Source organism: Gavia stellata, unplaced genomic scaffold, assembly GCF_030936135.1.
Source record: "Gavia stellata isolate bGavSte3 unplaced genomic scaffold, bGavSte3.hap2 HAP2_SCAFFOLD_44, whole genome shotgun sequence".
Lineage (NCBI taxonomy): Eukaryota > Metazoa > Chordata > Aves > Gaviiformes > Gaviidae > Gavia > Gavia stellata.
Genome location: NW_026777121.1, coordinates 1 through 142,987, shown reverse-complemented (window position 1 = coordinate 142,987; position 142,987 = coordinate 1). Strand labels below are relative to the sequence as shown.

General features: G+C 47.5%; 2 protein-coding genes across 2 annotated transcripts; both read left to right on the top strand.

Annotated features, from left to right (window-relative positions):
- The first annotated feature begins 11,862 nt into the window (after window positions 1-11,862).
- Window positions 11,863-42,580, top strand: LOC132321749 (acrosin-like). The gene is given in 7 exon segments (XM_059835188.1): window positions 11,863-11,924; window positions 12,241-12,331; window positions 12,333-12,440; window positions 26,434-26,438; window positions 31,260-31,525; window positions 31,807-31,952; window positions 42,221-42,580. Coding segments are annotated over 7 exon segments (1,038 nt in total).
- A 4,397-nt stretch (window positions 42,581-46,977) lies between these two features.
- LOC132321748 (acrosin-like) lies at window positions 46,978-137,659 on the top strand. The gene is given in 7 exon segments (XM_059835187.1): window positions 46,978-47,039; window positions 47,356-47,446; window positions 47,448-47,555; window positions 86,364-86,368; window positions 128,816-129,081; window positions 129,361-129,506; window positions 137,300-137,659. Coding segments are annotated over 7 exon segments (1,038 nt in total).
- Window positions 137,660-142,987: the final 5,328 nt, after the last annotated feature.

Sequence of the window (142,987 nt, the reverse complement as noted above, 5' to 3'; positions counted from 1 at the left end):
CCTTGCCCATAAGCATTCAACCCCATCGTGACAATCATCCAGCTCTATACAATCAAAGCACTCCTCGACGTACAGAGCCACCCCACCGCCTCTCCTTCCTTGCCTATCCCTCCTGAAGAGCTTATAGCCCTCCATCGCAGCACTCCAGCCATGCGAGTCGTCCCACCATGTTTCTGTGATGGCGACCACGTCATAGCTGCCCCGCCGCACGATGGCTTCCAGCTCCTCCTGTTTGCCGCCCATGCTGCGTGCATTGGAGTAGATGCACTTGAGCTGGGCTATCGGTCTTGCCCCCGACAATGGCATGTCACCCCTAGGCTCACCTCTGGGTAGCCTGGCTTCATCCCCTTCCCCCTTCGAGTCTAGTTTAAAGCCCTCCTGATGAGGTTTGCCAACTTACGGGCAAGGATTCTTTTCCCCCTTGGGGACAGCTGAACACCGTCTGCACTCAGCAGGCCCGGTGCCACGGAGACCACCCCATGGTCAAAGAATCCAAAATTCCTCTGGTGGCACCAGTCTCTGAGCCACGCGTTGACCATGTTTGCTTTCTTATTCCTTTCAGTGTTCCTCCCCGCCACTGAAGGGATTGCAGAAAACACCACCTGCGCACCCGATCCGTCAATCAGTCTCCCCAGCGCCTTAAAGTCCTTCTTCATCCCTTTCACGCTTCTTTGCTCAATCTCCTCGCTGCCAACCTGCAAAACTACCAGCGGGTAGTAATCGGTGGGCCGTACCAGACTGGGGAGTTTCCTTGTGACCTCAAGGTAGCTGCCCGTAGCTACGGCGCGCTGGTGAGACCGGCGAGAGCAGGTTGTTTGTAACAGCCCGACACACTCGGACAGGCTTGGGCTGCTGCGCACAGCTGAAAGGTGCTGTTTGTCTTCTCTCACTACCAAACGTGATTCTTTGAAGTTCACAGGAGAAAGTTGTAAGTGTTTAACGACAAAAGCAGGGGCGAAGTACCATTGGGTCTTGTCTTGCAAACAAGTTGAGACAAAAAGTGTTGATGTGTAGTCCAAACCGGAGTTCCTCTTCTGATGCAAATCTCTGGATTTTAAGTCTTTAGGATTTCCCCTCCTTCTCACACCTGCTTTTGAGATTCTCTTTTATCTTTACTTGTATCCCTTTGGCCTAGTCTTCCCACGCCCTGGATTGTTCCCTTTTCACCCCTCCTGCCTTTGCTCTTACAGTGTTCAGGGTGGAAAAACACTTCCTTTAAAAAAAGTGTGAAATGTATTTCTCCGTCTGGAATAGCTGTAATCGTAATTTAATCCAATTACGTTGGCTAAACATGTTAGCTGGACGCTTTTGTTAACAGCCGACCTTTTTAAAATCTGTGTCCTTTGATGGCGGAGCCAATGCCTCGGGGAGCGGAGCAGAGGTGTTGTGCGCCGTGAGAAGCTGCCACCCATGGGCTGCCCGGCGCCCAGTGCCTGTGCTGGTTAGAAGGATGCAGTTAGTTCAGTTTTGCTCTGTCACCGAGGAATTAGTGCCTTGCCCCTTCGCACAAAATATACAGAAGAGTGGCTTGAGCACTCTGTACATGCTTTTACACCGAGGGCTTGTACACATTTCATGTGCTTTAACTCACCTTTTAATAAGTTTGAGGTTTGCGAACGGAGTCCAGTACAAAGATGTTAGTGAGCTATCCATAAATAACGCATATAAATTAATTTATTTAGAGTCTTCTCTTGGTCACAGACCCTAAGTAAAACACATAAGCTAAATCCACAATATGGAAATATCTGTCTCCAACTCCATGGCGGAATGTATTATTTTATCTTGGCTCACTGAGGAGCAGAATATGATCCAGCCCTTTGGGGCAAGTCTAAAGAGCAAGCAAATAAGATACTCTGAATTACTCTACCTAATTGAATAAACAACGTTCTTTGGAAACAGTTATTTGGCTAAACTTCATTAGACATAAAACTTCTTTGTCTTTTTTTTCCTGTGTCTTCCCAGGTAATGTCCTTCCTATTGTTAGGATAACAAGTATCCCCAGGTTTAGTTTCAGTAACCCGAGTAGCACGGCAGGGTATAGAATTGTTACCAAAGATAGTAGATTGTGTTTCTGTCTAGGAACAAAATTCATATTGGTGGTGGTTTTGGTTGCAGTTTGTGTGTTGCACAGTTTAACAGTGTCATTCATGATTTTTATTATTCAAGGTGTACAGAGCTTTCCATTGAGCTGAATGCAACATTTAGCTGATTTTCAGGCATCGTCTTTCTGATACTACTTTTGCTCCACCTTGCTTTTATGTAGGCAGCTTTAATGCAAACGTGCTAGTTAATATGAAATAAATGTAGTGGTTGTGCTTTCAATGAGGACAAAAATTCTTGACGAGCAGAGGAGAACAGTTGTCCAATGCTGCTCTTGATGTAACGTCTCGTATGTCGTTGATGGAAAGCTTACAGTAGTGGAAGTTACTCGTCCTCTCAAAGCCATCCTTTCAAGTTACATTTTTCCTTCCCCTTGCACTTACACTACCTGTGCCCAAACTTCAATGGACGTAAGGAGTTTTTCAGAAGAAATGTAGGTTTCTGGGTGCATACCTGTGTGCTTGAGCGTTTGTCTTTGGTTTTCTTAACTGAAACGTTCTCAACTCAAGTGGAGGTAGACATTTTTCATATGTATTTGAAAAGGTCCAGACTGGACTGAAGCGGGTCATACAACTGTCACTCAGCTTTTCAAATTAAAAAAAATTGCTAAATTTTCCAAACAAAACCATCAACCTAGCCTCTGAGAGTGAAACATTGAAGCCTGCCTTTGGGTTCCCATAAATATTCAGATTCCCTTGTGATGAATATGAGGTATGAACCTGTACTGATACAGAACTTTGCTGCGAAAAGTTCACTGCTGTCCACCTTTCCTGTAAGCCCAATATTGTGTTTGATAAAGCAAAATACACTTCTTAACAACCCATCAATTAAAAAAAATTACTCGTTTTTTCTTTTTAAACAGGCAAAACGAAGGCTGGAGCTAGGAGGAAGTGGCCACCAGTATCTGGCTGAAGGACTAAAGACTCCAAAGGGGAAAGGAAGAGCTGCGACAAGAAGTCCAGATAGTCCAACAAGTAAGGGAACTGGTAACACGCTGTATGGCACAGAGTTTTTGATTTTACTAGCTTGAGATCAGTGTGAACCAGCACGACAGGCTGCGTTACCTAGCTAAAGACGCGTGTTTATTACTGTCCTCGCCCGGATGTGTGTGCAACATCCTCGCCCCCGCAGCCAGCAGCACGCAACGGGTTTGCGGCGTGCGTCGATCGGTTGGTGCAGAGCCGCTGAGAGGCCGCAGAGGCTCCTGGCTGCCAGCTCTGTCCCTCCGCCCGCCGGGCAGCCTGCAGCCTCGCCATCCAGGGCCTCCTCTTCACCCAAGGACACGAAGCGGGGGATGCTTAGGAGAGGTAGATGCTGAGGAATCAAGATACTGCGACGGGCTCAAACGCACAGTTATTAGGCAGGGCTAATCGGGCCAGCCGCCTCCTTCCTCACTGGAGTTACAGCAGCTGATGGGCAGGGCTTATTCCCCCAGGCAGGGATTTGCAAAGAGCGGTAGCTGTGCCCCAGCAGCGTTGCACGCTGCCTGCTTTTTGTGAGCTGCCTTCTCTCCCTGCGGTACGACTAGATTACTACTGCCGCTGCTTAGTTGCTGCAAGTCTTCATTTTTGCACGCCTGCGTTGCCTCGGGCAGTAGGTTTCTTGCAACAGGCGCTGGGGGTGTAGCCTTGCCATCTTGTTTGGGGGATTTCAGCAGGAGAGTTAGGCTTGCAGAGGGAGGGGAATGGGGAAAGAGGAGGACTGGGGCAGCAGTGGTAGTGATGGGAGAGCAAGAGGTGTGGAGGGTGCTTGTCCCTCCTCACCAGTCTAAGTCTTGTTTCTGCTGAGGCAGATGGGAAAAGTGAAATTAGCTGACGAGACGAACTTAATGCGGACAAGTTACACAAGCACAGTTGTCTTCATTAAACTGAACTTCGTTAAGCTAAATGAAGTCCGTTTTAAACCGAAGTGCGTTCTCGCAGAAGTTCAGTACCATTCGGTGCAGAGGATGCTGCTGCAGTGTTGCTAAGGCCGTACAGAGAACCCCCTTGCTGCATGACCAGGAGCACATCCCCGTTTAGCTGGGGGTCAAGTAGCCTCTTGCCCTTCTCACTCTGACCCTGTCATTCTTTTCCAAACCCCAAATTAAAACAAACAAACAACAATCATGCTGGTCTAAATTCAGAATGTCGCCTAATTGATAGGAATTTTCCTCCAGTTCCCCATGCAGACAAGCCCTGAAGCTACCAAAGAATGAGATACAGCAGGTTCTCTTTGCAAAGAGGCAATGAATTGGTTTTCACTGAAAAGCCATCATTTCCTTCAAAATGTTTCAGGGTAGCCTAAAGGTTTGCTTTCGGGTAGGATTTCAGTTTTGACTGACTTCTGCAATCAAGTGGGGGACCTGAACCTTGAAAACATGAAAATGACCACCAGATCAGCCTAAGATCCATCCTGCGTAATACTTGAAGCAAATGAAAGGTTTGAGATGTACCAGCCCAGCAGACTTCTAATAATGGCTGGCTCATTTCCCTTGACACAAAGTCCTCAAACATTTAGAGTTAAAAACTATTCTGATCTCCATATTTAAACTCTTTAACAGCTCATCTGTTGCTACATTTGTGCGTGAAAAGAGCGCGTTGTCTAGTAAGATCCAAGCCGTGTGCTGACTTCTAATTTAAAAGAAGTGGAGGGAGACTCTTGCCCAGTTTGAGCATTGTTTGGTTATGGGGAAACGATGATTATACATTGTGTCTTGCGTCAATCTCCTCTAATTCACTTGAGTTTTCTGTACGCCGTGCCGTGGAGTCTGGCGCTGATGGAATCTGTCGTTGTGTTCACCCACTGAAGTACACCCAAGTCCTGCTTAATTGCATGTGAAACACTCGTCTTACAAGAGGGGAAAATCAAACCCTGATGAAAGCTGGCTATCAGCCTGATGGAGGAGAGTCATAGGGGAATTTTTGGTATTGCTGCCAGAATAAATAGATACTAAAAATACTCTTAAGACTTCACATAGTGAAAACCTAAGTAGAATATTGCATATATGTATCCATCATGGAAATACTTGCATTTAAAAAAATGTATGGCTTTGCTCATGTACCTGTGACTTTTGGAAAAGTGCAGCTTGAAATACAAATAAATACCCAGTGGTAAGCTGTGTCTTAATGCAGAGGTTTGAGAGATTTCTGTAGCAAAAATGAAAGAAATATCTGTAATATGTATCCTTTCATTTCTGGATGCTGCTTTCGGAACCAAAATGAGAAAACTGATTTCCCTGTTTTGGTTTTTTTTCTCTTTTCTTGCCAAGCTCCAAAATCTCCTTCAGAAAAGACTCGGTATGATACATCACTTGCCCTTCTAACAAAGAAGTTCATTCAGTTGCTGAGCCAATCTCCTGATGGGGTCTTAGATTTGAACAGAGCGGCAGAGGTCCTCAAGGTGCAAAAAAGGAGGATTTACGGTATCACCAATGGACTGGAAGGCATCCATCTCATTAAGAAAAAATCCAAAACCAACATACAATGCATGTGAGTATTCATTATCCTTTTCCTTTCCTGCTGGCTGATTTCACTGTCACAGAGCAGCAGTATTTTTCTTCTCCCACCTTCCATTCTAACACTTTGCTCCAAGCAATCGTCCAAAACACCTTCTATCAGGATAAAGCTTTCTTTTCTCCCCCCTCTCCCTCCCCCCTCTCCCTCCCCTCTCTCCCTCCCCCCTCGAGCCTTGTCTCGAGGAGCCAAAGTGTTGGCTGGATGTTATCTCTGTTTGGAGAAAGCTTCATGGGCGTGAGGGGAAAAAAGGCAATGTCTCTCAAGAAAACCCATCGCTTCTCAAGAGCAAATCAGAAGAAGAGACAAATATTGCAAGCGACAGGCAGAAACCCAAACAAGTGAGAGAGACCGTGTCTGAGCAACGTCAGGCGGAACCTGGAGAGAGGTGTGTGGTACTGGAGAGGCAGAGATCATGTTCCTGCCACCCTCTTCCTCGCGTGCAGACTCTCACCGGACTTTCCCTTTATTTTCTTCAGACTAGGCAGCCCCCAGCGCTTCAGGCCCGGGGGTGGCTGTGGGGCCACCGGCCCTGCAGCAGAGATGCTCGCCTGTGGGGGGGAGCTGCTGGCTCCCAGTGTTGTCCCAGCAGTTGGGTTCTTTACCCGGTGTGCAAGAGGCCGATACACACACAGAGGCGAGTTTATTTCATGTTTGCGCAGAGATGGGTGCTAGGTGGTAACTCCACAAGGCTAGCACCCCTCGGTAAACACACGGTTCAGCATTTCTACGTTCCCAGCAACAGTTACCAGTACTTTTTACAGTTGAGCTTAGTTGCCTTCGTTCCCATTGCCTCTTAGGTGCCTCGTCTTCACTTGAAGTCACAGCATCCTCTCTTTTTCCTGCGCATATCCTGTGAGGAAGGGGCTTTTTTCTTTCCCGAGTTGTGGTTATCATTAGGGGTGAGGATCGTGACATTCCAGCCCGAACGATTATACTCTCGATACATCCAAAAACGATACAAACTACTACAATCAGTATTAGAAACACAATCAGAGTTTGAACTAAGCTCTGTAACCAACCCATTAAGGAGAACCCCATCCCGTGAAGTATTTTATTTAACCATCTCACTTTCCCTACTGTTCCTCATTAAAGCAGTTGGTAAAACATCCACCCATGGAAGTCGAGTTTCTCGGCATAATTTTGAGATGTGCCTTTTAAGAGTCTGGTTCATTTTATTCCTTCCTTTCCCACTAGGCTGTGGCCTCCATGGGGTATGTAAATCCCATTCAAATTGGAGAAATTTTGATGCTCCCTGGACCACCTCTGAAACAAAATGAGGCCCATTGTCAGAAGATAGCACTGCAGGAATCCCAAATCTAGGGATTATTTCCTTTAATAGAATGCTTTAACAACCTCTCTAGCCCGATTGGTGTGGCAAGAGAAAGCATTCTGAAAATGTATCTACTAACACTAGTAGCTATTTCTATTGTCTATATTTTGGTAACTCAGAGAAATCTAGTGCTGACAGAGGCCACCCAAGAAGAACTTAATCCTCTCTCCTCCGCTGCAGGGTGACGGCGGTGGTCCTCTCACCTGCAAAGATAACAACGCTGACTACTTCTGGCTCGTTGGAGTGACCAGCTGGAGGAAAGGCTGTGCGAGAGCAAAATAGCCCGGAGTCTACACCTCCGCTCAGCACTTTTACGACTGGATCCTGCTACAGATGGGACTGCGCCCAGCAGGAAGGGGCAGTCCAACATCACGGGCATGGAGTCATTTTCTCACCGCCTCAACTCCCTTTCAGAGGCCAAGCCCAATACCAACACAGTCGGGCAGGTTTAGCTCCTGCCCATTTCCACTCCAGAGGCTGGTGGAGTTCTTCACTTGGGTGCAGGAGCTCCTGCAGGTCCTGAGAGGAAGAAAGGCTTGAGCAGCAGGCTGAGCAGGATCCAGTGGAGGCTGCAGCATAGCAGCACTGGATCCTTCTCCGGCAATGGCTGCTCATCCAAAGGCAGCCTCAGTGTCAAAGGCCTGCTCTGTCCTGTCCATGCTCGTCCGAGGACACACAAATGCTGAAGGTGACTTAGCGCTTGAAATAAAGTTGCCAATTTTCACAGCAAACCATGCTTCAGTCCCTTTCAGTCTCCCGTGCGAGGCAAGGACTTCCACGCCCGGCGCCTGCAAAACGAGGCTGCAGGCGGTCAAGTAGGGCACAAAGGGAAAGAGCCACTCAAAAGGGCTGAAACCGGGCCTGGTCAGAGAGGAGGGTGCTCAGAGCCACCATGGGGTGGAGAAGACTGGCACGTTGAAGTTAGAACAGGGAGAGGAAAAAATGATGGGACATGCAGCCAACTTTGGGGGTAGGCATTAAGGCACACAGGCTGATGCCTAGGGCCTGGCGTAAGCCTTAGCTCCCTGAACAGCCTGTGGGAAACGCCTGAGCATGGCAAGAGAAATTGCTGAGCAGAGCAAACAGACTGAGAAGCTGACAGCAGTTACAGGGCCATGAGGAAGAGCCACATTTCACGGGTAGTTGAGGGGGCTTGATGGGAGAGATGCTACACTTCACAGGTAGTTGAACAAAGAGTTGGCGTCATCCTGGGGAGAGGGATCTGCCAGGGCCAGCAGTGCCCAGGAAACCGCATCAGTAATGCCATGGAAGTCCAGGGTGACCTAGCTAAGAGCACCTGCAACACCAAATCTGTTTACGGATGTAGCAAACCTGGGAGCAAGGGGGGAAAAATAACGGGGGGTAGGTCCCTTGCTTGGGAGCAGCCAAGGGCAGAGAAAGAGAGGAGTTGAGGAAGATGAGGGGGATGTATAAGCATGGAAAATGGAGAGAAGACGGGGATGAAGGAGCTAGTCACACATAAGCCAACCGCTGGTTGATTTGCTTGTTTGCCTGAGCCCTGCGCCTAATCCCCGCCGTCTGTCCTACCTTCTTTCTGAGAGCGCTCCCAAATCCTTTTCTGTGTGGCCCCACTCTGTACCGGGTGGGGAGGTGGGTCCCGAGGCCTGCCTGCTAGCAATGGCAGAAGGGAACACAGGTCCTAGGGACCCAGCAGCTGGAGACACCGAGTGTCGAGGGCCAGCTACTGGTGGGAGCGCTGTGTGCGTGTGCAATTCACTTGGGAACTTGAAGCTGCACCACTTCACGAGCAAGAGGAGATACAGCTCTGGAAAGACCCAAGGTCTGTGCCAATTACGGGGTAAGTAGTGTGACAGCCAGCCACGGATTTTAATTGAACTTAATTCCCATGGTAGTATTTAAGGGATCCATGAACATGCTGTGCTTGCGAATCTGGGCAGTGATGTGTGTGTATGTTTGTCACGTTAAAGCTTCCAGCTTGTCCTCAGATATCAGAGGGGCTGGGGGCAGCTAGGCTTAGATTCTGAGTGATGCCCAATTTCCTCTATTACAAGACCGATCGTGTTCAAAATATATATATACACACATACATACACAGACACACACACATATATATATAATGCCAACAATTACAGATGCACTTGTAACTCCATACACTTTCAGTCTAACCACGTTGCATGAACTATCACGGCCACCCTTAAGGAATTTGGTTGTGTGTAATGAGAACTCTTCTGGCTAGATTAATGAATAGTGTAGTTTATTAAAGGAACAGATGCAGAAGCTCTTTTGGATTGCCGGTGATAGAACTACTGCCCACAAAGGTGGTACAAATAGCAAGAATATGAGTAATGTAGCCTGGATACAAATGCGTTAGATCACAAAGGTTCCTAAATCTCCCGGGGAAACACTGGATCAAGGGGATCGAGGAGCTAGTCACACATAAGCCAACTGTTACCCAAAACTGTAACGAAGAAAACTCTCCAGACCAAATGATAGTTTAGAAAGCTGACATTGGTTCATTGCAGCGCTGGGTGCATGAGGGATTTCTCCTCCTAACATGCACACTGGCTTAAAATCGTAACAGGTATTTAAAACAGTTAACAACGTTAGTCACGCTTCCTGGTGCTACCCCTTAATTAACTATTGGTTACTACTTTTCTTCCTTCATCTTAAAGCTACAGTTCTCTTTGAATTCTCTACGCATGCTCAGAGAGTAGCGGCCTTCTTTGGGTTGGGGGCTTTTTCTAGCTAGGAGGTGTGGTTTTCACATGAGCGTGAGATTATAATGAGGCAAGTTAACTTCAGGGCACTATTTTGGCACTCTGTTCTATTTTTCTCAAATTGGTCCTTGTGTTAATCGTTACTGCTAGTTAGTGGAAAGTTAGTGGAGACAGTTTTTATCTTTAACATGTCTAAATACCAGGTGCATTCGTTAGGAAGTATCTTCCTTCCACTCTTTCCATTCTTTTTCACTTGTTTTTGACCTTGTGTTTCAAGCTGTTCTCTAACATTTCCCCCCTGGAGACTTCTGGATATATTTTATAATTCCCATATGTGGAATTTGGATAATGAGGTGGGATTCCTGGGCACAAAGAGCTGTTAAGACTGCCCTTGCTCTCTCTTGTGCGACCCGGGGGAATGGAGACTTGCCTGGCTAACACAGGATGCAGATAAGGAGGGGGTCCTGTGGAGGCAGGACAGCCCTGCTTATGGTCAGCAAAGACAGTAAGATAACAGGAATGTGAGAGGTCCTTTGTTCTTTGAAAAGGCTTCGTGTCCGATAACTGACCTTTGCCTCATTACCTGTGAAATGCACATTACAACTCACACCCCTGCATATGCTAATGAAGATTATAGAGGTCATGCTAAACATATATGACTATAGCACTCGTCTCTCCACCCAAATCATGCTACACGTCACACATGGGGGGGACACCTCGTCGTTTTGGGGATAACAGTCAAGAGAAAATGATTGTTAAGGTGGGAGAGAAGAACCTCAATACCTGACGGACCAGTCGACGGGCTGTGTTCTCTCCCTCCACCCCAGGCAGGGACGCCTCTCTGGGTAAGCGCTGCGCCTCTCACCCTCTGGGTGACAGTTATCCCCGGGTTCTTGTATTACTATCAAGTCTGCTAGCAATATTACCCTTAATTAGTAGCTCTGTTGTAGTTAGTGAATTTATCAACGGCAATCTCGAATCTGTTTCTGTCGCTTTCAATAAAATAACTCATTTCAATTTTTGTGCATCTGCTCAGTGCAAGTCCTCTTGCTGGGGCTCTGATAAATGGGTCAGTGAAAGCCCTGGGACTCTGACAGACAAATTTCGAAACTGCATTCCTTTAACGCGACACCATAAGTCTCAATCTCCCTTTACTTAGGTTCCACCACTTAGACAGAAGGTGGTGGCATTTGTCACTTTTCTAATTAGGCCTCAAATCTATCCCATCTTCTTACAACCTGGAAAAGAAACAGAAATAGATAATATTTCAAATTTAACTTGATTATGCAATAATACAGCCTTTAAGAGTCCTGTTGAAATGGTTCTCTTCTTGTTGTTGTCAAACTCTGACGGAGGAGTTGGTTAACTCATGCATAGTAGATCCAGGACCTTTCCAGTAGTTGAGACATGAGTTCAGTCTGTGTTCATTATAACAATTCAGCAATGTAGTTAGGGCATAGATGATCACCGTTTAAGGTTTGGTAACTTCCCTCTCTGATAAGGTTTATCCAAAAGGGTTTGTCTTACAGCTAAATTGTTTAAATCTTTGGTATCAATCCCCTCTTTTGAAGTAGTTAGATTTTCTTACCACTTCCATATATTATTCCTGTAAAACATCACTACCACTTGTGGAATAATTGCTGGAGGTAACTTAGAAATTAAATTTATATTGAAGGTACAGCACTGAAGAAATCTTCAGGGTGGCCTGTGCTGCGTCTGCGTTTCACTGGGCTTTGTGCCGGAAGGCTGACACTGCTTGGGTACGCCTGCCTTAGTTGGCTTGCACATCTCTGCTTGCGTGCCGGGGCTGTAACCAGACCGGCTCTTCAATGTCCAGACATGTGCCTACTGCCTGGAGGAGTTCTGTTCTCTGGCGTATGCTTTTTGGGAAGGAGCTGGTGGCAAACGGCTGCAGGGAGCAGGGTGGCAGTGAACTTCCCAAAGAGGCTATGATGCCCCACTTATTTCCTGCCAGCTACTAGCAGGCAGTGCTTGGACCCAGGCGCTGCTGCCTGCCACGGGGCCTGCACGCCCTCATCCCACAAGCACAGCATTTGGCAGGGGGAGGGTCTGTCGGGGGTGTCCGATGCCAGCTTCTGCCTCCCCTCATGCTTGGAGGCCACCACGCCCAGCACCCGGAACCAGCGACTCTGTGACATCAGCCCCGGAACCAAGGTTGCCGCACTGGTGGCGACGAGCTCTCCGTTCTTGCAGCTGCCACGTGTTGCTGGCAGCGATGAATTTGCTCCCCCTCCTCGTCCTGCTGGCCCTGTGCTGGCCTGCACACAGCACATGTGGGTAAGTGGCCCGAGGCTCTGACTGGGAACTTGGGCAACCCTTATGGGGGTCACTGGAGGGTGCCTGCTCGTTCCCTTGAGCCTCGCCACAGCTTCCTGAACCCCACCTGGGAACCTCAGTTCCTTGCCAGCACCCATGCTGCTGGCACAACTGGCCTGCGGGGACAAAGCAGAAACAGGGGTGGATGCACGCACGCCCCACGGGGTTCCCTGGCCTTGCTGTCCACGCAACGGCATGTGGAGCGGGAAGACGGCTGACTCGTAGCCTGAAGAGCAGCAAGCCCTCGAGCAGGACAGTAAGGAGTTTCTGTTTCCAGAGGGACCTGTGCGCTCCGGCCCATGGCTTCTCACTACGGCATGTCACGCGTCGTGGGTGGCACAGATGCCCAGCCAGCGACCTGGCCCCTCCTGGATCATCGGCATCCAGCATCCCTGGAAAACGGGCACAGGGCATCTGTGCGGAGGGTCCCTCATCAGCCCACAGTGGGTCCTCGCGGCAGCCCACCTCTTCACTGAGGCCAGATAAGGAGGAGCAGGGAATGGGGGTATCCCCACAGCACTAGCAGGTGCCCTGTGCACGGCACCATGTGCTACTCCCGTCCCGTCCCGTTCCCTTGCAGCACGCCCCGTGCCTGGGCACTCCAGGGCCCAGCTGACAGACTGCTCAGGAGAAGGCTGGGCTTGTGCCACTGCTTCCTAGCAGCCTCCGAGTGCACGCAAGTGCTAAAACTGACAGTTCTTCCAATAAAATGGCCAATTTTCACAGCTAACCATGCGGACAAACCCCTCGGCGGTCGCGCAGCGGGACGGGCAGGCCCGCGCTGCCGCGCCGCTGCCGCTGCCCACCCCGCCGGGCGGCGCAGCCGCGCTCTCTCTCGCGAGGCTGCGTCCCAGAGCGCGTGCACCGGTTTGGCCGCTGCCGACCGCCGTCGCGGCGCTGCTGCGCGCGCGCGGGGGCTTGAGGCGGGGCGCGGCGGCCGCGATGGCGGAGCCCTGCTGAGGGCGTGCGGGGCCCGGCGGGGTGAGAGCCGGGGCTCGCCGTGGAGGCCCCTTCCCCTTCCCCACTCTCTCCCCTCCCCCCTCTCCCTCCCCCTACTCTCTCCCCTTTCCCTCCCCCCACTCTCTCCCCCCACTCCCTCCCCCCACTCTCTCCCCTCTCCCTCCCCCCACTCTCTCCCCTCTCCCTCTCCCCTCTCCCTCCCCCCTCTCCCTCCCCCCACTCTCTCCCCCCTCTCTCTCCCCCCACTCTCTCCCCCCACTCTCTCCCCCCTCTCCCTCCCCTCTCCCTCCCCCCTCTCCCTCCCCCCTCTCCCTCCCCCCACTCCCTCCCCCCACTCTCTCCCCCCACTCCCTCCCCCCACTCCCTCCCCCCACTCTCTCCCCCCTCTCTCTCCCCCCACTCTCTCCCCCCTCTCCCTCCCCCACTCCCTCCCCCGCTCCTTCTCCCCACCCCCCCCCGCGCGATGCTCCCGTCCTCTGCGGGGCCTCCTCTGGGCTGCGCGTTAAAGCCGGGGGGGGGTGGCCCCTTTGGCGGGAGCCTCCAGAGGTTCTGGCGGCCGGGTTGCTGCCCGGGGGTCGGGTGCCGTCAGCGAGTCAGCGTGTGTACCCGGTCTGAAGGAGGTCAGAGTGAGCAAGAAACGCGTTTCTGCAAAGGGGGCATGAATGCTTGTTGGACAAGAACACGAACTCATGGTTCTCTGTCCGCTAGTTCTGCTCGTTCCTGCCATGGCTTTGTGTTCTTTTTTTTCCCCAGGATTATTCTCCAAGAGGATTTAGACCTTGCTTCAGAAGGTATGACTTTTCTTTTGGCTGTATTCGTTCTTTTGGGGGCCACGGAAATAAACTAAGCTGCTTTGTTTTGCAGCTGCTCCATTATAGCAGGTATTTTTCTGGAAGAGAGAAAAAACAACAAATCAAAACCTTTTTTCCTTCCCTGTATTGAGTAGATAACTTTACCTATTTGTACATACTGTTAGTGGTATAAAGTATATAATCATATTTTGATGTAAAAAATCAGAATATTTACAACAGTATAAAGTGGTGTAAGAGATGTCGCCTCACACACACACCCCCCCCCCCCCCAGTATTCTTTATTGCTAGACTTTCCACAGCTTTTTATTTTTGTTCATCCTTTGTGGCATTTTTAGCGATCCTGGGATTTTTGATCTAGAAGAATGCTAAACGCTTCTATGTCTTTGTCAGATGCATCCTCTTTGTGACATCATCATATTCCTTTTTAAGTTAAATGTTATAAAAGTTATATGAAGTTTGATTTTGAAGTGTACTTTGCAAGATGGACTGAAGGACTCACACCGGGGGAAAATGCACAGGTGTTTAACTTCTTATGTCCTTGAGTAATTCAGTTGTGTACAAAATACTTTGAGGTGTTGCCAGTAGCCTGAGATTTCTGTTCCTGAAATCTGGTTTTAAAGAAATGAAAGCCTTGTTTCTTTTGTTCTTCACTGCCAGTTAGGAAAGTGTTGTGTTTTCCCTGTAAACTGTGTGAAATGCCCCTGTGTGATTTCCTTAGTAAACTGTTGAGACATGTACAAAACCAAGTTTCCAATGCTAAATCAGACATTATTCTGATGAAGAATTACACACAGCACAGTGTGAGGCGTGTAATTAATGCATAGCTTTGTTTTGTTTTTCACAGGCTCCTTTAGTAAATAACTTTTTTTTCCTTTCCTGAAAACCGATCTGGATCTTGAGATCTGCTGGGAGCTATAGATGCGTGTATATTTACTTTCTTGTGGAAAATATAAATAGATTGTAATGATTTTCTCGTGTATTATATGAGCCAGATGGTAATTGGCTATTTGATGTTAGCTAGGTGTAGTTGTTTAACACCTTGTACCTGAGGACAGGAATTTTTCTTTTGCTGTCCTAATGGATGAAGTAATTCAGATGAAAGTCCTGTGGGATCGGGAATTCTAGGAATAGTTTGGTTTCTTTTCAAAAGGACTATGAAGACATTGAAATACTGTGCACCTGTTTTCAGCACACAAATAAAAGAGCCAGAACAACCTCTGAAGGAGGCGCTTGAATGCTGTGTCTTTCATTCTTCTGTGATGTGAGTGGAAGCATATCTATCGCATAACATGAACTCAGTATTCCACTGTGCTGCCTGACATGGTTAAGAATACTTGTATCTTGGATATGTCACGTCAGAGGAGCTGCAGGGTTTTTGAGTTAGAAGATGGCAAGGTACAGATTATTAAAAAAAAAATTAAAAAACTCTCTCTGGTTTGTGGCTTTCTCCCTGGCTGTGTTTGAGATCTCGGGGGAAGAGGGCCTCAGGAAATATCTCTGGGTAGTTGATTGTTTTTATGTGCTCACCTTCCCTCATCTATATGATCTGTCGCAGGTATATGTAGAAATACATCTGACTTTTCTTTATGAGAACATATGCAGTAGATACTAGGCCTTGGCTTTGTATTCAAATGCTTGCTAATACCAGTCTTCTCTAATGCTTCTTGAAGATGCCTGCTGCCTGTGAACCAGTGCTTGAAGCTATTGAAGACACTGTGTCAGCAGAAGACTTGAAGCCACGTGATCGGCAGTTTGTAAGAAAGAATGTTTTTCCAAAAGTGCGAAAACGCAATTCACAAAAAAATACTCAGGCAGACGATGATCCCCCAAGTGACAGGTAAATTCTTCCATCAACCCTATCTTGTTGCTTTGCTCGTATCTTGTGTGCACTGTCAGCTTCTAAAAATAAGGTGGAAGTTCTCATTGTCTCATAGTGTAAAATTTGAATACAAGATAAAAATGAGTAAAATAGTGTTGATAAAATGTAGTGATAATGAACAATAAATCCTGGGCAGATTTCTTGCCCTAGACAAACTTTCTCTAGAAATCAGTTATGACTGAGATATTGATTAATGGAGTAATCAGACTGGAAAAATGGTTCCTGTTACTTCAGCTTGTATGTGTAAAACATTTCTGAAAAATTGTCTGCTTCGCCTTAATTACCTAAATAGAAGCTGAGCTCTTCAAAATGCAGTCCTGGAGTAGCCTTGTGCCATCTGGAATGAGAAATAAGAATAAAATTCTGAGAATCACGAAAGGATTGAGGCTGGAGGGGACCTCTGGAGGTCATCTTCTCCAAACCCCCTGCTTCAGCAGGGCCACCTACAGCCAGGTGGCCAGGACCGTGCCTAGCTAGTTTTTGAATAGCTCTAAAGAGGGAGATTCCACCACCTCCTTGGGCAACCTGTGCCAGCGCTCAGTCAGCCTCACAGTCAAAAAGTGTTTCGTGATGTTCAGAGGGACCCTGTGTTTCAGTTTGTGCCCGTTGCCTCCTGGCCTGTCACTGGGCACCGCTGAAAAGAGCCTGTGTCTGTCCTCTTTGGACCCTCCCTTCAGGTATTTAATATCCATTGATGAGCTTCCCCCGAGCCTTTCTCTTGCAGGCTGAACAGTGCCAGCTCTCTCAGCCTCTCCTCTTAGGAGAGATGCTCCAGTCCCTTAACCATCTTCATGGCCCTTTGTTGGACTGTCTCCAGTATGTCCATCTCTCTCTTGTGGGTGCATCCCATCAGGGCCCAGGGACTTAGGTATGTCCAGTTTGCTGAAGTATTCCCTGACCTGCCCCTCTTCCACCAAGGGTACATCTTCCTTGCTTCAGTCTTTCCAGCTGGTTTCTGGAACCTGGGATTTCCAAAGGCTGTACTTGTTGTTTGTACATCCTCCTGCAAGTGATACAGTGAGACTTCTTTTGAACTTACTGTTTTATTTCAGTGGAAATCGTATGCAATAACTATGGAACGTATCTTTTGTGTTTTTCCTTCTTGTGATTCCCCTGGGAGCCGAATCAACTTTCTGCTGCAGTGGAATTGATCAAAGTATAAATGAACTCAGTTATCGATTCTAGTTTCTACTGCATTTCAGAGATCTGGATTTTGGTTGGTGCCACCCCCTGCTCCTCCTCCCCCTGCCCCCCCTTAATTTCGAGCTGGTGGATGAAATTTCCCTGCATTATAAAGATGGAAATAAAGTATGTCTAGAATGTGCAGGAAATTCGATTTTGGTTTCTCATTAGTGTTCAAAAGAGATTTTTATAAGCATAACAGTCCACCTTTATGTGAAGGCCCATTCTGCCAGGAGTGTGTGTACAGCTGAACCGGTGGCCTATACGTACTTGACGCTAGCACTCCATTCTCCGAAGTATTCAGGAGAATACTGTATGTTATTTAACAGGCTGTATTTTAGTGTTTTTGACCCAAGAATGCACATTGAATGTACGTTGTTTAGACAGTAGGAATGCTAAATACATTGTATATGTGCAACACGTGTTGCACACGTCTAATGATCATTAATGTGCCATCAACAATTTGTGGTTTCTAGCTAGGGGAAGTAGCTTTAAAAAAAGAAGCGTGGGGGAGGAAAAAAAAAAATGTGGGCAGGGCAAAGGATGGTGTTGCAGGATGTCTGTTGTTCTTGTACTGGCATCTTTAGCTCATTGGCACATTTATCCCAGGAGTTTCAGTGAGAGCTTCTTGCAGAATTTTTTGTTGGTTCTTAAACCATTGTGTGTGCCAGCTCCATGGTGCACATCTGCCATGCTGCTTCTGTAGCCCAGAAAGGTTGGGATATGAGCTTTCAGACGTTAGTGTGGCTGGTGGCAGGCTTAAGTTAAGAATTTATAAAGATGCCTTGTATGGAGGGAACTACAGTCAATGGGTGCCGTAATATCAAAAGGCCGCAGTTTAGCTCTAACAGTTTGTTTGCTGGTGGCCTCATTTCAGTGCAGTCACTTGAAGGTCCCTTGTTAAATGATAATTTTCAGAAAGTGAGTTGTTTGGTTTGTTTTTTTAAAATACAACTGCAGCGTACTGAATCTCTTCTTATCCTACAGCTCTTGTACATTCTCCGTTCTAAAACTCTTTTCTTGCCACTTGTGGTGGCTTGACCCTGGCCAACAACTGAGCAGCCACCCAGCCACTTGCTCAGCCCTCCTCTCAGTAGGCTGAGGGAGCTAACTGGAAGAGCAAAAGCGAGAAAACTTGTGGGTTGAGGTAAAGGCAGTTTAAGTGAAGGCAAGAGTAAGGATAAACTTCAAGGGATGCAAAAGCAATTGCTCACCACCTCCCACAAGCAGACTGATGCCCAATCAGTCTCAGAACAATGGTTAGTTTGGGAAGACCAAACTACCAGTTTTTATTGCTGAGCATGATGTCATCTGGTGTGGATTATCCTTTTGGTCAGTTTGGGTCAGCTATTCTGTCCATGTTCCCTCCCAGCCTCTTGTCCATCTCCAGCCTGCTTGTGGCGGGGTGGAGCACGGTGGGCAACAGGAGGTTTTGATGCTGTGCAAGCACTGTTCCACAATAGCTAAACCACAGGTGTGTTATCACCACTGTTTGAGTCATAAATACACAACACAGCATCATACGGGTTGCTGTGGAGAAAGTTAACTCTATCCCAGCCAGATCTATTACCCGCTCCACTAAACTCGCATAATTATAATGTTTTTCCCTGCCTGTTTTGGAGTTGTTACTGTTTGTGTTGCTTATTTTATAGTTGAAGAACTACAATTAATTGAGTCTGTTCAGTGGGCCTGATGGGGAAGCTTGTTCATCTTTTAACTTCTTCGTTAATTTTTCCTTAACAGCGTTATTCCTGGTGCTCAGAAAATGTGGATTCGTACATGGGGATGTTCTCACAATAATTCAGATGGTGCATATATGGCTGGACAGCTGGCTGCATATGGATACGAAATTACAGGTAACAATATGGGACAAGTCGCATAATTCAGTTTTTTGGGGTGAATGTTCAGAGCTGTCAAGCTGTTGTTGAATGTTTTTAGTCTTAATTACACTTTTTTAAAATGCCCCTTTGATCCCTTTCTGATTTGAAGGTGAGGAGGTAAAGTGTTTTCCTGGCATTAAGGAGAATGATTACAAGATGAGGGCTTTCAGAATGGTTAGGTTTTCCTGACAGGGCAGCCATCTGATAGATGTCATGCAGTGCCTTTTGTGGGCATTTTGCTTGCTAAACTGAATTGAAAAGTTTCCGTAGGAGTGGAAGGGAAAGATCTTAATTCTTGGGCAGAATCTAGCTGGTTGTCTGATTGTAACTGGTGGAACCCAAGTGCGAGAGAGAGAGAGAGAGAGGAAGGAGAAGTGTTGTCACTTAGTGATGAGTGTGTTTGCTGCTGGAGCAGAGGTGAACTACTCCATGTGAACGATCCTTTGTTTTGGGAGGGATGATCAGTATGATGGAGGTGGGATGATCTAGGATTGTATCTTGTACATTTGAAAGGGCTGAAGATGCTATTTTTCCTTTCCTTCCAAATACTTTAAAACACTCCCTGTCGTCTTGTTCCACCTCCCCAACCCTAAAAAAACCCCCCAAACTTGTGGTTGTGCTGGCCACGTTTCATCTCCTTAATGAAAAATGTGTTGAAAGAAAAGCTTGCCGAAAGCTGAAAACACAGATTGATGTTGTGTTTCAGTGGAGAATTATTGTCTGAATGCTTTTGTGTAACTTACAGAAAAAGATTTTGGGATTCAGGTAGCCAAGAATTGAACATGAGTCAGCAATGTATTCTTGAGGCAAAAAAAGGCAAACTGCATCCTGGGCTGTGCTAGCAAGAGTGTAGCCAGCAGGTCTGGGAAAGTGATCCTTCAGCTCTAGTGGTACTTGTGAGACAGCGTTTGGAGTGCTGTGTCCAGTGAGCCAGCTTGCGCCCAGTTTTGGGCTCCCCAAAACGAGAGAGGTTGATGTAGTGGAGCGAGTCCGACGGAGGGCCACCAAGATGGTTTGGGAGCACACGATGTATGAGGAGAGACCGGGTTTCTTCAGCCTTAAGAAGAGAGAGCTCATGGAAGATCCTAGTTGCAGATAGGAATAGCCAGTAGGAAGGTACAGAGAAAATGGAGTCAATCACTTGTCAAAGGTGTGCAGTGAAACAAAGGACAGCAGAGTCTTGCCCTTGACAAAGTGGCAGTTAAGATTTTTAGCATCCAGTGCGTAACTTATTGCTCATGCTGTCCAGCCTTTGATAGAGGAAATGCCAATATAGAAAGTTTTCCAACATTTCTCGAGTATCTCTCATCAGTCCCTTTTTAAGGAAGCATGTTATTTTTTTTACAGTGAGTCATCTGGGAAGTTCAGCTAGAATGTCAAGAAGGGATTTAATCTTTTTTGTACTATACAGTGAAGTAGTTACTCAGTAGGTATTGCTTACGTAATCCAAATTTCAACCATTTCTTGAAATTAACGTTGTTTGCACTATGCACAAAATAACCAAAAAAAAAGTTTTGCAAGAGCTATTTCCTAAATCGATGCCTCTCTCTGTTGCTAGAATTTGTTAGTTTAATGTAAAACTGTTATAAACTTGAGGAAAAGATAGAAATACTCACTAAGGTGAAAGACTGTCTGTTGTCACAGCATCTTGGACAGCTATTACCTAAGTAAGTGTTTTGATTAGCCTGTTTCCTGTATGTTCCTAAGCTTTAGAGTCAACAACACTTGTTGAAGAGATGCTGGAGTGAAGTTCTGGTTCTAGTAAATAAAATGTGACCTTTACTTGCAGTTACTGCTTCACTATAAGGGAAATGGTCAAGCACTGTTTCTAGTGTCTTCTATCTAACTGCAAGATTGAAGAAAAAAAGAGGGTAGAAAAGACACATCGGATAGTCTTTTATTGCGAACTAGAAGTTGTAACAATGCAACCTGCCTTGTAAGTTGGCTTAGCTGAAACTGGGCATAGGTATAATGATGTCTTCTAATGATAGAAATAAGTTTTTGTGACTTGTTGCAAAAATCTTATTCTAATATTATTCCTTATCGCTGTTTATTGGGCGGATTTTCTACCCTGTTCTTGATTTGAACTGTGTTCAAGAGACGCGGAAGTCTTTTTTCTTTTCTTTTTTTCCTTGCCTTTCTTTCACCTGTTTCAAAAATGTTCTTTCTGTACAAGAACCCTTTGTTGCTTTCAAGAGTGGCTCTATCCAAAGGTGAAAACTGAGGGCTGTGCTACAGTTTTTCACAGCAAAGACTACCTCTGTCTGGGGGGAGAGCGCAGCGTGAATCTGCAATATACAGAGCGTGCGGTAACAGCGGTGCTGATTAAAAATCAGGAACTGCATCAGCTTAAAAAGAGGCAAAGGGAAACCAGCAGAAGAGCTGAACCTATTTTTGTATCTGCTTTTACAGTGTGAAGGTAGGCAGTGTTCTCAACAAATCTTGCATACCATCCTGTGGGAACACAAAGCTCCTTTGTTAGTGTGAGCCATGCAGAAATGTGTGGACCAGATGCAATCAGCCTAGGGCTGTACCATGGCACTTGTTCATGTTCTGAAAACTAGATAGCTGATGGTGGCTTTATTGGTTCTAAAACTGGTTTTGGTTTCTTGGCAGCGTGACTCCCTGTATAGTTTAGATATGCCTGCAGACCTGCTAGAGTGCTCCCTTTCAGATACACCCTGGAGGAAGCAACTCCCATGGTACAGACAAGTAATGCCTCCTGTGAAAAAGAGGAATCAGGCGAGCTGGGAGCTCTCAAATACCGCGAGCCAAATGTTTGTTTGGGAAGGGAATTCAGTATGTGTGCCACCTAACAGTACTTTCTCTCCAAAAAATGGAACCGAACGTGTATAGTCAGACATAGAAGGAATTGACTTGTGAAGCGGGTAGTCATATCAGCATTTGTTGGCATCTATAGGTTTCTGGTTCTGTGGAGTGGATGGGATTTGGCCCAAGCTTCTTGAATGTATTTTGATGGATGAAGCAGTTAAGTATGCTTGGTTTTTTGTGATAACTGTTACAAATCTGTAATATAAAAACTCATCTACACAATGTATGTAGGTGAGCAGGCACTTCTTTAGTGCAGCGCTGGACGCACAGGGGATTGCACCACCTAGTGTGCGTGTTTAGTTTCTCTGCTACAGAAGTTGTGTACAATCAAAGGATACATATTCATCATATTTCCAAGAAACAGTTAACATATTCATAGAGTTTCTGAGAACTCGTCAGTCTATGTAAATGCTTGTGACGCATGCGCCTTCAGGTACGCAGGTGGTCATCTAAGGTCCTCTGGTGGTCGTCCATAGTCTTCCTCATGGTGTCCTCTAGTTGAACCCCATCTTTGCGCATGCTCAGCTTGGTTGCAAAATTCCATTCTTGGAATCTTCTTAAGTTTTCCTTGGTTTACTGACCAGGCCTACAGCTTATCATTCTCTTGACAGGCAAATTCTACCTATTCGCAATGCTACATTGTTCAACGGTTAGTTTATGATCAAATCACAGCTAAATCATACCTAGTTACCTTCATACAGACTATATAATTTAATTTTTTAGTAATCGCTCTCTGGATTATACTATTCTCTCAATATCCATACTTAAATTAATCAGTGGTTATTTCTATTAATATTTATTGATTGGCATTCTTGATCTTTGAATCAAGATGGGAAAGGTAGGGAATTTTCCAAGCCGCATCACTGGTGCATATCAGGTCACATTGTCACAGGACTCAGACAAGACTTTTCTATTCGATTCTTCATCGTTCCATCTCGTCACTGTTGGTTCCTTAGTACAGAAGAGCGACTCCCTGGTGAGGTTCCTATGGTTATTGTTTCTAACTTAAGAATCCTAACTTACGCATTTGTATTTTATTATTTTATTTATTTTATTTATTAATCAAATTTAAACTTTCTACATGATCATATTGTGATTATTTTTTTAAAAATCAGAGTATTTACAACAATTCCCCCCTTTGAAAGTTTTGAAAATGATTTCAATAGTTTGATTTTAATCAGTTAAGTAGATTATGTGCATCAAGTATAGATGCCAAACGAGTTAATCGATTCATCATCCTCCAGTTTATAATATATTCTTGATAAAACAAGACTGATTAAAAATCAATATCAGGAGAACAACGATAGGGTGGCATAACTTATTTAGGATGCCTGTAGCAGTAGGTGACCACCCGAAAAGTGTCCCGCCATTTATGTTCCGCATCCTTTTCCACCCTCCCTAAAACACGGTGTATTTCTTCTACGTTGTGATGAACGGTTATTCAAGTTCTTTGTCCATTTTCCTTGACCTTTTTCAAAATTTTGATTAAATCCTGGTGTTGTAGCAATTGTTTCACTAAAGTGAGATTCAATCCAATGGGTGTAGGCAACAGTTCCTGAATTGATGTATAATTAGATTGCAAGAGCTGGTGAGGTGTGACTGGAGTCAAATAAGAAAAAAAAATCACGTCCCATGATTTCAGTGAAATTACAAACGCAAAAATCTGAGTGATTCCTAGTATCTATAACTACATCATCTACGGATATAAAATCACAAGCTGTTCTCAAACATACACAGCCCTTACCAATATATATATATAAGCAGTGTTTCAGGGTTTTCGTCAGGGCGAGTCTCAAAATGGCAAACATTTTGTTCAGTATCTAAACAGATATCCCGACCTGTGATTGCATTACCTTCACAGATGAACCCTTGTTGTTCTCGTACAACAACCCTTGTTGTTCAAAATCTAGAGTTTGTCATTTCTGTCCCACTTTTTGGGCTCATATTCTGTGCTCAAATGGATAGAGTATGGTTCCATTGTGATTCAATCCTAATGCAATAACAGGGTAAGTCGAATATATTGAAGCATTGTGCATAGTTCATACAAAAGTTGTGGCTGTACTTGTGACGGGATCGTAGGTAAAGTTTACCAAATTCCACCAGGACTGGAGTTTTTTCTCTAAATTAGTGGCACTCTCGCAGATTATTTTTCGAATCTTGGTGGGGAGAGTGCCTTCTTCACCCTCTCTTATGATTGAAGCAGCTACTGATTGCGCCCACAGTTGAGCCTGGATACAACTGGGAGCCAAAGATAGGTTATCTTGGACCACACCGAGTCCATCTACAATCATTTCATGGTCGTCTCCATTCACCTTTTCCCATTTTGGTACTATGTTTGACAACAGCCACTGATTAGTTTCTAAAGCCAATAGGGAAGATTGCAAAGGCTGTTGCAATTTAGCCAGTTCACTAGTTGTAGTAGCCAATTTGTCTCCCGATGTATTTTGCTAATTTGCCTTTTTAATGTCTGATTCATTCTTTCTGCTTTTCCACTCGATTGAGGCCTCCAGGGGGTACGTAAATTTCAGGTAATTCCCAGAACTTTGCTAAGATTTTGTACTACATCTGCAACAAAATGTGGGCCTCTATCAGAAGATATTCCAATAGGTGCTCCAAATCTTGGAATTATTTTTTGTAACAACCATTTAATGATTTTCTTTGCTTGATTGGTCTGACAAGGAAAAGCTTGAGGCCATTCTGTAAAAGTATCAACCCCCACCAGAATGTATCGATACCCTTTTTGTCTGGGTAATTTTGAAAAATCAATTTGCCAATAATCTCCAGGTTGTACTCCCGATTTCAAGGTTCCCATTGGAAGTCTTCTCTTTACCACCGGATTGTTTCGCAAACAAATCTCACACTTGGCAGAAATCATTTGAGCCACTTCTAACATTCTTAGAGACACCACATATCTCTTTAAAAAGGTGACTAATGCTTCTGGACCCCAATGGCACTCTTTATGTTTTGTTTGTAATATTTCTCTCATCGGAAGTGGGGGAATTACTACCTGTCCCTGAACTGTGACCCACCATCCTGCTAAATTCCTTTTTGCGTCTAATAACTTCCCTAGTTTCTCATCTTCCTCCGAATATTGAGGTTTCTCTTTTGGTAATGTAATGTTCTTTGTAGGAATTAATGCCATTTGTAAGGCATTCCTTTGTGCTATTCCTTTAGCTGTTCTATCAGCTAATTGTTCCCTGTAGCTTCTTTCCTGTTTCCTGATTGATGTGCTTTACAGTGCACGATTGCCACTTTGATCGGTCTCTGGACTGCTTGGAACAATTCCAGTATTTCCTCTTTGTATTTGATGTTTGCCCCTTTGAGAGGATAATAGTCCTCTTTCTTTCCATAATATCCCATGGACACGTACTACACCAAAAGCATCCTTTGAGTCAGTCCAAATGTTTACTCTCTTTCCTTCGCTCAGTTCTAACGCCTTCGTCAAGGCTGTCAGCTCTGCCTTTTGCGCTGAGGTATTGCTGGGCAAAGCATATGCTAGCAGAGACTCTCTTGCCTGCTCAGTCAAGGAAGCCCTGTCCCTGGGCCAGCAGTCCTTATTCCTTGTGCTCCTCAAAGAAGGGTCCTGTGGTCATAGGAGCCGAAGTCCTGACTGTGCCACCAGCCCGATGGTGCTAAGCAGCAGGATGTGTTTGCTCCTCCTTGAGCCTTCCTGAGGACAGCCCTGCCAGGGTGAGGGGCTCTTCCCCCTGGATGTTGTGGGGATGAGGGCCTGATGAGCTTCATCAGCCTCCCTGGAGCAGCATGGCCCTGAGCACCCGTACTTACTACCGGTGTGCACCGAGTGTTTGCTCTGCAAAGAGAAAAGCCTCACCTCCCCTGTTTGTGTGCTTCTGTAGGCAGAGCGTGCCTGATGTACAGAGACGCTCCCCCTCCACCCCCAGCCTCCCCAGATTTCATGTGCGGGTGGGTGGGCAAGCCCTGCCTCACCTGGCCCGTCTCTGCTCCGTAACCGGCATACGGTCTGTGTCCTGACAGGGCAGTGGAGTGCGGTGCTCTCCATGTGTATTCTCCGTACAGCCATTTTTACAGTCTGTACGGTGAGAGAAAGCTATCGCCCCACCTCACCCTTCTGTTGGTTTCTGTCCTCTATACAGCCAGCGTACACTGTATAAGCAGACCAAAAAGCCCTGCCTTGGCAGTATCTAGTCTATGACTAGACATGCTTTGCCTGCATACAGTCTATCTACAGACAAAATACAGTCTGTATCTGGAGAGAAAAGCCTCCCTGTCTCTTTTCTGATAGGCAGAGTATAGCCTGATACATGCTGAGAAAGCAAGCCTGGCTTTGCCTGTCCATGCGCAGTGGTGAGGAAGACAGTATGTAGTCTGTATAGCAACAGAAAAGCTTCCCCTTGTTGCAGGTATGTTGCGTGTACGCAGATGGTTGGTATTCGATGTCGAGGTAGGCGAGGCACTGCTTTTCTATGTACGTGTATTACATTTAGCCCATATAGTCTCTGTGCAGACAGAAAAGCCTCTCATCACCTTGTGTGCGTATATTCCATGTATGCGTAAAGTATGTGTATCCATGTGCATGTGTTCCAAGTCAGGACAGCATACGCTCCACACACAGAGAGAAATGCCCTTCCTCCGTTGGCCTTGAAAATGGCTGCGTTCCATGTAGAGACAGTATTGACTCCACATAAAGACATCAACATTCATGCTGGACATAAAGCGTAACTTCCCCTCACCTGTCTGTCTGCTTTGTGCAGTCCGTATGCAGCTGACACACTGTACGTCTATTCTGCACGTTCTATGTGTGTGTTCTGTGCAGAGAGTGCATCTACATGGTTGTGCTTCCTGTGTCTGTATACTATTTTTATGTGTAGATACTCTGTCTTCTGAATAGAGAGAGGAAAAAAGCCTCAGTGAGATGAGGTCAGCTGAGGCTTCTCTTCCTGCAGATAGTGTATCATGTCTGTGGATGTTCTGTATAGACCGTGCGGGGGGGGTGGGGGTGTTTCTCTATGTTGACGAAAGACATGTATTTGGATGCATCTCTCTGTGTCTCTCCGTCTATATTCTGTTTATACTTGCTGCATGTTTTCTGTGTATATTCTATGCGTATGAAGGTACCTAGATGGTGTCCTAGCTGTGTGTATTTTACATGCAGGCAGAAGTTGCCTCGCTTGGGCAATGCAGGACTTGTTCCGTATGTAGAATATATGCAATGTACAGACAATGTAAAGGAAATGAAGCAAGCTTCAGCTAAGCAAGGTGAGGCTCTTTTGTTTCCGTGTAAAATACATACTGTCTTGTTTATGCCCCGTTCACAGATGCAAACCCCTCTGCCAAACTCTTCTGAGTGTAGGCAGGTAACATACTGTCAAGTTCTAGTCAAGCTATAGATGGCAAGCAGGGACATAGTCGAAACCCTTTTGTCCATCCGCCGAGGCTCTGCTGTCTGAATGTCTTCTAGCTTCAGCCTGGGGAGCTCGGCTGAGCCTTCTGCATTGCCACGGACGTGGACTTTGTGCTGCTTGGGTAGCAGGTGAACAGCGAGGGCGAGGTGAGAGTGACCAGAGGAGCAGAGAGGTGGCTCCCAGGTGAACTGGGAGCTCTGCAGGTGGTCATTTGAAGGGGCTGAGGGGAATGTTTTGGGGGCCACCTTGTATCTCAGCGAGAAAGGGCCGCCTGTGGGTTGCGGGTTTCCTCAAAGGCAGAGAAGTGGGTTGTGCCCCTGTGGAGGTGCCACCTGTGAAGGGTGAAAGCTCTCTAGGAAGCATGAAGAGCAGTTGGCCACAGAATGGACTAATCCCTGTGCAGTAAATAGCAGGGGTCTGGGAAGAGGTGTGGCATTTGTGTCCCCCTCAGGTGCAGTCTGGCTCTGCGTAGGCAGCCTTTCCGTTGTGGAAATGTGTAGCGTGGCTCTCTGGCACAGCAAAAGGAGGGAGAAATGAGGAATTTCCCAGGAACCCCTAGGAGATGAAGAATTGGGATGCATTCAAGGACTTTGACAGGACTTGCTAGGAATGACTGTCTTTAGGAGATTGGCAGGAACATTGTAGAGTTGTTGGCTGGGAATTTCCGAAAGGGAATAAAAATACCTATTCCACTGCTGTTTTCTAGGATTGCCCCCAATCTAGGATTGCCCACGCTAGTTTTGAAGCATGTGAGGAGCACATCACCATATGGCTCTGGAGGAGTGCTTTACTGCACCGTGGGGCTTTTCTCGCAGTCCTGCACTGTGTGGCGCTTTTGGAGCTTTCTGTCGGGGGCTTTTTGGGAGCGCTTCACCATGGGGCTTTTTGGGAGCGCTCCATCACTTGGGTGTTTTGGAGCTCTGCACCCCGGGGCTTTTTTGGAATGCTTCACCATTTCGTTTTTTTGGAAGCCCTTTATGGTTTCACTATTTTCTGGAATGCTACAGGACCCGGCATTTCTGGAGCGCATCACTGCGCCACCCCAGAGGAGTGCTTCACCATTTGGTTTTTCTGGGAGTCTGTCACTGTTTGGCTTTTTGGGAGCCCTCTTTGCGGGGCTTTTTTGGTTTGCTTCACCAGTTGGATATTTTGGAGCGCTTAACCCCGGTGCTTTTTAAGAGTGCTCCATCCTGGGCTTTTTCAGAGTCCTCCCTCGTAGTGGTGTTTGGAGCTCTCCACCCTGGGGCTTTTTGGGAGCAGTCCAACCCGGTGGTTTTTTGGAGCTCTGCACCCTGTGGCTTGTTTGGAGGGCTTCACCATTTTGTATTTTGGGAACCCTTTACAGTTTTGCTATTCTATGGAATAGTAGGAGACCTGGCATTTTTTGGAGTGCTTCACCGCGCCGTCCTGGAGGACTGCATCACCATTTGTTTTTTTGGGCGTCCTTCACAGTTTGGGGCTTTTGGGAGTCCTTCACAATTTGGGTTTTTTTTAGGGGGGAGCCCTGCACACTGGGGCTTTTTTCAAGGGCTTCACCATTTTATTTGTTTTGGGAGGGAGCCCTTCACAGTTTTGCTATTTTTTGAAATTTTACCAAACCCGGGATTTTTTGGAGTGCTTCACCTCCCTGCGCTGCCCCGGAGGAGTGCATCCCCATTTGGTGTTTTGGGAGCTGTTCACCATTTGGTATTCTTTTGGGGAGTCCTGCACCCTCTGTGTGTCTGGGGGCTCTGCACCCTGGGGCTTGTTTGGAGTGCTTCACAGTTTTGTTTTTCGGCGGCCTTTTGCGGTTTTGTTATTTTTTGGAATATTGCAGGACCCAAGATTTCTGAAGGCCTTCACAACGCCGCCCTGGAGGAGTGCCTCGCCATTTGGTTTTTCAGAGCCATTCCCAGTTAGTATTTTCTGGAGGAGTCTTGCAGCGTTTGGTGTTTTTTTGGAGGGAGTAGTGTACCATTTTAAGGTTATTTTGGGGGAAATTCTGCACAGTTTGGTGGGTTTTTTGGGAGTCCTGCAGCCTGGGGCTTTTTTGGAGCTCTCCAAGCCGGTCCTTTTTGGAGCTCTGCCCCCTGAGGCTTGTTTGGAGGACTTTACCATTTTGGGTTTTGGAGCCTTCTATGGTTTTGCTATGTTTTGGAATATTACAAAACCCGGGATGTTTGGAGTGCCTCACCGCGCCACCCGGCAGGAGTGCCTGACGATTTGTTTTTTGGGAATCATTCACTTATCTTTCTGGGGGAGTCCTGCACCGTTTGGTGTTTTTCTGGGGGACTCCTGCACCCTTTGGGGGCAGTTTCCGAACTGTTTGGTGTATTTTGTGGAGTCCTGCACCCTGGGTCTGTTTTGAAGCTCTCCAGCCCGGTACTTTTTTGGGACTCTGCACCATGGGGCTTGTTTGAAGGGTTCACTGTTTTGTTTTCTGGAGCCCTTTAGGGCTTTGCTGGTTTTTGGAACATTACAAAAGCCGGGGTTTCTGGAGTGCCTCAGCCTGCTGCCCCGCAGGAGTGCCTCACCATTTTGGGTTTTGGGAGCTGGTCACCGTTACCTTTTTGGGGGATTCCTGCATCTTTTTTTTGGTGGGACTCCTACAGTGTTTGGTATTGTTTTAGGAGCACTCCACCCTGGTGCTTAAGCTTAAGAGAGGAGGGATGTTAGGGAAGATACCATCGCAGACCTGCTCTGACATCTGGGATCAGTCGACGGGCTGAACCTCTCTTCCCCCCCAGAGGGATGCCTCTGAGTAATATTTGGACCTTGGCTATACCAAGTGTGTCCCCCCCCGGGAGATTTGGCAACCTCTGTAGAGTTGTTTTGTGATTTAATGCGCTTGTAGGTGGCTATCTTTCGCATACTAACACTTGGCTATACCACGTGTTTTGTGATCTAGCGCGCTTGTAGCCAGGCTGTATTACTCATATTCAAACTATTTGTACCACCTTTGTGGGCAGTAAGAGTTCTCATTGAACGCAGTTAAATTCCTTAAGGGTGGCCGTGCTAGTTCATGCAACGTGGCTAGACTGAAAGTGTATGGAGTTACAAGTGCATCCGTAATCGTTAAGATTATATCTATCTATCTATACATGACTGTGTGTGTGTGTGTATATGTTTATATAGAACACGATCGGACTTGTAATACAGGAAATGGGCATCACTCAGAATCTAAGCCTAGCCGCCCCCAGCCCCTCTGATATCTGAGGACAAGCTGGAACGCACGGGGGTTTATTTTCTGCCAAATTGCTCAGTCCTTGTAACGTGACAGGCATGTTTTCAGTGGCTCACCATTTTGTTTTTTGGAGCCCTTTATGGCTTTGCTATTTTGGGGAATATTACAAAACGGGGAATTCTTGGAGTGCTTCACTGTTCCACCCCAGAGGAGGGCAAACCGTTTATTTTTTGTTTTCCTGGTAAGTCTTGCACCATGTAGGGTTTTTTTGGGGGGGACTCCTGCACCATTTGCATGTTTTTCTGGGGAGTCCTGCATCATTTGGGGTGTTTGGGAGTCTCCAACCCGGCACTTTTTTTGAGCTCTGCACCCTGGGGCTTGTTTGGAGGGCTTCACCATTGTGTGTTTTGGAGGCCTTCATGGTTTTGCTATGTTTTGGAATATTACAAAACGCGGGATTTTTTGAGGCCTTCATGTCACTGCTCCGGGGGAGTGCAGCACCATTTGGATTTTTGGGAGCCGTTCACCGTTAATTTTTGGGGGGGAGTCCTGCACCTTTGGGTGGTTTTTTGCGGGAGTCCTTCACTGTTGGGTGTTTTTTGGGGGGAGTCCTGCACCGTTTGGTGGTGTTTTGGAAGGCGTCCCTGCACCATTTGGGGTTTTTCTGGGGGGAGATTCTGCAGTGTGCGTTTGGTATTTTCGGGAGTCGGGCATCCTGGGCCTTGTTTGGAGCTCTGCAGCCTGGTACTTTTTTGGAACTTAGCACCCTGGGGCTTGCTGGAGGGCTTCACGATCTTGCTTTTTGGGAGCTCTTTATGGTTTTGCTGTTTTTTGGAACATAACAATACCTAGGATTTCTGGAGTGCAGCCCCGCAGGAGTGCCTCACCATTGTGGCTTTTGGGAGCTTGTCACCATTACCTTTTTGGGGGAATCCTGTACCATTCTTTTTTTTGTGTGTGTGGGATCCCTGCAGTGTTTGGTATTATTTTGGGAGCGCTCCACGCTGGTGGGCTTTCGGAGCGCTTCACCCTTGGGCTTGTTTGCAGTGGTTCACCATTTTTTTTATAGGAGCCCTTTATGGCAGTCACGCCCTCCGTAGCGCTGCTTTCCCCTTTCCATTATGAAGCAGAAGACAGGCAACTGCAGGGCTGCTGCAGCACATGGCTCCGCTCCCTCTCACCCCTCTCTCCCTCTGCCTTCCAGGCACATCACCATGTGGCGCGTGGTGATCGGGGCCACCCGGTTGCCTCAGCTGGGCCCTGAGGCCCAAGTGCGCAATATCAAGCGGCTACTGGTTCACGAGCACTACAGTAACATCACGCAGAGGAACGACATCGCCCTGCTGGAACTGGACCAGCCTGTGCAGTGCAGCTACTCCATCCAGCTTGCCTGTGTGCCCGACGCCTCGCTGAGAGTGTCGGAGCTGACAACCTGCTACGCCAGCGGCTGGGGTTCCACGACTGCAAGATGTGAGTTCCCAAAAAGTACTCGTGTCCTGAGCGCAAGCTTGGCACGCAGGGGAGACGGGTTGGCCTTCCTGAGAGCAGAGGCGAAAGCCAGAGTCAGGCTGTGGGGACGCATGCCTCTAGAGAGAGATGGGCCTGAGCCATTCCCCAAAGGGAGGCACAAGGGGACCACCGGTACAGTGCCTTCAAGGTGCAAAGCCAAGCCCTAGGGAAGGGCTTCACCCAGACAGGGGAGGAGAAATGGCAACGAGCTGCCTGGTGTTAATTCCTTTCTGTGCTCGCAGCTGGAGGATCAACTGATGTCCTGCAGGAGGCCAAGGTCCGCCTCATTGATGTCAACCTCTGTAACAGCAGCGGGTGGTACAGAGGGGCCATCCACACCCACAACCTGCGTGCTGGCTATGCGCAGGGTGGCATCGACACCTGCCAGGTAGGAGCGTGCTACGAGTCAAGCCCCAGCAGCACGGGCAGCCCTCTCACAACCGTCCCACGCAGACCCCAGCGCGTGCTTTGCCTGGCAAGTCACCCTCCCACCGCTGGGTCCCCACCGCTGCTGGGGCTGACCTCCCCTTCCCCACCTGCAGCTCCTTGCCCAGTGCCCCCCTTGCCCCAGAGGCCTGCGACTCTGCCCACAAAGCCCATCCAGTGCTCTTGGCAGCACGCAGCTCCACATCCCAAGCCTGGAGCATGTGCGTTCCACACACGCAGGATCGCTGTGCAGAGATGAGAGAGAGCCCTGTTGGAGTGGGAGACGGACCCGGAGTAACGATGGAATCTCAATATGAGTATAGTCGTTCTCCCCTTTATTCAAGCTTACAGAGTATATATAGACAGATGCCAAGAACACGCGTCCGCAACAGTTGTCTGATTGGCTTACAGCCTCTGTTCACGCGCCAAGGCGGCGAGTGAGATTGGTACAGTGCTCTTACCTCTCCTCTTCGCGAATGTAGCTCCTTCTTCTTGTTTACCATTCCGCTGTCTCTTATCAGAACAGGCTTTCAAGGACAGTTAACGGTTTCCTCTGAGCCTTTCCCCTCATCAGAGACTGGGTTGCTCATGGGAATCAGATCGTGTCCCTTGTTACTAAGCCATTCCTCCACAGAGCCCTACCTTACAGGCCCACGACCCCCTCCCACACAAGCTCCTGTAGGCCCCGGCACCCGAGCGGGGCCTTTCTGTGCCTCAGAGCACAGCTCTGGCCGGTGCTGTGAGAGAGAAGGAGCCAGCCGTAGTGCTGACAGAGGCCACCCAACACCGCCTTTGTCCTCTCTCCTCCGCTGCAGGGTGACAGCGGTGGTCCTCTCGTCTGCAAAGATAACGATGCAGACTACTTCTGTCTCGTTGGAGTCACCAGCTGGGGGAAAGGCTGTGCCGAGAGCAAGACGGCCCGGAGTCTACGCCTCCGCGCAGCACTTTTACGACTGGATCATGGCACAGATGGGACTGCGCCCAGCAGTAACGGCTACTCCAACGCCACAGCCAGGCTTCACCTCAAGCCCCTTTCAGAGGCCAAGACCGATACCAACTCAATCGGGCACATTTACACCCTGCCCATTTCCACTCCAGAGGCTGGTGCAATTCTTTAAACTGCTGCAGGAGCTCCTGCAGTTCCTAAGGGGGACAAAGGCCTGAGCAGCAGGATGGAGAGGATCCAGTGCAGCCGGCAGCGTACCACCGCCATTTCCTTGGCAGTGCTGAAGGGCTGAAGCTGACTCAGTTCTTCCAATAAAATTGCCAATTTTCACAGCTAACCATGCTTCAGTCCAATTCAGTCTCCCGGGCAAGGCAAGGACTTCCACGCCCGGCGCCTGCAAAACGAGGCCGCAGGCAGTCAAGTAGGGCACAAAGGGAAAGAGCCACTCAAAAGGGCTGAAACCGTCCCTGGTCAGAGAGGAGGGTTCTCAGAGCCAGCGTGAGATGGAGAAGACTGGCACACTGTGGCTAGAACGAGGATAGGGAAGAAATGATGGGACATGCAGATGACTTTGGGGGTGTGCATTAAGGCACACAAGCTGCCGATTAGGGCCTGGCGTAAGCCTTAGCTCACTGAACGGCCTGTGCAAAACTCCTGAGCGTGACAAGAGAAATTGCTGACCGTAGAGAACAGACTGAGCAGCTGACAGGAGTTACATTGCCACGAGGAAGAGCCAGATTTCACGGGCAGTTGAGGGGGATTGATGTGAGAGGTGGCCCCACTTCACAGATAACTGAAGGGAGAGTTGGGCTCATTTTGGGGAGAGGAATCTGGCAGGGCCAGCAGTACCCAGGAAACCCCATCAGTAATGGCGTGGAAGTCCAAGGTGACCTAGCTAAGAGCACCTGCAACACCAAATCCATTCACAGATGTAGCAAACCTGGGAGCAAGGGGGGAAAAGAAGCGGGGCTAGGTCCCTTGTTTGGGAGGAGACAAGGGCAGAGAAAGAGGAGCTGAGGAAGCTGAGGGGGCTGTATAAGCACGGAAAATGGAGAGAAGGGGGTGGGGGTGGGGAATCCAGGAGCTAGTCGCGCTTAAGCCAACTTGTTTGCTTCTTTGACTCAGCCCAGCGCCTAATCCCCACAGTCCGTCCTACCTTCTTTCTGAGAGCGCTCCCAAATCCTTTTCTGTGTGGCCTCACTCTGTACCCAGTGCGGGGGGTGGGTCCAGGGGCCTGGCTGCTAGCAATGGCAGAAGGGAACTCTGGTCATAGGGACCCAGCGGTTGGAGACACCAAGTGTCTAGGGCCAGCTACTGGTGGGAGCACTGGCTGCGCGGGCAAGTTGCTCTTGAGCTTGAAGCTGGACTAGTTCACGAGCAAGAGGAGATACAGAGCTGGAAAGACCCAAGGTCTGTGCCAACCACTGGGTAAGTAGTTTGACATCCAGCCACGGATTTTAGTTGAACTTACTTCCCTTGCTAATATTTAAGGCACTGGGAGAAGGCTGGGATGTGCCACTGCTTTCTAGCAGCCTCCAGCTCGACATTCCTTGTGCCTAAGGCGTGCCAGGGCACTCGCCCCCTCCCTAGCGCTGCTTGCCTCTCTGCCTTGTGGAGCAGAAGGCAGGGAACTGCAGGGCTGCTGCAGCACATGGCTCCGCTCCCTCTCACCCCTCTCTCCCTCTGCCTTCCAGGCACATCACCATGTGGCGCGTGGTGATCGGGGCCACCCGGTTGCCTCAGCTGGGCCCTGAGGCCCAAGTGCGCAATATCAAGCGGCTACTGGTTCACGAGCACTACAGTAACATCACGCAGAGGAACGACATCGCCCTGCTGGAACCGGACCGGCCAATGCCCTCTAGCCTCCAGGGACCTAGCCCCGCTCAGCAAATGCAACGCACGGGGCCGGCTCCTGCTTTCCTCCCGTGACTGCCCTGCACTCCAGCATGGGAGCAAGGCTCCACCATACAGCTCTAGAAGGTAGACTGAGGAGATGAGGCTGATACAGGATTTACCAAAGCCATGGATGTCGTGCTTTAGCCCCAGCTGGCAACTAAGCACCACCCAGCCACTCGCTCACTCCCCCCAGGTGGGATGGGGGAGAGAATCGGAAGGGTAAAGTGAGAAAACTCGCGGCTTGAGATAAAGACAGTTCAATAGGTGAAGCAAAAGCTGCGCAGGCAAGCAAAGCAAAACAAGGAATTCGTTCACTACTTCCCACCGGCAGGCAGGTGTTCAGCCATCTCCAGGAAAGCAGGGCTCCATCACGCGTAACGGTTACTTGGGAAGACAAATGCCATCACCCCGCACGTCCCCCCCTTCCTTCTTCTTCCCCCAGCTTTATATGCTGAGCATGACGTCCTATGGTATGGAATATCCCTTTGGTCAGTTGGGGTCAGCTGTCCCAGCTATGTCCCCTCCCAACTTTTTGTGCACCCCCAGCCTACTCGCTGGTGAGGCGGTGTGAGAAGCAGAAAAGCCCTTGACTCTGTGTAAGCACTGCTCAGCAGTAATGAAAACATCCCTGCTTTATCAACACTGTTTCCAGCACAAATCCAAAACACAGCCCCATACTAGCTACTATGAAGAAAACTAACGCTACCCCAGCCAAAACCAGCACAGTCGGGGAAGAAGAAATTGAGAGAATATGCCACTTCAATCCTGCATCTTGTTATGAAGTTTGTAAAACAGGAAGGGGAAGAAGGCACTTGCTGAGTGACGTGTAACATCTGGCCAGAAATTAAACATCCCCTGGGGTTTGCTAAAATCGCCTCTCGGTAACTTCACCAAGCTCTTTTAAACTCTTCTAAAATATTTTGCTCTGTATCTCTCTCTCAGGTTTTCCATATGCTTTGTGCCCTACACAATAACTATCCTGTAGTGCTGTCTCTGCCGTTGGGTATTTTTGCAGAAGCCGCTCAGTAGTCCGGTACTGCCCGTAGCTACGGCGCGCTGGTGAGACCGGCGAGAGCAGGTTGTTTGTAACAGCCCGACACACTCGGACAGGCTTGGGCTGCTGCGCACAGCTGAAGGGTGCTGTTTGTCTTCTCCCACTACCAAACGTGATTCTTTGAAGTTCACAGGAGAAAGTTGTAAGTGTTTAACGACAAAAGCAGGGGCGAAGTACCATTGGGTCTTGTCTTGCAAACAAGTTGAGACAAAAAGTGTTGATGTGTAGTCCAAACCGGAGTTCCTCTTCTGATGGAGAGAGCTGCTGCAAATCTCTGGATTTTAAGTCTTTAGGATTTCCCCTCCTTCTCACACCTGGTTTTGAGATTCTCTTTTATCTTTACTTGTATCCCTTTGGCCTAGTCTTCCCACGCCCTGGATTGTTCCCTTTTCACCCCTCCTGCCTTTGCTCTTACAGTGTTCAGGGTGGAAAAACACTTCCTTTAAAAAAAGTGTGAAATGTATTTCTCCGTCTGGAATAGCTGTAATCGTAATTTAATCCAATTACGTTGGCTAAACATGTTAGCTGGACGCTTTTGTTAACAGCCGACCTTTTTAAAATCTGTGTCCTTGGATGGCGGAGCCAATGCCTCGGGGAGCGGAGCAGAGGTGTTGTGCGCCGTGAGAAGCTGCCACCCATGGGCTGCCCGGCGCCCAGTGCCTGTGCTGGTTAGAAGGATGCAGTTAGTTCAGTTTTGCTCTGTCACCGAGGAATTAGTGCCTTGCCCCTTCGCACAAAATATACAGAAGAGTGGCTTGAGCACTCTGTACATGCTTTTACACCGAGGGCTTGTACACATTTCATGTGCTTTAACTCACCTTTTAATAAGTTTGAGGTTTGCGAACGGAGTCCAGTACAAAGATGTTAGTGAGCTATCCATAAATAACGCATATAAATTAATTTATTTAGAGCCTTCTCTTGGTCACAGACCCTAAGTAAAACACATAAGCTAAATCCACAATATGGAAACATCTGTCTACAACTCCATGGCAGAATGTATTATTTTATCTTGGCTCACTGAGGAGCAGAATATGATCCAGCCCTTTGGGGCAAGTCTAAAGAGCAAGCAAATAAGATACTCTGAATTACTCTACCTAATTGAATAAACAACGTTCTTTGGAAACAGTTATTTGGCTAAACTTCATTAGACATAAAACTTCTTTGTCTTTTTTTTCCTGTGTCTTCCCAGGTAATGTCCTTCCTATTGTTAGGATAACAAGTATCCCCAGGTTTAGTTTCAGTAACCCGAGTAGCACGGCAGGGTATAGAATTGTTACCAAAGATAGTAGATTGTGTTTCTGTCTAGGAACAAAATTCATATTGGTGGTGGTTTTGGTTGCAGTTTGTGTGTTGCACAGTTTAACAGTGTCATTCGTGATTTTTATTATTCAAGGTGTACAGAGCTTTCCATTGAGCTGAATGCAACATTTAGCTGATTTTCAGGCATCATCTTTCTGATACTACTTTTGCTCCACCTTGCTTTTATGTAGGCAGCTTTAATGCAAACGTGCTAGTTAATATGAAATAAATGTAGTGGTTGTGCTTTCAATGAGGACAAAAATTCTTGACGAGCAGAGGAGAACAGTTGTCCAATGCTGCTCTTGATGTAACGTCTCGTATGTCATTGATGGAAAGCTTACAGTAGTGGAAGTTACTCGTCCTCTCAAAGCCATCCTTTCAAGTTACATTTTTCCTTCCCCTTGCACTTACACTACCTGTGCCCAAACTTCAATGGACGTAAGGAGTTTTTCAGAAGAAATGTAGGTTTCTGGGTGCATACCTGTGTGCTTGAGCGTTTGTCTTTGGTTTTCTTAACCGAAACGTTCTCAACTCAAGTGGAGGTAGACATTTTTCATATGTATTTGAAAAGGTCCAGACTGGACTGAAGCGGGTCATACAACTGTCACTCAGCTTTTCAAATTAAAAAAAATTGCTAAATTTTCCAAACAAAACCATCAACCTAGCCTCTGAGAGTGAAACATTGAAGCCTGCCTTTGGGTTCCCATAAATATTCAGATTCCCTTGTGATGAATATGAGGTATGAACCTGTGCTGATACAGAACTTTGCTGCGAAAAGTTCACTGCTGTCCACCTTTCCTGTAAGCCCAATATTGTGTTTGATAAAGCAAAATACACTTCTTAACAACCCATCAATTAAAAAAAATTACTCGTTTTTTCTTTTTAAACAGGCAAAACGAAGGCTGGAGCTAGGAGGAAGTGGCCACCAGTATCTGGCTGAAGGACTAAAGACTCCAAAGGGGAAAGGAAGAGCTGCGACAAGAAGTCCAGATAGTCCAACAAGTAAGGGAACTGGTAACACGCTGTATGGCACAGAGTTTTTGATTTTACTAGCTTGAGATCAGTGTGAACCAGCACGACAGGCTGCGTTACCTAGCTAAAGACGCATGTTTATTACTGTCCTCGCCCGGATGTGTGTGCAACATCCTCGCCCCCGCAGCCAGCAGCACGCAACGGGTTTGCGGCGTGCGTCGATCGGTTGGTGCAGAGCCGCTGAGAGGCCGCAGAGGCTCCTGGCTGCCAGCTCTGTCCCTCCGCCCGCCGGGCAGCCTGCAGCCTCGCCATCCAGGGCCTCCTCTTCACCCAAGGACACGAAGCGGGGGATGCTTAGGAGAGGTAGATGCTGAGGAATCAAGATACTGCGACGGGCTCAAACGCACAGTTATTAGGCAGGGCTAATCGGGCCAGCCGCCTCCTTCGTCGCTGGAGTTACAGCAGCTGATGGGCAGGGCTTATTCCCCCAGGCAGGGATTTGCAAAGAGCGGTAGCTGTGCCCCAGCAGCGTTGCACGCTGCCTGCTTTTTGTGAGCTGCCTTCTCTCCCTGCGGTACGACTAGATTACTACTGCCGCTGCTTAGTTGCTGCAAGTCTTCATTTTTGCACGCCTGCGTTGCCTCGGGCAGTAGGTTTCTTGCAACAGGCGCTGGGGGTGTAGCCTTGCCATCTTGTTTGGGGGATTTCAGCAGGAGAGTTAGGCTTGCAGAGGGAGGGGAATGGGGAAAGAGGAGGACTGGGGCAGCAGTGGTAGTGATGGGAGAGCAAGAGGTGTGGAGGGTGCTTGTCCCTCCTCACCAGTCTAAGTCTTGTTTCTGCTGAGGCAGATGGGAAAAGTGAAATTAGCTGAAGAGACGAACTTAATGCGGACAAGTTACACAAGCACAGTTGTCTTCATTAAACTGAACTTCGTTAAGCTAAATGAAGTCTGTTTTAAACCGAAGTGCGTTCTCGCAGAAGTTCAGTACCATTCGGTGCAGAGGATGCTGCTGCAGTGTTGCTAAGGCCGTACAGAGAACCCCCTTGCTGCATGACCAGGAGCACATCCCCGTTTAGCTGGGGGTCAAGTAGCCTCTTGCCCTTCTCACTCTGACCCTGTCATTCTTTTCCAAACCCCAAATTAAAACAAACAAACAACAATCATGCTGGTCTAAATTCAGAATGTCGCCTAATTGATAGGAATTTTCCTCCAGTTCCCCATGCAGACAAGCCCTGAAGCTACCAAAGAATGAGATACAGCAGGTTCTCTTTGCAAAGAGGCAATGAATTGGTTTTCACTGAAAAGCCATCATTTCCTTCAAAATGTTTCAGGGTAGCCTAAAGGTTTGCTTTCGGGTAGGATTTCAGTTTTGACTGACTTCTGCAATCAAGTGGGGGACCTGAACCTTGAAAACATGAAAATGACCACCAGATCAGCCTAAGATCCATCCTGCGTAATACTTGAAGCAAATGAAAGGTTTGAGATGTACCAGCCCAGCAGACTTCTAATAATGGCTGGCTCATTTCCCTTGACACAAAGTCCTCAAACATTTAGAGTTAAAAATTATTCTGATCTCCATATTTAAACTCTTTAACAGCTCATCTGTTGCTACATTTGTGCGTGAAAAGAGCGCGTTGTCTAGTAAGATCCAAGCCGTGTGCTGACTTCTAATTTAAAAGAAGTGGAGGGAGACTCTTGCCCATTTGAGCATTGTTTGGTTATGGGGAAATGATGATTATACATTGTGTCTTGCGTCAATCTCCTCTAATTCACTTGAGTTTTCTGTACGCCGTGCCGTGGAGTCTGGCGCTGATGGAATCTGTCGTTGTGTTCACCCACTGAAGTACACCCAAGTCCTGCTTAATTGCATGTGAAACACTCGTCTTACAAGAGGGGAAAATCAAACCCTGATGAAAGCTGGCTATCAGCCTGATGGAGGAGAGTCATAGGGGAATTTTTGGTATTGCTGCCAGAATAAATAGATACTAAAAATACTCTTAAGACTTCACATAGTGAAAACCTAAGTAGAATATTGCATATATGTATCCATCATGGAAATACTTGCATTTAAAAAAATGTATGGCTTTGCTCATGTACCTGTGACTTTTGGAAAAGTGCAGCTTGAAATACAAATAAATACCCAGTGGTAAGCTGTGTCTTAATGCAGAGGTTTGAGAGATTTCTGTAGTAAAAATGAAAGAAATATCTGTAATATGTATCCTTTCATTTCTGGATGCTGCTTTCGGAACCAAAATGAGAAAACTGATTTCCCTGTTTTGGTTTTTTTTCTCTTTTCTTGCCAAGCTCCAAAATCTCCTTCAGAAAAGACTCGGTATGATACATCACTTGCCCTTCTAACAAAGAAGTTCATTCAGTTGCTGAGCCAATCTCCTGATGGGGTCTTAGATTTGAACAGAGCGGCAGAGGTCCTCAAGGTGCAAAAAAGGAGGATTTACGGTATCACCAATGGACTGGAAGGCATCCATCTCATTAAGAAAAAATCCAAAACCAACATACAATGCATGTGAGTATTCATTATCCTTTTCCTTTCCTGCTGGCTGATTTCACTGTCACAGAGCAGCAGTATTTTTCTTCTCCCACCTTCCATTCTAACACTTTGCTCCAAGCAATCGTCCAAAACACCTTCTATCAGGATAAAGCTTTCTTTTCTCCCCCCTCTCCCTCCCCCCCTCTCCCTCCCCTCTCTCCCTCCCCCCTCGAGCCTTGTCTCGAGGAGCCAAAGTGTTGGCTGGATGTTATCTCTGTTTGGAGAAAGCTTCATGGGCGTGAGGGGAAAAAAGGCAATGTCTCTCAAGAAAACCCATCGCTTCTCAAGAGCAAATCAGAAGAAGAGACAAATATTGCAAGCGACAGGCAGAAACCCAAACAAGTGAGAGAGACCGTGTCTGAGCAACGTCAGGCGGAAGCTGGAGAGAGGTGTGTGGTACTGGAGAGGCAGAGATCATGTTCCTGCCACCCTCTTCCTCGCGTGCAGACTCTCACCGGACTTTCCCTTTATTTTCTTCAGACTAGGCAGCCCCCAGCGCTTCAGGCCCGGGGGTGGCTGTGGGGCCACCGGCCCTGCAGCAGAGATGCTCGCCTGTGGGGGGGAGCTGCTGGCTCCCAGTGTTGTCCCAGCAGTTGGGTTCTTTACCCGGTGTGCAAGAGGCCGATACACACACAGAGGCGAGTTTATTTCATGTTTGCGCAGAGATGGGTGCTAGGTGGTAACTCCACAAGGCTAGCACCCCTCGGTAAACACACGGTTCAGCATTTCTACGTTCCCAGCAACAGTTACCAGTACTTTTTACAGTTGAGCTTAGTTGCCTTCGTTCCCATTGCCTCTTAGGTGCCTCGTCTTCACTTGAAGTCACAGGATCCTCTCTTTTTCCTGCGCATATCCTGTGAGGAAGGGGCTTTTTTCTTTCCTGAGTTGTGGTTATCATTAGTGGTGAGGATCGTGACATTCCAGCCCGAACGATTATACTCTCGATACATCCCAAAACGATACAAACTACTACAATCAGTATTAGAAACACAATCAGAGTTTGAACTAAGCTCTGTAACCAACCCATTAAGGAGAACCCCATCCCGTGAAGTATTTTATTTAACCATCTCACTTTCCCTACTGTTCCTCATTAAAGCAGTTGGTAAAACATCCACCCATGGAAGTCGAGTTTCTCGGCATAATTTTGAGATGTGCCTTTTAAGAGTCTGGTTCATTTTATTCCTTCCTTTCCCACTAGGCTGTGGCCTCCATGGGGTATGTAAATCCCATTCAAATTGGAGAAATTTTGACGCTCCCTGGACCACCTCTGAAACAAAATGAGGCCCATTGTCAGAAGATAGCACTGCAGGAATCCCAAATCTAGGGATTATTTCCTTTAATAGAATGCTTTAACAACCTCTCTAGCCCGATTGGTGTGGCAAGAGAAAGCATTCTGAAAATGTATCTACTAACACTAGTAGATATTTCTATTGTCTATATTTTGGTAACTCAGAGAAATCTAGTGCTGACAGAGGCCACCCAAGAAGAACTTAATCCTCTCTCCTCCGCTGCAGGGTGACGGCGGTGGTCCTCTCACCTGCAAAGATAACAACGCTGACTACTTCTGGCTCGTTGGAGTGACCAGCTGGAGGAAAGGCTGTGCGAGAGCAAAATAGCCCGGAGTCTACACCTCCGCTCAGCACTTTTACGACTGGATCCTGCTACAGATGGGACTGCGCCCAGCAGGAAGGGGCAGTCCAACATCACGGGCATGGAGTCATTTTCTCACCGCCTCAACTCCCTTTCAGAGGCCAAGCCCAATACCAACACAGTCGGGCAGGTTTAGCTCCTGCCCATTTCCACTCCAGAGGCTGGTGGAGTTCTTCACTTGGGTGCAGGAGCTCCTGCAGGTCCTGAGAGGAAGAAAGGCTTGAGCAGCAGGCTGAGCAGGATCCAGTGGAGGCTGCAGCATAGCAGCACTGGATCCTTCTCCGGCAATGGCTGCTCATCCAAAGGCAGCCTCAGTGTCAAAGGCCTGCTCTGTCCTGTCCATGCTCGTCCGAGGACACACAAATGCTGAAGGTGACTTAGCGCTTGAAATAAAGTTGCCAATTTTCACAGCAAACCATGCTTCAGTCCCTTTCAGTCTCCCGTGCGAGGCAAGGACTTCCACGCCCGGCGCCTGCAAAACGAGGCTGCAGGCGGTCAAGTAGGGCACAAAGGGAAAGAGCCACTCAAAAGGGCTGAAAGCGTGCCTGGTCAGAGAGGAGGGTGCTCAGAGCCACCATGGGGTGGAGAAGACTGGCACGTTGAAGTTAGAACAGGGAGAGGAAAAAATGATGGGACATGCAGCCAACTTTGGGGGTAGGCATTAAGGCACACAGGCTGATGCCTAGGGCCTGGCGTAAGCCTTAGCTCCCTGAACAGCCTGTGGGAAACGCCTGAGCATGGCAAGAGAAATTGCTGAGCAGAGCAAACAGACTGAGAAGCTGACAGCAGTTACAGGGCCATGAGGAAGAGCCACATTTCACGGGTAGTTGAGGGGGCTTGATGGGAGAGATGCTACACTTCACAGGTAGTTGAACAAAGAGTTGGCGTCATCCTGGGGAGAGGGATCTGCCAGGGCCAGCAGTGCCCAGGAAACCGCATCAGTAATGCCATGGAAGTCCAGGGTGACCTAGCTAAGAGCACCTGCAACACCAAATCTGTTTACGGATGTAGCAAACCTGGGAGCAAGGGGGGAAAAATAACGGGGGGTAGGTCCCTTGCTTGGGAGCAGCCAAGGGCAGAGAAAGAGAGGAGCTGAGGAAGATGAGGGGGATGTATAAGCATGGAAAATGGAGAGAAGACGGGGATGAAGGAGCTAGTCACACATAAGCCAACCGCTGGTTGATTTGCTTGTTTGCCTGAGCCCTGCGCCTAATCCCCGCCGTCTGTCCTACCTTCTTTCTGAGAGCGCTCCCAAATCCTTTTCTGTGTGGCCCCACTCTGTACCGGGTGGGGAGGTGGGTCCCGAGGCCTGCCTGCTAGCAATGGCAGAAGGGAACACAGGTCCTAGGGACCCAGCAGCTGGAGACACCGAGTGTCGAGGGCCAGCTACTGGTGGGAGCGCTGTGTGCGTGTGCAATTCACTTGGGAACTTGAAGCTGCACTAGTTCACGAGCAAGAGGAGATACAGCTCTGGAAAGACCCAAGGTCTGTGCCAATTACGGGGTAAGTAGTGTGACAGCCAGCCACGGATTTTAATTGAACTTAATTCCCATGCTAATATTTAAGGGATCCATGAACATGCTGTGCTTGCGAATCTGGGCAGTGATGTGTGTGTATGTTTGTCACGTTAAAGCTTCCAGCTTGTCCTCAGATATCAGAGGGGCTGGGGGCAGCTAGGCTTAGATTCTGAGTGATGCCCAATTTCCTCTATTACAAGACCGATCGTGTTCAAAATATATATATACACACATACATACACAGACACACACACACATATATATATAATGCCAACAATTACAGATGCACTTGTAACTCCATACACTTTCAGTCTAACCACGTTGCCTGAACTATCACGGCCACCCTTAAGGAATTTGGTTGTGTGTAATGAGAACTCTTCTGGCTAGATTAATGAATAGTGTAGTTTATTAAAGGAACAGATGCAGAAGCTCTTTTGGATTGCCGGTGATAGAACTACTGCCCACAAAGGTGGTACAAATAGCAAGAATATGAGTAATGTAGCCTGGATACAAATGCGTTAGATCACAAAGGTTCCTAAATCTCCCGGGGAAACACTGGATCAAGGGGATCGAGGAGCTAGTCACACATAAGCCAACTGTTACCCAAAACTGTAACGAAGAAAACTCTCCAGACCAAATGATAGTTTAGAAAGCTGACATTGGTTCATTGCAGCGCTGGGTGCATGAGGGATTTCTCCTCCTAACATGCACACTGGCTTAAAATCGTAACAGGTATTTAAAACAGTTAACAACGTTAGTTACGCTTCCTGGTGCTACCCCTTAATTAACTATTGGTTACTACTTTTCTTCCTTCATCTTAGAGCTACAGTTCTCTTTGAATTCTCTACGCATGCTCAGAGAGTAGCGGCCTTCTTTGGGTTGGGGGCTTTTTCTAGCTAGGAGGTGTGGTTTTCACATGAGCGTGAGATTATAATGAGGCAAGTTAACTTCAGGGCACTATTTTGGCACTCTGTTCTATTTTTCTCAAATTGGTCCTTGTGTTAATCGTTACTGCTAGTTAGTGGAAAGTTAGTGGAGACAGTTTTTATCTTTAATATGTCTAAATACCAGGTGCATTCGTTAGGAAGTATCTTCTTTCCACTCTTTCCATTCTTTTTCACTTGTTTTTGACCTTGTGTTTCAAGCTGTTCTCTAACATTTCCCCCCTGGAGACTTCTGGATATATTTTATAATTCCCATATGTGGAATTTGGATAATGAGGTGGGATTCCTGGGCACAAAGAGCTGTTAAGACTGCCCTTGCTCTCTCTTGTGCGACCCGGGGGAATGGAGACTTGCCTGGCTAACACAGGATGCAGATAAGGAGGGGGTCCTGTGGAGGCAGGACAGCCCTGCTTATGGTCAGCAAAGACAGTAAGATAACAGGAATGTGAGAGGTCCTTTGTTCTTTGAAAAGGCTTCGTGTCCGATAACTGACCTTTGCCTCATTACCTGTGAAATGCATATTACAACTCACACCCCTGCATATGCTAATGAAGATTATAGAGGTCATGCTAAACATATATGACTATAGCACTCGTCTCTCCACCCAAATCATGCTACACGTCACACATGGGGGGGACACCTCGTCGTTTTGGGGATAACAGTCAAGAGAAAATGATTGTTAAGGTGGGAGAGAAGAACCTCGATACCTGACGGACCAGTCGACGGGCTGTGTTCTCTCCCTCCACCCCAGGCAGGGACGCCTCTCTGGGTAAGCGCTGCGCCTCTCACCCTCTGGGTGACAGTTATCCCCGGGTTCTTGTATTACTATCAAGTCTGCTAGCAATATTACCCTTAATTAGTAGCTCTGTTGTAGTTAGTGAATTTATCAACGGCAATCTCGAATCTGTTTCTGTCGCTTTCAATAAAATAACTCATTTCAATTTTTGTGCATCTGCTCAGTGCAAGTCCTCTTGCTGGGGCTCTGATAAATGGGTCAGTGAAAGCCCTGGGACTCTGACAGACAAATTTCGAAACTGCATTCCTTTAACGCGACACCATAAGTCTCAATCTCCCTTTACTTAGGTTCCACCACTTAGACAGAAGGTGGTGGCATTTGTCACTTTTCTAATTAGGCCTCAAATCTATCCCATCTTCTTACAACCTGGAAAAGAAACAGAAATAGATAATATTTCAAATTTAACTTGATTATGCAATAATACAGCCTTTAAGAGTCCTGTTGAAATGGTTCTCTTCTTGTTGTTGTCAAACTCTGACGGAGGAGTTGGTTAACTCATGCATAGTAGATCCAGGACCTTTCCAGTAGTTGAGACATGAGTTCAGTCTGTGTTCATTATAACAATTCAGCAATGTAGTTAGGGCATAGATGATCACCGTTTAAGGTTTGGTAACTTCCCTCTCTGATAAGGTTTATCCAAAAGGGTTTGTCTTACAGCTAAATTGTTTAAATCTTTGGTATCAATCCCCTCTTTTGAAGTAGGTAGATTTTCTTACCACTTCCATATATTATTCCTGTAAAACATCACTACCACTTGTGGAATAATTGCTGGAGGTAACTTAGAAATTAAATTTATATTGAAGGTACAGCACTGAAGAAATCTTCAGGGTGGCCTGTGCTGCGTCTGCGTTTCACTGGGCTTTGTGCCGGAAGGCTGACACTGCTTGGGTACGCCTGCCTTAGTTGGCTTGCACATCTCTGCTTGCGTGCCGCGGCTATAACCAGACCGGCTCTTCAATGTCCAGACATGTGCCTACTGCCTGGAGGAGTTCTGTTCTCTGGCGTATGCTTTTTGGGAAGGAGCTGGTGGCAAACGGCTGCAGGGAGCAGGGTGGCAGTGAACTTCCCAAAGAGGCTATGATGCCCCACTTATTTCCTGCCAGCTACTAGCAGGCAGTGCTTGGACCCAGGCGCTGCTGCCTGCCACGGGGCCTGCACGCCCTCATCCCACAAGCACAGCATTTGGCAGGGGGAGGGTCTGTCGGGGGTGTCCGATGCCAGCTTCTGCCTCCCCTCATGCTTGGAGGCCACCACGCCCAGCACCCGGAACCAGCGACTCTGTGACATCAGCCCCGGAACCAAGGTTGCCGCACTGGTGGCGACGAGCTCTCCGTTCTTGCAGCTGCCACGTGTTGCTGGCAGCGATGAATTTGCTCCCCCTCCTCGTCCTGCTGGCCCTGTGCTGGCCTGCACACAGCACATGTGGGTAAGTGGCCCGAGGCTCTGACTGGGAACTTGGGCAACCCTTATGGGGGTCACTGGAGGGTGCCTGCTCGTTCCCTTGAGCCTCGCCACAGCTTCCTGAACCCCACCTGGGAACCTCAGTTCCTTGCCAGCACCCATGCTGCTGGCACAACTGGCCTGCGGGGACAAAGCAGAAACAGGGGTGGATGCACGCACGCCCCACGGGGTTCCCTGGCCTTGCTGTCCACGCAACGGCATGTGGAGCGGGAAGACGGCTGACTCGTAGCCTGAAGAGCAGCAAGCCCTCGAGCAGGACAGTAAGGAGTTTCTGTTTCCAGAGGGACCTGTGCGCTCCGGCCCATGGCTTCTCACTACGGCATGTCACGCGTCGTGGGTGGCACAGATGCCCAGCCAGCGACCTGGCCCCTCCTGGATCATCGGCATCCAGCATCCCTGGAAAACGGGCACAGGGCATCTGTGCGGAGGGTCCCTCATCAGCCCACAGTGGGTCCTCGCGGCAGCCCACCTCTTCACTGAGGCCAGATAAGGAGGAGCAGGGAATGGGGGTATCCCCACAGCACTAGCAGGTGCCCTGTGCACGGCACCATGTGCTACTCCCGTCCCGTCCCGTTCCCTTGCAGCACGCCCCGTGCCTGGGCACTCCAGGGCCCAGCTGACAGACTGCTCAGGAGAAGGCTGGGCTTGTGCCACTGCTTCCTAGCAGCCTCCGAGTGCACGCAAGTGCTAAAACTGACAGTTCTTCCAATAAAATGGCCAATTTTCACAGCTAACCATGCGGACAAACCCCTCGGCGGTCGCGCAGCGGGACGGGCAGGCCCGCGCTGCCGCGCCGCTGCCGCTGCCCACCCCGCCGGGCGGCGCAGCCGCGCTCTCTCTCGCGAGGCTGCGTCCCAGAGCGCGTGCACCGGTTTGGCCGCTGCCGACCGCCGTCGCGGCGCTGCTGCGCGCGCGCGGGGGCTTGAGGCGGGGCGCGGCGGCCGCGATGGCGGAGCCCTGCTGAGGGCGTGCGGGGCCCGGCGGGGTGAGAGCCGGGGCTCGCCGTGGAGGTCCCTTCCCCTTCCCCACTCCCTCCCCTTCCCCACTCCCTCCCCTTCCCCACTCCCTCCCCTTCCCCACTCCCTCCCCTTCCCCACTCCCTCCCCTTCCCCACTCTCTCCCCTTCCCCACTCTCTCCCCCCACTCTCTCCCCCCACTCCCTCCCCCCACTCTCTCCCCCCCTCCCTCCCCCCACTCCCTCCCCCCACTCTCTCCCCCCTCTCTCTCCCCCCACTCTCTCCCCCCTCTCCCTCCCCCACTCCCTCCCCCGCTCCTTCTCCCCACCCCCCCCCGCGCGATGCTCCCGTCCTCTGCGGGGCCTCCTCTGGGCTGCGCGTTAAAGCCGGGGGGGGGTGGCCCCTTTGGCGGGAGCCTCCAGAGGTTCTGGCGGCCGGGTTGCTGCCCGGGGGTCGGGTGCCGTCAGCGAGTCAGCGTGTGTACCCGGTCTGAAGGAGGTCAGAGTGAGCAAGAAACGCGTTTCTGCAAAGGGGGCATGAATGCTTGTTGGACAAGAACACGAACTCATGGTTCTCTGTCCGCTAGTTCTGCTCGTTCCTGCCATGGCTTTGTGTTCTTTTTTTTCCCCAGGATTATTCTCCAAGAGGATTTAGACCTTGCTTCAGAAGGTATGACTTTTCTTTTGGCTGTATTCGTTCTTTTGGGGGCCACGGAAATAAACTAAGCTGCTTTGTTTTGCAGCTGCTCCATTATAGCAGGTATTTTTCTGGAAGAGAGAAAAAACAACAAATCAAAACCTTTTTTCCTTCCCTGTATTGAGTAGATAACTTTACCTATTTGTACATACTGTTAGTGGTATAAAGTATATAATCATATTTTGATGTAAAAAATCAGAATATTTACAACAGTATAAAGTGGTGTAAGAGATGTCGCCTCACACACACACCCCCCCCCCCCCAGTATTCTTTATTGCTAGACTTTCCACAGCTTTTTATTTTTGTTCATCCTTTGTGGCATTTTTAGCGATCCTGGGATTTTTGATCTAGAAGAATGCTAAACGCTTCTATGTCTTTGTCAGATGCATCCTCTTTGTGACATCATCATATTCCTTTTTAAGTTAAATGTTATAAAAGTTATATGAAGTTTGATTTTGAAGTGTACTTTGCAAGATGGACTGAAGGACTCACACCGGGGGAAAATGCACAGGTGTTTAACTTCTTATGTCCTTGAGTAATTCAGTTGTGTACAAAATACTTTGAGGTGTTGCCAGTAGCCTGAGATTTCTGTTCCTGAAATCTGGTTTTAAAGAAATGAAAGCCTTGTTTCTTTTGTTCTTCACTGCCAGTTAGGAAAGTGTTGTGTTTTCCCTGTAAACTGTGTGAAATGCCCCTGTGTGATTTCCTTAGTAAACTGTTGAGACATGTACAAAACCAAGTTTCCAATGCTAAATCAGACATTATTCTGATGAAGAATTACACACAGCACAGTGTGAGGCGTGTAATTAATGCATAGCTTTGTTTTGTTTTTCACAGGCTCCTTTAGTAAATAACTTTTTTTTCCTTTCCTGAAAACCGATCTGGATCTTGAGATCTGCTGGGAGCTATAGATGCGTGTATATTTACTTTCTTGTGGAAAATATAAATAGATTGTAATGATTTTCTCGTGTATTATATGAGCCAGATGGTAATTGGCTATTTGATGTTAGCTAGGTGTAGTTGTTTAACACCTTGTACCTGAGGACAGGAATTTTTCTTTTGCTGTCCTAATGGATGAAGTAATTCAGATGAAAGTCCTGTGGGATCGGGAATTCTAGGAATAGTTTGGTTTCTTTTCAAAAGGACTATGAAGACATTGAAATACTGTGCACCTGTTTTCAGCACACAAATAAAAGAGCCAGAACAACCTCTGAAGGAGGCGCTTGAATGCTGTGTCTTTCATTCTTCTGTGATGTGAGTGGAAGCATATCTATCGCATAACATGAACTCAGTATTCCACTGTGCTGCCTGACATGGTTAAGAATACTTGTATCTTGGATATGTCACGTCAGAGGAGCTGCAGGGTTTTTGAGTTAGAAGATGGCAAGGTACAGATTATTAAAAAAAAAATTAAAAAACTCTCTCTGGTTTGTGGCTTTCTCCCTGGCTGTGTTTGAGATCTCGGGGGAAGAGGGCCTCAGGAAATATCTCTGGGTAGTTGATTGTTTTTATGTGCTCACCTTCCCTCATCTATATGATCTGTCGCAGGTATATGTAGAAATACATCTGACTTTTCTTTATGAGAACATATGCAGTAGATACTAGGCCTTGGCTTTGTATTCAAATGCTTGCTAATACCAGTCTTCTCTAATGCTTCTTGAAGATGCCTGCTGCCTGTGAACCAGTGCTTGAAGCTATTGAAGACACTGTGTCAGCAGAAGACTTGAAGCCACGTGATCGGCAGTTTGTAAGAAAGAATGTTTTTCCAAAAGTGCGAAAACGCAATTCACAAAAAAATACTCAGGCAGACGATGATCCCCCAAGTGACAGGTAAATTCTTCCATCAACCCTATCTTGTTGCTTTGCTCGTATCTTGTGTGCACTGTCAGCTTCTAAAAATAAGGTGGAAGTTCTCATTGTCTCATAGTGTAAAATTTGAATACAAGATAAAAATGAGTAAAATAGTGTTGATAAAATGTAGTGATAATGAACAATAAATCCTGGGCAGATTTCTTGCCCTAGACAAACTTTCTCTAGAAATCAGTTATGACTGAGATATTGATTAATGGAGTAATCAGACTGGAAAAATGGTTCCTGTTACTTCAGCTTGTATGTGTAAAACATTTCTGAAAAATTGTCTGCTTCGCCTTAATTACCTAAATAGAAGCTGAGCTCTTCAAAATGCAGTCCTGGAGTAGCCTTGTGCCATCTGGAATGAGAAATAAGAATAAAATTCTGAGAATCACGAAAGGATTGAGGCTGGAGGGGACCTCTGGAGGTCATCTTCTCCAAACCCCCTGCTTCAGCAGGGCCACCTACAGCCAGGTGGCCAGGACCGTGCCTAGCTAGTTTTTGAATAGCTCTAAAGAGGGAGATTCCACCACCTCCTTGGGCAACCTGTGCCAGCGCTCAGTCAGCCTCACAGTCAAAAAGTGTTTCGTGATGTTCAGAGGGACCCTGTGTTTCAGTTTGTGCCCGTTGCCTCCTGGCCTGTCACTGGGCACCGCTGAAAAGAGCCTGTGTCTGTCCTCTTTGGACCCTCCCTTCAGGTATTTAATATCCATTGATGAGCTTCCCCCGAGCCTTTCTCTTGCAGGCTGAACAGTGCCAGCTCTCTCAGCCTCTCCTCTTAGGAGAGATGCTCCAGTCCCTTAACCATCTTCATGGCCCTTTGTTGGACTGTCTCCAGTATGTCCATCTCTCTCTTGTGGGTGCATCCCATCAGGGCCCAGGGACTTAGGTATGTCCAGTTTGCTGAAGTATTCCCTGACCTGCCCCTCTTCCACCAAGGGTACATCTTCCTTGCTTCAGTCTTTCCAGCTGGTTTCTGGAACCTGGGATTTCCAAAGGCTGTACTTGTTGTTTGTACATCCTCCTGCAAGTGATACAGTGAGACTTCTTTTGAACTTACTGTTTTATTTCAGTGGAAATCGTATGCAATAACTATGGAACGTATCTTTTGTGTTTTTCCTTCTTGTGATTCCCCTGGGAGCCGAATCAACTTTCTGCTGCAGTGGAATTGATCAAAGTATAAATGAACTCAGTTATCGATTCTAGTTTCTACTGCATTTCAGAGATCTGGATTTTGGTTGGTGCCACCCCCTGCTCCTCCTCCCCCTGCCCCCCCTTAATTTCGAGCTGGTGGATGAAATTTCCCTGCATTATAAAGATGGAAATAAAGTATGTCTAGAATGTGCAGGAAATTCGATTTTGGTTTCTCATTAGTGTTCAAAAGAGATTTTTATAAGCATAACAGTCCACCTTTATGTGAAGGCCCATTCTGCCAGGAGTGTGTGTACAGCTGAACCGGTGGCCTATACGTACTTGACGCTAGCACTCCATTCTCCGAAGTATTCAGGAGAATACTGTATGTTATTTAACAGGCTGTATTTTAGTGTTTTTGACCCAAGAATGCACATTGAATGTACGTTGTTTAGACAGTAGGAATGCTAAATACATTGTATATGTGCAACACGTGTTGCACACGTCTAATGATCATTAATGTGCCATCAACAATTTGTGGTTTCTAGCTAGGGGAAGTAGCTTTAAAAAAAGAAGCGTGGGGGAGGAAAAAAAAAAATGTGGGCAGGGCAAAGGATGGTGTTGCAGGATGTCTGTTGTTCTTGTACTGGCATCTTTAGCTCATTGGCACATTTATCCCAGGAGTTTCAGTGAGAGCTTCTTGCAGAATTTTTTGTTGGTTCTTAAACCATTGTGTGTGCCAGCTCCATGGTGCACATCTGCCATGCTGCTTCTGTAGCCCAGAAAGGTTGGGATATGAGCTTTCAGACGTTAGTGTGGCTGGTGGCAGGCTTAAGTTAAGAATTTATAAAGATGCCTTGTATGGAGGGAACTACAGTCAATGGGTGCCGTAATATCAAAAGGCCGCAGTTTAGCTCTAACAGTTTGTTTGCTGGTGGCCTCATTTCAGTGCAGTCACTTGAAGGTCCCTTGTTAAATGATAATTTTCAGAAAGTGAGTTGTTTGGTTTGTTTTTTTAAAATACAACTGCAGCGTACTGAATCTCTTCTTATCCTACAGCTCTTGTACATTCTCCGTTCTAAAACTCTTTTCTTGCCACTTGTGGTGGCTTGACCCTGGCCAACAACTGAGCAGCCACCCAGCCACTTGCTCAGCCCTCCTCTCAGTAGGCTGAGGGAGCTAACTGGAAGAGCAAAAGCGAGAAAACTTGTGGGTTGAGGTAAAGGCAGTTTAAGTGAAGGCAAGAGTAAGGATAAACTTCAAGGGATGCAAAAGCAATTGCTCACCACCTCCCACAAGCAGACTGATGCCCAATCAGTCTCAGAACAATGGTTAGTTTGGGAAGACCAAACTACCAGTTTTTATTGCTGAGCATGATGTCATCTGGTGTGGATTATCCTTTTGGTCAGTTTGGGTCAGCTATTCTGTCCATGTTCCCTCCCAGCCTCTTGTCCATCTCCAGCCTGCTTGTGGCGGGGTGGAGCACGGTGGGCAACAGGAGGTTTTGATGCTGTGCAAGCACTGTTCCACAATAGCTAAACCACAGGTGTGTTATCACCACTGTTTGAGTCATAAATACACAACACAGCATCATACGGGTTGCTGTGGAGAAAGTTAACTCTATCCCAGCCAGATCTATTACCCGCTCCACTAAACTCGCATAATTATAATGTTTTTCCCTGCCTGTTTTGGAGTTGTTACTGTTTGTGTTGCTTATTTTATAGTTGAAGAACTACAATTAATTGAGTCTGTTCAGTGGGCCTGATGGGGAAGCTTGTTCATCTTTTAACTTCTTCGTTAATTTTTCCTTAACAGCGTTATTCCTGGTGCTCAGAAAATGTGGATTCGTACATGGGGATGTTCTCACAATAATTCAGATGGTGCATATATGGCTGGACAGCTGGCTGCATATGGATACGAAATTACAGGTAACAATATGGGACAAGTCGCATAATTCAGTTTTTTGGGGTGAATGTTCAGAGCTGTCAAGCTGTTGTTGAATGTTTTTAGTCTTAATTACACTTTTTTAAAATGCCCCTTTGATCCCTTTCTGATTTGAAGGTGAGGAGGTAAAGTGTTTTCCTGGCATTAAGGAGAATGATTACAAGATGAGGGCTTTCAGAATGGTTAGGTTTTCCTGACAGGGCAGCCATCTGATAGATGTCATGCAGTGCCTTTTGTGGGCATTTTGCTTGCTAAACTGAATTGAAAAGTTTCCGTAGGAGTGGAAGGGAAAGATCTTAATTCTTGGGCAGAATCTAGCTGGTTGTCTGATTGTAACTGGTGGAACCCAAGTGCGAGAGAGAGAGAGAGAGAGGAAGGAGAAGTGTTGTCACTTAGTGATGAGTGTGTTTGCTGCTGGAGCAGAGGTGAACTACTCCATGTGAACGATCCTTTGTTTTGGGAGGGATGATCAGTATGATGGAGGTGGGATGATCTAGGATTGTATCTTGTACATTTGAAAGGGCTGAAGATGCTATTTTTCCTTTCCTTCCAAATACTTTAAAACACTCCCTGTCGTCTTGTTCCACCTCCCCAACCCTAAAAAAACCCCCCAAACTTGTGGTTGTGCTGGCCACGTTTCATCTCCTTAATGAAAAATGTGTTGAAAGAAAAGCTTGCCGAAAGCTGAAAACACAGATTGATGTTGTGTTTCAGTGGAGAATTATTGTCTGAATGCTTTTGTGTAACTTACAGAAAAAGATTTTGGGATTCAGGTAGCCAAGAATTGAACATGAGTCAGCAATGTATTCTTGAGGCAAAAAAAGGCAAACTGCATCCTGGGCTGTGCTAGCAAGAGTGTAGCCAGCAGGTCTGGGAAAGTGATCCTTCAGCTCTAGTGGTACTTGTGAGACAGCGTTTGGAGTGCTGTGTCCAGTGAGCCAGCTTGCGCCCAGTTTTGGGCTCCCCAAAACGAGAGAGGTTGATGTAGTGGAGCGAGTCCGACGGAGGGCCACCAAGATGGTTTGGGAGCACACGATGTATGAGGAGAGACCGGGTTTCTTCAGCCTTAAGAAGAGAGAGCTCATGGAAGATCCTAGTTGCAGATAGGAATAGCCAGTAGGAAGGTACAGAGAAAATGGAGTCAATCACTTGTCAAAGGTGTGCAGTGAAACAAAGGACAGCAGAGTCTTGCCCTTGACAAAGTGGCAGTTAAGATTTTTAGCATCCAGTGCGTAACTTATTGCTCATGCTGTCCAGCCTTTGATAGAGGAAATGCCAATATAGAAAGTTTTCCAACATTTCTCGAGTATCTCTCATCAGTCCCTTTTTAAGGAAGCATGTTATTTTTTTTACAGTGAGTCATCTGGGAAGTTCAGCTAGAATGTCAAGAAGGGATTTAATCTTTTTTGTACTATACAGTGAAGTAGTTACTCAGTAGGTATTGCTTACGTAATCCAAATTTCAACCATTTCTTGAAATTAACGTTGTTTGCACTATGCACAAAATAACCAAAAAAAAAGTTTTGCAAGAGCTATTTCCTAAATCGATGCCTCTCTCTGTTGCTAGAATTTGTTAGTTTAATGTAAAACTGTTATAAACTTGAGGAAAAGATAGAAATACTCACTAAGGTGAAAGACTGTCTGTTGTCACAGCATCTTGGACAGCTATTACCTAAGTAAGTGTTTTGATTAGCCTGTTTCCTGTATGTTCCTAAGCTTTAGAGTCAACAACACTTGTTGAAGAGATGCTGGAGTGAAGTTCTGGTTCTAGTAAATAAAATGTGACCTTTACTTGCAGTTACTGCTTCACTATAAGGGAAATGGTCAAGCACTGTTTCTAGTGTCTTCTATCTAACTGCAAGATTGAAGAAAAAAAGAGGGTAGAAAAGACACATCGGATAGTCTTTTATTGCGAACTAGAAGTTGTAACAATGCAACCTGCCTTGTAAGTTGGCTTAGCTGAAACTGGGCATAGGTATAATGATGTCTTCTAATGATAGAAATAAGTTTTTGTGACTTGTTGCAAAAATCTTATTCTAATATTATTCCTTATCGCTGTTTATTGGGCGGATTTTCTACCCTGTTCTTGATTTGAACTGTGTTCAAGAGACGCGGAAGTCTTTTTTCTTTTCTTTTTTTCCTTGCCTTTCTTTCACCTGTTTCAAAAATGTTCTTTCTGTACAAGAACCCTTTGTTGCTTTCAAGAGTGGCTCTATCCAAAGGTGAAAACTGAGGGCTGTGCTACAGTTTTTCACAGCAAAGACTACCTCTGTCTGGGGGGAGAGCGCAGCGTGAATCTGCAATATACAGAGCGTGCGGTAACAGCGGTGCTGATTAAAAATCAGGAACTGCATCAGCTTAAAAAGAGGCAAAGGGAAACCAGCAGAAGAGCTGAACCTATTTTTGTATCTGCTTTTACAGTGTGAAGGTAGGCAGTGTTCTCAACAAATCTTGCATACCATCCTGTGGGAACACAAAGCTCCTTTGTTAGTGTGAGCCATGCAGAAATGTGTGGACCAGATGCAATCAGCCTAGGGCTGTACCATGGCACTTGTTCATGTTCTGAAAACTAGATAGCTGATGGTGGCTTTATTGGTTCTAAAACTGGTTTTGGTTTCTTGGCAGCGTGACTCCCTGTATAGTTTAGATATGCCTGCAGACCTGCTAGAGTGCTCCCTTTCAGATACACCCTGGAGGAAGCAACTCCCATGGTACAGACAAGTAATGCCTCCTGTGAAAAAGAGGAATCAGGCGAGCTGGGAGCTCTCAAATACCGCGAGCCAAATGTTTGTTTGGGAAGGGAATTCAGTATGTGTGCCACCTAACAGTACTTTCTCTCCAAAAAATGGAACCGAACGTGTATAGTCAGACATAGAAGGAATTGACTTGTGAAGCGGGTAGTCATATCAGCATTTGTTGGCATCTATAGGTTTCTGGTTCTGTGGAGTGGATGGGATTTGGCCCAAGCTTCTTGAATGTATTTTGATGGATGAAGCAGTTAAGTATGCTTGGTTTTTTGTGATAACTGTTACAAATCTGTAATATAAAAACTCATCTACACAATGTATGTAGGTGAGCAGGCACTTCTTTAGTGCAGCGCTGGACGCACAGGGGATCACTCCACCTAGCGTGCATGTTTAGTTTCTCTGCTACAGAAGTTGTGTACAATCAAAGGATACATATTCATCATATTTCCAAGAAACAGTTAACATATTCATAGAGTTTCTGAGAACTCGTCAGTCTATGTAAATGCTCGTGACGCATGCGCCTTCAGGTACGCAGGTGGTCATCTAAGGTCCTCTGGTGGTCGTCCATAGTCTTCCTCATGGTGTCCTCTAGTTGAACCCCGTCTTTGCGCATGCTCAGCTTGGTTGCAAAATTCCATTCTTGGAATCTTCTTAAGTTTTCCTTGGTTTACTGACCAGGCCTACAGCTTATCATTCTCTTGACAGGCAAATTCTACCTATTCGCAATGCTACATTGTTCAACGGTTAGTTTATGATCAAATCACAGCTAAATCGTACCTAGTTACCTTCATACAGACTATATAATTTAATTTTTTAGTAATCGCTCTCTGGATTATACTATTCTCTCAATATCCATACTTAAATTAATCAGTGGTTATTTCTATTAATATTTATTGATTGGCATTCTTGATCTTTGAATCAAGATGGGAAAGGTAGGGAATTTTCCAAGCCGCATCACTGGTGCATATCAGGTCACATTGTCACAGGACTCAGACAAGACTTTTCTATTCGATTCTTCATCGTTCCATCTCGTCACTGTTGGTTCCTTAGTACAGAAGAGCGACTCCCTGGTGAGGTTCCTATGGTTATTGTTTCTAACTTAAGAATCCTAACTTACGCATTTGTATTTTATTATTTTATTTATTTTATTTATTAATCAAATTTAAACTTTCTACATGATCATATTGTGATTATTTTTTTAAAAATCAGAGTATTTACAACAATTCCCCCCTTTGAAAGTTTTGAAAATGATTTCAATAGTTTGATTTTAATCAGTTAAGTAGATTATGTGCATCAAGTATAGATGCCAAACGAGTTAATCGATTCATCATCCTCCAGTTTATAATATATTCTTGATAAAACAAGACTGATTAAAAATCAATATCAGGAGAACAACGATAGGGTGGCATAACTTATTTAGGATGCCTGTAGCAGTAGGTGACCACCCGAAAAGTGTCCCGCCATTTATGTTCCGCATCCTTTTCCACCCTCCCTAAAACACGGTGTATTTCTTCTACGTTGTGATGAACGGTTATTCAAGTTCTTTGTCCATTTTCCTTGACCTTTTTCAAAATTTTGATTAAATCCTGGTGTTGTAGCAATTGTTTCACTAAAGTGAGATTCAATCCAATGGGTGTAGGCAACAGTTCCTGAATTGATGTATAATTAGATTGCAAGAGCTGGTGAGGTGTGACTGGAGTCAAATAAGAAAAAAAAATCACGTCCCATGATTTCAGTGAAATTACAAACGCAAAAATCTGAGTGATTCCTAGTATCTATAACTACATCATCTACGGATATAAAATCACAAGCTGTTCTCAAACATACACAGCCCTTACCAATATATATATATAAGCAGTGTTTCAGGGTTTTCGTCAGGGCGAGTCTCAAAATGGCAAACATTTTGTTCAGTATCTAAACAGATATCCCGACCTGTGATTGCATTACCTTCACAGATGAACCCTTGTTGTTCTCGTACAACAACCCTTGTTGTTCAAAATCTACAGTTTGTCATTTCTGTCCCACTTTTTGGGCTCATATTCTGTGCTCAAATGGATAGAGTATGGTTCCATTGTGATTCAATCCTAATGCAATAACAGGGTAAGTCGAATATATTGAAGCATTGTGCATAGTTCATACAAAAGTTGTGGCTGTACTTGTGACGGGATCGTAGGTAAAGTTTACCAAATTCCACCAGGACTGGAGTTTTTTCTCTAAATTAGTGGCACTCTCGCAGATTATTTTTCGAATCTTGGTGGGGAGAGTGCCTTCTTCACCCTCTCTTATGATTGAAGCAGCTACTGATTGCGCCCACAGTTGAGCCTGGATACAACTGGGAGCCAAAGATAGGTTATCTTGGACCACACCGAGTCCATCTACAATCATTTCATGGTCGTCTCCATTCACCTTTTCCCATTTTGGTACTATGTTTGACAACAGCCACTGATTAGTTTCTAAAGCCAATAGGGAAGATTGCAAAGGCTGTTGCAATTTAGCCAGTTCACTAGTTGTAGTAGCCAATTTGTCTCCCGATGTATTTTGCTAATTTGCCTTTTTAATGTCTGATTCATTCTTTCTGCTTTTCCACTCGATTGAGGCCTCCAGGGGGTACGTAAATTTCAGGTAATTCCCAGAACTTTGCTAAGATTTTGTACTACATCTGCAACAAAATGTGGGCCTCTATCAGAAGATATTCCAATAGGTGCTCCAAATCTTGGAATTATTTTTTGTAACAACCATTTAATGATTTTCTTTGCTTGATTGGTCTGACAAGGAAAAGCTTGAGGCCATTCTGTAAAAGTATCAACCCCCACCAGAATGTATCGATACCCTTTTTGTCTGGGTAATTTTGAAAAATCAATTTGCCAATAATCTCCAGGTTGTACTCCCGATTTCAAGGTTCCCATTGGAAGTCTTCTCTTTACCACCGGATTGTTTCGCAAACAAATCTCACACTTGGCAGAAATCATTTGAGCCACTTCTAACATTCTTAGAGACACCACATATCTCTTTAAAAAGGTGACTAATGCTTCTGGACCCCAATGGCACTCTTTATGTTTTGTTTGTAATATTTCTCTCATCGGAAGTGGGGGAATTACTACCTGTCCCTGAACTGTGACCCACCATCCTGCTAAATTCCTTTTTGCGTCTAATAACTTCCCTAGTTTCTCATCTTCCTCCGAATATTGAGGTTTCTCTTTTGGTAATGTAATGTTCTTTGTAGGAATTAATGCCATTTGTAAGGCATTCCTTTGTGCTATTCCTTTAGCTGTTCTATCAGCTAATTGTTCCCTGTAGCTTCTTTCCTGTTTCCTGATTGATGTGCTTTACAGCGCACGATTGCCACTTTGATCGGTCTCTGGACTGCTTGGAACAATTCCAGTATTTCCTCTTTGTATTTGATGTTTGCCCCTTTGAGAGGATAATAGTCCTCTTTCTTTCCATAATATCCCATGGACACGTACTACACCAAAAGCATCCTTTGAGTCAGTCCAAATGTTTACTCTCTTTCCTTCGCTCAGTTCTAACGCCTTCGTCAAGGCTGTCAGCTCTGCCTTTTGCGCTGAGGTATTGCTGGGCAAAGCATATGCTAGCAGAGACTCTCTTGCCTGCTCAGTCAAGGAAGCCCTGTCCCTGGGCCAGCAGTCCTTATTCCTTGTGCTCCTCAAAGAAGGGTCCTGTGGTCATAGGAGCCGAAGTCCTGACTGTGCCACCAGCCCGATGGTGCTAAGCAGCAGGATGTGTTTGCTCCTCCTTGAGCCTTCCTGAGGACAGCCCTGCCAGGGTGAGGGGCTCTTCCCCCTGGATGTTGTGGGGATGAGGGCCTGATGAGCTTCATCAGCCTCCCTGGAGCAGCATGGCCCTGAGCACCCGTACTTACTACCGGTGTGCACCGAGTGTTTGCTCTGCAAAGAGAAAAGCCTCACCTCCCCTGTTTGTGTGCTTCTGTAGGCAGAGCGTGCCTGATGTACAGAGACGCTCCCCCTCCACCCCCAGCCTCCCCAGATTTCCTGTGCGGGTGGGTGGGCAAGCCCTGCCTCACCTGGCCCGTCTCTGCTCCGTAACCGGCATACGGTCTGTGTCCTGACAGGGCAGTGGAGTGCGGTGCTCTCCATGTGTATTCTCCGTACAGCCATTTTTACAGTCTGTACGGTGAGAGAAAGCTATCGCCCCACCTCACCCTTCTGTTGGTTTCTGTCCTCTATACGGCCAGCGTACACTGTATAAGCAGACCAAAAAGCCCTGCCTTGGCAGTATCTAGTCTATGACTAGACATGCTTTGCCTGCATACAGTCTATCTACAGACAAAATACAGTCTGTATCTGGAGAGAAAAGCCTCCCTGTCTCTTTTCTGATAGGCAGAGTATAGCCTGATACATGCTGAGAAAGCAAGCCTGGCTTTGCCTGTCCATGCGCAGTGGTGAGGAAGACAGTATGTAGTCTGTATAGCAACAGAAAAGCTTCCCCTTGTTGCAGGTATGTTGCGTGTACGCAGATGGTTGGTATTCGATGTCGAGGTAGGCGAGGCACTGCTTTTCTATGTACGTGTATTACATTTAGCCCATATAGTCTCTGTGCAGACAGAAAAGCCTCTCATCACCTTGTGTGCGTATATTCCATGTATGCGTAAAGTATGTGTATCCATGTGCATGTGTTCCAAGTCAGGACAGCATACGCTCCACACACAGAGAGAAATGCCCTTCCTCCGTTGGCCTTGAAAATGGCTGCGTTCCATGTAGAGACAGTATTGACTCCACATAAAGACATCAACATTCATGCTGGACATAAAGCGTAACTTCCCCTCACCTGTCTGTCTGCTTTGTGCAGTCCGTATGCAGCTGACACACTGTACGTCTATTCTGCACGTTCTATGTGTGTGTTCTGTGCAGAGAGTGCATCTACATGGTTGTGCTTCCTGTGTCTGTATACTATTTTTATGTGTAGATACTCTGTCTTCTGAATAGAGAGAGGAAAAAAGCCTCAGTGAGATGAGGTCAGCTGAGGCTTCTCTTCCTGCAGATAGTGTATCATGTCTGTGGATGTTCTGTATAGACCGTGCGGGGGGGGTGGGGGTGTTTCTCTATGTTGACGAAAGACATGTATTTGGATGCATCTCTCTGTGTCTCTCCGTCTATATTCTGTTTATACTTGCTGCATGTTTTCTGTGTATATTCTATGCGTATGAAGGTACCTAGATGGTGTCCTAGCTGTGTGTATTTTACATGCAGGCAGAAGTTGCCTCGCTTGGGCAATGCAGGACTTGTTCCGTATGTAGAATATATGCAATGTACAGACAATGTAAAGGAAATGAAGCAAGCTTCAGCTAAGCAAGGTGAGGCTCTTTTGTTTCCGTGTAAAATACATACTGTCTTGTTTATGCCCCGTTCACAGATGCAAACCCCTCTGCCAAACTCTTCTGAGTGTAGGCAGGTAACATACTGTCAAGTTCTAGTCAAGCTATAGATGGCAAGCAGGGACATAGTCGAAACCCTTTTGTCCATCCGCCGAGGCTCTGCTGTCTGAATGTCTTCTAGCTTCAGCCTGGGGAGCTCGGCTGAGCCTTCTGCATTGCCACGGACGTGGACTTTGTGCTGCTTGGGTAGCAGGTGAACAGCGAGGGCGAGGTGAGAGTGACCAGAGGAGCAGAGAGGTGGCTCCCAGGTGAACTGGGAGCTCTGCAGGTGGTCATTTGAAGGGGCTGAGGGGAATGTTTTGGGGGCCACCTTGTATCTCAGCGAGAAAGGGCCGCCTGTGGGTTGCGGGTTTCCTCAAAGGCAGAGAAGTGGGTTGTGCCCCTGTGGAGGTGCCACCTGTGAAGGGTGAAAGCTCTCTAGGAAGCATGAAGAGCAGTTGGCCACAGAATGGACTAATCCCTGTGCAGTAAATAGCAGGGGTCTGGGAAGAGGTGTGGCATTTGTGTCCCCCTCAGGTGCAGTCTGGCTCTGCGCAGGCAGCCTTTCCGTTGTGGAAATGTGTAGCGTGGCTCTCTGGCACAGCAAAAGGAGGGAGAAATGAGGAATTTCCCAGGAACCCCTAGGAGATGAAGAATTGGGATGCATTCAAGGACTTTGACAGGACTTGCTAGGAATGACTGTCTTTAGGAGATTGGCAGGAGCATTGTAGAGTTGTTGGCTGGGAATTTCCGAAAGGGAATAAAAATACCTATTCCACTGCTGTTTTCTAGGATTGCCCCCAATCTAGGATTGCCCACGCTAGTTTTGAAGCATGTGAGGAGCACATCAGCATATGGCTCTGGAGGAGTGCTTTACTGCACCGTGGGGCTTTTCTCGCAGTCCTGCACTGTGTGGCGCTTTTGGAGCTTTCTGTCGGGGGCTTTTTGGGAGCGCTTCACCATGGGGCTTTTTGGGAGCGCTCCATCACTTGGGTGTTTTGGAGCTCTGCACCCCGGGGCTTTTTTGGAATGCTTCACCATTTCGTTTTTTTGGAAGCCCTTTATGGTTTCACTATTTTCTGGAATGCTACAGGACCCGGCATTTCTGGAGCGCATCACTGCGCCACCCCAGAGGAGTGCTTCACCATTTGGTTTTTCTGGGAGTCTGTCACTGTTTGGCTTTTTGGGAGCCCTCTTTGCGGGGCTTTTTTGGTTTGCTTCACCAGTTGGATATTTTGGAGCGCTTAACCCCGGTGCTTTTTAAGAGTGCTCCATCCCGGGCTTTTTCAGAGTCCTCCCTCGTAGTGGTGTTTGGAGCTCTCCACCCTGGGGCTTTTTGGGAGCAGTCCAACCCGGTGGTTTTTTGGAGCTCTGCACCCTGTGGCTTGTTTGGAGGGCTTCACCATTTTGTATTTTGGGAACCCTTTACAGTTTTGCTATTCTATGGAATAGTAGGAGACCTGGCATTTTTTGGAGTGCTTCACCGCGCCGTCCTGGAGGACTGCATCACCATTTGTTTTTTTGGGCGTCCTTCACAGTTTGGGGCTTTTGGGAGTCCTTCACAATTTGGGTTTTTTTTAGGGGGGAGCCCTGCACACTGGGGCTTTTTTCAAGGGCTTCACCATTTTATTTGTTTTGGGAGGGAGCCCTTCACAGTTTTGCTATTTTTTGAAATTTTACCAAACCCGGGATTTTTTGGAGTGCTTCACCTCCCTGCGCTGCCCCGGAGGAGTGCATCCCCATTTGGTGTTTTGGGAGCTGTTCACCATTTGGTATTCTTTTGGGGAGTCCTGCACCCTCTGTGTGTCTGGGGGCTCTGCACCCTGGGGCTTGTTTGGAGTGCTTCACAGTTTTGTTTTTCGGCGGCCTTTTGCGGTTTTGGTATTTTTCGGAATATTGCAGGACCCAAGATTTCTGAAGGCCTTCACAACGCCGCCCTGGAGGAGTGCCTCGCCATTTGGTTTTTCAGAGCCATTCCCAGTTAGTATTTTCTGGAGGAGTCTTGCAGCGTTTGGTGTTTTTTTGGAGGGAGTACTGTACCATTTTAAGGTTATTTTGGGGGAAATTCTGCACAGTTTGGTGGGTTTTTTGGGAGTCCTGCAGCCTGGGGCTTTTTTGGAGCTCTCCAAGCCGGTCCTTTTTGGAGCTCTGCCCCCTGAGGCTTGTTTGGAGGACTTTACCATTTTGGGTTTTGGAGCCTTCTATGGTTTTGCTATGTTTTGGAATATTACAAAACCCGGGATGTTTGGAGTGCCTCACCGCGCCACCCGGCAGGAGTGCCTGACGATTTGGTTTTTGGGAATCATTCACTTATCTTTCTGGGGGAGTCCTGCAGCGTTTGGTGTTTTTCTGGGGGACTCCTGCACCCTTTGGGGGCAGTTTCCGAACTGTTTGGTGTATTTTGTGGAGTCCTGCACCCTGGGTCTGTTTTGAAGCTCTCCAGCCCGGTACTTTTTTGGGACTCTGCACCATGGGGCTTGTTTGAAGGGTTCACTGTTTTGTTTTCTGGAGCCCTTTAGGGCTTTGCTGGTTTTTGGAACATTACAAAAGCCGGGGTTTCTGGAGTGCCTCAGCCTGCTGCCCCGCAGGAGTGCCTCACCATTTTGGGTTTTGGGAGCTGGTCACCGTTACCTTTTTGGGGGATTCCTGCATCTTTTTTTTGGTGGGACTCCTGCAGTGTTTGGTATTGTTTTAGGAGCACTCCACCCTGGTGGGTTTTCGGAGCTCTTCACCCTTGGGCATTGTGGAATTATTGCTGGAGGTGACTTGGAAATTAAATGTATATTTGCATTTTTAGGAAAGGTACAGCACTGAAGAAACTTTCGGGGTGGTCATGCAAGAGTTCCATCCCGCAGAAGTTCCCTAGGCAACCTTAGGTGTTGGCAATGCCAGGGGAGCTTGGTGTGCTGACTCTAAGAGAAACTGTACAGAGGGTGGAGCAGAGTAGAGACACCGCGGCCAGGCTCTGTGATAAGACAGGAACTGGAAGGTGCTATGGAACAATGCGATGGAGACTCACCCTGCTAACTAGGATAGGTACCTGGTCAAAGACAATGCTATTGTACAAAGATACAATAACCTATTTAGTGTGTGTAATGGTGTGTAGCGGAGTGCCTGGGAATGGGCCGACAGTCTCTCACCTTTTGACAAAATACTCATTATAATCTCATTATAATACTAAAAAACGCACCTCCATCCCAAAGCTACCCACCTCCAAGGTGCGACCACCCCTCACTGAGCCTGCGCTCTGAATTTTTCTTGGTCTCTACCTTTAAAAGCAAAGCGAGAAACTTTTACACCAATTACAACAAAGACAAATATGACTAGAGTCACTCAAGCTCCACCTGTAAAGTAAGAATAGTATAAAAGCTTAAGAGAGGAGGGATGTTAGGGAAGATACCATCGCAGACCTGCTCTGACATCTGGGATCAGTCGACGGGCTGAACCTCTCTTCCCCCCCAGAGGGATGCCTCTGAGTAAGATTTGGACACTTGGCTATACCAAGTGTGTCCCCCCCCGGGAGATTTGGCAACCTCTGTAGAGTTGTTTTGTGATTTAATGCGCTTGTAGGTGGCTATCTTTCGCATACTAACACTTGGCTATACCACGTGTTTTGTGATCTAGCGCGCTTGTAGCCAGGCTGTATTACTCATATTCAAACTATTTGTACCACCTTTGTGGGCAGTAAGAGTTCTCATTGAACGCAGTTAAATTCCTTAAGGGTGGCCGTGCTAGTTCATGCAACGTGGCTAGACTGAAAGTGTATGGAGTTACAAGTGCATCCGTAATCGTTAAGATTATATCTATCTATCTATATATGAGTGTGTGTGTGTGTATATATGTTTATACAGAACGCGATCGGACTTGTAATACAGGAAATGGGCACCACCCAGAATCTAAGCCTAGCCGCCCCCAGCCCCTCTGATATCTGAGGACAAGCTGGAACGCACGGGGGTTTATTTTCTGCCAAATTGCTCAGTCCTTGTAACGTGACAGGCATGTTTTCAGTGGTTCACCATTTTGTTTTTTGGAGCCCTTTATGGCTTTGCTATTTTGGGGAATATTACAAAACGGGGAATTCTTGGAGTGCTTCACTGTTCCACCCCAGAGGAGGGCAAACCGTTTCTTTTTTGTTTTCCTGGTAAGTCTTGCACCATTTAGGGTTTTTTTGGGGGGGACTCCTGCACCATTTGCATGTTTTTCTGGGGAGTCCTGCATCATTTGGGGTGTTTGGGAGTCTCCAACCCGGCACTTTTTTTGAGCTCTGCACCCTGGGGCTTGTTTGGAGGGCTTCACGATCTTGCTTTTTGGGAGCTCTTTATGGTTTTGCTGTTTTTTGGAACATTACAATACCTAGGATTTCTGGAGTGCAGCCCCGCAGGAGTGCCTCACCATTGTGGCTTTTGGGAGCTTGTCACCATTACCTTTTTGGGGGAATCCTGTACCATTCTTTTTTTTGTGTGTGTGGGATCCCTGCAGTGTTTGGTATTATTTTGGGAGCGCTCCACGCTGGTGGGCTTTCGGAGCGCTTCACCCTTGGGCTTGTTTGCAGTGGTTCACCATTTTTTTTTATAGGAGCCCTTTATGGCAGTCACGCCCTCCGTAGCGCTGCTTTCCCCTTTCCATTATGAAGCAGAAGACAGGCAACTGCAGGGCTGCTGCAGCACATGGCTCCGCTCCCTCTGACCCCTCTCTCCCTCTGCCTTCCAGGCACATCACCATGTGGCGCGTGGTGATCGGGGCCACCCGGTTGCCTCAGCTGGGCCCTGAGGCCCAAGTGCGCAATATCAAGCGGCTACTGGTTCACGAGCACTACAGTAACATCACGCAGAGGAACGACATCGCCCTGCTGGAACTGGACCGGCCTGTGCAGTGCAGCTACTCCATCCAGCTTGCCTGTGTGCCCGACGCCTCGCTGAGAGTGTCGGAGCTGACAACCTGCTACGCCAGCGGCTGGGGTTCCACGACTGCAAGATGCGAGTTCCCAAAAAGTACTCGTGTCCTGAGCGCAAGCTTGGCACGCAGGGGAGACGGGTTGGCCTTCCTGAGAGCAGAGGCGAAAGCCAGAGTCAGGCTGCGGGGACGCATGCCTCTAGAGAGATGGGCCTGAGCCATTCCCCAGAGGGAGGCACAAGGGGACCACCGGTACAGTGCCTTCAAGGTGCAAAGCCAAGCCCTAGGGAAGGGCTTCACCCAGACAGGGGAGGAGAAATGGCAACGAGCTGCCTGGTGTTAATTCCTTTCTGTGCTCGCAGCTGGAGGATCAACTGATGTCCTGCAGGAGGCCAAGGTCCACCTCATTGATGTCAACCTCTGTAACAGCAGCGGGTGGTACAGAGGGGCCATCCACACCCACAACCTGCGTGCTGGCTATGCGCAGGGTGGCATCGACACCTGCCAGGTAGGAGCGTGCTACGAGTCAAGCCCCAGCAGCACAGGCAGCCCTCTCACAACCGTCCCACGCAGACCCCAGCGCGTGCTTTGCCTGGCAAGTCACCCTCCCACCGCTGGGTCCCCACCGCTGCTGGGGCTGACCTCCCCTTCCCCACCTGCAGCTCCTTGCCCAGTGCCCCCCTTGCCCCAGAGGCCTGCGACTCTGCCCACAAAGCCCATCCAGTGCTCTTGGCAGCACGCAGCTCCACATCCCAAGCCTGGAGCATGTGCGTTCCACACACGCAGGATCGCTGTGCAGAGATGAGAGAGAGCCCTGTTGGAGTGGGAGACGGACCCGGAGTAACGATGGAATCTCAATATGAGTATAGTCGTTCTCCCCTTTATTCAAGCTTACAGAGTATATATAGACAGATGCCAAGAACACGCGTCCGCAACAGTTGTCTGATTGGCTTACAGCCTCTGTTCACGCGCCAAGGCGGCGAGTGAGATTGGTACAGTGCTCTTACCTCTCCTCTTCGCGAATGTAGCTCCTTCTTCTTGTTTAGCATTCCACTGTCTCTTATCACAACAGGCTTTCAAGGACAGTTAACGGTTTCCTCTGAGCCTTTCCCCTCATCAGAGACTGGGTTGCTCATGGGAATCAGATCGTGTCCCTTGTTACTAAGCCATTCCTCCACAGAGCCCTACCTTACAGGCCCACGACCCCCTCCCACAAGCTCCTGTAGGCCCCGGCACCTGAGCGGGGCCTTTCTGTGCCTCAGAGCACAGCTCTGGCCGGTGCTGTGAGAGAGAAGGAGCCAGCCGTAGTGCTGACAGAGGCCACCCAACAACACCTTTGTCCTCTCTCCTCCGCTGCAGGGTGACAGCGGTGGTCCTCTCGTCTGCAAAGATAACGATGCAGACTACTTCTGTCTCGTTGGAGTCACCAGCTGGGGGAAAGGCTGTGCCGAGAGCAAGACGGCCCGGAGTCTACGCCTCCGCGCAGCACTTTTACGACTGGATCCTGGCACAGATGGGACTGCGCCCAGCAGTAACGGCTACTCCAACGCCACAGCCAGGCTTCACCTCAAGCCCCTTTCAGAGGCCAAGACCGATACCAACTCAATCGGGCACATTTACACCCTGCCCATTTCCAGTCCAGAGGCTGGTGCAATTCTTTAAACTGCTGCAGGAGCTCCTGCAGTTCCTAAGGGGGACAAAGGCCTGAGCAGCAGGATGGAGAGGATCCAGTGCAGCCGGCAGCGTACCACCGCCATTTCCTTGGCAGTGCTGAAGGGCTGAAGCTGACTCAGTTCTTCCAATAAACTTGCCAATTTTCACAGCTAACCATGCTTCAGTCCGATTCAGTCTCCCGTGCGAGGCAAGGACTTCCACGCCCGGCGCCTGCAAAACGAGGCTGCAGGCAGTCAAGTAGGGCACAAAGGGAAAGAGCCACTCAAAAGGGCTGAAACCGTGCCTGGTCAGAGAGGAGGGTTCTCAGAACCAAAGCAGAGCTCCCAGCAAGAATGGGCGAGTGTTAATAGAGGATTTTTGAGGGGGTTTTGGTGTAACTGGTTGATAATGTGTCTGTAGGAGCTATCTGGCCTTGGTTTGACTTAACAAGTTAACTCTTTCTTAGAAAGCTTCTCTGTAATATTTCTTCCAAAGCCTGTGTCCTTCTCTTCATTGGTAGGGCTTTTTAGCAAGAGATAGGTATAATGCAGCAAGCTCTGACATGAATTCATAGGTTAATGTAGCTACTGGCATGCAAGATACAGACTGATAGGTCCTGCCTTGGCAAGCTGAATCTAAGGCATAGCTCGAAATGAGCATGAAACAAACATGTAAATCTAGGAGAATTTAATGTGAGACATTGAGAGTGGAACTGTTGATGGCTACAATGGGGTGATCTCTGTTACTAAGGTTTATTTTTTTCTGTTGGAGAGGTGTGTATGTGAATGTAGGGAACTTGGTGTTTGGCTGCGTGTACAATATAAGTGTATGCATATAAAAAAAATAGCCCACAGCACAATGTGGGATAGCTGTTGTTTTGTAACTTAAGTGTGTACTGTATTCTTCTGGCATTATATTCTGAGCAAAGATGTTTAAATTAAAAGTGTGTATTTGAGGTATGTACGTATTAGGTTGCTGTCAAGGAGTTTTCCACATGTCTCTGTCTTACGTGTCATTTTAATACATACAGTATCGGCTACATGCTGCTTACACAAACCCCCTAGCAGTAGAGCTCTGAAAAGAGAGAATTGTTGTTCACCTTTGTGAAATGTTGTTCACCGTTGTGCATTTCAGTTGTTAGGTGTTGAGATCCTGCTCGTATGCTGCAGTTGTTTAAAAGTGATTTTATGGCTGTGCATGCTGAATGCTTTCCAAACTGTTTCCATCATGTGCTGTTGGTCAGACTTCAGAGTGAAAAATGAAATTGGGCTGAACTTTTACATAAATAAGGAGACATAGTCTTGTTGCTACATTCTGTCTCTTCTTTTCAATTTCTTTTCAAAGACCTCGTCGACGTTCCTTAATTGCTGAATACCATCTTGCTAACCTGACTGAAAGTAGTGTAGCCGTTGGTGCTGATGAGCTTGTCCAGCTCTTCAGTCTGAATCCAGGACTCGTAGTAGGACTTTGGAAGGTAAGATAACATTTTGTTTCAATACTTCATTATGACTTGAAGAAACAGATTCTTTGGGCTTGTAGTTTGGGATTTTGAGAGTTTTTTTAGGGTTTGGGGTTTGGTTTTTTTCATCTTCCTTTTTTTCTCTGAGTTTTGAAAGATCTTGTCTAAACTAACAACAAGGAAATACAGGTAGGGACAGCTAGTTGATGATGTATTGTATTCTAAAGAGCTGTCGCAGGAGTATCTGTACTTTTAAAAAAGAAAAATCCACCTCTAATTCAAAGAACCGTTATGTGTCATAGTGTATTAGATACTGTACTCGTCTTACTTCTGTGTTCAACTGTATTTATTTTGCAGTCTTCACATGCCAGCGTTTTGTCGGGAGTTTCCCGAAGATGTCGGGAGTTCCCCGATGCCAGGAGTTGACCGACGGTTCGCGGCTGAAGGAACAGATGCGTCCGACTCAATATGAGTGATAAAGCATAGTTCGTCTTTATTATTCAAGCATCACATATTTATACAGTTAGACCTAATACACGCCTACTTGCCAGATCCTAATTGGCTGAGCCTAAAAGTTACTTTTGTTTATATTCTTCTACTTGCAGTTTGAGCAGCTGTATAACTCCCTTCTACTTTGATCATAACTTCTTGTTATCTACATCCTCATTTCTCAAGGACGCCCAGTCCTTGTCACGTAGCCCTTATTTATTGCTTCGTTTGTAATTTTCCACTCCCTGTTATGCTGAGCAAGCCCGTCTTTGTCTCTCTCAGAACAAGCTCTGATCCATCAGCTGCACAGAACTACCCCAGGGGCTTGCATCTTGTTTTCCCACAGAGTTTGACATCCTAAAGATATTTTAAATAGAATGGTTTGAGGAGAGATGTGTTTCTTCCCCTGACTCATGCCTTGCCCTGTCCCCATCGCTCAAAGTGATGAATTCCCACAAGGCAACTTTGCTAGTGGTTTCCTTTAATCTACATCACCGGGTAGTCGTATCCTGCTCCCGCAGTAGGAATGCTGTAAATTGAGCCCTTTTGGGGATACTCAATTCTTGGTATTCAGTGTCTAAGTTAAGGGGTTAGTCTCTGCAGGCTGTGTGTAGAGATGAATGTCTTTAGAGAGCAATGCAGAACATCTGAAGTAGACTTCTACTCTAAAGGAATCTGCGTCATTGCACTGGATACCCAGAGCCCTAGGTGTCTGCCTGAAGTCGCATACGGTTGGATGCTATGGAAGCCTGCCTCAGGTGCTCTGCTCTTGGACTGAATTTGGAGGTGGCAGCTCTTTCTTCCTCCCCCAGCCATGTTACTGACATAGACTTGTATTATTTGGCCCTGGCAAGGAACTTCCCTCAGGGGACCTGTGAACAGTTGCTGTGAGCTGTGTCTCGTTTCCATCGGGAAACTCTTGCTACCTCAAATGTGCACAATCAGCAGAGGAGTTGTTTAAAACCACAGAAGGGATATTTGTTTCACTCTTCCTTAAAGGTGTCCATTTCCTAGAAAACTTGAGCCTGGCTGACCTGCGTGAGCCTATTATGGGTTGCCTCAATCTATGAAAAGCTCTGATCAGTGAAGAGCCGTTTCTTTCATATCTTCAAAAGTTTAGTAGAATGGTGTCCCTGCGTTGGTGTCCCTATGGTCCTGCTAGCGCGTTACCCCTTCCCGTGCTTGGAAAGAGAACTCTTTCAGCATCTGGAAATGGTTCCGCCATCATGAAGTTCCACAAAGTTGTTAAGCACTGAGTGCCTCACTCCAGTATATTTTTCCTGCTTACTTTTGTGAACAGCTGTTCTTGTTCTCTCTGTGGGCAGAGTAACATTAGACAGTTAACTGTAGACGGGTGTAATAATGTTAAAATTTTTTTAATGTTCTTCTGAGTTAGAGCAGTCTCAGACTTCATTAGTCTGCTACCAACTTTCCTTTTAGGTGTCATTTCTTTGATTCTCTTGATGTACAGTAGTTAAGTACAGGTTGTCTAAATCACTTGAGAACAGTCTAACCGTAGCGAACCACTGGTAACGTTGCAGCAACAGTTACGGTATATTGGCTGTAATTGCAGTAGTACCTCTTTCCATGCATGTACATCACTGGAAATGTGTTCAGTTCACCACAAAGCTGAAAAAGAGCTCAAATACAGCTGATGACTGTATTTTTGCACACGTGTAACAAACAGACTGTGGGAAAAACCTGTAACTGTGTCTCTGTGGTTTCTAAAGACTTTGTTGGAAGATCTTGGCTTCAGCGTGTTCACCACTTTCCTGAGCTTTCTAGAAAGAAATCTGGCCTGTGTTGAGTTAAAACGTTTTAGTATAAGACGGGCAGATGACTGCAGCCATGTGAATTTGGCACTTCTTTGGGCAGTCAAGCTTTGGCACCTACAACACCTGCAGTCCGTTCTACAGCTCGACTGCCTGAGGTGTGAAGAACCACATCCCTTTGTTTCCTTTCAATCTGCCAAGTGTGAATTTCATTTAAAGTTCTCTGTTTCTTGCATGATGAGGCGCAAACGGTAATTCCTTCTTCTCTCCTTCTCTTCCCTCATGATACCATAGATCTTTTTCCACCTGCCTCTGAATTCTCCTTCCATAACACCTCAACTGCATTTCCTTTGCTTCATTTTCAGCCCGTTCCTCCTTGTCCTCAACACGGTGCATGGGGAGAAGTCAATTCCCTGTTTCTTTGCAGCATCCTTTGAGACATCTAGAGGCCCTTACACAGCTCTCTTCTGCCTTCTCTTCCTGACCTTAAACAACAAGTCCATTCACCCTGTGATTAATCCTTCTTCAGAGACCATGTTTTCCAAACCCCTCATCCTTCTTAGTCGTATTCTCCAGGTGCCTCTGATAGGCATGTATCTCTTTGGAACGGTGATCCTCAGAAACGGACACTGTGTCAGCAGAGACCCCAGCCCAGGCATGACTCTGGGAGCAGTATTGCATCAGCCCTCAGTGATTTGATCAAGACTAACCTCCGTTAGCCTGCTTATGGGAACACCAGGTGCGAGGGTGTGGAGGCTTTCTGGAGTCCACATCCAGGTACCTGCCCTTGACAAGCTGTTCCGCTGTCAGAGAAGGAAACTGATTTGTTGCTCTTTTTGCACAGCCCCCTCTTTGTTGTCATTTTTTGTTGTGGTTGCCTGAATACACCCAAACTATTGGATCATTTCTTTTTTCAAGTATTTTTTTGGGTGGGAATGGAAATTTAACTCACGAGTTGAAATAACATGATTTCATTTGCCAATGAAATTAATGAATTTTCAGTTTGTTTTAATTTTTCTTTGCTCCTCCTCCCGCTTCTTATCAATTCTTCACCATCCTGCCGTGACAAACCGTGTTGCTCTGGGGACACGGTTGAACCATGCGGGGCCAGTGGGGCTGGTGCACGTTCTTGGACCACAGACGCACTTTCCTTTTCAGAAACCGGCCTGAGTGCGTTCAGCACGAGCGTTTGTTTTCATGATTCCTGCAGCTTTTATTGTGCCTGTTCTCGTCTGTGTTTAGTGAGGGCCAGTTATCAAAGTGGGGTCCCTCTCCCTTTGTGGTGGTCAGGCAAGAAACAAATGCCTGACGTCAGAGACAGTCATTCATACGTCAGATGAGCTCAGAGTTGAGTGCCCAGCCTCCCTGCTGTCTTCATAAGGCACCTCCAGCAGTCAGGAGGAGGGGAGAGAAGCGGGTGGTGCATTTCGTGTCTTCCTGCTGCGATGCTGATGCCCTAAACCCCTCCGCCACGGAGCCAGACCTGCATCTCTCTCTCTCTCAGGAGGCTGCAAGTTTGAACCAGCCCCACCCAGCTCTTCCAGGTCCAATAGCTTCCATTTTAGCAAGATGCAGCCCAAGTTATGGTTGCGCCCTCAAAAGAAGAGAATACCCATGATTTCCACTTTGTTGTTCAGGCTTTCCCAGTTTGGCAGAAGCCCTTCTGGTCACCCTTCCCTGCCAACCCGTGCCTGGAGTAACTACTGGACAAACTGCCATGAAGTCACCCTGTTAAATTGGGCCCTGAGGAAAGGCCTTGCTCTTTGCGGCAACCCCTCGGACAGCCGGGGTTTGCTCCCGGGTTTTCCTCAGGCCTGTTCTATGCTCGGCACTGCCAAAGGGCACGTCTGCACTGGGAAAGATCAAAACCTGGGAAATACCAGAATGTGAGAGCTTTCCAGAGCTGTTTCTGGAAGAACTGAAGATCCCGTTATGCACGAAGCTGAAGCAAACCCATCAGTGGGGATTTTGAGGAGTATTTTCCCTGTGTCAGTGCTCAAGGACTCAGAGTAGTTGCTGAAACAGTGAAATGCTGAACTTTGCTGTTGTGCTTGTAATGGGCGGACCTCAAAGTGCTCGACAAAGACCATCATTTATATCCGTGGGGTGTTTTAGAGATGAGCAGATGGCTTCTGGAGATGTAGTGTTTCCTCTCACACTGTAACTGGTTAGTAATATGTCTCTTAAAGAAGGCCTCCACGAGACACTGTCGTTGTGGATGCCGCGACACGTATTTTGCCTGTGCTGAACCCAAGCTGTGTCTGGACAAGAAGGGAAGAAGAGCTTTCCGCACACTCAACTATGGAGTTTTACCAAGTGTATTCCCAGTTTATTCCTTGATGTTTTGTTCCAAGATGAAGGTTGTTGATACTGAGGTGGAAGAGCGTTACGGGGCTTGGCGAAATCCCCGGTCAAGGGCGAGGAGGACTTTGTGGCTGTGGTGCCCTCTGCCACGCCCAGGCCATGTGCTTTGACTGGCTGTGTGCCCGTCTTGTTGTTGGGAAGAGGCTCCTCTCTGGGGGGGGAAAAGCTGAGGGGGAACCAAAGCCAGTGTCGGCTGGGCCTTGCCACTCCTGCACCGAGCTGCGCACAGCCTCAGCCCTCCCTGTGGCCCTGAGCCCCCTGAGCCCTCTGGCTACCCCCGCGTCGGGGCTGTGTCAGGGTGGGCAGCACTGGGTGGCTCGGCCTGGCCCAGTCGGGCCTGGCCCAGGGCTGCCGAAGGAGACATAGTCTTGTTGCTACATTCTGTCTCTTCTTTTCAAAGACCTCGTCGACGTTCCTTAATTGCTGAATACCATCTTGCTAACCTGACTGAAAGTAGTGTAGCCGTTGGTGCTGATGAGCTTGTCCAGCTCTTCAGTCTGAATCCAGGACTCGTAGTAGGACTTTGGAAGGTAAGATAACATTTTGTTTCAATACTTTATTATGACTTGAAGAAACAGATTCTTTGGGCTTGTAGTTTGGGATTTTGAGAGTTTTTTTAGGGTTTGGGGTTTGGTTTTTTTCATCTTCCTTTTTTTTCTCTGAGTTTTGAAAGATCTTGTCTAAACTAACAACAAGGAAATACAGGTAGGGACAGCTAGTTGATGATGTATTGTATTCTAAAGAGCTGTCGCAGGAGTATCTGTACTTTTAAAAAAGAAAAATCCACCTCTAATTCAAAGAACCGTTACGTTTGGCAACCCAGAAGTGAGTCGCTCTGTGTTATTGTTCTTCTGTATCACAGTGTAGTAATGCCGCTCGTCTCTTGCAGGATCTTCTGACAAGCTTGAAACTAAGGTGAGGAGACTAGAGCAGACTGGTCACCAAGTCGGCTTCTCTGCGATACAGGGCAGGGATCCGCTCTTAGATGTCTTTCAAGCTTGATGGTAAGAAACACGAGTTGCAAAGAAAGAGTATTCTGGAGGTGAGAAGTTGAATGGAAGCAAAACCTGGTAGAAAGGAATGCCTTGTTTAGCTGACACCTAGTCCAGATTTCACAAGCTAGTGTAGCGGTAGCTCGTGTTCCCACTCGTGCTTAGTGATGGTGCGGAATGCTTTGACCCGACTGAAAGCCACGTGTAGCCTGTTCTGCCTTCTCCTAGCTTTTCCTATATGCGTATCCTCCAAGTACCGGTACCTGACAGCTCCTGTCTGTCTGTCTGACAGGTCCGCTTGCACCCAGCCACGCGAAATGGGGACGTTTAGCAGCAGCACCTCAGGTTATTCTAGAATAGCCTTTGCTTTGAAATGCATTACTTCTTGCTAGCAAGTGGGAAAAGGCCAAGGCCAAACCACCTTCCACTTGACGTATTTCATAAAAATTCCTGTCTGTTCTTAGATCAGCCTGTTCTGTCCAAGGCTTATTGCATTCCTGAAGGGCAATCTCCTTGGTTCCTTCCTCTCTGCCTTCCCAAGGGGAATTCACTTAGTAGGGTGGAGGGATTCCCCTTTCTGCTTGGTAAAGACGGCGTCATGGCTGGCACTTGTGGTAGCATCTTGCATTTGGGAAAAGCAAGCGAGGAACACTTGTTCCCTGTGGGGAGGCCAGTAGCAAGGTTTCTAGTTGTTGTGGACCCTTGCAGAGTAATATCGCTCCTGAGCCATCCTGAGATAGCTGTCGTGGGTCAACGTGCTTTCCCTTTGCTCTGTGTGGTTCTCTGTGCTTGAAGCGTAGTCCTGCCCGCAGTTATACTTAAATGGGAATGTTTTTATGGATGCTATTTCTGTAAAAGTACTGATAGTTTAGAAGTCTCTAAATACTGATACCTGTATGTAGACTTCTATTGTCTAGCTATAAAGACTTTTCTATTGAGCCCGAAGGGGGATGTCTCTGTATCAGATACCGCCCAAGAGTCTGACCAGTTCATTGAGTTACTGGGTGCCCTCCACAACAGGGTGAAAGCAAGTTTAGCTGAATGTGGTTTCTTCTTCCTCCCCAGGGAGAGAAAGGTGGGGGGAGGAACTTGAGCTGAACATGGCCAGCTTTCCCCAGGAGGAACTCTGCTGTGTCTTCTCATGTGCCTGCCAGCCCTGTGCTTTCTAGAACTGTTTTACTTGCCCCCGTGTGGCCTCAGATGGCTTCAGATGGGAAGACCTAGCCTTTAAACTCTGCCTTCGTTTCTGTTGCCTGTCTGCAATGGCTTTAGTGTGCCCTAGGCTTGCTGTGCTTTGGTTCTCTAGAAGCGATGGAAGGCAAGGGTTGCTGTCTTCAGCAACTCCCCGGGTGTCCTAGGAGCAAGTATAGTGCTCTGCAAACGCTTTTGTAGAGCTCTTAACATGAGCAGTTGCTGGTGATGAATTTGGGGAATACTGGAGTGACATGAGAAATCACTGGGGATTCGTAGACTGGGGTAGGCCGGGGGGGTCCTCCCGCTGCCATCTGGTCTGATTTCCTGCTCAGAGCAGGTCCAGTCAGATCATGTTGCTCCGTGCTGCGTGCAGTCCTGTTTGGGGTATCTCCAAGGAGGCAGATTCAGCATCGTCTCTGGCAACTTGTTCCAGTGCTTGGGCACCCTCGTGGTGAGCACCTTTCCTTGTCTTGAGTCAGAATCCCACCCAGAAACACCCTCACACCCCCCCTGCCCACACATCCCTGCCCCGGGTAGCATCTTTTCTAGCTTTTCCCCTGTCCTTTGCCAGTAAGTTCCCTTCCTGTTGAGCGGTGGCTTGCGTTTCCCTTAGGCTTCCTTCTGCTTCCAGAAGCCCTTCCTGTTGTCCTTCCTCTCTTCCTGGTTTGTCTCCAGCTAAGCTGTGGCTTTCCACAGTCCATCCCTGCATGCTTGCGCAGTGTCTCTCTGTTCGTCCTGGGTGTCCCATCTCTGCGTGCGCCTTGGGTGTTCTTCCTTTTTGGTGTTTGAGCTGGGTCAGGAGTTTCCTGTCTGTCAGTGCTGGCCTTCTGCTACTTGTGACCAACTCTGTGTCTTGGCATGGACCCTTCTGGTGTCTGGGGAGGTGGGGGCTGTTGTCCTTGAAGTTCAACCCGTTGCCCTGCTCCCCTTTGCCCTCCAGGCCAGTCTCCTGTTGGCTCCTGCCTAGAAGCTCTTCAGGAAGCAGCAGTCTGCTCTGCTGAAGTCCAGCATTGTGATTCTGCTGGTTTGCTCGCTTCTCTCTGGTTTTTAAATTCTACAACCGAATGGTGGCTGCAGCCCAGCGTGCCCTTGAACTTTGCGTCCTCGATCAGTTTTTTCCATGTCTGTGGGCAAGGAGTCCAGCGGAGGGTGGAGACGGGTGCCCCGTCATTCTGCTTTCACACACGGGGTGTGAGATGATGTTGCTCCATGCTGCTGTCCCCTGGACGCTTCCTCACTGCCCCCGGCACCCTGCCTGCAGAGTCTGAGAAGCCTATGCTGGTGTATGTGGTTGCAGTTCCTCCCTGGGTTAGCCAGCCTGTTACAAATCTGTAATATAAAAACTCATCTACACAATGTATGTAGGTGAGCAGGCACTTCTTTAGTGCAGCGCTGGACGCACAGGGGATCACTCCACCTAGCGTGCGTGTTTAGTTTCTCTGCTACAAAAGTTATAGACAATCAAAGGATACATATTCATCATATTTCCAAGAAACAGTTAACATATTCATGGAGTTTCCGAGAACTCGTTAGTCTATGTAAATGCTCGTGACGCATGCGCCTTCAGGTACGCAGGTGGTCGTCTAAGGTCCTCTGGTGGTCGTCCATAGTCTTCCTCATGGTGTCCTCTAGTTGAACCCCATCTTTGCGCATGCTAAATCCCATTCTTGGAATCTTCTTAAGTTTTCCTCGGTTTAGGGGCCAGGCCTGTAACTTATCGTTCTCTTGACAGGCAAATTCTACCTATTCACAATGCTACATTGTTCAACAGTTAGTTTATGATTGAATCACAGATAAATCATACCTGGTTACCTTCATACAGAATATATATAATTTAATTTTTATTAATCGCTCTCTGGATTATACTATTCTCTCAATATCCATACTTAAATTAATCAGTGGTTATTTCTATTAATATTTATTGATTGGCATTCTTGATATTCGAATCAAGATGGGAAAGGTAAGGAATTTTCCAAGCCGCATCACTGGTGCGTATCAGGTCACATTGTCACAGGACTCAAACAAGACTTTTCTATTCGATTCTTCATCGTTCCATCTCGTCACTGTTGGTTCCTTAGTACAGAACAGCGACTCCCTGGTGAGGTTCCTCTGGTTATTGTTTCTAACTTAAGAATCCTAACTTATGCATTTGTATTTTATTATTTTATTTATTAATCAAATTTAAACTTTCTATATGATCATATTGTGATTATTTTAGAAAAATCAGAGTATTTACAACAGAACTGCTAATTTGGCTTGAGGCTGTTCAGGTCATTCCCTCCTCAGTCATTGTAAAACATGCTGGGGAGGTGAAGACATGACTAATGACTGTTCGTTCTTGTGGCATTTGTAACTTTTCCTTTTATGAAGAGGAAGCAAAACCTGTTATTAACCATTCAGCAAAGCTAAACCAGCAACAGCTTATCTGCACTATGCTTTTTTTTCTTTAGAAATAAATGTTAGCATGGAACTTTCTCTTCCTGTAGCATGAGATTCCAGAAGCAAAAAGGGGTGGAGTTGTTTTGTTGCTAATTCAGTGGGCTTAGCTTTGATTTAGCACATAGAAACTAGGTTCTATTATAGACCCTTAGCTTTACTTGTGCAATTTTAGACTAGTCTTTGTTCAAGCATCCTTTTTACTGTCTTGCGCAATTTTCCTGCAAGTTTGTTGGATGGAAAGATGCTGTATTTTTCATGGGTTCCTTCCTGTGCCTCTTAAAGAGCTCACTCTTTTACTGTGACTATCGTATTTGTTGGCAGGACTTCTATCTGTGAGATTTGCCAATTCCTGTTGAAGCTTAATGTTCATAGTCCATGTTATATGTCTTACAACTCTGAAATTCACTGTGCAGAGAATCTATGCATTTCTCTAAAGCAAATCTCAAATAATATTCTGAAATACTGTTAAAGAAGTTCTCTGTTCTTTGATGCCTCTTCTACTTGTTGATTTTCTAAACACTTATCAGTTTTGTATACCGGTGGATATAGCTGAGATATCCTTAAGACTTTCCATCTGCTCAAACAGCAAATTTGAGTAGAAGAAAGGAGGAAAAAGACAAGGCAGAGCAAATGCTCTGATCTGCTTAAGACCTCATGTTGAAAGGAAGACGATGTAAAAGGAAACATACTTAGTCTGCTGTTGAAAAAGCAGATGAGGTGCTACAAACTAATGTAGACTTTGATGTTCAAAGGCATTGCCTGGTGTTCATTGGTGCATAAACCGTGCTTTCTTAGACTTTGGCCATCCCCATACACATACAGCAAAGCATGCTGCAGCATCCATTTTATTCATCCAAGTGGAAAATAAAGAAGATGACTAAGAGTGTACAGGTATTGACTCATGGTTTGTGAATCACAGTTCAGAATCTGGTGCTTTAAGTGTTGTTTAAAAGAACTTTTCTAATGCACAATAAAATTTCAATGATTCTAGATTTTTAATTATTTTGTTGTCCTAAAGTAAGGTCTCTTAAACAGCTTACTGTATTCTATACATTTGTTAACTTAAATAAGCTCTCTGCAGCCTGTGTAGCGGTTGATGAAGTGTTTTGACGAAGATTTCTGCTGGTTTCTGGTGTATGCTTTTAGTTGCCCAGAATCAGTAGTTGATCTTTCCATTTTTTTCCTCTTTCCACCCTGCTGATAATGCTTCTCTGTTGCTTCGTAAGCATCATGCAAAACAAACGGTAGTGATTACCGTGTAATTTTGGGTTGCTATTACCCATCTGCAGTGAGGTATTTGTAGTATTCTTTTTTAAGCTAAAAGATAAATCTCTAGCCTTCTCAATCAGAGAATTCAAGTTTAGTCTTTGCTTTTGGTTGTGATTGCAGTGCCAATTTAGAAAAAAAGATCCTTTACAACCTTTTTTTTGGGGGGGAGGGTGGGGAGGTTTAAATACACAAAATAACCCAAACTGCTTTTCTGGTGATGAGAGGTGTTTCTGTTTTCTCTGACAACACTGCAGTCATGAAACTGGCGTTCTCTGTGAACCAGCTGAGCAATGAAGAAAAGTGAACTGAGGTGTAAATGCTGTGCTGTTTTGTAGCGTTGCTGAAGAATTCCCCCATTGCCTGTCACTTGTAGAATCACAGTCCTGTCTGATTTTTGCATTGCTTGATAACCTTGCACACCTGCCTAACTACTACTGCAACAGATTTAATTTTCAAATTCAAACTGATTGATAATCTGGACAGAAAGCTTTTGGTTGTTTATACTGAGAGAGGCAGTAAAGTAACTTATTTTTGTACCTGTTGTTAAAGTGAGGTAATTGTCTTAACAGTTCCAGCAATATGGTCTCCTGCTTTCAGAAGGTCTCAGCTGCTGCTTGTCACAAGTTTGCTTTGTGTTTTGGTTCTTGGTGCTCTGCCCTGAAAACCCTGCTCTGTCATGTGCAGTTAGTATGTGAAAGCTTGGGATGTGGGTGTGGTGGGTTTTGTTATGTTTAGTGTCGTTCTTTCACTGCTGCTGAAATCATTGTTACAGTTGGACATATCAAGACCCATCTTCCAAGGAGCTCTAAGAGCTCTTGTCATTTGTTTAGAATCTGAAACTTTTGTGGTGAGATGGTTAAGAGGATGAGGAGAGGGGGTGAAATGGTACATAAAAGAAAAATGAGAGGTGGTATTCATGGGATGGAACAGATGGTATTGCATGAATGTAGATGATCAAGATTTAGAATCAGAGAACCATTTAGGTTGGAAAAGACCTTTAAGATCATCAAATCCAACTGTAAACCTAACACTGCCAAGTCCACCACTAAGCCATGTCCCTAAGCGCCTCATCCACACATCTTTTAAATACCTCCAGGGATGGTGACTCAACCACCTCCCTGGACAGCCTGTTCCAGTGTCTGACAACCCTTTTGGTGAAGAAATTTTTCCTAATATCGAGTCTAAACCTCCCCTGGCGCAACTTGAGGCCATTTCCCCTTGTCCTATCGCTTGTCACCTGGGAAAAGAGGCTGACACCCACCTCTCTACAACCTCCTTTCAGGTAGTTGTAGAGAGTGATAAGGTCTCCCTTCAGCCTCCTCCAGACTAAACAACCCCAGTTCTCTCAACTGCTCCTCATAAGACTTGTGCTCCAGACCCCTCACCAGCTTCGTTGCTTTTTTTGGACACGCTCGAGCACCTCACTGTCCTTCTTGTAGTGAGGGGCCCAAAACTGCACACAGTATTCGAGGTGCGGCCTCACCAGCGCCGAATCCAGGGGCACAATCACCGCCCTACTCGTGCTGGCCCCACTGTTTCTGATACAGGCCAGGATGCTGTTGGCCGCCTTGGCCACCTGGGCACACTGCTGGCTCATCTTCAGCCGGCTGTTGACCAGCACCCCCAGGTCCTTTTCCACTGGGCAGCTTTCCGGCCACTCAAGCAGATCAACACTCTTCTCCAAGCCTGTAGCGTTGCATGGGGTTGTTGTGATCCAGGTGGATCCTCCTGAGGGCGCACTCGATCCCCTCATCCAGATCATCAGTAAAGATGTTAAACAGAGCTGGCCCCAATACTGAGCCCTGAGGACCACCGCTTGTGACTGGCCGCCAACTGGGTTTAACTCCATTCACCACAACCCTTTGGGCCCGGCCATCCAGCCAGTTTTTTACCCAGCAAAGCGTATTCCTGTTCAAGCCCTGAGCAGCCAGTTTCTCCAGGAGACTGCTGTGGGAAACAGTGTCAAAGGCTTTACTAAAGTCTAGGTAGACTATATCCACAGCCTTTCCCTCATCCACTAAGCGGGTCACCTTGTTGTAGAAGAAGGTCAGGTTAGTCAGGCAGGACCTGCCTTTCCTAAGCCCACGCTGACTGGGCCTGATCGTCTGGTTGTTCTGTACATACCGCGTGACGGCGCTCGAGACTATCTGCTCCATAACCTTCCCTGGCACCAAGGTCAGCCTGACAGGCCTGTAGTTCCCCAGATCCTCCTTCCGGCCCTTCTTGAAGATGGGTGTCACATTTGCTAATGTCCGGTCTGCTGGGACCTCCCAGCTTAGCCAGGACTGCTGGTAGATGATGGCAAGGGGCTTGGTGAGCACTTCCGCCAGCTCCCTCAGTGCCCTTGGGTGCATCCCATCCGGCCCCATAGACTCGTGTGTGTCTAAGCGGTGTAGCAGGTTGCTAACCATTTCCCCTTGGATTGTGGGGGCTTTATGCTGTTCCCCATCCCTGTCTTCCAGCTCGGGGAGTTGGGTCCTCAGAGAACAACTGGTCTTACTGTTAAAGACTGAGGCAAGGAAGGCATGAAGTACCTCAGCCTTTTCCTCATCCTTTGTCGCTATGTTTCCCACTGCGTCCAGTAAAGGATGAAGAGTCTCCTTAGCCCTCTGTATTGGGTTTGCATGGCAGCGTTTTGGTAGCGGGAGGGGGGGCTACAGGGGTGGCTTCTGTGAGAAGCTGCTAGAAACTTCCCCTACGTCTGATAGAGCCAATGCCAGCCGGCTCCAAGACGGACCTGCCACTGGCTAAGGCCAAACTAATCAGCAACAGTGGTAGCGCCTCTGTGATAACCTATTGAAGAAGAGGGGGCAAAACTGGGAAATGGCAGCCGGGGAAGAGAGGAGTGAGAGTATGTGAGAGAGACAACTCTGCAGACACCAAGGTCAGTGCAGAAGGAGGGGGAGGAGAGGCTCCAGGCGCCGGAGCAGAGATTTCCCCTGCAGCCCGTGGTGAAGACCATGGTGAAGCAGGCTGTCCCCCTGCAGCCCATGGAGGTCCACGGTGGAGCAGATATCCACCTGCAGCCCATGGAGGACCCGACGCTGGAGCAGGTGGATGCCCGAAGGAGGCTGTGATCCTGTGGGAAGCCCCTGCTGGAGCAGGCTCCTGGCAGGACCTGTGGAGCCGTGGAGAGAGGAGCCCACGCTGGAGCAGGTTTGCTGGCAGGACTTGCGACCCCACGGGGGACCCACGCTGGAGCAGTCTGTTCCTGAAGAACTGCACCCCGTGGAAAGGACCCATGCTGGAGCAGTTCGTGAAGAACTGCAGCCCGTGGGAAGGACCCACGTTGGAGAAGTTTGTGGAGAACTGTCTCCCGTGGGAGGGACCCCACGCTGGAGCAGGGGAAGAGTGTGAGGAGGAAGGAGTGGCAAAAACAACGTGTGATGAACTGACCGCAACCCCCATTCCCCATCCCCCTGCGCCGCTCGGGGGGAAGAGGTAGAGAAAATCGGGAGTGAAGCTGAGCCCGGGAAGAAGGGAGGGGTGGGGGGAAGGTGGTGTTTTTTTAAGATTTGGTTTTATTTCTCATTCTCCTACTCTGATTTTGATTGGTAATAAATTAAACTAATTTCCCCAAGTCAAGTCTATTTTGCCCATGATGATAATTGGTGAGTGATCTCCCTATGTCCTTGTCTCGACCTACGAGCCTTTCGTCATATTTTCTCTCTCCTGTCCAGCTGAGGAAGGGGAGTGAGTGAGCGGCTGTGTGGTGATTAGTCTGGCTGGGACTAAACCACGACAGTGGCAGTCATCCACTTGTCACTTACTTGCCAAAACTTGTCCAGTGAATGGGTTAACGTTGGCATTGACACCTTTAGAACTGATGAATTTAAAGGGAAGACCATAATCCAGATGTATTTTTTGAGGCTGTCAGCAGGTGCACGTAGATAAAAATTGCGTAGTTGAGACAAGTGATGTATCTTAATATGCGTTTCTCACTTCAGGATAGTGAGGTAGGATAAAGTCATTGTGGCTGTTGAAGGGAAGCCGATTCATCTGTCTCCATCTCAACAATGTCTGTTTCCATCTTCTGATTTTGACAGAGATTAGTGTATGTGCACAAATCGGATTCAAGGAAGAGATACTTTCCCTTCTCTAGGAGACCGACTGGTTCAGTGGGACCAGGTCACTTCTTCCTGCTGGATTTCCGTGGACCTTCTTGTGTCCCTGAATGTTGTGGTGAATGAAGAGAAGTTTTAATTGAAGTCCCTGCATATCACTGTGGCAAATCTGACCTCGTTTTTAGGCAGAGTATCTTTTTGAGGGTATTTCTGCTGTCCTGGAGGTACAGGATGCTGTCCTTGATGCAACAGGAGCATCAGCCTTTCGTTGTGACATATCTGTGTTGCCTAATGCAGTGCTTTGTCTTTGGGCTCTTCAAATAATGACCGTGCTTTAACAGTTCCTTGGCACTGATGTCTTCAATGTAACTGTTGAAGGCAAGGAAATGTTTCTGACAGCCATTTCTGCATCCCCCTTGCCCCAGCATGTGGTCTTGGGATTGGCCCTGTTTAACATCTTTGTCGGTGACATGGACAGTGGGATTGAGTGAACCCTCAGCAAGTTTGCCGACAACACCAAGCCGTGTGGTGCGGTTGACACGCTGGAGGGAAGGGATGCCATCCAGAGGGATCTTGAGAGGCTTGAGAGGTGGGCCCATGCGAACCTCATGAAGTTCAGCAAGGCCAAGTGTAAGGTCCTGCCCATGGGTCGTGGCAATCCCAAGCACAAATAGAGGCTGGGAGGAGAATGGATTGAGAGCAGCCCTGAGGAGAAGGACTTGGGGGTGTTGGTTGACCGGAAGCTCAACGTGAGCCGGCAGCGCGCGCTTGCAGCCCAGGCGGCCAACCGTATCCTGGGCTGCATGAAAAGAAGCGTGACCAGCAGGTCAGGGGAGGTGATTCTCCCCCTCCACTCCACTCTCGTGAGACCCCACCTGGAGTACTGTGTTCAGCTCTGGGGCCCCCGACATGAGAAGGACGTGGACCCGTTGAGGCGGGTTCGGGGGAGGGCCACGAAGATGATCCTAGGGCTGGAGCAGCTGTCCTCTAAGGACAGGCTGCGAGAGTTGGGGTTGTTCAGCCTGGAGAAGAGAAGGCTCTGGGGAGACCTTCTAGCAGCCTTCCAGTACCTGAAGGGGGCCTACAAGAAAGCTGGTGAGGGCCTGTAGTGCTAGGACAAGGGGTAATGGCTTTAAGCTGAAAGAGGGTAGATTTAGATTAGATCTAAGGAAGAAATTCTTCACCATGAGGGTGGTGAGGCACTGGAACGGGTTGCCCAGAGAAGTTGTGGATGCCCCATCCCTGGAAGTGTTCAAGGCCGGGTTGGATGGGGCTTTGAGCAGCTTGGTCTAGTGGAAGGTGTCCCTGCTCATGGCAGGGGGATTGGAACTAGAAGATCTTTAAGGTCCCGTCCAACCCAGACCATTCTGGGATTCTATGATTCTTCCAGCCTTCCTGTCATGCAGTGTGGGAAGTTCACATAGATGGTCTTTCTGAAAGCCCGAGGCTTTTGATGACCAGCAGAAAGTGCTTGTATAAGATGAAGTGAGAAGCCGGAGCACAGGGGAAGATTGTTTTGCCTTGCCCAGATGTTTTTGCCCTTGTGGTCAAGCGATGACTGACAATGGTGCCTGTCTGCTTCTGGCATTTGAGTTAGCAGTAAGAGGTTGGGTTGGCTTATTGTAACAACGTCCAATAAGAGACCTTGAGATGAATATTATACTTACCTCGTTGAGGCAAAAGCGGCACGTGTTCTGCTGTGAAAGAGGCAAATTGGTGCTTCCCTGTTGGATGCCTTTTGGATTTGTCTGCCCTGAATTCTTCAGCAGTTGAGGACAAAGGGGCAGTGATAGCTCCCTAAACACTTGTGATTCCAAGTCCCCCTTTTTTCTCCTCTGCCTCCCTACCCTGACTGAATTGTTGAGCTTCTTGAACTGATTTCTCACCTGCTTGCACAATGCTGTTTTGGGGAAGGAAGAAGCAATGTGTAACTGAGAGTGAGGAGAAGGGTGGTAGGTATTGGTGGCAAGTCTGTCTGCTTTCAGCTTACGTTGCCTGAGACTGTACTTTCAAAATGTGGGAAATGCCTGCTACTAATCCCTGTCCTTTCAGCATCCTGCAGCCAGATGCTGAGTATCTCTCTCCATGTAAGAAAGGATGTCTGTCTGGGGAGGGTTATAGGAGGACATCTTAGGGGACTTTTTAGGCTGAATAAGACCAGTTGGATGATAACGCAGCTCAATTTCCGCTGATGATGGTGTGTCAAGGACATCTCTCGTCCATTGTCATCATTCCGCAATTCTTAGCTGTTTTGGAGTTAAATAAGAATTTCCTTCCTCCGTCAGAAATGTTTTATACTATCTGATAAGTGGGTTGTCTTGTCTTTTCTGGTCTCAAAATTGAAGTATCTTCAATCTTTGTTTTACTCGTGGGACCGTTCTTCATGTTCTCTTATGGCTATGCTGTCTCAGAGCTTCATCCTGGATGCTGTATTTTCAGGAAGACAGCCAAGACTTACTTCTTCTTTGTTTCCTCATGATAGCTTTCTCTCGGATATGTACTGGTTTGTTTTGTTGGGGTTTTTTGTTGTTGTTGTTTTTTTTTTTTAAATCTGCTTCAGTGAATGTCCATGAAGGAAGTAGCAGTACAAGGGGAAGGAAGGCTTTTTAAAAACCACGTACTGTAGTGTGCTATTGAGAGGCATAAAAGAGCGGGAAGTTCCCAATATCCGATGATCCTACTTTCTAGAGCACTAGTCAAACATTTTCTGTGTATGTGGTTGAGATGTTTATCAACCTTGCTGGCATATTGTAAGAATTAACTGAATAACTTTTTTTTAAATTATTTTTCTGCTAACATTGTGCTCAGTGGTAGCCGAGACATGCATGTAAGAATAATTAAGTAACTCTTCTTGACATGAATGTGGTTTTCCTCTTTATTCTCTTTTTATTTTCAGTGGAATCTGGCTGAAAATCTATTCTGGTTGTTTTCAGCCAAAAAGGACAATTTGGAAAATGAAGTCTGAACCAACAGAAACTGTTTCCTTGGTCTGCGCTGCTCTACGTGATAGAAAGCGTGGGTACTGGAAGAAAGAATACCTCTTCAAACAAATAGCTGCTGTCAAAATGAGAGTAAGGCGACTTGTTAAACCTGTAGATCCTTCTACAGGTCTTCCATGTAAAAACAAAGAAGCGATGAAGTAAGCAATGCCTTGTCACAGATGATGTTGACTTGAGAACAATGTACAGACTATTAATGACTTGGAAAATGCTGGGGGGATAGGGAAGTAGAGCTATAAACTATGTATCATAATGGGAAGATACGATGATAGCCTATAAATGACCTAGCCTGAGAAACATAAGGAAGTAGCAGTTAGTAGAAATTTTAAAATTTTGTTGGAAGCATAGTTTAAGTTTTGTCACTTTGAGAATCTTTTTTTTAAACACCCCTCTCCCTTCTCGATTCCTAAATAACAGAGCCTCTGGCTTGAGGTGGATAATTGTTCTAAAGGACAAAAAGGGAAAGGAACACGTAATGGAGAAGGCAAACCTATCGTTTAAGGACACATCTGTTACTATACTTTGGTATAGTACAAATTGGCCATGCTTAGACATCCTGTCAAGCCTGAAACTGTTTGGAGTTATGCCATTGCTTCCTGACCAAAGCAGAGCTCCCAGCAAGAATGGGTGAGTGTTAATAGAGGATTTTTGAGGGGGTTTTGGTGTAACTGGTTGATAATGTGTCTGTAGGAGCTATCTGGCCTTGGTTTGACTTAACAAGTTAACTCTTTCTTAGAAAGCTTCTCTGTAATATTTCTTCCAAAGCCTGTGTCCTTCTCTTCATTGGTAGGGCTTTTTAGCAAGAGATAGGTATAATGCAGCAAGCTCTGACATGAATTCATAGGTTAATGTAGCTACTGGCATGCAAGATACAGACTGATAGGTCCTGCCTTGGCAAGCTGAATCTAAGGCATAGCTCGAAATGAGCATGAAACAAACATGTAAATCTAGGAGAATTTAATGTGAGACATTGAGAGTGGAACTGTTGATGGCTACAATGGGGTGATCTCTGTTACTAAGGTTTATTTTTTTCTGTTGGAGAGGTGTGTATGTGAATGTAGGGAACTTGGTGTTTGGCTGCGTGTACAATATAAGTGTATGCATATAAAAAAAATAGCCCACAGCACAATGTGGGATAGCTGTTGTTTTGTAACTTAAGTGTGTACTGTATTCTTCTGGCATTATATTCTGAGCAAAGATGTTTAAATTAAAAGTGTGTATTTGAGGTATGTACGTATTAGGTTGCTGTCAAGGAGTTTTCCACATGTCTCTGTCTTACGTGTCATTTTAATACATACAGTATCGGCTACATGCTGCTTACACAAACCCCCTAGCAGTAGAGCTCTGAAAAGAGAGAATTGTTGTTCACCTTTGTGAAATGTTGTTCACCGTTGTGCATTTCAGTTGTTAGGTGTTGAGATCCTGCTCGTATGCTGCAGTTGTTTAAAAGTGATTTTATGGCTGTGCATGCTGAATGCTTTCCAAACTGTTTCCATCATGTGCTGTTGGTCAGACTTCAGAGTGAAAAATGAAATTGGGCTGAACTTTTACATAAATAAGGAGACATAGTCTTGTTGCTACATTCTGTCTCTTCTTTTCAATTTCTTTTCAAAGACCTCGTCGACGTTCCTTAATTGCTGAATACCATCTTGCTAACCTGACTGAAAGTAGTGTAGCCGTTGGTGCTGATGAGCTTGTCCAGCTCTTCAGTCTGAATCCAGGACTCGTAGTAGGACTTTGGAAGGTAAGATAACATTTTGTTTCAATACTTCATTATGACTTGAAGAAACAGATTCTTTGGGCTTGTAGTTTGGGATTTTGAGAGTTTTTTTAGGGTTTGGGGTTTGGTTTTTTTCATCTTCCTTTTTTTCTCTGAGTTTTGAAAGATCTTGTCTAAACTAACAACAAGGAAATACAGGTAGGGACAGCTAGTTGATGATGTATTGTATTCTAAAGAGCTGTCGCAGGAGTATCTGTACTTTTAAAAAAGAAAAATCCACCTCTAATTCAAAGAACCGTTATGTGTCATAGTGTATTAGATACTGTACTCGTCTTACTTCTGTGTTCAACTGTATTTATTTTGCAGTCTTCACATGCCAGCGTTTTGTCGGGAGTTTCCCGAAGATGTCGGGAGTTCCCCGATGCCAGGAGTTGACCGACGGTTCGCGGCTGAAGGAACAGATGCGTCCGACTCAATATGAGTGATAAAGCATAGTTCGTCTTTATTATTCAAGCATCACATATTTATACAGTTAGACCTAATACACGCCTACTTGCCAGATCCTAATTGGCTGAGCCTAAAAGTTACTTTTGTTTATATTCTTCTACTTGCAGTTTGAGCAGCTGTATAACTCCCTTCTACTTTGATCATAACTTCTTGTTATCTACATCCTCATTTCTCAAGGACGCCCAGTCCTTGTCACGTAGCCCTTATTTATTGCTTCGTTTGTAATTTTCCACTCCCTGTTATGCTGAGCAAGCCCGTCTTTGTCTCTCTCAGAACAAGCTCTGATCCATCAGCTGCACAGAACTACCCCAGGGGCTTGCATCTTGTTTTCCCACAGAGTTTGACATCCTAAAGATATTTTAAATAGAATGGTTTGAGGAGAGATGTGTTTCTTCCCCTGACTCATGCCTTGCCCTGTCCCCATCACTCAAAGTGATGAATTCCCACAAGGCAACTTTGCTAGTGGTTTCCTTTAATCTACATCACCGGGTAGTCGTATCCTGCTCCCGCAGTAGGAATGCTGTAAATTGAGCCCTTTTGGGGATACTCAATTCTTGGTATTCAGTGTCTAAGTTAAGGGGTTAGTCTCTGCAGGCTGTGTGTAGAGATGAATGTCTTTAGAGAGCAATGCAGAACATCTGAAGTAGACTTCTACTCTAAAGGAATCTGCGTCATTGCACTGGATACCCAGAGCCCTAGGTGTCTGCCTGAAGTCGCATACGGTTGGATGCTATGGAAGCCTGCCTCAGGTGCTCTGCTCTTGGACTGAATTTGGAGGTGGCAGCTCTTTCTTCCTCCCCCAGCCATGTTACTGACATAGACTTGTATTATTTGGCCCTGGCAAGGAACTACCCTCAGGGGACCTGTGAACAGTTGCTGTGAGCTGTGTCTCGTTTCCATCGGGAAACTCTTGCTACCTCAAATGTGCACAATCAGCAGAGGAGTTGTTTAAAACCACAGAAGGGATATTTGTTTCACTCTTCCTTAAAGGTGTCCATTTCCTAGAAAACTTGAGCCTGGCTGACCTGCGTGAGCCTATTATGGGTTGCCTCAATCTATGAAAAGCTCTGATCAGTGAAGAGCCGTTTCTTTCATATCTTCAAAAGTTTAGTAGAATGGTGTCCCTGCGTTGGTGTCCCTATGGTCCTGCTAGCGCGTTACCCCTTCCCGTGCTTGGAAAGAGAACTCTTTCAGCATCTGGAAATGGTTCCGCCATCATGAAGTTCCACAAAGTTGTTAAGCACTGAGTGCCTCACTCCAGTATATTTTTCCTGCTTACTTTTGTGAACAGCTGTTCTTGTTCTCTCTGTGGGCAGAGTAACATTAGACAGTTAACTGTAGACGGGTGTAATAATGTTAAAATTTTTTTAATGTTCTTCTGAGTTAGAGCAGTCTCAGACTTCATTAGTCTGCTACCAACTTTCCTTTTAGGTGTCATTTCTTTGATTCTCTTGATGTACAGTAGTTAAGTACAGGTTGTCTAAATCACTTGAGAACAGTCTAACCGTAGCGAACCACTGGTAACGTTGCAGCAACAGTTACGGTATATTGGCTGTAATTGCAGTAGTACCTCTTTCCATGCATGTACATCACTGGAAATGTGTTCAGTTCACCACAAAGCTGAAAAAGAGCTCAAATACAGCTGATGACTGTATTTTTGCACACGTGTAACAAACAGACTGTGGGAAAAACCTGTAACTGTGTCTCTGTGGTTTCTAAAGACTTTGTTGGAAGATCTTGGCTTCAGCGTGTTCACCACTTTCCTGAGCTTTCTAGAAAGAAATCTGGCCTGTGTTGAGTTAAAACGTTTTAGTATAAGACGGGCAGATGACTGCAGCCATGTGAATTTGGCACTTCTTTGGGCAGTCAAGCTTTGGCACCTACAACACCTGCAGTCCGTTCTACAGCTCGACTGCCTGAGGTGTGAAGAACCACATCCCTTTGTTTCCTTTCAATCTGCCAAGTGTGAATTTCATTTAAAGTTCTCTGTTTCTTGCATGATGAGGCGCAAACGGTAATTCCTTCTTCTCTCCTTCTCTTCCCTCATGATACCATAGATCTTTTTCCACCTGCCTCTGAATTCTCCTTCCATAACACCTCAACTGCATTTCCTTTGCTTCATTTTCAGCCCGTTCCTCCTTGTCCTCAACACGGTGCATGGGGAGAAGTCAATTCCCTGTTTCTTTGCAGCATCCTTTGAGACATCTAGAGGCCCTTACACAGCTCTCTTCTGCCTTCTCTTCCTGACCTTAAACAACAAGTCCATTCACCCTGTGATTAATCCTTCTTCAGAGACCATGTTTTCCAAACCCCTCATCCTTCTTAGTCGTATTCTCCAGGTGCCTCTGATAGGCATGTATCTCTTTGGAACGGTGATCCTCAGAAACGGACACTGTGTCAGCAGAGACCCCAGCCCAGGCATGACTCTGGGAGCAGTATTGCATCAGCCCTCAGTGATTTGATCAAGACTAACCTCCGTTAGCCTGCTTATGGGAACACCAGGTGCGAGGGTGTGGAGGCTTTCTGGAGTCCACATCCAGGTACCTGCCCTTGACAAGCTGTTCCGCTGTCAGAGAAGGAAACTGATTTGTTGCTCTTTTTGCACAGCCCCCTCTTTGTTGTCATTTTTTGTTGTGGTTGCCTGAATACACCCAAACTATTGGATCATTTCTTTTTTCAAGTATTTTTTTGGGTGGGAATGGAAATTTAACTCACGAGTTGAAATAACATGATTTCATTTGCCAATGAAATTAATGAATTTTCAGTTTGTTTTAATTTTTCTTTGCTCCTCCTCCCGCTTCTTATCAATTCTTCACCATCCTGCCGTGACAAACTGTGTTGCTCTGGGGACACGGTTGAACCATGCGGGGCCAGTGGGGCTGGTGCACGTTCTTGGACCACAGACGCACTTTCCTTTTCAGAAACCGGCCTGAGTGCGTTCAGCACGAGCGTTTGTTTTCATGATTCCTGCAGCTTTTATTGTGCCTGTTCTCGTCTGTGTTTAGTGAGGGCCAGTTATCAAAGTGGGGTCCCTCTCCCTTTGTGGTGGTCAGGCAAGAAACAAATGCCTGACGTCAGAGACAGTCATTCATACGTCAGATGAGCTCAGAGTTGAGTGCCCAGCCTCACTGCTGTCTTCATAAGGCACCTCCAGCAGTCAGGAGGAGGGGAGAGAAGCGGGTGGTGCATTTCGTGTCTTCCTGCTGCGATGCTGATGCCCTAAACCCCTCCGCCACGGAGCCAGACGTGCGTCTCTCTCTCTCTCAGGAGGCTGCAAGTTTGAACCAGCCCCACCCAGCTCTTCCAGGTCCAATAGCTTCCATTTTAGCAAGATGCAGCCCAAGTTATGGTTGCGCCCTCAAAAGAAGAGAATACCCATGATTTCCACTTTGTTGTTCAGGCTTTCCCAGTTTGGCAGAAGCCCTTCTGGTCACCCTTCCCTGCCAACCCGTGCCTGGAGTAACTACTGGACAAACTGCCATGAAGTCACCCTGTTAAATTGGGCCCTGAGGAAAGGCCTTGCTCTTTGCGGCAACCCCTCGGACAGCCGGGGTTTGCTCCCGGGTTTTCCTCAGGCCTGTTCTATGCTCGGCACTGCCAAAGGGCACGTCTGCACTGGGAAAGATCAAAACCTGGGAAATACCAGAATGTGAGAGCTTTCCAGAGCTGTTTCTGGAAGAACTGAAGATCCCGTTATGCACGAAGCTGAAGCAAACCCATCAGTGGGGATTTTGAGGAGTATTTTCCCTGTGTCAGTGCTCAAGGACTCAGAGTAGTTGCTGAAACAGTGAAATGCTGAACTTTGCTGTTGTGCTTGTAATGGGCGGACCTCAAAGTGCTCGACAAAGACCATCATTTATATCCGTGGGGTGTTTTAGAGATGAGCAGATGGCTTCTGGAGATGTAGTGTTTCCTCTCACACTGTAACTGGTTAGTAATATGTCTCTTAAAGAAGGCCTCCACGAGACACTGTCGTTGTGGATGCCGCGACACGTATTTTGCCTGTGCTGAACCCAAGCTGTGTCTGGACAAGAAGGGAAGAAGAGCTTTCCGCACACTCAACTACGGAGTTTTACCAAGTGTATTCCCAGTTTATTCCTTGATGTTTTGTTCCAAGATGAAGGTTGTTGATACTGAGGTGGAAGAGCGTTACGGGGCTTGGCGAAATCCCCGGTCAAGGGCGAGGAGGACTTTGTGGCTGTGGTGCCCTCTGCCACGCCCAGGCCATGTGCTTTGACTGGCTGTGTGCCCGTCTTGTTGTTGGGAAGAGGCTCCTCTCTGGGGGGGGAAAAGCTGAGGGGGAACCAAAGCCAGTGTCGGCTGGGCCTTGCCACTCCTGCACCGAGCTGCGCGCAGCCTCAGCCCTCCCTGTGGCCCTGAGCCCCCTGAGCCCTCTGGCTACCCCCGCGTCGGGGCTGTGTCAGGGTGGGCAGCACTGGGTGGCTCGGCCTGGCCCAGTCGGGCCTGGCCCAGGGCTGCCGAAGGAGACATAGTCTTGTTGCTACATTCTGTCTCTTCTTTTCAAAGACCTCGTCGACGTTCCTTAATTGCTGAATACCATCTTGCTAACCTGACTGAAAGTAGTGTAGCCGTTGGTGCTGATGAGCTTGTCCAGCTCTTCAGTCTGAATCCAGGACTCGTAGTAGGACTTTGGAAGGTAAGATAACATTTTGTTTCAATACTTTATTATGACTTGAAGAAACAGATTCTTTGGGCTTGTAGTTTGGGATTTTGAGAGTTTTTTTAGGGTTTGGGGTTTGGTTTTTTTCATCTTCCTTTTTTTTCTCTGAGTTTTGAAAGATCTTGTCTAAACTAACAACAAGGAAATACAGGTAGGGACAGCTAGTTGATGATGTATTGTATTCTAAAGAGCTGTCGCAGGAGTATCTGTACTTTTAAAAAAGAAAAATCCACCTCTAATTCAAAGAACCGTTACGTTTGGCAACCCAGAAGTGAGTCGCTCTGTGTTATTGTTCTTCTGTATCACAGTGTAGTAATGCCACTCGTCTCTTGCAGGATCTTCTGACAAGCTTGAAACTAAGGTGAGGAGACTAGAGCAGACTGGTCACCAAGTCGGCTTCTCTGCGATACAGGGCAGGGATCCGCTCTTAGATGTCTTTCAAGCTTGATGGTAAGAAACACGAGTTGCAAAGAAAGAGTATTCTGGAGGTGAGAAGTTGAATGGAAGCAAAACCTGGTAGAAAGGAATGCCTTGTTTAGCTGACACCTAGTCCAGATTTCACAAGCTAGTGTAGCGGTAGCTCGTGTTCCCACTCGTGCTTAGTGATGGTGCGGAATGCTTTGACCCGACTGAAAGCCACGTGTAGCCTGTTCTGCCTTCTCCTAGCTTTTCCTATATGCGTATCCTCCAAGTACCGGTACCTGACAGCTCTTGTCTGTCTGTCTGACAGGTCCGCTTGCACCCAGCCACGCGAAATGGGGACGTTTAGCAGCAGCACCTCAGATTATTCTAGAATAGCCTTTGCTTTGAAATGCATTACTTCTTGCTAGCAAGTGGGAAAAGGCCAAGGCCAAACCACCTTCCACTTGACGTATTTCATAAAAATTCCTGTCTGTTCTTAGATCAGCCTGTTCTGTCCAAGGCTTATTGCATTCCTGAAGGGCAATCTCCTTGGTTCCTTCCTCTCTGCCTTCCCAAGGGGAATTCACTTAGTAGGGTGGAGGGATTCCCCTTTCTGCTTGGTAAAGACGGCGTCATGGCTGGCACTTGTGGTAGCATCTTGCATTTGGGAAAAGCAAGCGAGGAACACTTGTTCCCTGTGGGGAGGCCAGTAGCAAGGTTTCTAGTTGTTGTGGACCCTTGCAGAGTAATATCGCTCCTGAGCCATCCTGAGATAGCTGTCGTGGGTCAACATGCTTTCCCTTTGCTCTGTGTGGTTCTCTGTGCTTGAAGCGTAGTCCTGCCCGCAGTTATACTTAAATGGGAATGTTTTTATGGATGCTATTTCTGTAAAAGTACTGATAGTTTAGAAGTCTGTAAATACTGATACCTGTATGTAGATTTCTATTGTCTAGCTATAAAGACTTTTCTATTGAGCCCGAAGGGGGATGTCTCTGTATCAGATACCGCCCAAGAGTCTGACCAGTTCATTGAGTTACTGGGTGCCCTCCACAACAGGGTGAAAGCAAGTTTAGCTGAATGTGGTTTCTTCTTCCTCCCCAGGGAGAGAAAGGTGGGGGGAGGAACTTGAGCTGAACATGGCCAGCTTTCCCCAGGAGGAACTCTCCTGTGTCTTCTCATGTGCCTGCCAGCCCTGTGCTTTCTAGAACTGTTTTACTTGCCCCCGTGTGGCCTCAGATGGCTTCAGATGGGAAGACCTAGCCTTTAAACTCTGCCTTCGTTTCTGTTGCCTGTCTGCAATGGCTTTAGTGTGCCCTAGGCTTGCTGTGCTTTGGTTCTCTAGAAGCGATGGAAGGCAAGGGTTGCTGTCTTCAGCAAGTCCCCGGGTGTCCTAGGAGCAAGTATAATGCTCTGCAAACGCTTTTGTAGAGCTCTTAACATGAGCAGTTGCTGGTGATGAATTTGGGGAATACTGGAGTGACATGAGAAATCACTGGGGATTCGTAGACTGGGGTAGGCCGGGGGGGTCCTCCCGCTGCCATCTGGTCTGATTTCCTGCTCAGAGCAGGTCCAGTCAGATCATGTTGCTCCGTGCTGCGTGCAGCCCTGTTTGGGGTATCTCCAAGGAGGCAGATTCAGCATCGTCTCTGGCAACTTGTTCCAGTGCTTGGGCACCCTCGTGGTGAGCACCTTTCCTTGTCTTGAGTCAGAATCCCACCCAGAAACACCCCCACACCCCCCCTGCACACACATCCCTGCCCCGGGTAGCATCTTTTCTAGCTTTTCCCCTGTCCTTTGCCAGTAAGTTCCCTTCCTGTTGAGCAGTGGCTTGCATTTCCCTTAGGCTTCCTTCTGCTTCCAGAAGCCCTTCCTGTTGTCCTTCCTCTCTTCCTGGTTTGTCTCCAGCTAAGCTGTGGCTTTCCACAGTCCATCCCTGCATGCTTGCGCAGTGTCTCTCTGTTCGTCCTGGGTGTCCCATCTCTGCCTGCGCCTTGGGTGTTCTTCCTTTTTGGTGTTTGAGCTGGGTCAGGAGTTTCCTGTCTGTCAGTGCTGGCCTTCTGCTACTTGTGACCAACTCTGTGTCTTGGCATGGACCCTTCTGGTGTCTGGGGAGGTGGGGGCTGTTGTCCTTGAAGTTCAACCCGTTGCCCTGCTCCCCTTTGCCCTCCAGGCCAGTCTCCTGTTGGCTCCTGCCTAGAAGCTCTTCAGGAAGCAGCAGTCTGCTCTGCTGAAGTCCAGCATTGTGATTCTGCTGGTTTGCTCGCTTCTCTCTGGTTTTTAAATTCTACAACCGAATGGTGGCTGCAGCCCAGCGTGCCCTTGAACTTTGCGTCCTCGATCAGTTTTTTCCATGTCTGTGGGCAAGGAGTCCAGCGGAGGGTGGAGACGGGTGCCCCGTCATTCTGCTTTCACACACGGGGTGTGAGATGATGTTGCTCCATGCTGCTGTCCCCTGGACGCCTCCTCACTGCCCCCGGCACCCTGCCTGCAGAGTCTGAGAAGCCTATGCTGGGGTATGTGGTTGCAGTTCCTCCCTAGGTTAGCCAGCCTGTTACAAATCTGTAATATAAAAACTCATCTACACAGTGTATGTAGGTGAGCAGGCACTTCTTTAGTGCAGCGCTGGACGCACAGGGGATCACTCCACCTAGCGTGCGTGTTTAGTTTCTCTGCTACAAAAGTTATAGACAATCAAAGGATACATATTCATCATATTTCCAAGAAACAGTTAACATATTCATGGAGTTTCCGAGAACTCGTTAGTCTATGTAAATGCTCGTGACGCATGCGCCTTCAGGTACGCAGGTGGTCGTCTAAGGTCCTCTGGTGGTCGTCCATAGTCTTCCTCATGGTGTCCTCTAGTTGAACCCCATCTTTGCGCATGCTAAATCCCATTCTTGGAATCTTCTTAAGTTTTCCTCGGTTTAGGGGCCAGGCCTGTAACTTATCGTTCTCTTGACAGGCAAATTCTACCTATTCACAATGCTACATTGTTCAACAGTTAGTTTATGATTGAATCACAGATAAATCATACCTGGTTACCTTCATACAGAATATATATAATTTAATTTTTATTAATCGCTCTCTGGATTATACTATTCTCTCAATATCCATACTTAAATTAATCAGTGGTTATTTCTATTAATATTTATTGATTGGCATTCTTGATATTCGAATCAAGATGGGAAAGGTAAGGAATTTTCCAAGCCGCATCACTGGTGCGTATCAGGTCACATTGTCACAGGACTCAAACAAGACTTTTCTATTCGATTCTTCATCGTTCCATCTCGTCACTGTTGGTTCCTTAGTACAGAACAGCGACTCCCTGGTGAGGTTCCTCTGGTTATTGTTTCTAACTTAAGAATCCTAACTTATGCATTTGTATTTTATTATTTTATTTATTTTATTTATTAATCAAATTTAACCTTTCTATATGATCATATTGTGATTATTTTTTTAATTTTATTTTTTTAAAAATCACGTCCCATGATTTCAGTGAAATTACAAACGCAAAAATCTGAGTGATTCCTAGTATCTATAACTACATCATCTACGGATATAAAATCACAAGCTGTTCTCAAACATACACAGCCCTTACCAATATATATATATATAAACAGTGTTTCAGGGTTTTCGTCAGGGCGAGTCTCAAAATGGCAAACATTTTGTTCAGTATCTAAACAGATATCCCGACCTGTGATTGCATTACCTTCACAGATGAACCCTTGTTGTTCTCGTACAACAACCCTTGTTGTTCAAAATCTAGAGTTTGTCATTTCTGTCCCACTTTTTGGGCTCATATTCTGTGCTCAAATGGATAGAGTATGGTTCCATTGTGATTCAATCCTAATGCAATAACAGGGTAAGTCGAATATATTGAAGCATTGTGTATAGTTCATACAAAAGTTGTGGCTGTACTTGTGACGGGATCGTAGGTAAAGTTTACCAAATTCCACCAGGACTGGAGTTTTTTCTCTAAATTAGTGGCACTCTCGCAGATTATTTTTCGAATCTTGGTGGGGAGAGTGCCTTCTTCACCCTCTCTTATGATTGAAGCAGCTACTGATTGCGCCCACAGTTGAGCCTGGATACAACTGGGAGCCAAAGATAGGTTATCTTGGACCACACCGAGTCCATCTACAATCATTTCATGGTCGTCTCCATTCACCTTTTCCCATTTTGGTACTATGTTTGACAACAGCCACTGATTAGTTTCTAAAGCCAATAGGGAAGATTGCAAAGGCTGTTGCAGTTTAGCCAGTTCACTAGTTGTAGTAGCCAATTTGACTCCCGATGTATTTTGCTAATTTGCCTTTTTAATGTCTGATTCATTCTTTCTGCTTTTCCACTCGATTGAGGCCTCCAGGGGGTACGTAAATTTCAGGTAATTCCCAGAACTTTGCTAAGATTTTGTACTACATCTGCAACAAAATGTGGGCCTCTATCAGAAGATATTCCAATAGGTGCTCCAAATCTTGGAATTATTTTTTGTAACAACCATTTAATGATTTTCTTTGCTTGATTGGTCTGACAAGGAAAAGCTTGAGGCCATTCTGTAAAAGTATCAACCCCCACCAGAATGTATCGATACCCTTTTTGTCTGGGTAATTTTGAAAAATCAAGTTGCCAATAATCTCCAGGTTGTACTCCCGATTTCAAGGTTCCCATTGGAAGTCTTCTCTTTACCACCGGATTGTTTCGCAAACAAATCTCACACTTGGCAGAAATCATTTGAGCCACTTCTAACATTCTTAGAGACACCACATATCTCTTTAAAAAGGTGACTAATGCTTCTGGACCCCAATGGCACTCTTTATGTTTTGTTTGTAATATTTCTCTCATCGGAAGTGGGGGAATTACTACCTGTCCCTGAACTGTGACCCACCATCCTGCTAAATTCCTTTTTGCGTCTAATAACTTCCCTAGTTTCTCATCTTCCTCCGAATATTGAGGTTTCTCTTTTGGTAATGTAATGTTCTTTGTAGGAATTAATGCCATTTGTAAGGCATTCCTTTGTGCTATTCCTTTAGCTGTTCTATCAGCTAATTGTTCCCTGTAGCTTCTTTCGTGTTTCCTGATTGATGTGCTTTACAGTGCATGACTGCCACTTTGATCGGTCTCTGGACTGCTTGGAACAATTCCAGTATTTCCTCTTTGTATTTGATGTTTGCCCCTTTGAGAGGATAATAGTCCTCTTTCTTTCCATAATATCCCATGGACACGTACTACACCAAAAGCATCCTTTGAGTCAGTCCAAATGTTTACTCTCTTTCCTTCGCTCAGTTCTAACGCCTTCGTCAAGGCTGTCAGCTCTGCCTTTTGCGCTGAGGTATTGCTGGGCAAAGCATATGCTAGCAGAGACTCTCTTGCCTGCTCAGTCAAGGAAGCCCTGTCCCTGGGCCAGCAGTCCTTATTCCTTGTGCTCCTCAAAGAAGGGTCCTGTGGTCATAGGAGCCGAAGTCCTGACTGTGCCACCAGCCCGATGGTGCTAAGCAGCAGGATGTGTTTGCTCCTACTTGAGCCTTCCTGAGGACAGCCCTGCCAGGGTGAGGGGCTCTTCCCCCTGGATGTTGTGGGGATGAGGGCCTGATGAGCTTCATCAGCCTCCCTGGAGCAGCATGGCCCTGAGCACCCAGTGAGCTGCAGCCACTTGAGACTTCAGGTCAGGTTGGCAGAAGGATGCCTCTCCCTAGCTGCAAGAGGAGGGCTCTGATAACTGACAGCCCTCTTGCAGCCTTGCCTTGCCTCACCCTTCTGCCTGTGCTCTACAAAGAGGGCATCACCTGTGTAGGGGCAGGAGCCCCCCACCTTCCCCTGCCTCTCTGGGTCTGTTGTGCAGATGAGCAGTGCATGTTCTAAGTACAGAGGCGTCTCTACTCCATAAACAGCCTCTATTCCCCATACAGGCAGAGAGCCCCGTACTTACTACCGGTGTGCACCGAGTGTTTGCTCTGCAAAGAGAAAAGCCTCACCTCCCCTGTTTGTGTGCTTCTGTAGGCAGAGCGTGCCTGATGTACAGAGACGCTCCCCCTCCACCCCCAGCCTCCCCAGATTTCATGTGCGGGTGGGTGGGCAAGCCCTGCCTCACCTGGCCCGTCTCTGCTCCGTAACCGGCATACGGTCTGTGTCCTGACAGGGCAGTGGAGTGCGGTGCTCTCCATGTGTATTCTCCGTACAGCCATTTTTACAGTCTGTACGGTGAGAGAAAGCTATCGCCCCACCTCACCCTTCTGTTGGTTTCTGTCCTCTATACGGCCAGCGTACACTGTATAAGCAGACCAAAAAGCCCTGCCTTGGCAGTATCTAGTCTATGACTAGACATGCTTTGTCTGCATACAGTCTATCTACAGACAAAATACAGTCTGTATCTGGAGAGAAAAGCCTCCCTGTCTCTTTTCTGATAGGCAGAGTATAGCCTGATACATGCTGAGCAAGCAAGCCTGGCTTTGCCTGTCCATGCGCAGTGGTGAGGAAGACAGTATGTAGTCTGTATAGCAACAGAAAAGCTTCCCCTTGTTGCAGGTATGTTGCGTGTACGCAGATGGTTGGTATTCGATGTCGAGGTAGGCGAGGCACTGCTTTTCTATGTACGTGTATTACATTTAGCCCATATAGTCTCTGTGCAGACAGAAAAGCCTCTCATCACCTTGTGTGCGTATATTCCGTGTATGCGTAAAGTATGTGTATCCATGTGCATGTGTTCCAAGTCAGGACAGCATACGCTCCACACACAGAGAGAAATGCCCTTCCTCCGTTGGCCTTGAAAATGGCTGCGTTCCATGTAGAGACAGTATTGACTCCACATAAAGACATCAACATTCATGCTGGACATAAAGCGTAACTTCCCCTCACCTGTCTGTCTGCTTTGTGCAGTCCGTATGCAGCTGACACACTGTACGTCTATTCTGCACGTTCTATGTGTGTGTTCTGTGCAGAGAGTGCATCTACATGGTTGTGCTTCCTGTGTCTGTATACTATTTTTATGTGTAGATACTCTGTCTTCTGAATAGAGAGAGGAAAAAAGCCTCAGTGAGATGAGGTCAGCTGAGGCTTCTCCTCCTGCAGATAGTGTATCATGTCTGTGGATGTTCTGTATAGACCGTGCGGGGGGGGTGGGGGTGTTTCTCTGTGTTGACGAAAGACATGTATTTGGATGCATCTCTCTGTGTCTCTCCGTCTATATTCTGTTTATACTTGCTGCATGTTTTCTGTGTATATTCTATGCGTATGAAGGTACCTAGATGGTGTCCTAGCTGTGTGTATTTTACATGCAGGCAGAAGTTGCCTCGCTTGGGCAATGCAGGACTTGTTCCGTATGTAGAATATATGCAATGTACAGACAATGTAAAGGAAATGAAGCAAGCTTCAGCTAAGCAAGGTGAGGCTCTTTTGTTTCCGTGTAAAATACATACTGTCTTGTTTATGCCCCGTTCACGGATGCAAACCCCTCAGCCAGACTCTTCTGAGTGTAGGCAGGTAACATACTGTCAAGTTCTAGTCAAGCTATAGATGGAAAGCAGGGACATAGTCGAAACCCTTTTGTCCATCCGCCGAGGCTCTGCTGTCTGAATGTCTTCTAGCTTCAGCCTGGGGAGCTCGGCTGAGCCTTCTGCATTGCCACGGACGTGGACTTTGTGCTGCTTGGGTAGCAGGTGAACAGCGAGGGCGAGGTGAGAGTGACCAGAGGAGCAGAGAGGTGGCTCCCAGGTGAACTGGGAGCTCTGCAGGTGGTCATTTGAAGGGGCTGAGGGGAATGTTTTGGGGGCCACCTTGTATCTCAGCGAGAAAGGGCCGCCTGTGGGTTGCGGGTTTCCTCAAAGGCAGAGAAGTGGGTTGTGCCCCTGTGGAGGTGCCACCTGTGAAGGGTGAAAGCTCTCTAGGAAGCATGAAGAGCAGTTGGCCACAGAATGGACTAATCCCTGTGCAATAAATAGCAGGGGTCTGGGAAGAGGTGTGGCATTTGTGTCCCCCTCAGGTGCAGTCTGGCTCTGCGCAGGCAGCCTTTCCGTTGTGGAAATGTGTAGTGTGGCTCTCTGGCACAGCAAAAGGAGGGAGAAATGAGGAATTTCCCAGGAACCCCTAGGAGATGAAGAATTGGGATGCATTCAAGGACTTTGAGAGGACTTGCTAGGAATGACTGTCTTTAGGAGATTGGCAGGAGCATTGTAGAGTTGTTGGCTGGGAATTTCCGAAAGGGAATAAAAATACCTATTCCACTGCTGTTTTCTAGGATTGCCCCCAATCTAGGATTGCCCACGCTAGTTTTGAAGCATGTGAGGAGCACATCACCATATGGCTCTGGAGGAGTGCTTTACTGCACCGTGGGGCTTTTCTCGCAGTCCTGCACTGTGTGGCGCTTTTGGAGCTTTCTGTCGGGGGCTTTTTGGGAGCGCTTCACCATGGGGCTTTTTGGGAGCGCTCCATCACTTGGGTGTTTTGGAGCTCTGCACCCCGGGGCTTTTTTGGAATGCTTCACCATTTCGTTTTTTTGGAAGCCCTTCATGGTTTCACTATTTTCTGGAATGCTACAGGACCCGGCATTTCTGGAGTGCATCACTGCGCCACCCCAGAGGAGTGCTTCACCATTTGGTTTTTCTGGGAGTCTGTCACTGTTTGGCTTTTTGGGAGCCCTCTTTGCGGGGCTTTTTTGGTTTGCTTCACCAGTTGGATATTTTGGAGCGCTTAACCCCGGTGCTTTTTAAGAGTGCTCCATCCTGGGCTTTTTCAGAGTCCTCCCTCGTAGTGGTGTTTGGAGCTCTCCACCCTGGGGCTTTTTGGGAGCAGTCCAACCCGGTGGTTTTTTGGAGCTCTGCACCCTGTGGCTTGTTTGGAGGGCTTCACCATTTTGTATTTTGGGAACCCTTTACAGTTTTGCTATTCTGTGGAATAGTAGGAGACCTGGCATTTTTTGGAGTGCTTCACCGCGCCGTCCTGGAGGACTGCATCACCATTTGTTTTTTTGGGCGTCCTTCACAGTTTGGGGCTTTTGGGAGTCCTTCACAATTTGGGTTTTTTTTAGGGGGGAGCCCTGCACACTGGGGCTTTTTTCAAGGGCTTCACCATTTTATTTGTTTTGGGAGGGAGCCCTTCACAGTTTTGCTATTTTTTGAAATTTTACCAAACCCGGGATTTTTTGGAGTGCTTCACCTCCCTGCGCTGCCCCGGAGGAGTGCATCCGCATTTGGTGTTTTGGGAGCTGTTCACCATTTGGTATTCTTTTGGGGAGTCCTGCACCCTCTGTGTGTCTGGGGGCTCTGCACCCTGGGGCTTGTTTGGAGTGCTTCACAGTTTTGTTTTTCGGCGGCCTTTTGCGGTTTTGTTATTTTTTGGAATATTGCAGGACCCAAGATTTCTGAAGGCCTTCACAACGCCGCCCTGGAGGAGTGCCTCGCCATTTGGTTTTTCAGAGCCATTCCCAGTTAGTATTTTCTGGAGGAGTCTTGCAGCGTTTGGTGTTTTTTTGGAGGGAGTAGTGTACCATTTTAAGGTTATTTTGGGGGAAATTCTGCACAGTTTGGTGGGTTTTTTGGGAGTCCTGCAGCCTGGGGCTTTTTTGGAGCTCTCCAAGCCGGTCCTTTTTGGAGCTCTGCCCCCTGAGGCTTGTTTGGAGGACTTTACCATTTTGGGTTTTGGAGCCTTCTATGGTTTTGCTATGTTTTGGAATATTACAAAACCCGGGATGTTTGGAGTGCCTCACCGCGCCACCCGGCAGGAGTGCCTGACGATTTGTTTTTTGGGAATCATTCACTTATCTTTCTGGGGGAGTCCTGCACCGTTTGGTGTTTTTCTGGGGGACTCCTGCACCCTTTGGGGGCAGTTTCTGAACTGTTTGGTGTATTTTGTGGAGTCCTGCACCCTGGGTCTGTTTTGAAGCTCTCCAACCCGGTACTTTTTCGGGACTCTGCACCATGGGGCTTGTTTGAAGGGTTCACTGTTTTGTTTTCTGGAGCCCTTTAGGGCTTTGCTGGTTTTTGGAACATTACAAAAGCCGGGGTTTCTGGAGTGCCTCAGCCTGCTGCCCCGCAGGAGTGCCTCACCATTTTGGGTTTGGGGAGCTGGTCACCGTTACCTTTTTGGGGGATTCCTGCATCTTTTTTTTGGTGGGACTCCTGCAGTGTTTGGTATTGTTTTAGGAGCACTCCACCCTGGTGGGTTTTCGGAGCTCTTCACCCTTGGGCATTGTGGAATTATTGCTGGAGGTGACTTGGAAATTAAATGTATATTTGCATTTTTAGGAAAGGTACAGCACTGAAGAAACTTTCGGGGTGGTCATGCAAGAGTTCCATCCCGCAGAAGTTCCCTAGGCAACCTTAGGTGTTGGCAATGCCAGGGGAGCTTGGTGTGCTGACTCTAAGAGAAACTGTACAGAGGGTGGAGCAGAGTAGAGACACCGCGGCCAGGCTCTGTGATAAGACAGGAACTGGAAGGTGCTATGGAACAATGCGATGGAGACTCACCCTGATAACTAGGATAGGTACCTGGTCAAAGACAATGCTATTGTACAAAGATACAATAACCTATTTAGTGTGTGTAATGGTGTGTAGCGGAGTGCCTGGGAATGGGCCGACAGTCTCTCACCTTTTGACAAAATACTCATTATAATCTCATTATAATACTAAAAAACGCACCTCCATCCCAAAGCTACCCACCTCCAAGGTGCGACCACCCCTCACTGAGCCTGCGCTCTGAATTTTTCTTGGTCTCTACCTTTAAAAGCAAAGCGAGAAACTTTTACACCAATTACAACAAAGACAAATATGACTAGAGTCACTCAAGCTCCACCTGTAAAGTAAGAATAGTATAAAAGCTTAAGAGAGGAGGGATGTTAGGGAAGATACCATCGCAGACCTGCTCTGACATCTGGGATCAGTCGACGGGCTGAACCTCTCTTCCCCCCCAGAGGGATGCCTCTGAGTAAGATTTGGACACTTGGCTATACCAAGTGTGTCCCCCCCCGGGAGATTTGGCAACCTCTGTAGAGTTGTTTTGTGATTTAATGCGCTTGTAGGTGGCTATCTTTCGCATACTAACACTTGGCTATACCACGTGTTTTGTGATCTAGCGCGCTTGTAGCCAGGCTGTATTACTCATATTCAAACTATCTGTACCACCTTTGTGGGCAGTAAGAGTTCTCATTGAACGCAGTTAAATTCCTTAAGGGTGGCCGTGCTAGTTCATGCAACGTGGCTAGACTGAAAGTGTATGGAGTTACAAGTGCATCCGTAATCGTTAAGATTATATCTATCTATCTATACATGACTCTGTGTGTGTGTGTATATGTTTATATAGAACACGATCGGACTTGTAATACAGGAAATGGGCACCACCCAGAATCTAAGCCTAGCCGCCCCCAGCCCCTCTGATATCTGAGGACAAGCTGGAACGCACGGGGGTTTATTTTCTGCCAAATTGCTCAGTCCTTGTAACGTGACAGGCATGTTTTCAGTGGTTCACCATTTTGTTTTTTGGAGCCCTTTATGGCTTTGCTATTTTGGGGAATATTACAAAACGGGGAATTCTTGGAGTGCTTCACTGTTCCACCCCAGAGGAGGGCAAACCGTTTCTTTTTTGTTTTCCTGGTAAGTCTTGCACCATTTAGGGTTTTTTTGGGGGGGGACTCCTGCACCATTTGCATGTTTTTCTGGGGAGTCCTGCATCATTTGGGGTGTTTGGGAGTCTCCAACCCGGCACTTTTTTTGAGCTCTGCACCCTGGGGCTTGTTTGGAGGGCTTCACCATTGTGTGTTTTGGAGGCCTTCATGGTTTTGCTATGTTTTGGAATATTACAAAACGCGGGATTTTTTGAGGCCTTCATGTCACTGCTCCGGGGGAGTGCAGCACCATTTGGATTTTTGGGAGCCGTTCACCGTTAATTTTTGGGGGGGAGTCCTGCACCTTTGGGTGTTTTTTTGCGGGAGTCCTTCACTGTTGGGTGTTTTTTGGGGGGAGTCCTGCACCGTTTGGTGGTGTTTTGGAAGGCGTCCCTGCACCATTTGGGGTTTTTCTGGGGGGAGATTCTGCAGTGTGCGTTTGGTATTTTCGGGAGTCGGGCATCCTGGGCCTTGTTTGGAGCTCTGCAGCCTGGTACTTTTTTGGAACTTAGCACCCTGGGGCTTGCTGGAGGGCTTCACGATCTTGCTTTTTGGGAGCTCTTTATGGTTTTGCTGTTTTTTGGAACATTACAATACCTAGGATTTCTGGAGTGCAGCCCCGCAGGAGTGCCTCACCATTGTGGCTTTTGGGAGCTTGTCACCATTACCTTTTTGGGGGAATCCTGTACCATTCTTTTTTTTGTGTGTGTGGGATGCCTGCAGTGTTTGGTATTATTTTGGGAGCGCTCCACGCTGGGGGGCTTTCGGAGCGCTTCACCCTTGGGCTTGTTTGCAGTGGTTCACCATTTTTTTTATAGGAGCCCTTTATGGCAGTCACGCCCTCCGTAGCGCTGCTTTCCCCTTTCCATTATGAAGCAGAAGACAGGCAACTGCAGGGCTGCTGCAGCACATGGCTCCGCTCCCTCTCACCCCTCTCTCCCTCTGCCTTCCAGGCACATCACCATGTGGCGCGTGGTGATCGGGGCCACCCGGTTGCCTCAGCTGGGCCCTGAGGCCCAAGTGCGCAATATCAAGCGGCTACTGGTTCACGAGCACTACAGTAACATCACGCAGAGGAACGACATCGCCCTGCTGGAACTGGACCGGCCTGTGCAGTGCAGCTACTCCATCCAGCTTGCCTGTGTGCCCGACGCCTCGCTGAGAGTGTCGGAGCTGACAACCTGCTACGCCAGCGGCTGGGGTTCCACGACTGCAAGATGCGAGTTCCCAAAAAGTACTCGTGTCCTGAGCGCAAGCTTGGCACGCAGGGGAGACGGGTTGGGCTTCCTGAGAGCAGAGGCGAAAGCCAGAGTCAGGCTGCGGGGCCGCATGCCTCTAGAGAGATGGGCCTGAGCCATTCCCCAAAGGGAGGCACAAGGGGACCACCGGTACAGTGCCTTCAAGGTGCAAAGCCAAGCCCTAGGGAAGGGCTTCACCCAGACAGGGGAGGAGAAATGGCAACGAGCTGCCTGGTGTTAATTCCTTTCTGTGCTCGCAGCTGGAGGATCAACTGATGTCCTGCAGGAGGCCAAGGTCCGCCTCATTGATGTCAACCTCTGTAACAGCAGCGGGTGGTACAGAGGGGCCATCCACACCCACAACCTGCGTGCTGGCTATGCGCAGGGTGGCATCGACACCTGCCAGGTAGGAGCGTGCTACGAGTCAAGCCCCAGCAGCACGGGCAGCCCTCTCACAACTGTCCCACGCAGACCCCAGTGCGTGCTTTGCCTGGCAAGTCACCCTCCCACCGCTGGGTCCCCACCGCTGCTGGGGCTGACCTCCCCTTCCCCACCTGCAGCTCCTTGCCCAGTGCCCCCCTTCCCCCAGAGGCCTGCGACTCTGCCCACAAAGCCCATCCAGTGCTCTTGGCAGCACGCAGCTCCACATCCCAAGCCTGGAGCATGTGCGTTCCACACACGCAGGATCGCTGTGCAGAGATGAGAGAGAGCCCTGTTGGAGTGGGAGACGGACCCGGAGTAACGATGGAATCTCAATATGAGTATAGTCGTTCTCCCCTTTATTCAAGCTTACAGAGTATATATAGACAGATGCCAAGAACACGCGTCCGCAACAGTTGTCTGATTGGCTTACAGCCTCTGTTCACGCGCCAAGGCGGCGAGTGAGATTGGTACAGTGCTCTTGTGCGCGCACAAGAGCACCTCTCCGCGAATGTAGCTCCTTCTTCTTGTTTACCATTCCACTGTCTCTTATCACAACAGGCTTTCAAGGACAGTTAACGGTTTCCTCTGAGCCTTTCCCCTCATCAGAGACTGGGTTGCTCATGGGAATCAGATCGTGTCCCTTGTTACTAAGCCATTCCTCCACAGAGCCCTACCTTACAGGCCCACCACCCCCTCCCACACAAGCTCCTCTAGGCCCCGGCACCCGAGCGGGGCCTTTCTGTGCCTCAGAGCACAGCTCTGGCCGGTGCTGTGAGAGAGAAGGAGCCAGCCGTAGTGCTGACAGAGGCCACCCAACACCGCCTTTGTCCTCTCTCCTCCGCTGCAGGGTGACAGCGGTGGTCCTCTCGTCTGCAAAGATAACGATGCAGACTACTTCTGTCTCGTTGGAGTCACCAGCTGGGGGAAAGGCTGTGCCGAGAGCAAGACGGCCCGGAGTCTACGCCTCCGCGCAGCACTTTTACGACTGGATCATGGCACAGATGGGACTGCGCCCAGCAGTAACGGCTACTCCAACGCCACAGCCAGGCTTCACCTCAAGCCCCTTTCAGAGGCCAAGACCGATACCAACTCAATCGGGCACATTTACACCCTGCCCATTTCCACTCCAGAGGCTGGTGCAATTCTTTAAACTGCTGCAGGAGCTCCTGCAGTTCCTAAGGGGGACAAAGGCCTGAGCAGCAGGATGGAGAGGATCCAGTGCAGCCGGCAGCGTACCACCGCCATTTCCTTGGCAGTGCTGAAGGGCTGAAGCTGACTCAGTTCTTCCAATAAACTTGCCAATTTTCACAGCTAACCATGCTTCAGTCCGATTCAGTCTCCCGGGCAAGGCAAGGACTTCCACGCCCGGCGCCTGCAAAACGAGGCTGCAGGCAGTCAAGTAGGGCACAAAGGGAAAGAGCCACTCAAAAGGGCTGAAACCGTGCCTGGTCAGAGAGGAGGGTTCTCAGGACCAAAGCAGAGCTCCCAGCAAGAATGGGCGAGTGTTAATAGAGGATTTTTGAGGGGGTTTTGGTGTAACTGGTTGATAATGTGTCTGTAGGAGCTATCTGGCCTTGGTTTGACTTAACAAGTTAACTGTTTCTTAGAAAGCTTCTCTGTAATATTTCTTCCAAAGCCTGTGTCCTTCTCTTCATTGGTAGGGCTTTTTAGCAAGAGATAGGTATAATGCAGCAAGCTCTGACATGAATTCATAGGTTAATGTAGCTACTGGCATGCAAGATACAGACTGATAGGTCCTGCCTTGGCAAGCTGAATCTAAGGCATAGCTCGAAATGAGCATGAAACAAACATGTAAATCTAGGAGAATTTAATGTGAGACATTGAGAGTGGAACTGTTGATGGCTACAATGGGGTGATCTCTGTTACTAAGGTTTATTTTTTTCTGTTGGAGAGGTGTGTATGTGAATGTAGGGAACTTGGTGTTTGGCTGCGTGTACAATATAAGTGTATGCATATAAAAAAAATAGCCCACAGCACAATGTGGGATAGCTGTTGTTTTGTAACTTAAGTGTGTACTGTATTCTTCTGGCATTATATTCTGAGCAAAGATGTTTAAATTAAAAGTGTGTATTTGAGGTATGTACGTATTAGGTTGCTGTTGGAGAGGGAGAACCACCCGGAGTAACGATGAAATCTCAATATGAGTATAGTCGTTCTCCCCTTTATTCAAGTTTACAGAGTATATATAGACAGATGCCAAGAACACGCGTCCGCAACAGTTGTATAATTGGCTTACAGCCTCTGTTCACGCGCCAGGGTGGCGAGTGTGATTGGTACAGTGCTCTTGTGCACGCACAGGAGCACTTCTCCTCTTCGTGGATGTAGCTCCTTCTTCTTGTTTACCATTCCACTGTCTCTTATCACATCAGGCTTTCAAGGACAGTTAGCGGTTCCCTCTGAGCCTTTCCTCTCATCAGAGACTGAGTTGCTCATGGGAACCAGATCGTGTCCCTTGTTACTAAGCCATTCCTCCACAATTCCCCCTTCTTGTTTTTGAGCAATTCAGGCTTGGTGAGCGAGCTGCAAAATTAACCTTTTTATACAAGATGTAGCACAGCTTAAGCATACTAAAACAGTAATTATAACTATTATAATTAAGAGATTATATTTAAACAAATCAGCACACTTTGATTTAGTTTGTTCCCATTCATGCACAACCAAATGACCATACTAACCAAATGATCAATACAAATCATGCAACGTAGTAACCAAGTGATTAATACAAATCATACATGCAATTGTATGTCACCAGGCGGGGTTCTCACAAACCACAAGTTATGAGCAGCTTCAAATAACCGGTCCCTAACAAAAATGAATGCCTTATTCTTACCAGAGGTCCTTGTCTGTCCCCGCGAGGATCCGCTGAATCGGTGAGTCCCTCCAGAGAAATCTCCGGGGCCGGCCTAGAGAGTCGCCGATTCAGAGGTTCCTGCAGCCAGACAGAGATTGTCCCATCTAAAACTGAAACAACAAAGTCGGTACCGAGCCTGCGATCAGGACGGTTTTCCGAGATTAATAACCTAATAACAACTAGTTTGTTATTAAGCAGGCATTCTTTAATACAGCGCTGGGCAGCACTGGGGATTTGTCCACCATGAGTGCTCCAACGGGTTAGCAAAACACCTCAGTTCATATACAGAAACAAATCATACATATTCATCAGGATTCTCAAAAGGGCAGTCTTATGTGGATGAGTTCCCGGAACTCTTTTACTACCAGATCCACGTATACCATAACCAAGACTGCTGGAGCAGTCTGTCAGAGTTGGCCTCAGGCTCGTGACCTGTTGCTACCACGATGCGAGAAGCATTGCGAACCGATTTGGTATTGTCCTTCTAAACAGTCATGACACCAATGTCCCGCTAATCCTCGACAACGAAATTCTTGTTGTCCGCAGGTGGCACAGTGCACGTATTCAGTTGTCATTCAACTGGAACGGGGTCAATCGAAGGAGGAGGTTCTTTCCATGGTCTAATCCACTGCGCTGGGACCCACTGTGGACCCTGATCTGTTAAGATACAAGCATAACCTCTCCGAGTCATTTTAACTTCATCAGGACCTTTCCATTCCCCGGATATTGGGTCCTTGAACTGTACCCACACAGGTGTCGAGGGCTGCAGGCCAGATTTCAGCCATAAATGATGTATCACTATTGGGGGGGACTCGCGGTCGCCCGTTAAGTGTAAAAAATTTAACACATACAGCGCTTTTGCAAGCCGTTCAGCTGGACACAGGGATGAGTCTCCCCCTTTTTGTTTTTGCAAAAGCGATTTCAGCGTAGCATGAGCACGTTCTACTATGGTCTGTTCCGTCAGGGAATGTGGAATACCCGTAGACCTACGGATATCCCACTGGATACAAACATGTGCGAAGCGTTGCGAAACATAAGCAGGACCGTTATCGGTTTTAATTTCATTAGGTACACCTAACACAGCGACGGATGCGCACATCTGTCTAATCACATGTCTTGCCATTTCACCTGTGTGAGCCGTTGCCCACATAGCCAGAGAATATGTGTCAATGCTTACATGAACATAGATTTGACGCCCAAATTCAGGAATATGAGTGACGTCCATCTGCCACAATTGTAAAGCATGCAATCCACGAGGATTGACTCCTAAACCCAATCCCAGACCTGTAATTTGGCAGTCCGGACATGATTGTACAATGCCAAGGGCATCAGAAATAGAAAGAATAAATTGTCTCGCTAAAACTTTAGCCGATTGGTGAAAAAATTCATGGGAACTCCGGGCTTGCTCAAACAGGTTAGTTTGGCGATTTCCGAAGTGGCAGCAACTAAGTCATCTGCTCTGTTATTGCCAATGGCCAGACCAGAGTCAAACTGATGGCTGCGAATATGTGTAATAAAATAAGGATTGGCTTGCTGATTTAACAAATGCAACATCTGTAACAACAACTGGTATAATACTGGGTTTTTCACCTCACGTACCATAGATCGCTCAATCCGTTTAACAGTACCCACTACGTACAAGGAATCAGAGACAATGTTAACAGGTTGAGTTGTCCAATTCTGAAAAGCCCAAACCTCGGCCTTCAGCTCCAACATTTGCAATGAATCTTGCGGATAACCTGTAAGCAATTGGGAATGCCATTGTCCCTGAACACACCAAGTAATAGCGGCTCGTTTTGACTTTTTTCCTGCATCGGTAAAAACAGTAAGCCCTGGGACAGGCGTTTCTGATAATTGCAGAGATTCTTCAAACGCTTGGTCCTGTAACAACGGTAAAAGTCTTGTAGGTGGGTAAGCATTAGTAATCTGACCAGTATATTCCGCAAAAGCGTGTTGTAAAATATCAGAAGAGGACAAAAGCCAATCTAAATAGGATTGCTTAATAAGAATACAAATTCGTTCTGGATCCTGCCCTCTTAAATCAATACTGCGACGCCTTCCCTTTATGATGATATTTGCAAGCAGTTCTATTCTAGTACACACTGTTGTCTTAGGCTGATACGACAAGAAAAGCCATTCTAATAGTATGACACTTTTTGGTGATTGCTGGATTAGGAGACCTAAAACATGGTTCCTACTTTTACTGGAATTAACAATAAATAAGTGTATAGGTAGGTCTGTAATGAATCGTTGTGACACCCTGTCGACTAATTTCTCGGTTATCTTTTGCAAAGCTTGCTGTTGCTGCATCGACAAAGTTCTCGATGCATCAGCAGATGCAGAAGTCCCTAACAGAGGCATTAAAGCAAAAGCCGCGCAGGCAAGCAAAGCAAAAGAAGGAATTCATTCACCACTTCCCGTCGGCAGGCAGGTGTTCAGCCATCTCCAGGAAAGCAGGGCTCCATCACGCGTAACGGTTACTTGGGAAGACAAAAGCCATTCCTCCGAATGTCCCCCAATAATTTCTGCACATCTGTTAATGTTGTTATCTGCGTGGTCAGCTGTATTTTCTGTGGCCTCACAGTACTTTGTGTGATGATCCAACCCAAATAATGCCATGGAGGACCCTTTTAAACCTTTTCAGGTGCAATTTTTAAACCTTTTCTCTCTACCGTAACTGTCAAATCTTGCAATGTTTTTCCAACATCTAAATCTTTCCCCGCAACCAAAACATCATCCATGTAATGATACACGAGCAGGAACTGTCTAAACTTAAGCTTAGAGGATGTGTGGATCCTTGAACCAGGCCAAGCCTGTCCTTCGTACCTGTTGCTGGAAGAAACCAAGATTTGTGATGTCTGAAGTATGTGGGAGAACTTGAAGTTTGGGATAAATACTTGACAGACTGGTTCATTCTTTGTTTCACATAAGCTCCTGATGGAGTTGTTCGTGATTTCTCCTGGAGAAAACACTTCAGTTACTTTTCAAACCTCTTAATACAAATTGCTTTCTATAAGTCTATTTTGTCAAATAAAATTTTGAGCAGTAACCCTTTATAACTAACTTTATCTATTGCTTCTGCCTGTTTGTGTTCAGAAGCACGAAGGTGATGCTTTCCTTGAGTGCGGAAGAGACTGGGGGGGTTGAGAATGCTGCAACTTCTGAATTGAGGGGTTTTTTTCGGGGGAGGGAGGGCGGGGGCCGGAGGCAGGGAGGGAGGGCGGGGAGGCGGGGGGCGCCGGGCGCACGCAGGGCAGGACGGGCGCACGCGCGGCGGCGGCACAACCGGGCCCGGGCTGCGGCAGACAGTTGTTCACCCCCTCCCCGCTCCCCACTTCGCGCCACGTGCTGGCGCGGATTTTTTCTTCCCGAATGCCTAATGTCCCAAATCGATGAGCTCAGTAGGTGGCCCAGGTCCCTCCTCCGTCAGAGTTTTCTGAGGAGGCACTTCCGCATGCGTATTATTTCTCCGTTTTGGCTTAGAACCGCTCACTTCCGCTTTTCCCGCGTCTTGCACGGGGCTCCGCGGCAGGCTTTTTCTTTCCTCAGGAGGGTCAGGGGTCTCATAAGTTTGAATATCAGCAACAGTTTTGCAAACAGTCCCGGACATGCCCTTCACCACAGGCATACCAAAGAACCGCGCAATAGGTCCCGGCTTACTTTGCGGTTTCAGAGCAGCCGTTCCTGAGCCTAGCATTTGAGCGGCGGCACAGGCTATTTCCCGCTCTGCTTTCATCGCTTTCAATGTTGCTAACACGTCATTCCACAGTCCACGGACAATCTTTATTTCTTATTCATCTTTTTCATTCCCCTCAATCGTTTTTTGCCACATTGTCCCTCCAAAGTCCCGCCATTCCGAGACAGAAAACAGCACATGCGTGTCAGAAAAATGACCCCATCGCTGTCCCAATCTAATTAACTTAACCAGCCGCTTTACAGGTGCTTCAATCCCTCTCTTGGAGAGGATTCCTGCAAGCAAGGTGGCCGCAGCTTCTATTTCCATAGCTGCGCCTGAGGGATGAGGAGCGACCTCACACACCAGTGTCTGCCGCACTTCTTGTGCCCGAGCAGCACCTCCCTCAGCCGTGGTTTCCCACTCCCCTCCTCTAGCTGCTTACCGCAGTCACGGAGACCTCAGTCGAACTGAACCATCCTCTGCTACCAGATGTTGGAGAGGGAGAACCACCCGGAGTAACGATGAAATCTCAATATGAGTATAGTCGTTCTCCCCTTTATTCAAGTTTACAGAGTATATATAGACAGATGCCAAGAACACGCGTCCGCAACAGTTGTATAATTGGCTTACAGCCTCTGTTCACGCGCCAGGGTGGCGAGTGTGATTGGTACAGTGCTCTTGTGCACGCACAGGAGCACTTCTCCTCTTCGTGGATGTAGCTCCTTCTTCTTGTTTACCATTCCACTGTCTCTTATCACATCAGGCTTTCAAGGACAGTTAGCGGTTCCCTCTGAGCCTTTCCTCTCATCAGAGACTGAGTTGCTCATGGGAACCAGATCGTGTCCCTTGTTACTAAGCCATTCCTCCACAGGTTGCTGTCAAGGAGTTTTCCACATGTCTCTGTCTTACGTGTCATTTTAATACATACAGTATTGGCTACATGCTGCTTACACAAAACCCCTAGCAGTAGAGCTCTGAAAAGAGAGAATTGTTGTTCACCTTTGTGAAATGTTGTTCACCTTTGTGCATTTCAGTTGTTAGGTGTTGAGATCCTGCTCGTATGCTGTAGTTGTTTAAAAGTGATTTTATGGCTGTGCATGCTGAATGCTTTCCAAACTGTTTCCATCATGTGCTGTTGGTCAGACTTCAGAGTGAAAAATGAAATTGGGCTGAACTTTTACATAAATAAGGAGACATAGTCTTGTTGCTACATTCTGTCTCTTCTTTTCAAAGACCTCGTCGACGTTCCTTAATTGCTGAATACCATCTTGCTAACCTGACTGAAAGTAGTGTAGCCGTTGGTGCTGATGAGCTTGTCCAGCTCTTCAGTCTGAATCCAGGACTCGTAGTAGGACTTTGGAAGGTAAGATAACATTTTGTTTCAATACTTTATTATGACTTGAAGAAACAGATTCTTTGGGCTTGTAGTTTGGGATTTTGAGAGTTTTTTAGGGTTTGGGGTTTGGTTTTTTTCATCTTCCTTTTTTTCTCTGAGTTTTGAAAGATCTTGTCTAAACTAACAACAAGGAAATACAGGTAGGGACAGCTAGTTGATGATGTATTGTATTCTAAAGAGCTGTCGCAGGAGTATCTGTACTTTTAAAAAAGAAAAATCCACCTCTAATTCAAAGAACCGTTACGTTTGGCAACCCAGAAGTGAGTCGCTCTGTGTTATTGTTCTTCTGTATCACAGTGTAGTAATGCCGCTCGTCTCTTGCAGGATCTTCTGACAAGCTTGAAACTAAGGTGAGGAGACTAGAGCAGACTGGTCACCAAGTCGGCTTCTCTGCGATACAGGGCAGGGATCCGCTCTTAGATGTCTTTCAAGCTTGATGGTAAGAAACACGAGTTGCAAAGAAAGAGTATTCTGGAGGTGAGAAGTTGAATGGAAGCAAAACCTGGTAGAAAGGAATGCCTTGTTTAGCTGACACCTAGTCCAGATTTCACAAGCTAGTGTAGTGGTAGCTCGTGTTCCCACTCGTGCTTAGTGATGGTGCGGAATGCTTTGACCCGACTGAAAGCCACGTGTAGCCTGTTCTGCCTTCTCCTAGCTTTTCCTATATGCGTATCCTCCAAGTACCGGTACCTGACAGCTCCTGTCTGTCTGTCTGACAGGTCCGCTTGCACCCAGCCACGCGAAATGGGGACGTTTAGCAGCAGCACCTCAGATTATTCTAGAATAGCCTTTGCTTTGAAATGCATTACTTCTTGCTAGCAAGTGGGAAAAGGCCAAGGCCAAACCACCTTCCACTTGACGTATTTCATAAAAATTCCTGTCTGTTCTTAGATCAGCCTGTTCTGTCCAAGGCTTATTGCATTCCTGAAGGGCAATCTCCTTGGTTCCTTCCTCTCTGCCTTCCCAAGGGGAATTCACTTAGTAGGGTGGAGGGATTCCCCTTTCTGCTTGGTAAAGACGGCGTCATGGCTGGCACTTGTGGTAGCATCTTGCATTTGGGAAAAGCAAGCGTGGAACACTTGTTCCCTGTGGGGAGGCCAGTAGCAAGGTTTCTAGTTGTTGTGGACCCTTGCAGAGTAATATCGCTCCTGAGCCATCCTGAGATAGCTGTCGTGGGTCAACGTGCTTTCCCTTTGCTCTGTGTGGTTCTCTGTGCTTGAAGCGTAGTCCTGCCCGCAGTTATACTTAAATGGGAATGTTTTTATGGATGCTATTTCTGTAAAAGTACTGATAGTTTAGAAGTCTGTAAATACTGATACCTGTATGTAGATTTCTATTGTCTAGCTATAAAGACTTTTCTATTGAGCCCGAAGGGGGATGTCTCTGTATCAGATACCGCCCAAGAGTCTGACCAGTTCATTGAGTTACTGGGTGCCCTCCACAACAGGGTGAAAGCAAGTTTAGCTGAATGTGGTTTCTTCTTCCTCCCCAGGGAGAGAAAGGTGGGGGGAGGAACTTGAGCTGAACATGGCCAGCTTTCCCCAGGAGGAACTCTCCTGTGTCTTCTCATGTGCCTGCCAGCCCTGTGCTTTCTAGAACTGCTTTACTTGCCCCCGTGTGGCCTCAGATGGCTTCAGATGGGAAGACCTAGCCTTTAAACTCTGCCTTCGTTTCTGTTGCCTGTCTGCAATGGCTTTAGTGTGCCCTAGGCTTGCTGTGCTTTGGTTCTCTAGAAGCGATGGAAGGCAAGGGTTGCTGTCTTCAGCAAGTCCCCGGGTGTCCTAGGAGCAAGTATAGTGCTCTGCAAACGCTTTTGTAGAGCTCTTAACATGAGCAGTTGCTGGTGATGAATTTGGGGAATACTGGAGTGACATGAGAAATCACTGGGGATTCGTAGACTGGGGTAGGCCGGGGGGGTCCTCCCGCTGCCATCTGGTCTGATTTCCTGCTCAGAGCAGGTCCAGTCAGATCATGTTGCTCCGTGCTGCGTGCAGTCCTGTTTGGGGTATCTCCAAGGAGGCAGATTCAGCATCGTCTCTGGCAACTTGTTCCAGTGCTTGGGCACCCTCGTGGTGAGCACCTTTCCTTGTCTTGAGTCAGAATCCCACCCAGAAACACCCCCACACCCCCCCTGCCCACACATCCCTGCCCCGGGTAGCATCTTTTCTAGCTTTTCCCCTGTCCTTTGCCAGTAAGTTCCCTTCCTGTTGAGCAGTGGCTTGTGTTTCCCTTAGGCTTCCTTCTGCTTCCAGAAGCCCTTCCTGTTGTCCTTCCTCTCTTCCTGGTTTGTCTCCAGCTAAGCTGTGGCTTTCCACAGTCCATCCCTGCATGCTTGCGCAGTGTCTCTCTGTTCGTCCTGGGTGTCCCATCTCTGCGTGCGCCTTGGGTGTTCTTCCTTTTTGGTGTTTGAGCTGGGTCAGGAGTTTCCTGTCTGTCAGTGCTGGCCTTCTGCTACTTGTGACCAACTCTGTGTCTTGGCATGGACCCTTCTGGTGTCTGGGGAGGTGGGGGCTGTTGTCCTTGAAGTTCAACCCGTTGCCCTGCTCCCCTTTGCCCTCCAGGCCAGTCTCCTGTTGGCTCCTGCCTAGAAGCTCTTCAGGAAGCAGCAGTCTGCTCTGCTGAAGTCCAGCATTGTGATTCTGCTGGTTTGCTCGCTTCTCTCTGGTTTTTAAATTCTACGACCGAATGGTGGCTGCAGCCCAGCGTGCCCTTGAACTTTGCGTCCTCGATCAGTTTTTTCCATGTCTGTGGGCAAGGAGTCCAGCGGAGGGTGGAGACGGGTGCCCCGTCATTCTGCTTTCACACACGGGGTGTGAGATGATGTTGCTCCATGCTGCTGTCCCCTGGACGCCTCCTCACTGCCCCCGGCACCCTGCCTGCAGAGTCTGAGAAGCCTATGCTGGTGTATGTGGTTGCAGTTCCTCCCTGGGTTAGCCAGCCTGTTACAAATCTGTAATATAAAAACTCATCTACACAGTGTATGTAGGTGAGCAGGCACTTCTTTAGTGCAGCGCTGGACGCACAGGGCATCACTCCACCTAGCGTGCGTGTTTAGTTTCTCTGCTACAAAAGTTATAGACAATCAAAGGATACATATTCATCATATTTCCAAGAAACAGTTAACATATTCATGGAGTTTCCGAGAACTCGTTAGTCTATGTAAATGCTCGTGACGCATGCGCCTTCAGGTACGCAGGTGGTCGTCTAAGGTCCTCTGGTGGTCGTCCATAGTCTTCCTCATGGTGTCCTCTAGTTGAACCCCATCTTTGCGCATGCTAAATCCCATTCTTGGAATCTTCTTAAGTTTTCCTCGGTTTAGGGGCCAGGCCTGTAACTTATCGTTCTCTTGACAGGCAAATTCTACCTATTCACAATGCTACATTGTTCAACAGTTAGTTTATGATTGAATCACAGATAAATCATACCTGGTTACCTTCATACAGAATATATATAATTTAATTTTTATTAATCGCTCTCTGGATTATACTATTCTCTCAATATCCATACTTAAATTAATCAGTGGTTATTTCTATTAATATTTATTGATTGGCATTCTTGATATTCGAATCAAGATGGGAAAGGTAAGGAATTTTCCAAGCCACATCACTGGTGCGTATCAGGTCACATTGTCACAGGACTCAAACAAGACTTTTCTATTCGATTCTTCATCGTTCCATCTCGTCACTGTTGGTTCCTTAGTACAGAACAGCGACTCCCTGGTGAGGTTCCTCTGGTTATTGTTTCTAACTTAAGAATCCTAACTTATGCATTTGTATTTTATTATTTTATTTATTTTATTTATTAATCAAATTTAACCTTTCTATATGATCATATTGTGATTATTTTTTTAATTTTATTTTTTTAAAAATCACGTCCCATGATTTCAGTGAAATTACAAACGCAAAAATCTGAGTGATTCCTAGTATCTATAACTACATCATCTACGGATATAAAATCACAAGCTGTTCTCAAACATACACAGCCCTTACCAATATATATATATATAAACAGTGTTTCAGGGTTTTCGTCAGGGCGAGTCTCAAAATGGCAAACATTTTGTTCAGTATCTAAACAGATATCCCGACCTGTGATTGCATTACCTTCACAGATGAACCCTTGTTGTTCTCGTACAACAACCCTTGTTGTTCAAAATCTAGAGTTTGTCATTTCTGTCCCACTTTTTGGGCTCATATTCTGTGCTCAAATGGATAGAGTATGGTTCCATTGTGATTCAATCCTAATGCAATAACAGGGTAAGTCGAATATATTGAAGCATTGTGTATAGTTCATACAAAAGTTGTGGCTGTACTTGTGACGGGATCGTAGGTAAAGTTTACCAAATTCCACCAGGACTGGAGTTTTTTCTCTAAATTAGTGGCACTCTCGCAGATTATTTTTCGAATCTTGGTGGGGAGAGTGCCTTCTTCACCCTCTCTTATGATTGAAGCAGCTACTGATTGCGCCCACAGTTGAGCCTGGATACAACTGGGAGCCAAAGATAGGTTATCTTGGACCACACCGAGTCCATCTACAATCATTTCCTGGTCGTCTCCATTCACCTTTTCCCATTTTGGTACTATGTTTGACAACAGCCACTGATTAGTTTCTAAAGCCAATAGGGAAGATTGCAAAGGCTGTTGCAATTTAGCCAGTTCACTAGTTGTAGTAGCCAATTTGTCTCCCGATGTATTTTGCTAATTTGCCTTTTTAATGTCTGATTCATTCTTTCTGCTTTTCCACTCGATTGAGGCCTCCAGGGGGTACGTAAATTTCAGGTAATTCCCAGAACTTTGCTAAGATTTTGTACTACATCTGCAACAAAATGTGGGCCTCTATCAGAAGATATTCCAATAGGTGCTCCAAATCTTGGAATTATTTTTTGTAACAACCATTTAATGATTTTCTTTGCTTGATTGGTCTGACAAGGAAAAGCTTGAGGCCATTCTGTAAAAGTATCAACCCCCACCAGAATGTATCGATACCCTTTTTGTCTGGGTAATTTTGAAAAATCAAGTTGCCAATAATCTCCAGGTTGTACTCCCGATTTCAAGGTTCCCATTGGAAGTCTTCTCTTTACCACCGGATTGTTTCGCAAACAAATCTCACACTTGGCAGAAATCATTTGAGCCACTTCTAACATTCTTAGAGACACCACATATCTCTTTAAAAAGGTGACTAATGCTTCTGGACCCCAATGGCACTCTTTATGTTTTGTTTGTAATATTTCTCTCATCGGAAGTGGGGGAATTACTACCTGTCCCTGAACTGTGACCCACCATCCTGCTAAATTCCTTTTTGCGTCTAATAACTTCCCTAGTTTCTCATCTTCCTCCGAATATTGAGGTTTCTCTTTTGGTAATGTAATGTTCTTTGTAGGAATTAATGCCATTTGTAAGGCATTCCTTTGTGCTATTCCTTTAGCTGTTCTATCAGCTAATTGTTCCCTGTAGCTTCTTTCGTGTTTCCTGATTGATGTGCTTTACAGTGCATGACTGCCACTTTGATCGGTCTCTGGACTGCTTGGAACAATTCCAGTATTTCCTCTTTGTATTTGATGTTTGCCCCTTTGAGAGGATAATAGTCCTCTTTCTTTCCATAATATCCCATGGACACGTACTACACCAAAAGCATCCTTTGAGTCAGTCCAAATGTTTACTCTCTTTCCTTCGCTCAGTTCTAACGCCTTCGTCAAGGCTGTCAGCTCTGCCTTTTGCGCTGAGGTATTGCTGGGCAAAGCATATGCTAGCAGAGACTCTCTTGCCTGCTCAGTCAAGGAAGCCCTGTCCCTGGGCCAGCAGTCCTTATTCCTTGTGCTCCTCAAAGAAGGGTCCTGTGGTCATAGGAGCCGAAGTCCTGACTGTGCCACCAGCCCGATGGTGCTAAGCAGCAGGATGTGTTTGCTCCTACTTGAGCCTTCCTGAGGACAGCCCTGCCAGGGTGAGGGGCTCTTCCCCCTGGATGTTGTGGGGATGAGGGCCTGATGAGCTTCATCAGCCTCCCTGGAGCAGCATGGCCCTGAGCACCCAGTGAGCTGCAGCCACTTGAGACTTCAGGTCAGGTTGGCAGAAGGATGCCTCTCCGTAGCTGCAAGAGGAGGGCTCTGATAACTGACAGCCCTCTTGCAGCCTTGCCTTGCCTCACCCTTCTGCCTGTGCTCTACAAAGAGGGCATCACCTGTGTAGGGGCAGGAGCCCCCCCCCTTCCCCTGCCTCTCTGGGTCTGTTGTGCAGATGAGCAGTGCATGTTCTAAGTACAGAGGCGTCTCTACTCCATAAACAGCCTCTATTCCCCATACAGGCAGAGAGCCCCGTACTTACTACCGGTGTGCACCGAGTGTTTGCTCTGCAAAGAGAAAAGCCTCACCTCCCCTGTTTGTGTGCTTCTGTAGGCAGAGCGTGCCTGATGTACAGAGACGCTCCCCCTCCACCCCCAGCCTCCCCAGATTTCCTGTGCGGGTGGGTGGGCAAGCCCTGCCTCACCTGGCCCGTCTCTGCTCCGTAACCGGCATACGGTCTGTGTCCTGACAGGGCAGTGGAGTGCGGTGCTCTCCATGTGTATTCTCCGTACAGCCATTTTTACAGTCTGTACGGTGAGAGAAAGCTATCGCCCCACCTCACCCTTCTGTTGGTTTCTGTCCTCTATACGGCCGGCGTACACTGTATAAGCAGACCAAAAAGCCCTGCCTTGGCAGTATCTAGTCTATGACTAGACATGCTTTGCCTGCATACAGTCTATCTACAGACAAAATACAGTCTGTATCTGGAGAGAAAAGCCTCCCTGTCTCTTTTCTGATAGGCAGAGTATAGCCTGATACATGCTGAGAAAGCAAGCCTGGCTTTGCCTGTCCATGCGCAGTGGTGAGGAAGACAGTATGTAGTCTGTATAGCAACAGAAAAGCTTCCCCTTGTTGCAGGTATGTTGCGTGTACGCAGATGGTTGGTATTCGATGTCGAGGTAGGCGAGGCACTGCTTTTCTATGTACGTGTATTACATTTAGCCCATATAGTCTCTGTGCAGACAGAAAAGCCTCTCATCACCTTGTGTGCGTATATTCCGTGTATGCGTAAAGTATGTGTATCCATGTGCATGTGTTCCAAGTCAGGACAGCATACGCTCCACACACAGAGAGAAATGCCCTTCCTCCGTTGGCCTTGAAAATGGCTGCGTTCCATGTAGAGACAGTATTGACTCCACATAAAGACATCAACATTCATGCTGGACATAAAGCGTAACTTCCCCTCACCTGTCTGTCTGCTTTGTGCAGTCCGTATGCAGCTGACACACTGTACGTCTATTCTGCACGTTCTATGTGTGTGTTCTGTGCAGAGAGTGCATCTACATGGTTGTGCTTCCTGTGTCTGTATACTATTTTTATGTGTAGATACTCTGTCTTCTGAATAGAGAGAGGAAAAAAGCCTCAGTGAGATGAGGTCAGCTGAGGCTTCTCTTCCTGCAGATAGTGTATCATGTCTGTGGATGTTCTGTATAGACCGTGCGGGGGGGGTGGGGGTGTTTCTCTGTGTTGACGAAAGACATGTATTTGGATGCATCTCTCTGTGTCTCTCCATCTATATTCTGTTTATACTTGCTGCATGTTTTCTGTGTATATTCTATGCGTATGAAGGTACCTAGATGGTGTCCTAGCTGTGTGTATTTTACATGCAGGCAGAAGTTGCCTCGCTTGGGCAATGCAGGACTTGTTCCGTATGTAGAATATATGCAATGTACAGACAATGTAAAGGAAATGAAGCAAGCTTCAGCTAAGCAAGGTGAGGCTCTTTTGTTTCCGTGTAAAATACATACTGTCTTGTTTATGCCCCGTTCACGGATGCAAACCCCTCAGCCAGACTCTTCTGAGTGTAGGCAGGTAACATACTGTCAAGTTCTAGTCAAGCTATAGATGGCAAGCAGGGACATAGTCCCAACCCTTTTGTCCATCCGCCGAGGCTCTGCTGTCTGAATGTCTTCTAGCTTCAGCCTGGGGAGCTCGGCTGAGCCTTCTGCATTGCCACGGACGTGGACTTTGTGCTGCTTGGGTAGCAGGTGAACAGCGAGGGCGAGGTGAGAGTGACCAGAGGAGCAGAGAGGTGGCTCCCAGGTGAACTGGGAGCTCTGCAGGTGGTCATTTGAAGGGGCTGAGGGGAATGTTTTGGGGGCCACCTTGTATCTCAGCGAGAAAGGGCCGCCTGTGGGTTGCGGGTTTCCTCAAAGGCAGAGAAGTGGGTTGTGCCCCTGTGGAGGTGCCACCTGTGAAGGGTGAAAGCTCTCTAGGAAGCATGAAGAGCAGTTGGCCACAGAATGGACTAATCCCTGTGCAATAAATAGCAGGGGTCTGGGAAGAGGTGTGGCATTTGTGTCCCCCTCAGGTGCAGTCTGGCTCTGTGCAGGCAGCCTTTCCGTTGTGGAAATGTGTAGCGTGGCTCTCTGGCACAGCAAAAGGAGGGAGAAATGAGGAATTTCCCAGGAACCCCTAGGAGATGAAGAATTGGGATGCATTCAAGGACTTTGACAGGACTTGCTAGGAATGACTGTCTTTAGGAGATTGGCAGGAGCATTGTAGAGTTGTTGGCTGGGAATTTCCGAAAGGGAATAAAAATACCTATTCCACTGCTGTTTTCTAGGATTGCCCCCAATCTAGGATTGCCCACGCTAGTTTTGAAGCATGTGAGGAGCACATCACCATATGGCTCTGGAGGAGTGCTTTACTGCACCGTGGGGCTTTTCTCGCAGTCCTGCACTGTGTGGCGCTTTTGGAGCTTTCTGTCGGGGGCTTTTTGGGAGCGCTTCACCATGGGGCTTTTTGGGAGCGCTCCATCACTTGGGTGTTTTGGAGCTCTGCACCCCGGGGCTTTTTTGGAATGCTTCACCATTTCGTTTTTTTGGAAGCCCTTCATGGTTTCACTATTTTCTGGAATGCTACAGGACCCGGCATTTCTGGAGTGCATCACTGCGCCACCCCAGAGGAGTGCTTCACCATTTGGTTTTTCTGGGAGTCTGTCACTGTTTGGCTTTTTGGGAGCCCTCTTTGCGGGGCTTTTTTGGTTTGCTTCACCAGTTGGATATTTTGGAGCGCTTAACCCCGGTGCTTTTTAAGAGTGCTCCATCCTGGGCTTTTTCAGAGTCCTCCCTCGTAGTGGTGTTTGGAGCTCTCCACCCTGGGGCTTTTTGGGAGCAGTCCAACCTGGTGTTTTTTTGGAGCTCTGCACCCTGTGGCTTGTTTGGAGGGCTTCACCATTTTGTATTTTGGGAACCCTTTACAGTTTTGCTATTCTATGGAATAGTAGGAGACCTGGCATTTTTTGGAGTGCTTCACCGCGCCGTCCTGGAGGACTGCATCACCATTTGTTTTTTTGGGCGTCCTTCACAGTTTGGGGCTTTTGGGAGTCCTTCACAATTTGGGTTTTTTTTAGGGGGGAGCCCTGCACACTGGGGCTTTTTTCAAGGGCTTCACCATTTTATTTGTTTTGGGAGGGAGCCCTTCACAGTTTTGCTATTTTTTGAAATTTTACCAAACCCGGGATTTTTTGGAGTGCTTCACCTCCCTGCGCTGCCCCGGAGGAGTGCATCCCCATTTGGTGTTTTGGGAGCTGTTCACCATTTGGTATTCTTTTGGGGAGTCCTGCACCCTCTGTGTGTCTGGGGGCTCTGCACCCTGGGGCTTGTTTGGAGTGCTTCACAGTTTTGTTTTTCGGCGGCCTTTTGCGGTTTTGGTATTTTTTGGAATATTGCAGAACCCAAGATTTCTGAAGGCCTTCACAACGCCGCCCTGGAGGAGTGCCTCACCATTTGGTTTTTCAGAGCCATTCCCAGTTAGTATTTTCTGGAGGAGTCTTGCAGCGTTTGGTGTTTTTTTGGAGGGAGTAGTGTACCATTTTAAGGTTATTTTGGGGGAAATTCTGCACAGTTTGGTGGGTTTTTTGGGAGTCCTGCAGCCTGGGGCTTTTTTGGAGCTCTCCAAGCCGGTCCTTTTTGGAGCTCTGCCCCCTGAGGCTTGTTTGGAGGACTTTACCATTTTGGGTTTTGGAGCCTTCTATGGTTTTGCTACGTTTTGGAATATTACAAAACCCGGGATGTTTGGAGTGCCTCACCGCGCCACCCGGCAGGAGTGCCTGACGATTTGTTTTTTGGGAATCATTCACTTATCTTTCTGGGGGAGTCCTGCACCGTTTGGTGTTTTTCTGGGGGACTCCTGCACCCTTTGGGGGCAGTTTCTGAACTGTTTGGTGTATTTTGTGGAGTCCTGCACCCTGGGTCTGTTTTGAAGCTCTCCAGCCCGGTACTTTTTTGGGACTCTGCACCATGGGGCTTGTTTGAAGGGTTCACTGTTTTGTTTTCTGGAGCCCTTTAGGGCTTTGCTGGTTTTTGGAACATTACAAAAGCCGGGGTTTCTGGAGTGCCTCAGCCTGCTGCCCCGCAGGAGTGCCTCACCATTTTGGGTTTTGGGAGCTGGTCACCGTTACCTTTTTGGGGGATTCCTGCATCTTTTTTTTGGTGGGACTCCTGCAGTGTTTGGTATTGTTTTAGGAGCACTCCACCCTGGTGGGTTTTCGGAGCTCTTCACCCTTGGGCATTGTGGAATTATTGCTGGAGGTGACTTGGAAATTAAATGTATATTTGCATTTTTAGGAAAGGTACAGCACTGAAGAAACTTTCGGGGTGGTCATGCAAGAGTTCCATCCCGCAGAAGTTCCCTAGGCAACCTTAGGTGTTGGCAATGCCAGGGGAGCTTGGTGTGCTGACTCTAAGAGAAACTGTACAGAGGGTGGAGCAGAGTAGAGACACCGCGGCCAGGCTCTGTGATAAGACAGGAACTGGAAGGTGCTATGGAACAATGCGATGGAGACTCACCCTGATAACTAGGATAGGTACCTGGTCAAAGACAATGCTATTGTACAAAGATACAATAACCTATTTAGTGCGTGTAATGGTGTGTAGCGGAGTGCCTGGGAATGGGCCGACAGTCTCTCACCTTTTGACAAAATACTCATTATAATCTCATTATAATACTAAAAAACGCACCTCCATCCCAAAGCTACCCACCTCCAAGGTGCGACCACCCCTCACTGAGCCTGCGCTCTGAATTTTTCTTGGTCTCTACCTTTAAAAGCAAAGCGAGAAACTTTTACACCAATTACAACAAAGACAAATATGACTAGAGTCACTCAAGCTCCACCTGTAAAGTAAGAATAGTATAAAAGCTTAAGAGAGGAGGGATGTTAGGGAAGATACCATCGCAGACCTGCTCTGACATCTGGGATCAGTCGACGGGCTGAACCTCTCTTCCCCCCCAGAGGGATGCCTCTGAGTAAGATTTGGACACTTGGCTATACCAAGTGTGTCCCCCCCCGGGAGATTTGGCAACCTCTGTAGAGTTGTTTTGTGATTTAATGCGCTTGTAGGTGGCTATCTTTCGCATACTAACACTTGGCTATACCACGTGTTTTGTGATCTAGCGCGCTTGTAGCCAGGCTGTATTACTCATATTCAAACTATTTGTACCACCTTTGTGGGCAGTAAGAGTTCTCATTGAACGCAGTTAAATTCCTTAAGGGTGGCCGTGCTAGTTCATGCAACGTGGCTAGACTGAAAGTGTATGGAGTTACAAGTGCATCCGTAATCGTTAAGATTATATCTATCTATCTATACATGACTCTGTGTGTGTGTGTATATGTTTATACAGAACACGATCGGACTTGTAATACAGGAAATGGGCACCACCCAGAATCTAAGCCTAGCCGCCCCCAGCCCCTCTGATATCTGAGGACAAGCTGGAACGCACGGGGGTTTATTTTCTGCCAAATTGCTCAGTCCTTGTAACGTGACAGGCATGTTTTCAGTGGTTCACCATTTTGTTTTTTGGAGCCCTTTATGGCTTTGCTATTTTGGGGAATATTACAAAACGGGGAATTCTTGGAGTGCTTCACTGTTCCACCCCAGAGGAGGGCAAACTGTTTATTTTTTGTTTTCCTGGTAAGTCTTGCACCATGTAGGGTTTTTTTTGGGGGGGACTCCTGCACCATTTGCATGTTTTTCAGGGAGTTCTGCATCATTTGGGGTGTTTGGGAGTCTCCAACCCGGCACTTTTTTTGAGCTCTGCACCCTGGGGCTTGTTTGGAGGGCTTCACCATTGTGTGTTTTGGAGGCCTTCATGGTTTTGCTATGTTTTGGAATATTACAAAACGCGGGATTTTTTGAGGCCTTCATGTCACTGCTCCGGGGGAGTGCAGCACCATTTGGATTTTTGGGAGCCGTTCACCGTTAATTTTTGGGGGGGAGTCCTGCACCTTTGGGTGTTTTTTTGCGGGAGTCCTTCACTGTTGGGTGTTTTTTGGGGGGAGTCCTGCACCGTTTGGTGGTGTTTTGGAAGGCGTCCCTGCACCATTTGGGGTTTTTCTGGGGGGAGATTCTGCAATGTGCGTTTGGTATTTTCGGGAGTCGGGAATCCTGGACCTTGTTTGGAGCTCTGCAGCCTGGTACTTTTTTGGAACTTAGCACCCTGGGGCTTGCTGGAGGGCTTCACGATCTTGCTTTTTGGGAGCTCTTTATGGTTTTGCTGTTTTTTGGAACATTACAATACCTAGGATTTCTGGAGTGCAGCCCCGCAGGAGTGCCTCACCATTGTGGCTTTTGGGAGCTTGTCACCATTACCTTTTTGGGGGAATCCTGTACCATTCTTTTTTTTGTGTGTGGGGGATCCCTGCAGTGTTTGGTATTATTTTGGGAGCGCTCCACGCTGGGGGGCTTTCGGAGCGCTTCACCCTTGGGCTTGTTTGCAGTGGTTCACCATTTTTTTTATAGGAGCCCTTTATGGCAGTCACGCCCTCCGTAGCGCTGCTTTCCCCTTTCCATTATGAAGCAGAAGACAGGCAACTGCAGGGCTGCTGCAGCACATGGCTCCGCTCCCTCTCACCCCTCTCTCCCTCTGCCTTCCAGGCACATCACCATGTGGCGCGTGGTGATCGGGGCCACCCGGTTGCCTCAGCTGGGCCCTGAGGCCCAAGTGCGCAATATCAAGCGGCTACTGGTTCACAAGCACTACAGTAACATCACGCAGAGGAACGACATCGCCCTGCTGGAACTGGACCAGCCTGTGCAGTGCAGCTACTCCATCCAGCTTGCCTGTGTGCCCGACGCCTCGCTGAGAGTGTCGGAGCTGACAACCTGCTACGCCAGCGGCTGGGGTTCCACGACTGCAAGATGTGAGTTCCCAAAAAGTACTCGTGTCCTGAGCGCAAGTTTGGCACGCAGGGGAGACGGGTTGGCCTTCCTGAGAGCAGAGGCGAAAGCCAGAGTCAGGCTGCGGGGACGCATGCCTCTAGAGAGATGGGCCTGAGCCATTCCCCAAAGGGAGGCACAAGGGGACCACCGGTACAGTGCCTTCAAGGTGCAAAGCCAAGCCCTAGGGAAGGGCTTCACCCACACAGGGGAGGAGAAATGGCAACGAGCTGCCTGGTGTTAATTCCTCTCTGTGCTCGCAGCTGGAGGATCAACTGATGTCCTGCAGGAGGCCAAGGTCCGCCTCATTGATGTCAACCTCTGTAACAGCAGCGGGTGGTACAGAGGGGCCATCCACACCCACAACCTGTGTGCTGGCTATGCGCAGGGTGGCATCGACACCTGCCAGGTAGGAGCGTGCTACGAGTCAAGCCCCAGCAGCACGGGCAGCCCTCTCACAACCGTCCCACGCAGACCCCAGCGCGTGCTTTGCCTGGCAAGTCACCCTCCCACCGCTGCTGGGGCTGACCTCCCCTTCCCCACCTGCAGCTCCTTGCCCAGTGCCCCCCTTGCCCCAGAGGCCTGCGACTCTGCCCACAAAGCCCATCCAGTGCTCTTGGCAGCCCACAGGTCCACAGCCCAAGCCTGGAACATCTGCGTTCCACACGTGCAGGGTCACTCTGCAGAGATGAGAGAGAACCCTACCTTACAGGCCCATGACCCCCTCCCACACAAGCTTCTGTACGCCCTGGCACCTAAGCGGGGCTTTTCTGTGCCGCAGAGTACAGCTCTGGCCGGTGCTGTGGGAGAGAAGGAGCCAGCCGTAGTGCTGACAGAGGCCACCCAACAACAACACCTTTGTCCTCTCTCCTCCGCTGCAGGGTGACAGCGGTGGTCCTCTCGTCTGCAAAGACAGCAAGGCAGACTACTTCTGGCTCGTTAGAATCACCAGCTGGGAGAAAAGCTGTTCCAGAGAATGGCAGCGGGAAGCCCCCGCACCTATCATGAGCTTTGAGACTGTCATTCTTCAATCCAATGCTCTCTATCCTCCAGGGACCTAGCCCTGCTCAGCAAATGCAACGCACGGGGCTGGTTCCTTCTTTCCTCCCGTGACTGCCCCGCACTCCAGCATGGGAGCAAGGCTCCACCATACAGCTCTAGAAGGTAGACTGAGGAGATGAGGCTGATACAGGATTTACCAAAGCCATGGATGTCGTGCTTTAGCCCCAGCTGGCAACTAAGCACCACCCAGCCACTCGCTCACTCCCCCCAGGTGGGATGGGGGAGAGAATCGGAAGGGTAAAGTGAGAAAACTCGCGGCTTGAGATAAAGACAGTTCAATAGGTGAAGCAAAAGCTGCGCAGGCAAGCAAAGCAAAACAAGGAATTCGTTCACTACTTCCCACCGGCAGGCAGGTGTTCAGCCATCTCCAGGAAAGCAGGGCTCCATCACGCGTAACGGTTACTTGGGAAGACAAACGCCATCACCCCGCATGTCCCCCCCTTCCTTCTTCTTCCCCCAGCTTTATATGCTGAGCATGACGTCATATGGTATGGCATATCCCTTTGGTCAGTTGGGGTCAGCTGTCCCAGCTGTGTCCCCTCCCAACTTTTTGTGCACCCCCAGCCTACTCGCTGGTGAGGCGGTGTGAGAAGCAGAAAAGGCCTTGACTCTGTGTAAGCACTGCTCAGCAGTAATGAAAACATCCCTGCTTTATCAACACTGTTTCCAGCACAAATCCAAAACACAGCCCCATACTAGCTACTATGAAGAAAACTAACGCTACCCCAGCCAAAACCAGCACAGTCGGGGAAGAAGAAATTGAGAGAATATGCCACTTCAATCCTGCATCTTGTTATGAAGTTTGTAAAACAGGAAGGGGAAGAAGGCACTTGCTGAGTGACGTGTAGCATCTGGCCAGAAATTAAACATCCCCTGGGGTTTGCTAAAATCGCCTCTCGGTAACTTCACCAAGCTCTTTTAAACTCTTCTAAAATATTTTGCTCTGTATCTCTCTCTCAGGTTTGCCATATGCTTTGTGCCCTACACAATAACTATCCTGTAGTGCTGTCTCTGCCGTTGGGTATTTTTGCAGAAGCCGCTCAGTAGTCCGGTACTGCCCGTAGCTACGGCGCGCTGGTGAGACCGGCGAGAGCAGGTTGTTTGTAACAGCCCGACACACTCGGACAGGCTTGGGCTGCTGCGCACAGCTGAAAGGTGCTGTTTGTCTTCTCTCACTACCAAACGTGATTATTTGAAGTTCACAGGAGCCTTTGCTCTTACAGTGTTCAGGGTGGAAAAACACTTACTTTAAAAAAAGTGTGAAATGTATTTCTCTGTCTGGAATAGCTGTAATCGTAATTTAATCCAATTACGTTGGCTAAACACATTAGCTGGACGCTTTTGTTAACAGCCGGCTTTTTAAAATCTGTGTCCTTGGATGGCGGAGCCAATGCCTCGGGGAGCGGAGCAGAGGTGTTGTGCGCCGTGAGAAGCTGCCACCCATGGGCTGCCCGGCGCCCAGTGCCTGTGCTGGTTAGAAGGATGCAGTTAGTTCAGTTTTGCTCTGTCACCGAGGAATTAGTGCCCTGCCCCTTCGCACAAAATATACAGAAGAGTGGCTTGAGCACTCTGTACATGCTTTTACACCGAGGGCTTGTACACATTTCATGTGCTTTAACTCACCTTTTAATAAGTTTGAGGTTTGCGAACGGAGTCCAGTACAAAGATGTTAGTGAGCTATCCATAAATAACGCATATAAATTAATTTATTTAGAGCCTTCTCTTGGTCACAGACCCTAAGTAAAACACACAAGCTAAATCCACAATATGGAAATATCTGTCTCCAACTCCATGGCGGAATGTATTATTTTATCTTGGCTCACTGAGGAGCAGAATATGATCCAGCCCTTTGGGGCAAGTCTAAAGAGCAAGCAAATAAAATACTCTGAATTATTCTACCTAATTGAATAAACAACGTTCTTTGGAAACAGTTATTTGGCTAAACTTCATTAGACATAAAACTTCTTTGTCTTTTTTTTCCTGTGTCTTCCCAGGTAATGTCCTTCCTATTGTTAGGATAACAAGTATCCCCAGGTTTAGTTTCAGTAACCCGAGTAGCACGGCAGGGTATAGAATTGTTTCCAAAGATAGTAGATTGTGTTTCTGTCTAGGAACAAAATTCATATTGGTGGTGGTTTTGATTGCAGTTTGTGTGTTGCACAGTTTAACAGTGTCATTCGTGATTTTTATTATTCAAGGTGTACACAGCTTTCCATTGAGCTGAATGCAACATTTAGCTGATTTTCAGGCATCGTCTTTCTGATACTACTTTTGCTCCACCTTGCTTTTATGTAGGCAGCTTTAATGCAAACGTGCTAGTTAATATGAAATAAATGTAGTGGTTGTGCTTTCAATGAGGACAAGAATTCTTGACGAGCAGAGGAGAACAGTTGTCCAATGCTGCTCTTGATGTAACGTCTCGTATGTCATTGATGGAAAGCTTACAGTAGTGGAAGTTACTCGTCCTCTCAAAGCCATCCTTTCAAGTTACATTTTTCCTTCCCCTTGCACTTACACTACCTGTGCCCAAACTTCAGTGGACGTAAGGAGTTTTTCAGAAGAAATGTAGATTTCTGGGTGCATACCTGTGTGCTTGAGCGTTTGTCTTTGGTTTTCTTAACCGAAACGTTCTCAACTCAAGTGGAGGTAGACATTTTTCATATGTATTTGAAAAGGTCCAGACTGGACTGAAGCGGGTCATACAACTGTCACTCAGCTTTTCAAATTAAAAAAAATTGCTAAATTTTCCAAACAAAACCATCAACCTAGCCTCTGAGAGTGAAACATTGAAGCCTGCCTTTGGGTTCCCATAAATATTCAGATTCCCTTGTGATGAATATGAGGTATGAACCTGTACTGATACAGAACTTTGCTGCGAAAAGTTCACTGCTGTCCACCTTTCCTGTAAGCCCAATATTGTGTTTGATAAAGCAAAATACACTTCTTAACAACCCATCAATTAAAAAAAAATTACTGTTTTTTTCTTTTTAAACAGGCAAAACGAAGGCTGGAGCTAGGAGGAAGTGGCCACCAGTATCTGGCTGAAGGACTAAAGACTCCAAAGGGGAAAGGAAGAGCTGCGACAAGAAGTCCAGATAGTCCAACAAGTAAGGGAACTGGTAACACGCTGTATGGCACAGAGTTTTTGATTTTACTAGCTTGAGATCAGTGTGAACCAGCACGACAGGCTGCGTTACCTAGCTAAAGACGCGTGTTTATTACTGTCCTCGCCCGGATGTGTGTGCAACATCCTCGCCCCCGCAGCCAGCAGCACGCAACGGGTTTGCGGCGTGCGTCGATCGGTTGGTGCAGAGCCGCTGAGAGGCCGCAGAGGCTCCTGGCTGCCAGCTCTGTCCCTCCGCCCGCCGGGCAGCCTGCAGCCTCGCCATCCAGGGCCTCCTCTTCACCCAAGGACACGAAGCGGGGGATGCTTAGGAGAGGTAGATGCTGAGGAATCAAGATACTGCGACGGGCTCAAACGCACAGTTATTCGGCAGGGCTAATCGGGCCAGCCGCCTCCTTCCTCACTGGAGTTACAGCAGCTGATGGGCAGGGCTTATTCCCCCAGGCAGGGATTTGCAAAGAGCGGTAGCTGTGCCCCAGCAGCGTTGCACGCTGCCTGCTTTTTGTGAGCTGCCTTCTCTCCCTGCGGTACGACTAGATTACTACTGCCGCTGCTTAGTTGCTGCAAGTCTTCATTTTTGCACGCCTGCGTTGCCTCGGGCAGTAGGTTTCTTGCAACAGGCGCTGGGGGTGTAGCCTTGCCATCTTGTTTGGGGGATTTCAGCAGGAGAGTTAGGCTTGCAGAGGGAGGGGAATGGGGAAAGAGGAGGACTGGGGCAGCAGTGGTAGTGATGGGAGAGCAAGAGGTGTGGAGGGTGCTTGTCCCTCCTCACCAGTCTAAGTCTTGTTTCTGCTGAGGCAGATGGGAAAAGTGAAATTAGCTGAAGAGACGAACTTAATGCGGACAAGTTACACAAGCACAGTTGTCTTCATTAAACTGAACTTCGTTAAGCTAAATGAAGTCCGTTTTAAACCGAAGTGCGTTCTCGCAGAAGTTCAGTACCATTCGGTGCATAGGGTGCTGCTGCAGTGTTGCTAAGGCCGTACAGAGAACCCCCTTGCTGCATGACCAGGAGCACATCCCCGTTTAGCTGGGGGTCAAGTAGCCTCTTGCCCTTCTCACTCTGACCCTCTCATTCTTTTCCAAACCCCAAATTAAAACAAACAAACAACAATCATGCTGGTCTAAATTCAGAATGTCGCCTAATTGATAGGAATTTTCCTCCAGTTCCCCATGCAGACAAGCCCTGAAGCTACCAAAGAATGAGATACAGCAGGTTCTCTTTGCAAAGAGGCAATGAATTGGTTTTCACTGAAAAGCCATCATTTCCTTCAAAATGTTTCAGGGTAGCCTAAAGGTTTGCTTTCGGGTAGGATTTCAGTTTTGACTGACTTCTGCAATCAAGTGGGGGACCTGAACCTTGAAAACATGAAAATGACCACCAGATCAGCCTAAGATCCATCCTGCGTAATACTTGAAGCAAATGAAAGGTTTGAGATGTACCAGCCCAGCAGACTTCTAATAATGGCTGGCTCATTTCCCTTGACACAAAGTCCTCAAACATTTAGAGTTAAAAATTATTCTGATCTCCATATTTAAACTCTTTAACAGCTCATCTGTTGCTACATTTGTGCGTGAAAAGAGCGCGTTGTCTAGTAAGATCCAAGCCGTGTGCTGACTTCTAATTTAAAAGAAGTGGAGGGAGACTCTTGCCCAGTTTGAGCATTGTTTGGTTATGGGGAAATGATGATTATACATTGTGTCTTGCGTCAATCTCCTCTAATTCACTTGAGTTTTCTGTACGCCGTGCCGTGGAGTCTGGCGCTGATGGAATCTGTCGTTGTGTTCACCCACTGAAGTACACCCAAGTCCTGCTTAATTGCATGTGAAACACTCGTCTTACAAGAGGGGAAAATCAAACCCTGATGAAAGCTGGCTATCAGCCTGATGGAGGAGAGTCATAGGGGAATTTTTGGTATTGCTGCCAGAATAAATAGATACTAAAAATACTCTTAAGACTTCACATAGTGAAAACCTAAGTAGAATATTGCATATATGTATCCATCATGGAAATACTTGCATTTAAAAAAATGTATGGCTTTGCTCATGTACCTGTGACTTTTGGAAAAGTGCAGCTTGAAATACAAATAAATACCCAGTGGTAAGCTGTGTCTTAATGCAGAGGTTTGAGAGATTTCTGTAGTAAAAATGAAAGAAATATCTGTAATATGTATCCTTTCATTTCTGGATGCTGCTTTCGGAACCAAAATGAGAAAACTGATTTCCCTGTTTTGGTTTTTTTTCTCTTTTCTTGCCAAGCTCCAAAATCTCCTTCAGAAAAGACTCGGTATGATACATCACTTGCCCTTCTAACAAAGAAGTTCATTCAGTTGCTGAGCCAATCTCCTGATGGGGTCTTAGATTTGAACAGAGCGGCAGAGGTCCTCAAGGTGCAAAAAAGGAGGATTTACGGTATCACCAATGGACTGGAAGGCATCCATCTCATTAAGAAAAAATCCAAAACCAACATACAATGCATGTGAGTATTCATTATCCTTTTCCTTTCCTGCTGGCTGATTTCACTGTCACAGAGCAGCAGTATTTTTCTTCTCCCACCTTCCATTCTAACACTTTGCTCCAAGCAATCGTCCAAAACACCTTCTATCAGGATAAAGCTTTCTTTTCTCCCCCCTCTCCCTCCCCCCTCTCCCTCCCCTCTCTCCCTCCCCCCTCGAGCCTTGTCTCGAGGAGCCAAAGTGTTGGCTGGATGTTATCTCTGTTTGGAGAAAGCTTCATGGGCGTGAGGGGAAAAAAGGCAATGTCTCTCAAGAAAACCCATCGCTTCTCAAGAGCAAATCAGAAGAAGAGACAAATATTGCAAGCGACAGGCAGAAACCCAAACAAGTGAGAGAGACCGTGTCTGAGCAACGTCAGGCGGAACCTGGAGAGAGGTGTGTGGTACTGGAGAGGCAGAGATCATGTTCCTGCCACCCTCTTCCTCGCGTGCAGACTCTCACCGGACTTTCCCTTTATTTTCTTCAGACTAGGCAGCCCCCAGCGCTTCAGGCCCGGGGGTGGCTGCGGGGCCACCGGCCCTGCAGCAGAGATGCTCGCCTGTGGGGGGGAGCTGCTGGCTCCCAGTGTTGTCCCAGCAGTTGGGTTCTTTACCCGGTGTGCAAGAGGCCGATACACACACAGAGGCGAGTTTATTTCATGTTTGCGCAGAGATGGGTGCTAGGTGGTAACTCCACAAGGCTAGCACCCCTCGGTAAACACACGGTTAAGCATTTCTACGTTCCCAGCAACAGTTACCAGTACTTTTTACAGTTGAGCTTAGTTGCCTTCGTTCCCATTGCCTCTTAGGTGCCTCGTCTTCACTTGAAGTCACAGGATCCTCTCTTTTTCCTGCGCATATCCTGTGAGGAAGGGGCTTTTTTCTTTCCCGAGTTGTGGTTATCATTAGGGGTGAGGATCGTGACATTCCAGCCCGAACGATTATACTCTCGATACATCCAAAAACGATACAAACTACTACAATCAGTATTAGAAACACAATCAGAGTTTGAACTAAGCTCTGTAACCAACCCATTAAGGAGAACCCCATCCCGTGAAGTATTTTATTTAACCATCTCACTTTCCCTACTGTTCCTCATTAAAGCAGTTGGTAAAACATCCACCCATGGAAGTCGAGTTTCTCGGCATAATTTTGAGATGTGCCTTTTAAGAGTCTGGTTCATTTTATTCCTTCCTTTCCCACTAGGCTGTGGCCTCCATGGGGTATGTAAATCCCATTCAAATTGGAGAAATTTTGACGCTCCCTGGACCACCTCTGAAACAAAATGAGGCCCATTGTCAGAAGATAGCACTGCAGGAATCCCAAATCTAGGGATTATTTCCTTTAATAGAATGCTTTAACAACCTCTCTAGCCCGATTGGTGTGGCAAGAGAAAGCATTCTGAAAATGTATCTACTAACACTAGTAGCTATTTCTATTGTCTATATTTTGGTAACTCAGAGAAATCTAGTGCTGACAGAGGCCACCCAAGAAGAACTTAATCCTCTCTCCTCCGCTGCAGGGTGACGGCGGTGGTCCTCTCACCTGCAAAGATAACAACGCTGACTACTTCTGGCTCGTTGGAGTGACCAGCTGGAGGAAAGGCTGTGCGAGAGCAAAATAGCCCGGAGTCTACACCTCCGCTCAGCACTTTTACGACTGGATCCTGCTACAGATGGGACTGCGCCCAGCAGGAAGGGGCAGTCCAACATCACGGGCATGGAGTCATTTTCTCACCGCCTCAACTCCCTTTCAGAGGCCAAGCCCAATACCAACACAGTCGGGCAGGTTTAGCTCCTGCCCATTTCCACTCCAGAGGCTGGTGGAGTTCTTCACTTGGGTGCAGGAGCTCCTGCAGGTCCTGAGAGGAAGAAAGGCTTGAGCAGCAGGCTGAGCAGGATCCAGTGGAGGCTGCAGCATAGCAGCACTGGATCCTTCTCCGGCAATGGCTGCTCATCCAAAGGCAGCCTCAGTGTCAAAGGCCTGCTCTGTCCTGTCCATGCTCGTCCGAGGACACACAAATGCTGAAGGTGACTTAGCGCTTGAAATAAAGTTGCCAATTTTCACAGCAAACCATGCTTCAGTCCCTTTCAGTCTCCCGTGCGAGGCAAGGACTTCCACGCCCGGCGCCTGCAAAACGAGGCTGCAGGCGGTCAAGTAGGGCACAAAGGGAAAGAGCCACTCAAAAGGGCTGAAACCGGGCCTGGTCAGAGAGGAGGGTGCTCAGAGCCACCATGGGGTGGAGAAGACTGGCACGTTGAAGTTAGAACAGGGAGAGGAAAAAATGATGGGACATGCAGCCAACTTTGGGGGTAGGCATTAAGGCACACAGGCTGATGCCTAGGGCCTGGCGTAAGCCTTAGCTCCCTGAACAGCCTGTGGGAAACGCCTGAGCATGGCAAGAGAAATTGCTGAGCAGAGCAAACAGACTGAGAAGCTGACAGCAGTTACAGGGCCATGAGGAAGAGCCACATTTCACGGGTAGTTGAGGGGGCTTGATGGGAGAGATGCTACACTTCACAGGTAGTTGAACAAAGAGTTGGCGTCATCCTGGGGAGAGGGATCTGCCAGGGCCAGCAGTGCCCAGGAAACCGCATCAGTAATGCCATGGAAGTCCAGGGTGACCTAGCTAAGAGCACCTGCAACACCAAATCTGTTTACGGATGTAGCAAACCTGGGAGCAAGGGGGGAAAAATAACGGGGGGTAGGTCCCTTGCTTGGGAGCAGCCAAGGGCAGAGAAAGAGAGGAGCTGAGGAAGATGAGGGGGATGTATAAGCATGGAAAATGGAGAGAAGACGGGGATGAAGGAGCTAGTCACACATAAGCCAACCGCTGGTTGATTTGCTTGTTTGCCTGAGCCCTGCGCCTAATCCCCGCCGTCTGTCCTACCTTCTTTCTGAGAGCGCTCCCAAATCCTTTTCTGTGTGGCCCCACTCTGTACCGGGTGGGGAGGTGGGTCCCGAGGCCTGCCTGCTAGCCATGGCAGAAGGGAACACAGGTCCTAGGGACCCAGCAGCTGGAGACACCGAGTGTCGAGGGCCAGCTACTGGTGGGAGCGCTGTGTGCGTGTGCAATTCACTTGGGAACTTGAAGCTGCACCACTTCACGAGCAAGAGGAGATACAGCTCTGGAAAGACCCAAGGTCTGTGCCAATTACGGGGTAAGTAGTGTGACAGCCAGCCACGGATTTTAATTGAACTTAATTCCCATGCTAATATTTAAGGGATCCATGAACATGCTGTGCTTGCGAATCTGGGCAGTGATGTGTGTGTATGTTTGTCACGTTAAAGCTTCCAGCTTGTCCTCAGATATCAGAGGGGCTGGGGGCAGCTAGGCTTAGATTCTGAGTGATGCCCAATTTCCTCTATTACAAGACCGATCGTGTTCAAAATATATATATACACACATATATACACAGACACACACACACATATATATAATGCCAACAATTACAGATGCACTTGTAACTCCATACACTTTCAGTCTAACCACGTTGCCTGAACTATCACGGCCACCCTTAAGGAATTTGGTTGTGTGTAATGAGAACTCTTCTGGCTAGATTAATGAATAGTGTAGTTTATTAAAGGAACAGATGCAGAAGCTCTTTTGGATTGCCGGTGATAGAACTACTGCCCACAAAGGTGGTACAAATAGCAAGAATATGAGTAATGTAGCCTGGATACAAATGCGTTAGATCACAAAGGTTCCTAAATCTCCCGGGGAAACACTGGATCAAGGGGATCGAGGAGCTAGTCACACATAAGCCAACTGTTACCCAAAACTGTAACGAAGAAAACTCTCCAGACCAAATGATAGTTTAGAAAGCTGACATTGGTTCATTGCAGCGCTGGGTGCATGAGGGATTTCTCCTCCTAACATGCACACTGGCTTAAAATCGTAACAGGTATTTAAAACAGTTAACAACGTTAGTCACGCTTCCTGGTGCTACCCCTTAATTAACTATTGGTTACTACTTTTCTTACTTTATCTTAAAGCTACAGTTCTCTTTGAATTCTCTACGCATGCTCAGAGAGTAGCGGCCTTCTTTGGGTTGGGGGCTTTTTCTAGCTAGGAGGTGTGGTTTTCACATGAGCGTGAGATTATAATGAGGCAAGTTAACTTCAGGGCACTATTTTGGCACTCTGTTCTATTTTTCTCAAATTGGTCCTTGTGTTAATCGTTACTGCTAGTTAGTGGAAAGTTAGTGGAGACAGTTTTTATCTTTAACATGTCTAAATACCAGGTGCATGCGTTAGGAAGTATCTTCCTTCCACTCTTTCCATTCTTTTTCACTTGTTTTTGACCTTGTGTTTCAAGCTGTTCTCTAACATTTCCCCCCTGGAGACTTCTGGATATATTTTATAATTCCCATATGTGGAATTTGGATAATGAGGTGGGATTCCTGGGCACAAAGAGCTGTTAAGACTGCCCTTGCTATCTCTTGTGCGACCCGGGGGAATGGAGACTTGCCTGGCTAACACAGGATGCAGATAAGGAGGGGGTCCTGTGGAGGCAGGACAGCCCTGCTTATGGTCAGCAAAGACAGTAAGATAACAGGAATGTGAGAGGTCCTTTGTTCTTTGAAAAGGCTTCGTGTCCGATAACTGACCTTTGCCTCATTACCTGTGAAATGCACATTACAACTCACACCCCTGCATATGCTAATGAAGATTATAGAGGTCATGCTAAACATATATGACTATAGCACTCGTCTCTCCACCCAAATCATGCTACACGTCACACATGGGGGGGACACCTCGTCGTTTTGGGGATAACAGTCAAGAGAAAATGATTGTTAAGGTGGGAGAGAAGAACCTCGATACCTGACGGACCAGTCGATGGGCTGTGTTCTCTCCCTCCACCCCAGGCAGGGACGCCTCTCTGGGTAAGCGCTGCGCCTCTCACCCTCTGGGTGACAGTTATCCCCGGGTTCTTGTATTACTATCAAGTCTGCTAGCAATATTACCCTTAATTAGTAGCTCTGTTGTAGTTAGTGAATTTATCAACGGCAATCTCGAATCTGTTTCTGTCGCTTTCAATAAAATAACTCATTTCAATTTTTGTGCATCTGCTCAGTGCAAGTCCTCTTGCTGGGGCTCTGATAAATGGGTCAGTGAAAGCCCTGGGACTCTGACAGACAAATTTCGAAACTGCATTCCTTTAACGCGACACCATAAGTCTCAATCTCCCTTTACTTAGGTTCCACCACTTAGACAGAAGGTGGTGGCATTTGTCACTTTTCTAATTAGGCCTCAAATCTATCCCATCTTCTTACAACCTGGAAAAGAAACAGAAATAGATAATATTTCAAATTTAACTTGATTATGCAATAATACAGCCTTTAAGAGTCCTGTTGAAATGGTTCTCTTCTTGTTGTTGTCAAACTCTGACGGAGGAGTTGGTTAACTCATGCATAGTAGATCCAGGACCTTTCCAGTAGTTGAGACATGAGTTCAGTCTGTGTTCATTGTAACAATTCAGCAATGTAGTTAGGGCATAGATGATCACCGTTTAAGGTTTGGTAACTTCCCTCTCTGATAAGGTTTATCCAAAAGGGTTTGTCTTACAGCTAAATTGTTTAAATCTTTGGTATCAATCCCCTCTTTTGAAGTAGTTAGATTTTCTTACCACTTCCATATATTATTCCTGTAAAACATCACTACCACTTGTGGAATAATTGCTGGAGGTAACTTAGAAATTAAATTTATATTGAAGGTACAGCACTGAAGAAATCTTCAGGGTGGCCTGTGCTGCGTCTGCGTTTCACTGGGCTTTGTGCCGGAAGGCTGACACTGCTTGGGTACGCCTGCCTTAGTTGGCTTGCACATCTCTGCTTGCGTGCCGCGGCTATAACCAGACCGGCTCTTCAATGTCCAGACATGTGCCTACTGCCTGGAGCAGTTCTGTTCTCTGGCGTATGCTTTTTGGGAAGGAGCTGGTGGCAAACGGCTGCAGGGAGCAGGGTGGCAGTGAACTTCCCAAAGAGGCTATGATGCCCCACTTATTTCCTGCCAGCTACTAGCAGGCAGTGCTTGGACCCAGGCGCTGCTGCCTGCCACGGGGCCTGCACGCCCTCATCCCACAAGCACAGCATTTGGCAGGGGGAGGGTCTGTCGGGGGTGTCCGATGCCAGCTTCTGCCTCCCCTCATGCTTGGAGGCCACCACGCCCAGCACCCGGAACCAGCGACTCTGTGACATCAGCCCCGGAACCAAGGTTGCCGCACTGGTGGCGACGAGCTCTCCGTTCTTGCAGCTGCCACGTGTTGCTGGCAGCGATGAATTTGCTCCCCCTCCTCGTCCTGCTGGCCCTGTGCTGGCCTGCACACAGCACATGTGGGTAAGTGGCCCGAGGCTCTGACTGGGAACTTGGGCAACCCTTATGGGGGTCACTGGAGGGTGCCTGCTCGTTCCCTTGAGCCTCGCCACAGCTTCCTGAACCCCACCTGGGAACCTCAGTTCCTTGCCAGCACCCATGCTGCTGGCACAACTGGCCTGCGGGGACAAAGCAGAAACAGGGGTGGATGCACGCACGCCCCACGGGGTTCCCTGGCCTTGCTGTCCACGCAACGGCATGTGGAGCGGGAAGACGGCTGACTCGTAGCCTGAAGAGCAGCAAGCCCTCGAGCAGGACAGTAAGGAGTTTCTGTTTCCAGAGGGACCTGTGCGCTCCGGCCCATGGCTTCTCACTACGGCATGTCACGCGTCGTGGGTGGCACAGATGCCCAGCCAGCGACCTGGCCCCTCCTGGATCATCGGCATCCAGCATCCCTGGAAAACGGGCACAGGGCATCTGTGCGGAGGGTCCCTCATCAGCCCACAGTGGGTCCTCGCGGCAGCCCACCTCTTCACTGAGGCCAGATAAGGAGGAGCAGGGAATGGGGGTATCCCCACAGCACTAGCAGGTGCCCTGTGCACGGCACCATGTGCTACTCCCGTCCCGTCCCGTTCCCTTGCAGCACGCCCCGTGCCTGGGCACTCCAGGGCCCAGCTGACAGACTGCTCAGGAGAAGGCTGGGCTTGTGCCACTGCTTCCTAGCAGCCTCCGAGTGCACGCAAGTGCTAAAACTGACAGTTCTTCCAATAAAATGGCCAATTTTCACAGCTAACCATGCGGACAAACCCCTCGGCGGTCGCGCAGCGGGACGGGCAGGCCCGCGCTGCCGCGCCGCTGCCGCTGCCCACCCCGCCGGGCGGCGCAGCCGCGCTCT